General features: G+C 39.2%; 1 protein-coding gene and 2 non-coding genes across 8 annotated transcripts; 2 read left to right on the forward strand and 1 right to left on the reverse strand.

The window, feature by feature from the left end:
• Positions 1-5,417: 5,417 nt before the first annotated feature.
• NNT (nicotinamide nucleotide transhydrogenase) lies at positions 5,418-95,329 on the forward strand. Of its 6 annotated transcripts, none has more exons than XM_032415213.1 (22): positions 5,418-5,508; positions 10,602-10,805; positions 15,140-15,369; positions 18,154-18,371; positions 21,992-22,079; positions 27,634-27,722; positions 33,229-33,416; positions 49,641-49,774; positions 50,067-50,258; positions 51,143-51,296; positions 54,175-54,336; positions 55,360-55,470; positions 56,665-56,810; positions 58,036-58,231; positions 60,770-61,003; positions 62,127-62,287; positions 64,848-65,027; positions 71,913-72,072; positions 74,165-74,246; positions 90,391-90,509; positions 91,739-91,854; positions 93,931-94,253. In XM_032415213.1, exons 2-22 carry the CDS (start codon positions 10,655-10,657, stop codon positions 94,078-94,080), a joined length of 3,261 nt encoding a protein of 1,086 aa, XP_032271104.1. In that variant the 5' UTR covers positions 5,418-5,508; positions 10,602-10,654; the 3' UTR covers positions 94,081-94,253. The 6 variants fall into 6 exon arrangements, with proteins under 6 accessions (XP_032271104.1, XP_032271102.1, XP_032271105.1 ...); XM_032415211.1 differs by lacking the exon at positions 5,418-5,508 and adding an exon at positions 5,647-5,753; XM_032415214.1 differs by lacking the exon at positions 5,418-5,508 and adding an exon at positions 5,687-5,786.
• Positions 17,129-17,254, forward strand: LOC116639294. The gene has a single exon (XR_004300805.1). It is a non-coding gene; the product is annotated as a small nucleolar RNA SNORA33 (small nucleolar RNA).
• A 12,262-nt stretch (positions 95,330-107,591) lies between the features above and the next one.
• Positions 107,592-107,698, reverse strand: LOC116639287. The gene has a single exon (XR_004300798.1). It is a non-coding gene; the product is annotated as a U6 spliceosomal RNA (small nuclear RNA).
• Between the last annotated feature and the right edge of the window lie 36,481 nt (positions 107,699-144,179).

Here is a 144,179-nt window from a genome sequence, read left to right on the forward strand (position 1 = left end):
ATGCAATATCTAAAAAGTTGAATATAAACATGTTAACTGCTATTATGGAGTTTTATAATCAAGTAACTTGAGAGTGGTAACTATATAACATATAGTTATATATGTTTAAAAACTGAGGGAAAAAGGCAATTAGGTCAAGTCTTTATTAAGAAAGCAAAACAAGGGGTGCCTGGCTGGCTCCGTCTGAGGAGCGTAAGACTCTTGATCTTGGGGTTGTGGATTGGAACTCAACGTTGGGTGTAGAGATTACTACAAAAAAAAAAAAGAAAGAAAGAAACTTTGAAAAAAAGCAAAACAAGTATATTAGGAAATTCTTTTAATTATTAATACAAAATAACTTCCACCTGAATTTCCCCAAAATAATTTGGATTTCCACTTTAAACTCAAGAACTGGTAAATCCACGTATGTTTTTAAAAAAAACAACAAATAACTACTCCTCTTTATATTGTAGTACCCTTACTAACACAGAATGCCCCTGCAGTGGGTTGAAGAGTGTCCCCCGCCCAAATTCATCACCACCCTTATTTGGAAATACAGCCTTTGCAGTTGTAATTAGTTAAGGATCTTGAGATGAAATCATCTTGGATTTTAGGGTGGACCTTAATTCCTCTGACTGGTGTCTTTATATGAGAAAGGACACGGAGATTTGGGCACAGAGAGATACACATAGAGGGTGGCAATGTGGTGAGGAGGCAGAGGTTGGGAGTCTTGTGTCTGTAAGTCAAGGAACACCAAAGGATTGCTGACAACCAGAAGCTTTCTCCAGAAGGTAGGAGAGAGGTGTGGGGCAATTTCTGTCTCAGAACATCCAGAGGAATCAACTCTGCTGACACCTTGATATCAGACTTCTGGCCTCTAGAACTCTGAATGAATGCATTTCTGCTGTTTTAAGCCACCCAGTTTGTAGCAATTTGTTACCCCTATCTCTCACCATCTTCCTGGGCCCCCAAAGGTATCAGTAGATAAATACTTTTTTATGTTCTAAAAGAAAAAAAAACATAGATTTTTTTATCATTGGCACTTACTATATGGGGAGAACAATATCCACAAAGGTTTGCTGAGTTAGTTCTAAACAATTCTTTTTTTTTTTTAGGATTTTATTTATTTGACAGAGAGACACAGCGAGAGAGGGAACACAAGCAGGGGGAGATGGAGAGGGAGAAGCAGGCTTCCCGCGGAGCAGGGAGCCCGATTCGGGACTCGATCCCAGGACTCTGGGATCATGACCTGAGCCGAAGGCAGACGCTTAACGACTGAGCCACCCAGGCGCCCAGTTCTAAACAATTCTAAATGCAAAGTGGTGTTTTTTTTTTTTTTTTAAGATTTTATTTATTTATTTGAGGGAGAGAGAGGGAGAACGAATGGGGGGTGGGCAGAGGCAGAGGGAGAAGCAGAATCCCCACTGAGCAGAGAGCACTACATGGGGCTTGATCCCAGGACCCTGGGGATTACGACCTGAGCCAAAGGCAGACACTTAACCGACTGAGCCACCCAGGTGCCCTGCAAACTGGTTTTATTTAAACAAACTGCCAGTTATTTAGCTTTGTGCTGGCTATTTAATGTCAGTTTTCCTCGATCCTCTCCCAATTAATGTTGAACGGTGTAAGTTCATTTAGTCGGTTAATATTTGTTTCCTAAAATCAACACAATCTTGATTGGTCTGTTGGGAAAAAAGGGCTGAGATTGGGGTTAGTGATGATTGCCTTAAAACCAGTCAAGTGTCTGCATTATTCAAAATCCCTGAAGTCTAAGGAGTCTAAGAATACTTTCTCATTGGAGTTGTTTACTTTGCTAATATTTACTTGTAAAAGGGAAGCTTGAAACCATAAACTACTGATAACTGTTTAACATAATAATCATAATGAAAACACATTTAATTGACCCATCTCTGGCCTGGTTTTAACTGGATGCAGGGTTTTGGTAATGTGTCCTCTTTAGGATTCAAGTGGTTTTTATTTTATTTTAAGATTTTATTTATTTATTTGACAGAGAGAGAAGGAGCACAAGCAGGGGGAGCGGCAGGCAGAGGGGGAGGGAGAAGCAGGCTTCCCACTGAGCAGGGAGCCTAATGTGGGGCTCCATCCCAGGACTCTGGGATCATGACCTGAGCTGAAGGCAGATGCTTAACCAACTGAGCCACACAGGTGCCCCTAGGATTCAGTTTTTGATCGCATATCTTCTCAGGCTCAGTCTACATTTTGATTTTTGGCTATTGGTCACCTCTCTGGGTTGAGGCTCCAAGCAGACCCTAATGGTGTGTTACACTCCTCTAAAGATTTTATCTTTTTTGTTTCTAATAGATTAGGACTCAATAGTAAATACTATCTTTAAGCGTTTGTGGGTACAAAGTCTCCTAAATTTCAGAGGGTTTAAATTTGGATGTGTTTAAAATTGGATCTATTCAGGGGTGCCTGACTGGCTCAGTCAGTAGAGTGTGGGACTCTTGATCTCGGGGTTAGGTTTGAGCCCCATGTTGGGTGTAGGGATTACTTAAAAATAAAATCTTAAAAAAAATAAAATTGGATTATCCAAATTTAAATTATTTATTAAATATTTATTATTTAAGTTTTTATTTATTAACTTAAATTAAGTAATTATTAAAGTAACCAAATCATAGACCAATCTGTAATGAAAATTTACATATATGTGAAAGGTATCTTTTTTTTTTTTTAGAGATTTTATTTATTTATTTCACAGAGAGATAGCGAGAGCAGGAACACAAGCAGGGGGATTGGGAGAGGGAGAAGCAGGCTTCCCGCCGAGCAGGGAGCCCGATGTGGGGCTCGATCCCAGGCCCCTGGGATCATGACCTGAGCCGAAGGCAGACGCTTAACGACTGAGCCACCCAGGCGCCCCTCTTTCTCTCTTTTTTTAAAAGATTTATTGATTTGAGAGAGAGAGAGAGGAGAGAGAGAGAGAGAGAGAGAGAATGGGCAGGGGAGGGGCAGCTGGGGAGGGAGAGAAGCAGACTCCCCTCTGAGCAGGGAGCCCAACATGGGGCTCAATCCCAAGACTCTGAGATCATGATCTGAGCCAAAATCAAGTGTCGGCCACTTAACTGACTGAACCACCTGGGCATCCTGAGAGGACAGGTACTTTTCTAAATGGGGGTTGGGGGCAGAGAAAGCCAAGGACGAAGAAGCAGATATCAAAGTGGACAAAGCCCTCACAAAACCTAAGAGGGAAAATAAAATTTTTGCAAAAATTTTATACAAGGTATTTTCTAAGATTCAGAAGCAACTAACTTACAAACTTTTGGAACTTAATCCAGTTTTCTTTGGGGACTCCTATGAATATTTTGTAATTACTATGTAGGAGATTAGGGCCTAAAACAGAACCTTCCAAATGACAAATGTTTTCATCTAGAGCAATGGCACCAAGTTATGTTCGACAAATGAGAAGAATGAATTTTAAAAATTATCATATACTTACTGTTTAACGGTAAAAGTGAAAAATGGTATGTTATCTTTGGATTTGTTCTGATGTGAAATAAGGTGAAATTAAATAACCCATTGAGCATTCATTTAAGCCAGGGTTTCTCAGTCTTAGCACTGTTGATGTTTGGGACCCGATAATTCTTTGTTGTAGGGAGCTGTCCTGTGTAATGTTGAGTGGTTAGCAGCATCCCTGGTCTCTACCCATTAGATGATTTCCCTTTGCAGTGTGACGACAAAATGTCTCCAGACACGGTGGGACAAAATTGTCCCCAGCTGGGAACCACTGATTTTTAAGTCTTGAAAGAGAAAAGCAGCAAACCCTTGCCCCCAGTGTTTTAAAACAAGTATTTGTTTTCCCCAGTTTTATTGAGATATAATTAACATGTAGCACTGTATACATCTGAGGTGTACAGCATAATGATTTGACTTACATATATCATGAAAGGGGCTTAGTCTTAATCCTTATGAATTACTTCTGCCTCATTGAAACTGCCATATCTTGAACCTTTCTCTATGGTTACATTTATCACAGTTCATTATATTTTTTATTTTTTATTATTTTTAAAAATTTATTTATTTGAGAGAGAGAGCATAGAGGGGAGGGGCAGAAGGAGAGGTAGAGAGAAACCCAAGCCAACTCCGCACTGAGCATGGAGCACCACTCAGGGCTTGATATCATGACTCTGAGATCATGACCTGATTGGAAATCAAGAGTCAGAGACTTAACCGACTGAGCCACCCAGGCGCCCAAATATTTTATTTTTTTAAAATTTATTAAGAGAGAGAGAAAGAGAGAGCACATGAGTGGGGCAGGGGCAGAGGAAGAAAGAGAATCTCAGGCAGACTCCCTGCTGAGCCCGGAGCAGATGCCAGACTCATTTTCAAGACCCATGAGATCATGATTTGAGCCTATGCTCAAGAGTCCTATGCTTAACTGACTGAGCCACCCAGGTGCTGTCCCCCCACCCCCATTATATTTTCTAAAATACGAAGCTTGTGTCTTTTCCCGTCGGTGAACTCTTTCGGGAGAAGGGCAGTATTTTCCCTTGACATCCTCTGGATGTCAGTGGAAATTCATTAGTTGAATGACCTTTTATGCTGGTTAAACACAAGAGATGGATGTTCTTTTTTTTTTTTAATTTATTTGTCAGAGAGAGGGAGAGAGGGAGCAAGCACAAGCAGGGGGAGCTGCAGGCAGAGGGAGAAGCAGGCTCCCCGCTGAGCAGGGACTTGGATGATCTTGACCTAGAGCTGAAGGCAGAAGCTTAACCCACTGAGCCATCCAGGAATTCCAGCACAAGAGATGTTCTTAAAGGAAGGGTTTCTCTGAAGTTTCTTTTTCTTTCTTTCTTTTTTTTTTTTTTTAAGATTTTATTTATTTATTTGAGAGAGAGAGAGAGTGAGAGACAGCATGAGAGAAGAGAGGGTCAGAGGGAGAAGCAGACTCCCTGCTGAGCAGGGATCCAGGGACTCCCGGATCATGACTTGAGCCGAAGGCAGTCACTTAACCAACTGAGCCACCCAGGCGCCCACTGAAGTTTCTTTTTAAGGAATATCTGTTTTGCCTATCTCAAATATTTAACTTAAAGTAAAAAGCAGTGATCATGCTGACACTTCATGATGATTGAGCTTTGGGTAAGTGAACCATTTTATATTCCACATTTGATTCTTCCCACTTTTAATCAGAAGACACCTGCAGACTGACAGAGGTATGTGCAAAGGACAAGCAGGTCCTTATGTTTTGGGGTCCTTTAATAGTTTTGCGGCCATCAACCCAGGCCTTGTCAGGCCACTTCATGTCCACCAAGGGCGCTCTCTAGCGCTGGATATTAATACTACCAGCAGCACGCGGCTTTCTCTGGGCCCGCTGTGGGAAGACCAATACGTAGATGTGTGTTAATTTTCGGGCCTTGACATCGTTTCCGAGGAATTTAACTCCACCTCTTCGGGCAGAATGGAAAAACAGCGCCCTCATTCCCGCCCTTCACAACCCCTCGACCTCCTCCCACTTTCCTTTTGGTCCTCTTCTGTTACAGAAGTTCTGATTTTTCCTAGAGAGCTAGAGGAAAGGTACCAAAAATGGAGTTATATTATCCTTGTATTTGCTCTGGTGGAACACTGGAGAGGAAACCACACTTTGTAACTGGTTCTCCAGCTCCAAATGTAGCCCTGAAAACTTCAGCGCCGGCGCAGGGCTCCAGGTTTGATTGACAAGGACGCGCCGAGGGAAAGCGCGGAGGCGGGGCAGCGGGCCGCCGGTCGAGCCCGAGACAAAGAGGTTTTGGCTGCCACTGAGGAGTGAAGGGCCCCTTGGGGTAACTAGCCTTTGCGCTCTAAAGGGGCGTTTGGTGAGGTCGTGTTCTTGTCCGGAGAGAGGGCGGCAGGCGCCGGGCCGAGCGGGCTGAAGGGCCGGGTGGGGAGGGGGCGCGGGGTGGGGGAGGGGGCGGTGTGTGTGTGTGTGTGTGTGTGTGTGTGTGTGGTGTGCGTGTGTGTGTGTGTGTGTGTGTGTGTGTGTGTGTGTGTGTGTGTGTCGCCGTCACGTGGCCTCCGCCGCCGCGGGGTTGGGGCTGTTCTTCCGGGTTGGAGGCTCAGAGCCTTGGGGCCCGAACCCGGGTCTGTCAGCGCGGCGTCCCCCGCCGCGCGCGCCGCCCAGGGCCGCCTGGCCTCCCCGCCAAGGTGAGCGGCGCGGCGCGGGCAGCCGGCGCGCGCGATTGGGGCGCAGCTGGGGAGGGGCAGCGGGACTCGCGGGGATTGTCCGGGCCCCCGCCGAGGAGGAGACCTGTCAAGGAGCAGAAGGGGGCGGGGTTGGCAGTGGCCTGGGTGCGAGGTGCACCCGGGCGCCCGCAGGCCAGAGGCTTGGGTCCGGAAGGAGAACCTCGCCTCGAGGGCCCTCTTTCCTGTCTCTTGCTGGGGCGACGTGGAAAGGAGTGGGCGGGTGCTTGGGGAACTGGGTACTGGCAGGGGTCAGGGAACAGGCAGCTGTGCAGGTGCAGATCTTGGAGCTTTGGCGCGCAGCGGGAGTCGTACGGGGTCATTTCGGCCCGCAAGATGGGGGGAGGAGGAGAGGTCATAGAGGACTTTTGATAGAGGGTGCACCTAGAGAAGTGGCAGCTGGACGCCCCGAAATTGCGCTTGAACCTTGAGGGAATTCGGGGTCGGCGATCAGCTGGAGACCTAGGAGGTGGCGAGCGAACGTTGTGAGTGTGTCTGTCTGTGCCGGCTGGTGGTGGTCCGGGCAAACTTCAACCGGGCAGAGTGGGGCCCGGGGTTGGCGACCGGGAGGAGACAGCGGTGGGGGCCGAGCTGATTCGAACCCCGGAGGCGGAATGTCTATTATTCGGCCTTGGCCAATCGGCTTCAGGGGAAGGTTATAAATAGCGGTCCCGGCCAGTTGCCAGCCACGCTGCAGTTTAGTGGCCGAAGGAGGGGCGGTAGTTTGGTGGAGGTCACACTGCCTGCCAGTCTAAGCTTCTGTAGGGTATTGTGTCCTTGGTTGGTATGCTCTGCTTTAAAAGCGTGACTTGTTTACGGTTGCAGGCGTCCTTTATTCGCCCTGTGGTGCAGGGCAGTCCTAGAGAGATCGCCTTGTAAGGAGTCTTGTAGGACAGACTCCGTTTGGATGGGACTTGCATGCTTTTATTTAAAATGCTCCCCTCTTCTCCATCACACCCCTTTGATTTGCATACCTGGCTGTTTTTTTTAAAATTTTATTAAATGTACAGTTTAGGATTACTTTCTTATCAACAAGTGTGCTCAGGCTGTTTACCTTTGCTGATGGAATCAGTTTTCCGCAAGGATACACAGCATTTCATTTTCAAAGGAAATTTCCTGAAACTCTGGAGAATGTGTTCCTTAGATACCTAGGTTTCAAGTTACCTAGCCCTAGTTATTCATTCATTCAGTCAAAAAACACTTGCTGTTTTCCTATTTTGTGCAAAGCACTGAGCCAGATGTAATACCAAAGTGAATAATAATAGCAATTAAAATACTGTGTCCTTTTAATCCTCCCAACAGACAGGTGCTGTTATTATCCTCATTTTAAAGGTGAGGGAATCAGTTTCAGAGGAGTTAAGTGAATGACTTGCCAAGGACACAGCTAATAAATTACAGAATGGGGGCTTACAACCCACAGGTCACCTTGTTAGCCTCTAGGCTGCCCTCTCTCCCTGCCCTCAAGAATTTTAGTACCTACTGGGGAGAAAGTTGTCCAAATAACTTACATTACAGTGCTGTATCAATGATATACTAATTTTTTTTTTTTCAATTTTGAGTTGTAAAGCTTTCCCCCATTGCTTCAAAGTCATAGAAACACATGGATAATAAAGTAGCAGAGGGCTTTTTAAGTTAAGAGAGGGACAAATGTGACAATTAGGCTAGTATTCTGTGTTCGATATAAACAAGTACCTGTCTGTGATAACACGGTTTCAAATATTCTCCGAATATCTTTCAGGGTCATTTGTATTTGATTTAGGCTTAGTGGTAGGGACCATTCTTGCCAATAAACTACTTTCTGATCACTGTTCTGTATGTTCATAACTTGAAGTAAGTGGAATTTTTTGGCAAGATCGGCCTCTGAAGGCCTTGGCCTTAACTGATGCTTGATGCCAGGGATCTATTCAACATCAAATTCCCATTTTCTAAGTAGGCAGGACAGTTTTTCCAGATTTTATGAAATAGGACTTCAGCTTTAAAGCACTGTAAAATCTCATCATAAAAGTTTTAGACCCTAATGGGGTCTAACAAACGAGCTTTCCTATGCTTTTATAGATGAGCAGACTGAGATGCAGAGAGATTCAGGAGTGAGCGGCAGACTTAGACAACACACAGGCTCTCTTATAGCTAGCTTTGTTCTTTCCCTGATGGGGTCTGGGTAAACCTCATCAGCCCCACGAGAATGGTGGTTGTTGGGGAGGTGGATGATCCAAGAAGAGAAACTAGGGTAAGTGGGGAGGTTGGGATAAGACTAGGTCATTGGTCGGGGTGCCTAGGTGGCTCAGTCGGTTAAGTGTCTGCCTTCGGCTCAGGTCATGATCCCAGGGTCCTGGGATCGAGCCCCACATCGGGCTCCCTGCTCAGTGGGGAGCCTGCTTCTCCCTCTCCCTCTGCTTGCCACTTCCCCCCGTTTGTTCTCTCTCTTTCTGTGTGTGTCAAATAAATAATAAATAAAATCTTAAAAAAAAAAAAGACGAGGTCATTGGTAATGGTAGGACAAATCTCCCTCAAGGCAAGAATTTTTTATATCTTTGTATCTTTTATATATCTTTTATATATCTTTGTTTCTCCCTTGTTCTTGGCATAGATTCTGTGAATGTTTTGAATTCGGGGCTGGATTTCAAACTGTTGCTCTCCCTTCTCAGCCATGACTAACCCTAGAAGTGACCCATGAATAAATGAGGAGAATATTTATGGGATTCAGGAATGCCTGGGATTGAAATGAAATGACATGTGGAAACACTGAAAATATAAAACCTATTCAAGTGCAAAACATTGTTCAGATACATTTCTGATTGCATGCCTGAACCCATCTTGCATGCTTCCGCTTCCTTAGCTTTTTTCACATTACGCTCTCCATCTCAAATGAGTTTCTTTTCTTTTTTCTGAGCTCTGTAGGAATACATAATCTCCTTCTTTGATCCCTCAAAGAACTTTGGACTTCCCTTACTCTGCTTTGTAGTGTTATTACTTGTTGACTTTTCTTATCTCAAAGTGTGTGACCTATTCCAGTTTGATTCTACAGATGCTTCTAACGGCTGTGCCTCTGACTCAGCCCTCTATACGTGTTTGTTGAATTAAAGGGCATTTTAAGAATAAGCACCATCTGGATTAAGGATTTCCATTCCCAGTGTGGCTTTCTGGTATTTGTAAGAAGTTGCTTCAGGGAGTTGTAGCAATAGTTCTGAGTAAGCTAGACCCTTCTTCCTCTGGACGCTGGAAGAATGTTTATGGAGTCTGCTGGGATTGGGTGCTGGACCCCAACAGGGCCCACACGATGGGGCAGAGCTTAAAGTAGTTGGTGGAGTTAGCTGAGCTTGACTGATAGAATTCCAGATCTTCTGCTTCTTCCTGATTTTGAAGGAAAGAAAAGAAGGATGGGGGAACATTGGGAATCGAGGGAATGGTGGGGGTGCCTTCAGTGCAGCCCTGGGGATCTGCCATGGAGAGCAGTGGAGGTAACCACTGAAGCTTAGGTCAATAATAACAAAGGTCAATGACACTTCATCCGGCCCAGTTAGAGCTGGTAAAGAAGTAGCCACTTGTGAGAACCACTGATGGAAGAGTTCCTAGTTACACCCACACCTACAAGCGCAAACTTATGTGATAATGGCATTTTTCTTTCTTTTTTAAAATTGGAGTCAGGGCGCCTGGGTGGCTCAGTCGTTAAGCGTCTGCCTTCAGCTCAGGTCATGGTCCCAGGGTCCTGGGATCGAGTCCCGCATCGGGCTCCCTGCTCAGCCAGGAGCCTGCTTCTCCCTCTCTCACTCCCCCTGCTTGTGTTTCCTCTCTCGCTGTGTCTCTCTGTGTCAAATAAATAAATATAATCTTTAAAAAAAAATAATAAAATTGGAGTCATATCTCACACATGTTTAATTTTCTTGAGATGTATGTGCACTTAGCAAACATGCATCTCATGTTCACTCAGTCTCAATTCAGGGGTCTTACAGGATAAGCATCTTGCTGCACTGAATGGGTTGCCAGTGTTTTCTGTACATGGTGGCTAAATAGCTTGCTACTATACAGTATTATAGACAATTTAAGGGAAATTCAAGGATAACTATGCAATTTTTGCTGTATGTGCAGATTTAGAAGATAACTTTCATGTAAGATGTGGTTGGACTCTATAGCAATTTTCTTTTTCAGCTTTCTAGCTACATTAAGGATCAATTAGACTTAGGTGATCAAGGCTTAGAATTGAATAGTGGGTTTATAACCACAATTTAAGTGGGAAAATGGATTTCAAGTTTTACATATCTGAGTCGGAAACAAAGTTTTGAAGCATCTTCTGCTAAGTAAAGGACTTGGCAAATGAATTCATTGTAGATGCCCACATAAAACTTTATATTCCAAGCTCTTTGAATTAGTATTTTTAAAAAATGTTTTTGATGTTCAAATGACAAAGTATGTTTTTCTTAGCACATAAATACTTTATTTTTCTTTCGTTTTAGTGATTTACCCTCAAGGAAATTTGGGATTCAGAAAGTTGGGAGCTCATACGAACATGGCGAATCTACTGAAAACCGTGGTGACTGGCTGTTCGTGTCCTTTACTTAGCAATTTGGGGTCCTGTAAGGTGATACCTGGGAAGAAGGATTTTTTACGAACATTTCATACTCATCAGGCTCTTTGGTGTAAAGCTCCTGTAAAACCAGGTAAAGTCTCACGTCAGTGTATGTAAATCAAACCTTCAAGTCGTAGGAGCTAATAGATCTCCTGATGATTGATAAAAGGAAAAGTCATGCAGTGTTACAGCCTGGTGTTTGTGAGTCATCATTTTGCATTAAAAAAAGAACACTAAGGAGTGCTTTTTAAAAATATTTTCCATGTATAGAAGTTCCTGATTGTCAGTGCTAATAGAGAAGAAAAGAAAATAGAAAAAGAGAGAAAAAGAGAAATGATAAACCAGTTGAGTTGTACCGGGGGAAACTATTGCTCAGAGTAACCATTTCTCCCAGCAGCTCTTCCTCTTTCCTTGTCAGTATGGAGGAATTGTAACATACATTGCTCATCTCTGCTCAAGAATTAGCAACTAAGTATATGAATTAATCTGAAGTAGTGCTTCTTGATTTAGTAAATGGCAACTTCATCTCAGTTGCTTAGGTCAGAAACCTTGGAGTCATCCTAGATCTTCACAGTAGGTACGGTTCAGCTCTACCTTGTATCCGGAGTCTGTTCTTCTCACCATCACCGCTGTTATCTTCCTGTTCCACGCCACCAACATCTGTCACGGGACCACCATCATCTGTCACGGGACTGTTGTGCTCGTCTTCTAAATGTGCTCTACGCTTTCTGCCTCTGCTCCTGCTACAGTCTGTTCTATACGTGACAGCATCATCTTTTAAAAATGAAAGATCATGTACTTTTCTATTCAGAATTTGCCACAGTGTCCTAGCCCATGCAGAGTTAAGAGCTGAAGTCTTTCAGTAGCCTACAAGGCCTTCCCTGCTAGGATCCCCATGCTTCTGTTCTAGTGTGCAGGCCAAAAGGAGAAGCTAAATAAGGGCTTTCTAAGCTGAGTGAGATCCCTTTATGCACTTTGCACAAAGACCCTCCTAGGACTGTCTATATACCTCATCGGCCAAAACTCAGATAGGTGGCCATTATGTGGTTGTAAGGGAGACTTGGACATAAAAGAGGTCCTTTGTTCTAGATGGCAACATATTCCATTAAAATCGGCATTCTGTAACTAAGGTGGAAGAACAGGATGGACATTTGGTGGGGGGCAACCTAAAGTTTTTGCCACATAGAATAATGCCCTTCTTTTTACGTTTGTAGGACTCTGTGCATTCAGGATCCCGACACCGCTATGCTTTTTGAGTTCTTATGTCTGTCTTTCATAGAATTCACAGCCTCTTTTCTTGTTCTTACATGACAAGTGACTGTTGGCCAGGTACCTGCCCCTGAGAGTCCTCAACTTTATCTTCAGATTTTTATTTTAGGTGTTCTAGAAAGCCAGATGATCCAAGCGTGATAAAATTGTGTATAAGATAGAAGTAAGTAACTGCATTGAGGACGTGAGAATTGTCCTTGTGACTAAAGGCTGGACATCAAGATCTCTGTATTGACTATGCAGGAGACTTTTGTTTATTCAATTTCTGGCTCTTGACTATTTCCTAGATAATCATTTTTTATATCTAAAAGATAATGATTCTATTTAAAATGTATAACACCACAATTTCATTACCACATTGAGAAGCATGAAAAGTAATCCAGTTAGTATTCATATTTAAAAAAAGTTTTTTTTTACGGTTGCCTTATCCAAATAATGATCCAAACAGGATCCACATGTTGTATTTGCTTGCTACATCCCTTCTTTTGATCTCTATGTTTCCTTTTTTCTCTTTTTAATTTATTTGTTGAAGAATGTCGTTGTTGCCCTGCAGAATTTCACGTTCTAGGTTTGGCTGACTGAATTCCCTTGGTCTTATTAAAACCCAGTTTCTCTGTCCCTTGTATTTTCTGTACCATTTAGCTAGATCTAGAGGCTTGATTAGACTCAGATTTGTTTGTTTGTTTTTTCTTTTTGGCAAGAATACTTCATAGGCGATGCTGGGTGTATGATCTATTGCATTACATCAAGAAGATTAATCAGTGAGTTTAGATGTTGTTGGTATCCATCTATTAGGAAGCGCCCATCCCTGTTTCACTCAAAGGCTATACAGACGTTTAATGATCATTAACTAAATCCATGGTTTTATGGGGGTTTTTAAAATGGTGATACTCTATCATTTTATCTTCATTTATGAGCTAGAATTTTTCTGTAAAGAGAAACTTTCCCTCTATTATTTAGTTACCCTGAGGTTGTGGTGCCAAGGTGGGATAAATGCTTGATTCTGTCCCATTATTTACTAGTTTTGGTAATAATGTCTTGGTTCCCTTAAGTATTAGTTTTCTATTTCTGCTGTAACAAGTGATCACAAATATATGGGTTTCATACAACACAGATTTATTGTCTTGCACTCCTGGAGGCCAAAGTCTGGAATGGCTCTCACTAGGTTTATATGAAGGTATTGGTGGGGCTGTATTCCTTCTGGAGGCTTTAGGGGAGGTCTTTTTCCTTACCTTGTCCAGCTTTTGGCTTGCATTCTTTGGCTCGTGGCCCCCTCTTCCGTCTTCATAGCCAGCAGCATAGTATCTTCACATTACTATTTGACTCTGACTCTTCTGCCTTCTTTTTCTACAGTTAAGGACCCTTGTGAGTGCATTGGGACCACCCAGATAATCCAGGATAATCTCCTTATTTCAGGGTCATTTGATTAGCAACCTTAATTCCATCTGCTCCCCTAATTCTCCTTTGCTGTGTATCCTAACATATTCACAGGTTCTGAGGATTAGAATGTGGATATCTTTGGAAGACCAAAGACTAGTTGACTAGTGAAGCTTTTAAAAAAATACTTATTTTTTGAGTATCATAACTAACTCACTTGGATGTGTTTTATTACATTGCAATTAATTATTCTCTTTCATGCTCAGATTGTTTCCTATTTGGCCAAGTGGATGCCCTTTCAGGTTGGCTCCTAAATCTGTTTGATGGGACTTCATTTGTCTTTGGTAGCTTCCTTGGCTTATGGTATATAGGGCCTAGGTAATTTGAGATTGTCAGATAAGTAAACCCAAAATGTGTATGTGATTTAACTTTGCACATCAATCCAGAATATTTTCCCTCTTTCTATTATTTTCCTCCCTCTTCTTCAAGTAGAGGGTAAGATTCAGCGTATGTTTGCCTTTGGTTTACTATCAGTTATTACCGTTTATCGAGTATGGGGTCTAAGACTATGATCAAGTGGTGGTATTTTTAGGTTGACTTCATTTCTCTGAGGCCTCGCTCACTTAATGATTATTGTTATTCTGTGGAGATAATTTAATTTTTTTATTATGTATATCTAGAGTTTAGGTTGTTAGAGTAGATTTCCTAAGCTTTAGTAAAACATATAAAAGCAGATCTTTATTTAAAAAAATCTATTTATGCCCTCATGTTGAGTAAAACAGAAGAAACTAATGTACTGTAGTTAAAGCTGTTCAGAACCATCTATAAATACTTTATATATATCATGCAGGCTCTTTTGGGTTGCAAGGAATAGGATCCCATCAGGCTATATTTTGTGATGAGGGTTTATTGTATGTGATCTTGGGAAGTACAGAAGCCCAGGAAACTCTTCATTTACTTCTTGGAAAAGTGGAATGTTCTTCTGAATGTCATAGCTGTGGCTCATCTTCCCTCTTTGTATCTCCACTCCTGATCTTTCTACTACTATGGCTGTATACCTCCCTTTGATTACCTCGTGGTTGCTTACAAATAGCTTCTGTACCATTTACTCCCTTGTCCTTTTCTGTGGGTCACAGACTCCCTGAAAAAGAACCTGAATGGGTTGGGTCATCACTGGCCAACATAGAGTGTCCTTAGATAGTTCCTGTGTAAGTCACGTCAGAGGTTGTCTGGCCTGTAGACTATTATCTTTGACCCAGCTGTTGATCCTTGGTCTAATCAGTGGGGGCCAAGAATGTAGGGTCTCATGATACAATCTTGGAAATCTATGAGGAATTGCATTGGTCAAATTGCCAGGAAGGAAACTCTTGAGTGTGGCAGGCCACCAAATTGTCTAGTATAGGCTTGTTCTTCAAAACAGCAAATTACTTCTGTCTTCCTTAAAGGTAAGGACAAGGAGACCATAAATCCCAGAGGGTTAGTTTGAAGAGTGGAATTTGCTTGTTGATTGATCTCTCACAACCCATTTTTTCCCCCTAAGGATAAACTATTCTAGTCATGTGATTTGAAGAGACCATTTGGTTAAATGAAATATTTGGAATTTTCAGGAGAGTGGGCAAAAATATTTCCCATGATCGATCAAAAAACTCAATTATGATTATGAAGCGGGAATATTATTTTGAGCAGCAACTTGTATGTGTGGTATATTTTGAACAGACTGCCTATTTTTGTTTTTATGTTGTTGTATTTTACTAATTTTTTTTTTTTTTGCCTTTGTAGGAATTCCATATAAACAACTGACTGTTGGTGTCCCCAAGGAGATTTTCCAAAATGAGAAACGGGTGGCATTGTCTCCTGCTGGGGTTCAGGCCTTGGTCAAGCAGGGTTTCAGTGTTGTCGTGGAATCAGGTGCTGGTGAAGCTTCCAAGTTTTCTGATGATCACTACAAAGCAGCAGGTGCCCAGATCCAAGGGGTGAAGGAAGTGCTGGCTTCTGATTTGGTGGTCAAAGTAATTATTCCTTTCCCCCCTCATTTATGGCATGCCGACTTTTAAAAAACTTTTCATAGGAAAATTAAACTACTCTATTGTTATGTCTCTTCATATTTTCAAACAATGTCTTTCCTCAGAGAAATGCTTGTATGTTGTGAATATTCTTCATATTCCAATAGAACTTTTATCAGGCAATGTGATCCATGTTTATCCATGAGGGGAGAAAGTGATCTTCCTTTTTACATTCGTCATATGGAAATTCCCTTCTTATTGGCTAGGGGGAATTTGCACTTCCTGGTTCATATATATCCAAAATACCTACAGGTGAGTATTTAAGTGCTACTAGAATAGAACAAAAGGCATGGAATTCCTCCTGGGACTGAATGTACCGTGATCTTCTGATACATGGAAGGAACAGTGATGTAGCTGTGATCTTCTGATACATAGAAGGAAGAGTGATGTATCTGACATAACTGCTATTTCTAGAGAGGGCAGGGCTGCCCTGGAGAAAGCAAGAGGGGCCTGAGTGGAGAGTAGCCTTACCTACTTTCATAAAAGGTCTTAATATACAATAGCAATCTATGTGCTGAAGAACTTTAGATGTAAAATCTGAAGCAAAAAAAATCATATAGAGAAAGGAAGAGATTGCATCACAAGTCTAGCAGAGATAATTACTAGAGGGGAGCATTAACTTAAATCCTAAGCATTCTGCAACCAAGACAAGGAAGGAAATAGGGATTGTAGAAGCTTGATCATTAGCCTGAAAGAAGCTCCTTACTTTTTCAGGAAATACCAGCTTTGTGTGTGTGTGTGTGTGTTTGTATATTAATTTCTAAGGTGAATCAATCACATAATTGCCTTTTTTTTTGCATAAACTCTACTGAGTTGGGTAGGGTTTTAGTGATTTTTGCAGAAGACAAAATTTTTTGCTATAGATGTTAATAGTAAAATTTATGGTATGTAGGTAAGTTGTAATTCAACTCAAGCTTTTAGAGCGTTTAGGTTTACAGATACTTGGGGATATAACTTAGTATAGTAAAAGAGCTTAGGTACAAAAATAAGTATAATCCATTCCAATATATGCTCTAGGGATCAAAAACTTTTGCGATGTCCCACAGTGAAGGGTTGGTAGGGTACACATAAGTTTTGGAAATGCTTTGTGTTCCTATTAGAGATTCACAGTGTATATGAGCATGTTAAAAGCACTGAGAAATCCTACAATATAGAAACTTATATAACTTTACACTTGCATTAATAAACTGGTTGGCTCTGGGACCTAATTTCTGAGTCAAGCCTGTTAATATCTTGAGCAACTAGGGATCCAGAAAGCACATTCAGGGAAATATCCTATTGACTTAAATCACTCAGATGCCAACAGTTTCAGCTGAGATTTGATAGGGGCCAGTAGAATTAATTCAAAGTTGTCCTCTAATTTTTACTAAATCTATATTATAGATTCTCACTGAGGAAAAATAGACCTTGCCAGAGAGTCTTAATTAAAGTCCAGAACCTTAATTAAAATCACATGAATCACCAGAGCAGCAACTGACATGGGAGTAACAAATAAAGTGTCTTATAGGTAAATTGAGATGAAATGCTGTGGAATGAAAATATTGACTCAGTGTTTGTGTTTCTGTTTCCTTTTAAAACATAAGTCCCTGAGCTATTGCTTTCTGGGCTTACTTGCCTAAGAGCGCTATTGCGAAATAAGAGCTAATGAAAGGATACATGTTAATTGAAGATTGATTTTTAAACTTGGATATAAAACACATTTTAAAAGCCAGCCAATGAATCTGCTTACCTGAATGCCTGCAGGAACTTAGGAAAAGCTGGTGATAGTAAAGCCATGTTCTGAGCCTTAAAGACATTGAAGTCGTTAAGGTCCCTGAAAATGGCTGTAAGAAATTAAAATAACATCGCTTCTTGGCCTTTTGGCTAAGATCAAGTGAAATTAAAAAAACAAAACAAAAGCCACATTTTAAAATGTGGGATTAAAAAAAAATTGGCTTCGAAACGTGGACATTTGAAACTTTCAAACATATGGTATGTGCGTTCATTGACTTATTTGATACTTCTTCCTGGAACAAAATTATATTATAGCTTTTTACTTAAGCCCAATTCAGCAAGCCTACTAGTTTGAATTGTGCTCATCTAGAAATAGTCGGCTGGAATTTTAAGGTGACATAGATCTATACATACGACAATGGAGAGTTTAGGTTAAAATGTTCTTAACTTTTTTTTTTTTTTAAAGATTTTATTTATTTATTTGACAGAGAGAGACACAGCAAGAGAGGGAACACAAGCAGGGGGAGTCGGAGAGGGAGAAGCAGGCTTCCCGCTGAGCAGGGAGCCCGATGTGGGGCTTGATCCCAGGACCCTGGGATCATGACCTGAGCCGAAGGCAGATGCTTAACGACTGAGCCACCCTGGCGCCCCAATGTTCTTAACTTTTTGCCACTCCAAATGTTTGTGCTTGCCAAAATTTGCAAGAATTGAATCTTTGAACACACAACAAAAACTCCCAGCCCGTTTATTCTAATATCTCTTAATCTTACCAGAATAAAAGCTCAGATATATAAATAATGTACTCAGAACAGTTCGTAGGTCATCAATCAGGGGACAGATGGCAAAGATCTTTGTGTTCCTTGCCTTGTTTAGGAATTTAGTCAGAAATTTATTGCTGAAAGATTACTTCTGGAGTGTTATTTCAATCATTGCATATTATTTAAATTGTCCTGTTTACTTAAAAATATGATTAAGATATTTACATTTTTAATCAGTGACGTGACTTTTTTTCCTCAGGTGCGAGCCCCCATGGTTAATCCAACTTTAGGTGTTCATGAAGCCGACCTTTTAAAGACATCAGGAACACTGATTAGCTTTATTTACCCAGCCCAAAATCCAGACTTGCTAAATAAACTTTCTAAAAGAAAAACTACAGTTTTGGCAATGGACCAGGTTCCAAGAGTCACAATTGCTCAGGGATATGACGCGCTAAGCTCCATGGCCAACATTGCTGGGTATGTTGATTCTTTTCCATTTGAGTTGAACAAAAGCACAGCGGTACTCTAGAAACATGCTCATTATAGCTCTTCTCTCTTACAGGGATTTTACTTGTAATAATTGTTGGAGATTGCAGCTTTTTGAGAGTTTGCTTATTTTTTTATTTTATTTTATTTTTTAAAGATTTTATATATTTACTTGACAGAGAGAGAGAGAGCACAGGTAGGCAGAGCAGCAGGCAGAGGGAGAGGGAGAAGCAGGCCCCCTGCTGAGCAGGGACTCCCCCCCCCATGCGGGGCTCGATTCCAGGACCCCGGGATCATGACCTGAGCCGAAGGCAGATGCTTAACCAATTGAGCCACACAGGCGCCCCAAGAGTTTGCTTATTTTTTAAGGCTCATTTTATTATTTCACAGTTATAGGAAATGACTCTTCATATTGCAGTCTGCTTTATATCCTTTTTTAGTCTTCATAGGTAGAAGCCTTATTTCCTTTCACCAGAGCAAATGATTGTGAAATTATTTGTATGAGGAATAGACTCTCTTCTGTATATGTGTGGATATGTGTGTATATATGTATATATTAGGTTGAAATGGCTGTTTTTTTCAAGTTTTATTGAGATATGACTGACTTATAACATTGTATAAGTTTAAGGTATAAACATAATGATTTGATATATCAATATATTGTGAAATGATTATCACAGTGAGTTTAGTTAACATAAATTGCTGTTTTTATAGGTAAAAGATGGTTGGATATTGGCAGTTTCATATGGTTCAACCTAACGTATATATATATTAGCGTTTACCATTTTAATTAGGTTTTGCTTAGATAAATTCATAAAATATTTAATGAATAGGGAAAATGTCTGGACTTGAGGAAGTTTCATCTGGTGTCAAACCCCATATTGCTAACTGAGGGCTAGCTATGTCCTCTTATCTTTGCCCGCCACTCACGCATTCCCAGGGTACTGGTTGGAGTGCTTTGTTGAGATGAGACTAAGGTGCATTCTGCTCAGAAGAATGTGGCTCAGAATGAGTAATTGTGCCTGCCCTGGGGAGGGGTGGGAGTAGCTGTATGAGTTCAGCGTATTGCCGACTCTGCCTAGAGAGTGGGAGAAATCTGGAAATAGATGATGCTTATGAAATCAACTCCTCTAAGAGACTAGTTGAATTAGATTTTAAGCATGAAAACCATTGGTAGTGACAATTTGCTAGTATGAATGGGGCACCAACAGATGAAAATGGTTAAATAGTGCTTGAAAGAGAGCCTAACTTGAATAAAGCCTTTTACGGCCTGACACATGAACTGAAGGTTTTCTTAGGTTTTATATCTTAGGTGTAGCATATCAAATAGGCCAATAGAGCAAATGGATTCTACTTTGGGTTTCAACTGTTCGTTTTTGATAGAAAAGCAGAAAACAAAATGGACAAGTTAAAAACACATTTTGTTATCCTTACTATAATATGGCAAATGGTTGATTTGGAAGACATTTTTTTGTGATATAAAGTATACACCAAAGGACAAAATTTTTGCCATATTATTTAGTTCGTAGAAAAGTTACATTATGTATTATGGGACTAAAATTTTTCTATAGAAAATGTACAATATAATGTTTTAAGAGTGTTGTTGATTTTGTCTTGTGAAATGCATATATATGAAAGGTTATCAAAGTCAGTGGCTCTAGATCAGTGGTTTTTAACTGTAGAATCTTTTGAGCAAATTAAATATTATGAGGCAATATAAACAAATCCAGTAAGAGCAGAGTGGCCTTGCTTGAATCGAGGGATGGAGGGGTGTCCAGAAACATGTTTATTCTCTACCCTACCTGGAATGGCCCCAGAGCTGGCTGAAATTTGAGCCTTTGGGGATCCATCGGGCACAATTTAAAGAATTACTGTATTATGTCCTGAGCTGATATATGCAAAGGGCATAGTTTGAGGTCAATCTTCAAGTATGCTTATCCACACAATATGTGATAAATCATTATCTAACTCAGACACATAGCCATGGTACAGTGAAGACATGCTCCTTCCAGTTCATTGATGTTCATTCTGAGCTTTTTTGCTCTCATCAAAAAAAGGGCAAACTGTTACCACTTTTTCCCACCGTCAACGTTTTCTTATACATTTCCTGTGTGATCCATCTCATTTTTGTTATTTTCTCAGTATAGCAAATGAATCTTTTAAAATATTCCAATTTCTTACAGCGGCCTTTGAATCTTTATTATGTTTGCTTTTTGAAAATTTCTATCACTTTGATTCGGAAGTAAGACTAACAACATAATCTCTAAAATATTGTTTTCTTGCTGCAATATGATTTAACTTAAAGTAATAGTGGTTACCGTTTTATGCTTTTGCATCCATTATTGTATCAAATATTATTTTATAAAAAATAGGATCAGGGAAAGGTTTTATTGTCAGCTAGCAGGTAGATCTTATTACATAGTTGCATTATAATTTTAATTATATGTATGTTATCAAGTGAGAATGTGCAGAAGTGCCTTTTAGGTATAAAATGATCTGAAAATCAACTTAGTCTAATATGTTAAAAATATCCTAGTAAGGAAAGATGGTATATTTTACTAGTTTTTGTTGCACAGAGTGTTTCTTTGGCCAGAAACACTAATATTTACCAAGTATTTATTGTGGCAGGCTTTGTGCTAAGCGCTTTACCTGCATTATTTCATTTAGTCCTTGTAACAACACTAAGAGACAGATGCTCTTTTTGCGCCCACTCTATAGATGAGGAAACCAAGCATTAGAGAATTATAGAAAATTACCCAAGGTCACAAAGCTAGTTAGTGGTAGAATTGGGACCTGTGCTGAGGGCATTCTGCCTCAAAATCCCATGCTTTCAACCACTGGTGGTCAAAGGAATTGTTTTTCTGAGGTTGGAATTTTATTATGTACAAGTATATAGCTACATCTAATTTCTTTTTCATTTTGAAGTTTTTCCCTGTTATATAAATACTACATCATCATCTAAGAACATTTGGACAGTAGAGTGAAGTAAAACAGAAAGTTTGAAGTATCTGTAATTCCAGCACCCAAGGAAAACCATTGTTAGCATTTTTTCGCCCCAACTGATCTTGTGCAATATTCGTTGTGAAGAGGTCAGGGAGCGTCCTGGGTAAGAGTGTGCTTCTGGAGGCAGGATGCCAGGGTTAGGCTTCTGGTTCTGCCATTTGCGAGCCGAGTGACTAGCAAGTCTCTGCATTTCTCTGTCTCTGTTTACTCATCTACAAAATGAAGGTAATAACTGTACCTTTCCACAGGATTGTTATGGAGGTTAAAGGAGTAGGTTTACATGAGACACTAAGAACGGTTTTTGACACGTAGTGGGTACTACAAAATGTTAGCGATTATTCTTTGACTATTAAAGAAAGTTTAATTGGCGGGGGGATGGGTGGGAAGATGAGTTAGCCTGGTGATGGGTATTAAAGAGGGCACGTTCTGCGTGGAGCACTGGGTGTTATACGCAAACAATGAATCATGGAACACTACATCAAAAACTAATGATGTAATGTGTGGTGATTAACATAACATAATAATAAAAAAAAGTTTAATTGGCAACTTCGGATAATATATGAGTCTAAGATCTTTCATTTTATGGAAATATTTATTTATTTTTTCAGTTATAAAGCTGTTGTACTAGCATCAAATCATTTCGGACGGTTTTTCACTGGTCAGATCACAGCTGCTGGAAAAGTTCCTCCAGCTAAGGTAGGTAAAACTTTTAATGTTTCTTCATATTATGAATTGATTAAAAATGAGAGTATGTGTAGTACTAAAATATAGTTATTTTAAAAGTTTTGTTCTGTGTTGACTTCACATTGATAACCCTGTGCATGTACAGATACACGGTGGAGCCTCGAGGCTGTTTACAATTGCTTGACAAAAAAGAATTTTGACGTTTCTGGAAGTTCTAGTTTTTTTCTGTTTTTGACTTATTAACTTGAATTCTTAAAGGGGTTTTGAATAACTCATTCGGGGTAGTGTGTTTATTACTAATTTTTAAAAAAGCTTCAAGATACCATTCAGTAAGTTCTCGATTTCCCAGTGTTGTGACACTTGGTTCATAGGAAAGATGATCTTAGTTCAGCAAATTCTCGATTTTCCAGTTGTGACATTTCACTCATAGAAAAGATTGTCTTAGGTTTTTGACTTTTTTTCAAAAATGGGTTAGGAGGAGGGGTGAGGGAAGGGAGGTGGCATAATCTGGGTACTTCGCAGAAGGAAAGCGTGTGGCTTCTTTAATCTAGACTGAAGGCAGAGAGGAGCAGTTGAGCAGTGGGGATGGTTAGGTGAAAGAATAGATTACATTGTAACCCTTCAACACTGCATCCACTAAATGACAATATAAGCACATCGTCTGGGTAGAGGAAATAGGACTGAAGAGTATGTCTGTAGGTACAGGTTTCCTTGGTGCTTCCTGCTCTTAAGTACTTTGATATACAAACTGAGAACTCATATGAAATCAATCTCCTAGAAAAAATGAAAAAAAAAAAAAAAAAAGATACTGGCAGCTTTGAGGAATCTAGTGATATACTGCTTTAAGAACAGGCCAGCTGAAGAAAATGGCAAGTGGTTTAAGTGGAGGCCAGAATACATAACAAGGAAATTTAGCAAAAACAACAGCGATGTGATATGTGAAGTGATTGCCTTTTTTTTTTTTTTTTTGAGTTTATTTATTTATTTAAATCATCTCTACAGCCAACGTGGGGCTTGAACTCATGACCCGGAGACCAAGAGTCACATGCTCTTCCTAACTGAGCCAGCCAGGCGCCCCTGAAGTGATTCTGTTTGACTTCTTTGTCAGGATCATAAGAATAGGTCTGGCACTCATGGTGGCCAGAAGTTGAATGCTGTTTTTAAACTGGCTGAATGCTTTGATGCACTAACCGACTACTCAGTTTTGGTTAGACTCTTTTCCTGAAGTATGTGGAAACTGAGAGGAAAGCTGTGAATATATTAGAGATTAAAAAATGAAACAAGGGGTGCCTGGGTGGCTCAGTCAGTTAAGCATCTGTCCTCGGCTCAGGTCATGATCCCAGGGTCCTGGGATTGAGCTCCGTGTCGGGCTCCCTGCTCAGCGGGGAGCCTGCTTCTCCCTCTCTGCTCTCCCTCTCTCTCTCTCAAACAAATAAATAAATAAAATCTTTAAAAAAAATACAATAAAAAGTGAAACAAAAGACAAGAGGCTTAAAGAGAGGAGAATCAGTCAGCCTTTAGAAGGTAGAGAAGAGACTGTCTTTACTGAGAATTTATTTTATTATGTTATGTTAATCACCATACATTACATCGTTAGTTTTTTACTGAGAATTTAAATTGCAGTTTACAGGACTGTGGTCATGTGTTAGAAATAGTTTTCTGGTATTGAAGAATTAGACACTAGGGGGGCTTAATCAATGTAGATTGAATAATATTTTTGGGGGGTTTCCTGTAAATATGGAGGGTTCTTGTCTAGAATGAGCTAACAGCCCATCATTTGATGGCTTACCATATGTCAGGCACTGTTCTGGGAGCTGTGGAATCCAGGAAACAAGATCCCTGCCACGTGAAACTTACACTCTAGTAGGGACCACAGTGAGGCGATAAATACACAATGAATTATATAATTTTAAACATAAAAGAAATGATGTGATAGTGAGTCAGAGGGGCAAGCTGCTTTTGCTAGGGTGATGGGAAGGCTCCTTTGACATTTGAGCTTAGACCTAAAGGATGGCGAGAAAGGAACCAGGTATTTAGGATTTCAGGCACAGGGCACAGCATCTATGAAGCACTGAGATGGAAAAGAAAAGTATAAAGAAGGCTATTGGTCTGGAGTGTGGTGAACAAGGTCGAGAGGGATTTGAGTTGGTGGAAAGGTAGGTTGGGGCTGGATGATACTGGGCTTGCTCAGATTCTCTTACAGATGAGGGAAATGCCTGATTCAGGATTGTTTTGGAAAAACCCACTTTTGCTTCTGTGTCTCTACTTTCACATAGAACACTTCTGACACTTTTCCTCATCAAATGTGTGGGGGTTTCTCCACACCAAGCAACTCTGTGACACCAACAGGGTGCCCTATAACTTAATTCTAATACCGTCTCCCTAGAGATAGTGTGAGATCCACAGGTTAAGGGCTCAGTCCCCCAAGATGCCCTCATCTCCCTTCGCGCGCCAACTGCCAGTCTAGTTGTTACCCGTTTTTCTGACAGATAGACTATAAATCATTCAGAGATCCCCATGACCCCATCCCTGGGTTCAGTTAATTTGCTAGAACTGCTCACAGAACTCAGGAAAACAGTTTCCTTACCGTTTACCAGTTTGTTATAGAAAGATATGATAATGGATACAGATGAACTTACAGATGGAAGAGATGCCTGAGGCAAGGTATCTGGGAAGGGGCATGGAGCTCCCATGCCCTCCTTGGACACACCTCTCTCCTTGCACCTCCATGTGTTCACCAGCCTGGAAGCTCTTCAAACCCTGTACTTTTGGGGTTTTAAAAGGAAGTTTCATCACATGGACATCACTGATCACTAACTCCTTTTCCAGCCCTTCTCCTTTCTCTGGAGAATGGGAGGTGGGGCTGAAAATTCTCAGCGGCTATCCACAGACTTTCTGGTGATCAGCTGCCATCCAGGAGCCTACCAAGGGTCAGTTTGTTAGAACCAAAGATACTGCTATCACCCTCGAAATTCCAAGGGATTTAGAAACTCTGTGTCATGAACTGGGGTCATAGACCAGGTATTAGGACAAAAAATGTTCCTAGTGCTCTTCTCACTTAGGAAATTACAAGGGTTCTAGGAGTTCTGTGTCAGGAACTGGGGACAGAGACTAATATATATATATATATATTTACTGTTATCTCATGAGGATTTTAAAAAATCGTCTGGAAGTTCTGTGGGAGAATGGTTAGTAGGGGGAAGAGTGAAGGCAAGATCTGTTCGGAATTGATTGCAGAAGTAGTGCCCTGGGAAGGGAGTGGCAACAGAGATGTGGAGAAGGGGATGGATCTGGGAGATCTTTGAGGGTTGACACCAAGAGTACTTGCTAATGGATTGGAGGTGGAAACGTGTGCAAAGAGAAGCCTCAAGATGACCTTCCTGTTTTGGCTTGAACAGTTGTGTGCACAATGAGTGCCCTTAAAGGAGATGGGGAGGCTAAGCGAAGGAACAGGTTAAATGACAGGAAATCAAGAAAATCCCTTTTTTTTCTTAAGATTTTATTTATTTATTTATTCAGAGTGTGAGCGAGGAGAGGGGCAGAGGGAGAGAGAATCTCAAGCAGACTCCGTGCTGAGTGTGGAGCCCGACACAGGGCTCGATCTCATGACCGTGAGATCGTGACCTGGGCCAAAATCAAGAGTCAGAGACTTGACCGACTGAGCCAACCAGGAGCCCCGGAGATAAAGAACATTCCTAAAGGTCATTCCTTTCCCACGGCCTTTCCCTGTTTCTTGAGTTTATGTTTGTGGTGTGCCAATTAGCAGTCAGTGCTTTGGATTCCATCATTTAATATAACTGCCATCTGGGAAGGTGTTTTTTTTTTTAAAGATTTTATTTATTTATTTAATTGACAGAGAGAGAGAGAGAGTGTGAGAGGGAACACAAGCGGGGGAGAGGGAGAGGGAGAAGCAGGCTTCCGGCCGAGCAGGGAGCCCGATGCGGGGCTCGATCCCAGGACCCTGGGATCATGACCTGAGCCGAAGGCAGTCGCTTAACCAACTGAGCCACCCAGGCACCCCTGGGAAGGTTTTTTGACTGCTTTATTGCAGATACTAAGTAGCTTGCTCAAGGTCACCTAGAGCCAGGACTGGTAGTCGAGTCAGGACTTGACTGTGACCCTTAATTTCTGTGTCTTTTTCTTCACCCCATGCTGCCCAGAAAGAGTAAATTGCTGTTGTAAGATCCACATAGCTTTATTATTGTGTGATTATGTCTTTTAAATGATGGGTTTTTTGTTGTTGTTGTTATTTCTTGGGTCAGGATAACTTGGTTCTAGTCCTGTGATTTTTACTTATTTTTATTTCACATTTTCTCTTTTTGTTGCTTTTTAAAAAAGATTTTATTTATTTGAGAGAGAGCGAGCAAGCAAGAAAGAACACAAGCAGGGAAGAGAGGGAGAAGCAGACTCCCCACTGAGCGGGGCTCAGACTCAGCGCTTGATCCCAGGACTCCAGGATCATGGCCTGAGCCGAAGGCAGACGCTTAACCAACTGAGCCACCCAGGCGCCCCTTATTTCACATTTTCCTAGTGTGGAGTGGGGTGGGTGCCTTTGAGCCCAGAGCCTCCTTGGTCCTCCTTTGTCCCCTTTTCTGTGGAGTAACCCTCCAGCCCCAAACCATCACCATCAGGATGAATTCACATGATCTCGAAAACACTCTTTATGGGTCACTGGAGCATGGGTTGACTTGGCTTCTTAATTAAAGGCAGAAGGAGATGTGGACATGATGGGTAGGTGGGAATTTATAAGCTTCACTGTTCCTGTGGGTGGCTTTTTTTTTTTTCTTTTTCTTTTTACACAGCCACAAGGAGTTGCCTCAATTGACTGGGAAGTATAATAGGACTTTTTTTCTGGAAGGCCCATTCCAGACTAGAGACAACACTGCTCTTATTGTGTTTCTTGGAAGGCGGGGGAGACTCTTGTTTCTGAGGAATTCTTTGGTTTTCTTGGCTCTGACCCTTCCATGGTTAGGGAGATTCATTGTGTTGCTGTGGTGCAGTTCATTCATATTGGTTCAAAATTACATAGTTGGTCACCTGCTGTTCTTTCAGAAGCATTTGAGCTCAAAATACAGGGTAGAGTGGATATTTCACCAAAGTTGTACCCATCTTTGAAACTTATTTTGACATTTTATGAACATAGAGAAAGCTTCACATCTGAGCGGGGAGAGCTAGCTAGAATGCTACACTGGGAATTTATTTCAGTACGCGTAACTTTTATACACTGGAAAAGACCTGGTAATCTTTAACATATGTAGTGCTCATCGGGCTGTATGTGGCTTCCACACAGAGATGCTGGTTGTCTGACTGTTTTTAGTGAAGGTTGTGGGCCTTTGCCAGCAAGTGTTTGTTTGATAAATTTGTAAAAACGGTGGTTCCGTGAAAGCGTCGCCTCTCCACTCAGTGTATTTACCGAGGGCTTTCACCACCAGCACATCTGGTGTCTTATTGAATTAACTGTGTGGCACCCTGTGTACCAGCCGCTGACAGTTCTTAGCTGATGGTTTTTCATAATCAGTTGATAATGAACTTTATTTAAAACACACCGTTCCGCCTTTTCCCCTAGATTCTGATAGTTGGTGGTGGTGTTGCTGGGCTGGCTTCTGCAGGTGCAGCCAAGTCGATGGGTGCAATCGTTCGAGGATTTGACACCAGGTAAGTACTTCACTAGTGATTGCTGTTAAGGTAAAATCATTTTGTTTCAGGTGGATATTATGTTTTCTTTAGAATTTATAAATGGAAGTTGCACATCAAAAACTGCTTTGTAAGCTCTTTACACTTTTTATTTCTACTTTTTCAAAGGTAACTCAAAGTGGAAAAATATTATCTAGTGGGGAAAAAAATTTAAGGGCCTAGACTCAGTACAGCAGAAATAATTTAAAAGCAGAGGAATTGAAAATGAACAACTCGCATTCAGTTTTGTTTCTTCATGTGGACTAGCAGTGGGACCAGGGTTAATCCTAGCCTGAGTTTGTAGTGTGTTGCTCTACCATGTCCTATTTCTGTTCAGAATGCATTTACAAATCAGGTAGGACGTGAACCAATGTGTCTGTGAGTTTGAAGAAAGAAAGTAGTATAGGAGATATTTTGGGGGCACCTGGCTGGCTCAGTTGGTAGAGCATGGGACTCTTGATCTTGGGCTCGTGAGTTTGAGTTCCACATTGGGCGAAGAGTTTACTTTAAAAAAAGTCAGGATTGGGGATATTTTGGAGAACAGACAGGGGGCAGAGAGGTGAGGGGTATACTCTGCATTGTATGGTTGGAAGCAGATAAAGCTGATTGGGCAATAGTAGAGTCCCTAGGTGAAAGTAGTCAATTATGTTCATAGTATAATACTTTAAAGCAGACATATCAATGTTTTCTAGACTCCTTTAAAGAAAAGTTTGATTAAAATTGTTCTTCATTTCAGAAGATATTAGTTAGTGGATTTTATTAAATGCTTATTGAGAATGGCTATCATTTATGTGTATGAATACTATTTCGAGGTTGAAACATGTAGTTATTATCAGCTGAGACCAGTAGAGGAATGATACCCTGGCTAATCTTGAATATGGAATGATCCAAAAAAATTTGCATTATTCAAAGTTGGAAAGAGTGTTTGTTTCTGGAGTAAGGAATGTTCCATAGAACATGGTTTCCAGGGCTTACCTGGAGTTTAGAGAAGTGATGTACTGATAGAAAGCTGTCCTGCTGACATGAGAAAAGACATTTTTGAAGTAACCAGGATGTAAGACAAGGATAGCCAGAGTCAAGCTTGTCAGTAGTGCTGTCTTTTAATTTTTAATGTTTGCTGATGTGAAGTCTTCGAAGACAGCCAAACCCAGAGAGAGGAGGTTGTGCAAGTTTTCACTGTAGCGACAGTAAGTGGCATTAAAATGGAAATGTGTATACTTGACTTAGAGATGATTTGAAACTTGGTGTTGGGTCAGCTACTGAGAATTTATTAGGTATTTTGATGTCATTGGTTTAGATTGTGCACACAGCTGAAAGCTTGAGGATGGCTGTTGCTTAACTCCATTTACCATTTATTAGGATAGCTCAAGTATGCAATGAAGAAAGATGTGCCTGAACGGACATAATACTTTTCTAAGAATTATAGCTCATTATTCACTATTTTGAGACTAGGGATTGGTATCATATATAAATATGAAATCCAAATGTATTAGAAAACACACTTAATTATAAATTCTTGTTGGAAGACTGAATAATATATATTTTCAGATAAATATCCTAAAAACTTAAGGACAACTCATTGCCCAGTGATATTAAAGGGGTGTGATTTTTAAATTTTTTCAAACAATAGCTAAGAGAGTCCCCTTGTAACAATAGTGAGCATCCTACCGAATGCCTGTATTGAGAAGTTTAGAAATATAATAGCTTTACTTTTTTTAATCTTTCTTTGTGTGTGTGTGTGTGTGTATGTGCGTGTGTTCCAATAAAGCTTTATTTACAAAAACAATTGGCAGGTCAAGAGCTGTAGTTTTCTTCGGACACCTGTACTAATGCTTACTCTCTTCCAGGCATTATGCTATACGCTTTCTTTGTTCTTTACAAAACTCTATGATGTAGGGATAATTAGCCCTACTTTACATATAAAGAGATATAATCAATTTTATAACATTCAGTTTCTTTTCTTATCATAAATATAACACATGCTTATTCCCCCAATTCAGAAAAATATAAAAAAGTACAAAAAGTGAAAATAAAATAGCCTATTCCCTGGAGAAAACTATTAACATCTTAGTATATGTTCCCTTTTCTACACGTTAATTAAAAAGATAATTTTACTAATAGTATTATTTAACTGGCCTTTTTTTACTTAACAGTAGATCGTGAAGATCTTTACTTACCTACAAATACACTTAATGGCTGCACAGGATTCTGCTGTGTGGAAGTTCAGTGACCTATTTAATTAGTCCTCTATAAATGGACATTTTTACTGTATATAAACAATGCTGCATATATTGTCTATGTAAGAACATATGTATTTGGAGAGATTTCATTATTTTCTTAGGATAAATTCCTAGAAGTGGAATTTTGAGGTAAAAAATATTCAGGTCTTACATTTTGATACATTATAATAGTTTTAAATGATAATTATTTTGAAGGCAAAGATTCCAAAATAGCATTTATGGTTCCGATTATGCATGGTCATTATTGAAAAATACAGAGAAACATTAAGAAAGAAACTAAAAATACCTTTTATAATTCTCCCAGCTAGATATAATTGCTAATGATTTTTTGGCATCATTTCTCACGGATATTTATGTAGATACCTTTTGATCAAAATTGTGACCACTCACACACACGCACACACACACACATCATTTTATTTTATTTATTTTTTATGTCATTTTAAAGTTATCTCATTTTAAAGTTATCTTATTTCTTTAAAAATAGTACACATTTCTAAAACTTTGTAAATAGCAGTATCCCTTTGGCTGTAAGGAATAGAAAACAACTCAAACTGGCTTAAACTCTGAGAAAATGTTTTAGCTCTGCTAAATGGAAACTCATGGGAAGGGCTCCCTTTTTCACACTCACGTCAGCAGTGCACTGGTGCTCTCTAGGACCAGGTTCTTTCTGTCCTTTCTGTTGTCTTCAGCGTTGGCTCATTCCCCTGAGTCACAAGTTGGCCTCTGCAGGCAATCTGGGCCAGAAGTTTCCTTGCTCAAGCCAGCAGAAAGGGTGAGGACCTCTTGCTCAATCCTGTCCTAACTTTTGTGTCAACTCTCTGACCGTGACGGATGCTCGGGACTGGTAGGAGAAGACCACAGTTTCCCCAACTTCCCCGATGGCCAGAATTACCTGCCGCTCTTGCTAAAAATAAGCTTCTGGCCTCTCTGCTGGCCCCTGGGAAGGGGCCTGCGAATTTGAAGTTTTAACAAGCGCCTGAAGTAATCGTCATCAGGGAAGTTTGGGACTCACTGTAGTGGGATGGATGTTGGCAAGTTAAGCACACCATCCACCACAGAGCTGAGATCTTTGTTGGTTCTGGTTTTCCAACCAGTACACGGTGCACGGCTAGTGTTTATTTATTTATTTTTGTAAGATTTTTTATTTATTCATTGAGAGAGAGAGAGAGAAAGAGAGCACAAGCAGGGGGAGCAGCAGAGGGAGAAGCAGACTTCCTGCTGAGCAGGGAGCCTGATGTGAACTCAATCCCAGGACCTGGAGATCATGACCTGAGCCACCCAGGCACCCCTAGTGTTTAATTTTTTCAAAGTGAATGTATTTTTACATAATTTAAATTTGTTGGCTCTTTATACCTTTTGTAGGTTGCTTTTTTCAAACACAATTTAATGAGGACACAGGACAAAAATCACTTTGTTAAAATACTTCTAAGAGTCGTGAGAGAAGTCCCCAGAAGTCAGAACATTTACAAATGAAAACCTCAACCTGAGTGATTTGAATGAGGTCAAGTCTTTTTTTTTTTTTTTAAAGATTTTATTTATTAATTTGACAGAGATACCTCGAGAGAGGGAACACAAGCAGGGCGAGTGGGAAAGGGAGAAGCAGGCTTCCTGCGGAGCAGGGAGCCCGATGCGGGGCTCGATCCCAGCACCCTGAGATCAGGACCTGAGCCGAAGGCAGATGCTTAACAACTGAGCCACCCAGGCGCCCCTGAGGTCAAGTCTTAATGTAGGTCAGAATTCACATCATCATTGACAGTGGGGCCCCAAGAAACGAATTGATTGTTGGAGTTATCGGTAGTGAAATTCCTTTTTTAACTGAAGTAAGTAGAAGTTGGAATTCCCTATAATTATTATTCTTTCAGAAAAGAAATTTTCATAGAAGTGGCACATACTTTTGGAAATAACTGAAATGGTCCAGTCAGAGATATCAAAAGAAAATCTCCAGTTTTGCGTGTATACAGTTTGCTCTTCTTAAAACTCAACACCCAGGGGCACCTGGGTGGCTCAGTTGGTTAAGCGGCTGCCTTCGGCTCAGGTCATGATCCCAGGGTCCTGGGATTGAGCCCCGCATCGGACTCCCTGCTCGGTAGGGAGCCTGCTTCTCCTTCTCTCTCTGCCTGCCTCTCTGCCTACTTGTGCTTTCTCTCTATCTCTCTGTCAAATAAATAAATAAAAATCTTTAAAAAAAAAACAAAAAAACAAAAAAAAACTCAACACCCAAAAAACAAACAATCCAATTAAAAAATGGGCAGAAGACATTAATAGACATTTTTCCAAAGAAGACACACAGATGGCCAACAGACACATGAAGAGATGCTCAACAGCACTGATCATGAGGGAAATGCAAATCAAAACCACAATGAGATATCACCTCACACCTGTCAGAAGGGCTAAAATCAACAACACAAGAAACAATAGGTGTTGGTGAAGATGTGGAGAAAGAGAAACCCTCTTGCACTGTTGGTGGGAATGCAAACTGGTGCAGCCACTCTGGAGAGCAGTATGGCGGTTCCTCAAAAGGTTGAAAATAGAATTACCCTACGACCTAGCAATTGCACTACTAAGTATTTACCCAGAGAATACAAAAATACTAATTCTTTTTTTTTTTCAAAAATACTAAATCAAAGGGATACATGCACCCCAATGTTTATAGCAACATTATCTACAATAGCCAAATTATGGAAGCAACCCAAATGCCCATTGACTAACGAATGGATAAACGAATGGATGTGGTATATATATGTATACAATGGAATATTGTTCAGCCATAAAAAAGCATGAAATCTTGCCATTTGCAACGACATGGATAGAGCTAGAGAGTGTAATGCTAAGTGATATAAGTCAGAGAAAGACAAATACCATATGATTTCACTCATATGTGGAATTTAAGAAACAAAACAAACAAGCAAAGGGAAAAAAAAGAGAGGCAAACCAAGTAACAGACTTTTAACTATAGAGAGTGAACCGGTTACCAGAAGGGATGTGGGGGGGTTGGGAAGTGGGTGAAACAGATGTTGGGGATTAAGGCGTGCACCTGCTGTGATGAGCACCAGGTGTTGTATGGAAGTGTTGCTTCACTATATTGTACATGTGAAACTAATGTTACACGGTATGTTAACTAACTGGAATTTAAATAAAAACTTAAAAAAACCCCAAAAAACCCCCAAAAATGTATATGTAAAAGATGATCCTGATTTCTATTAAGGGCCTAAAATAACCACTGCTTTCCCTTCAATCATTACCAGAGCTGCAGCTTTGGAGCAGTTCAAGTCTCTTGGTGCTGAGCCCTTGGAGGTGGACTTGAAGGAATCTGGTGAAGGACAAGGAGGATATGCGAAAGAGATGTCCAAAGAGTTCATCGAAGCTGAAATGAAACTCTTTGCTCAACAGTGCAAGGAGGTGGATATCCTCATCAGCACAGCACTTATTCCAGGTATGTCCTCAAGCCATGCTTATCAGTAAAGCACTTTGACTAATGATATTTTAGAATGAGAGTGAAAGTTGTTTAACATTTGAATTTCTTTAAGTAAAGATTGATTTATTTTCTAGAAAGTAAGAAAGCACATGAAAGGCAGAAAGTACAAAAATCACGGTAGCCCCTAGATGAAAATGATCATTAATAGTAGGATCTATTTTCTTCCAGTCTTTTTTCCATATAGTTTTATGTAACTGTGTTCATAGATCATATTCTATATACCATATTATATTCGTAAGCAATTTCCTTTGTTTATATCATTGATAAATTGGTTTTTTTTTTTTTTTTATAATATATTTTTAAACTTTTTTCTTTTTTTATATTATTGATAAATTGGTTTTTTTTTTTTTGATAAATTGGTTTTTAATTTATTTCTGTTCTCTTTGTTAAGATACTACGTTCTTATTGTAGGTCATTCAAATAGTACTGAAAAATATGAAGAAAAAAAATACAGACTTGCAATTGCCACAGAGATGACCATTATTAATATTTTAATCATTTTTCCATACATGAGAGAGAAAGAGAAGGGGACTTGGTGTGTGTGTGTGTGTATTTGTGGAATTTCCGGTATATGTTTTTTACTAAAGGATATGACACTTTATCACTTTTTTAATGATTTCCTTTAGCATGTTTGGTCTTTGCAACCAAATTGCAAGCTCTTTGATGGCAGGAATTACTTTTCAGTCCTTTACCACATCCTCTTTTAAAAAGATTTTTCACTCAATAGATGATTGATGCCAAACCAGTAGGCACTTATTAATCAGTAAACAGTAGCTTGATCTAGCAAGATTTGGGAGTGAAGAGATCCTCCACCTTTTATATGCTTAACCCCTCCTCTTCTCCCTTCTCTTCTGTTATTGAATAGTGAATACCATGCTGACTCTACTATTTTCCTTTCTGAAAGGAAGTGGGTCAGATAATGAGAGCTTACAGGGTTAATCGTTGCTTGTGTTAGATCCTACTAAAGGAGCCTTGCTTTCTCTAGGGGACAGTGGAAAATAAAAGTTGCGTTGTCATGAGGTCATGGGAGAGGAGAAGTTCTCTTCTGGCATCTTCCCCCAACCCCCTGTCTGAATAATCTACATGCAAGGGCAGGAAGTTGATTGATATCACATCTATGAGCTTGGGGGAAAATATGTCCCTCAAGCTCTTCTTTCTGTCCTCTGTTTACCTGGGTGATACCAGATAGGTGAGCTGGTTTCTCCAGACACCCACATTCCACCAGAGCTGGCGAGATGAAGCAGATGGGATGGGCTGGTGATATAGGCCTAGCCCACAGAAGAATCTGTGAGTGTAGAAATGAGGCAGGGTCGGTTACTGGAGGTAGATGCGGATCAGGCAAGCCAGGGACTCATGGTGCTGTTGGTGAAATCTGCCAGCTCTGATAGGACTCATGAATAAGCAGTGGCAGGAGAGCACCTAAGGATTTTGTCCTTTCCTTTCGTGGCAGTGGTTTGTGGCCCAGCTGTTGCACAGGTGGCTTTGAAGGAGAGATGGGGTGGCCTTTGCTGTAGCCACCACCAACTTTGGAAGTTAGCTGCACCTTGGGGAGAGGTTATGAGCTGACTAGATATAACAAGTGGCCAGTAGAGGGTGCTAAAACATTTCCTCATGGAGTAAATGATCTGGAGGGGAAGCTAGTTTTAGTCAGGTCATGCTCTTATTGGACATAGGATAATTTGGACGTAGTATATAGAATTATTATTTGATGATAAAGCCTAAAGTAAGCGGTACAGCTCAAGACTTCTTATATAAAATACATACTGACTTTTAGGGCCTACTCCCCCCAATAATATCTTATTTTTTAAATCAGGGCTTTATGGTAAGTGTACTTTAGTAAAAGGTCAAATTGTGTAATAGTCTTAAAGAGGATTTGTTAAAGACATTTTGTTAATCTATTCCACCGAGCCTCTCCTGTTTTCTGTCTTTTCTGAAGCTGTGATCTGTTCAGAGCATGTACAAGTTAGAGGAAGTCCCTGACCAGTGGACTGGCCCAGAGGAGGCACTCAGAGGGCTGGTCTTTCCATTACTTTTTTTTGAAAACCAAAAAAAAAAAGGAAAAGTTAATGAGAATATTATAAGGAAGAAGGTGATCTTTCTGAAGATCTTACATATCCCTGGGGGACTGAGACCTGAAAGTGTGAGCATTTAAACAAAAAGATGAAAACATTCTATAAAGTCACAAATGCCCTTTGAAAAACTGTCCTCAACATTGTACCTTGACTGGTTTATGTCCTGAGCCTTTGCCTGCGTCACCTGGTGGTGTGTTGAGCTCCTTGGAACAGAAGCTCTTCTCAAGTTTTCCTTGAGTGGTTCCAAAGGGGATTAAGTCAAATGTCAGAAGTCGTCCAAGCTCACTTGCTGGGACACAGGTGCTGGGAAGGCTGCACGGAAGACCGGATGGGGATAAGGACACCGAGAGGGGGACATGGGCAGTTAGCTAGCTTTGGGTAGCAATCTTATGGAGTTGGCAAATTTTTGTTCCTCCAAGCTGCACTCAGTCCTTGGGCTTGAAAGAACAATAACATTGTATTTATGTAGATTGTACGTGGAATGAAATATTCCTGGAGCTTGCTAATTATTTTGCTGGTATTTTGTACCACATACTTGTGCTGTCATCTGGACTCCCTGGATTGGGGTGGGTGAAGGGCTAAGGGCTAGAGTGTCACTTAATGTAGGTAGCTTCAGGACAGGGCTGACAGTCCTGTTTTGTGGTGCTCTACACGCATGGAAGACTCCCCAACTTTCCTGTCTGGCTCTTTGCCCTTTGGGGCTATTATTAAAAAAGTAAGGCAGTCCTGCCCTCTGGTCATGTTCAGGCTGTGCTCATAATCTTTTCTCCTAAATTTTTTGAAACTCAAGATTTTTCAGCATCTCTATTGTTCTGGAACCTTTTTAGGGAGACTTTACATAAACTTGGAGTATTTAATCAGGAACAGACTGAATCAGGTTGAAAATTGGATCGGTAAGTTAGGGAGGGCTGGGGTGGGGTGAGGAGGAATCCTAGTGGTTTAGCACTGCCTCTGTGGTAGGCATATTTCACCTAAATTCCAGGAAGAATCAGGAGTACTGTGATGCACATGCTAAATCTACTCTGACAGAAACAACCTTCTCCATTTAAAACCTTCCTGATGACTGCCTCACTACAAACTTGTAAGCCTCATAGGCTCCTCCAGCTTTCCTGCCCCATCCCTCCCCCCACTCAGGTCTTGCCCTTATTTTGTAGTTGAACCATAGCTCCTGGGGAGCCTGGGGTTTTGTTTAGCAGTGATGGCAGTGACTTGGACTGCTTGGGTTCCCAGCATCATTGGATAGAGTCACCTAAAGTGATTAGGCTTGGGTCACAATCCCCACATGCCATGCTATAAAGTTTAGGCTCCTTGGTAGGGTATTGGTTGCCTTTTACTTTCTAGTTGTGATTTAGCCTTTGGGCTCGTGTTAAACTGATTTCTTACTCTCTGGGCCTGATTTCGGTCATGCTGGCTGCTATTACCTTTTCAGATAGGCCAAGGACTTTCAGGCCTTTGCACATACAGTTCCTTCTCTTTGGAATGCCATCCCTGCCCTTCCTTGCCTTTTGAAATCCTGCTTAACCCAGTTACCACTTCCTCCATAGTTTCTGCTTTCTCCTACTCAGCCATAAATACTCTTCTTCCTGCATTCACGGCACTGCCTGTGCCTGGGATTCCCATAGTTCCTGGTCTTACTGCCCGGTAGTGGTCCTGTCTCCTTGGGCATGCAGCACAAGTGTTGGGCTTTTTTCTATCATGGTGGGTCTGTACCATAGGGCATCATATAATTCTGGGTGCCTTCCTTAGGTCTTCGTTCCTACAGTCTCTTATTTTTCCAGTGCTGTCCAAGGAATGAGAGAGCGAACACTTTGTTGGATAGGAACACTGCAGAGGCTAACTTAAGACTGGGAACCTAGCTTTCTTAAATTTTCAGAACCAGCATACTTGCCAAGTTTGCAATTTGAGGTGGTTACCTAGGCCTCTCAGGAGATAGAATTAGGAAGTAGTAGCAGGTCTGTCCAGGAGTTAGAAAGTGTCTATCAGTCAGGAAGGAAGATATTCATTGCTTGATTATAAATTATAATATCTTAGGCCATATATACTTGGACCTCTTTTTAGGTACAATCCAGATTATGGTAACAGTACTTTTATCTACTAGATAAGGTCTGTAGAATATACCCTATAAAGGACCCTTGTGATAATTCTACATGACTCTGGAGAATTGGGAGGGGCTCTTTTCCCCAATATGCAAAAAGGCCATATGCATATGACACCAAACTGGAGAGATTTTGCCATCGCCTGGAAAATCAGCATTGGCTCTCCATCTGACATTACTTGTCTTTTTGAAATCTATCTATCCCAAAGAGTAGAAATATGGCACACAAGAATACTTCTTCACAGTAATGTTCAAACTTGTTCTTTCAGGCAAGAGAATAACTGATAAAGTGATATACTCTTCATTTGTGAAACCCCACAAAGATAATATTGTTTTGATGCCTCAAGAGAGTTTTTACCTAAAGTCAATGTTTATTGTTCAGAGAAGATTGGTTTTCCTTCGCTGTAAGCATGATGATCTTACAGTACAGAGCTATATAGATCAGTGATTTCTAACTTTTTTTTTGAATTATTTATTGTGTTTTATTGACTGATCTAATTCATCGGTCATCCTCCCCTCCCTTAAATGTATCATATGGCTGTATGGAATTTTGTAATATTACTTCTACAAAGTTTCATTTGTTAGGAGAGTTTTGAAGGACAGAGAGAAACACTTAAATGTTGCAACATCAAGGGTTGGTAACCACAGGCTGTCTACACACCTCTTGGTAGCTTTCAGCACAAACAGGGCAACTTGTCATCAGGAGGAAGATGCCAAGATGGGGGAGTGTTCCATTACCATTTATCAGACATGACTTCTGAGAGTGTGTTTGAGCACACTTAGTGAGTTATTGGGCCAGATTTAACAAATGTTCTGCTAGGAAAATTTATGGCACAGAATTATATTCTGGTTTGGTCTGTTATTTCTCCAAAAGTATGTTGCAAGATTGGAAGCATTGTGTTCCTGTCCCTGGCAGTCCCTGAGTTGAAAAGGATCGGGAAGCTGAGGCCATCTCTGGGGAAGAGCCCCGGACGGATGGAGTTACTGCTTGCAGCTAGTGCGGCCCACCACATGCATTTCTGTATTATCCTTCTTTCCGCTTTCCCCATACTTTCTTGTGCCTCAGTGTTGAGGTGGTCTAGCTGCTCTAAGAAAGCAACGCAAAAGCTCAGACATTATGGAAATGTACTTCTTGCTCAGTTAACAGTAATTGGTGGTTGACACATTGATGGACAACTCTTCTTCACGTGGTCCTCTGGGGATTCAGGTAGGACAATGTTCCCGTCGCCATTATGAGGCTCTGAAGGGCACCCTAGGCCTGGTCTCTCCTCCAGCCAGCCAGAAGGGATAGGGACATAGAAGAATGTGCATGGAATGTCTAGAAATGGCACATACCACTCCTGCTCACATTTCTTTAGCTAAGACTTAGTCACATGGCCAAACTTGTGAGGGAAGCTGGGAATTGTTGCCTGGCCTTGTGCCCAGGAATAACAGAACATTGGATTAGTTTGCTAAGGCTGCCATAACAAAATCCCAGCTTAAACAACAGAAGTTTATTTTCTCACAGTCTGGAGGGTGGTGGTCCCAGGTCAAGGTATAGGCAGGTTTGGTTTCTTCTGAGTCCTCTCCTTGGCTTGTAGATGGTTCTCTTCTTGCTGTGTCCTCACATGGTCTTGGTCTCTTTTTGTATCCACATTTTCTCTTATTTTAAGTCTATCAATCAGACTGGATTAGGGCCCAGCCTAATTGCCTCATTTTAACTTAATCACCTCCTTAAAAGCCATATCTCCAAATATGGTCATATTTTAAGGTACTAAGGGTTAAGGCTTCAACATATGAATTTTCTGGGGACACAATTCAGCCCAAAACAAACATGGATTTTGGTGAACAGCTAATAGCCTTTTCCTTTTTCTCACCTTGTAATTTTATCTGCTTATGTTTAATCTATTCACTGGGGATCAGATCTTGGATTTAGAGCCAGATAGAGTAGATTCAGATTCTAGTTCCATTGCCTAATAGCTAGCTGATAGGTCTCTCTGAACCTCTGGTTCCTCATCTCTGAAAACGGGGTAAAATTTTTATCTCATAGAGCTGTTTCATTGAATAGATGAAGAAAAAAATCCGGTGTAGGGCCTGACATATAAAGCATTAGCATCATTCTCTTTTCTGTCATTGGTGATGCCTAGTCTTATTATTTTTTTTTTAAGATTTTATTTATTTATTTGAGAGAGAGAGAACGAGCATGCGCTCGGGTGCATGAGCTGGGGGACGGGTAGAGGGAGAGGGAACGAGAATCTCAAGCAGATCCCTCACTGAGCGTGGAGCCCAACTTGGGGCTCAGTCTCATGACCAGAGCCGAAATCAAGATTCGGATACTGAACCAACTAAGCCCTTGACTTTTTTAATAGGAAGAATAAGGTCTGTAGAATATACCCTATAAAGGACCCTTGTGATAATTCTACATGACTCTGGAGAATTGGGAGGGGCTCTTTTCCCCGATATGCAAAAAGGCCATATGCATATGACACCGAACTGGAGAGATTTTGCCATCGCCTGGAAAATCAGCATTGGCTCTCCATCTGACATTACTTGTCAAGACCTTCTCAAGAACTGTATGGAATGTATAAGACGGTCCCTGAAAAACTGAATTTTCTGAAGATACGCATTTCATTAAACCTCTTTTGTCAATTAATCTCATTCTGACCTAAGTTGAGTAACCTGGGAAATAAACAGTATTATTTCTATTTTTAAAAATAATCTTTTAATTATTTTATAAAACTAGTAAAATCAGAATGTGTAATAAATATTCACTGCTTCAACATGAGAGATGATGGACTCTGAAAAACAAACTGAGGGTTCTAGAGGGGAGGGGGGTGGGGGTACGGGTTAGCCTGGTGATGGGTATTAAAGAGGGCATGTACTGCATGGAGCACTGGGTGTTATACGCAAACAATGAATCATGGAACACTACATCAAAAACTAATGATGTAATGTATGGTGATTAACATAATAAAAAATTTAAAAAGAGCAAAAAAAATTCACTGCTTCAATTTTTAAGGCATTTTGGTAGCAAAGGTACATCTAAATGTGTTGGAGGGAACTCAAAGAATGTTATAATTTATATAAGAATATTATATGTTTCTGGGACACCTGTGTAGCACAGTCGGTTAAGTTTCTGCCTTCGGCTCAGGTCATGATCCCAGGGTCCTGGGATCGAGTCCCACACTGGGCTCCTTGCTCAGCGGGGAGCCTGCTTCTCCCTCTGCCTGCCGCTCCCCCCTGCTTGTGCTCTCTATCTCTGACAAATAAATAAATAAAATCTTAAAAAAAAAGAATATTGTACCTTTGTGTTACTATTTAAATATGGTAGACTGTTTTGTTTTTTTAAGAATTCCCATTGCTTATGGAGCCATGGTAAAATCTTGACTAATTTTGATTTTTATTTATACAGAATTTTGCAGCTATGAGAGGTGAATTATTAAGATAATCCTTAAAAATTTTTATAAATGGGTCCTTTGATAATTAGGTAAAAGCTTGTTTTTAGTTTTCTTCTTTAAACAGATCTTTAGGGATTTCTCTAATTTGCTAAAATATGCTGTTGACTAATCATATTTCGTAAGTATTACATTTAGAAATATCTCACAGTATTCAATTTGTAAAAGCCAAGGTTTTGCTGGCCTTTCTCCCTGGTTCCTTATACAAATAATTGTGCAGAGAAAATTTTTCTCTAGTTTCATGGATAGAACTCACATATAAAGTACTCTGCTTGACTCTTTAAGCTTGGGTCAGAATCTCTGTTCGTGAATGTAGCTTTGTAAAGCTTAGCCAGTGATAACATAGATGGAGGGGTTGAATCAGTATGTTTCTCCATGCACCATAAGGCTGGCTAAATCACAGACCCAGTAGATGATAGGTCAGTGGAGCAAATATTCAGCAGTTTCTTGCCACTTCCTGTGTATTACATAATCAATTACCTGTTTTTCTCATAGGTATACATATATGTATAAAAAAAACCTTTTGTCCTTCTCTGTAGCATTTTTATAGCTTAAGACCCAATGCTTTATTCCCATCTGTGATTTTGAAATTCCGAAAGAGCCTTTGATGTATAAATCAATTAGGATGACTTTGGCTGCCAGCAGCAGAAATTCCAGCACATTCTGCCTTAAGAAAGGAGATAACTTGGGTTATGTATCTGAAGGAAGTCCAGTCCTAAGTGTGGGTAGGTGTGCTGACATCAGGGGGCTTTGGCTGTGCTCCTGTATTCTCTTACCTTGCCCTGCTCTGTGAGTTGGCCTCATCCTCAGTGCTAGAGGTCAGTGGCGCTTTGGGGCCTCTGATGTGCCCAACACAACATCCAGAGGATAAGACAGGTCAGTTCCAATGGTTCCCTCTTGAAGAGCAAGGAAACTTCTTTTTCAGAAGCCCTGAGCAAACTTTCCCTTGTTCTTATTGGCCTCCATTGGGTTAGTGCCCATCCCTGAGCCAATTTTCATGGAGGCAGGGCAATGAGATGCCCCTTGGCTTACATCTGGATTTCTGACCCCGTCACTAATAAGGTGACGAGATGACCTTTAGGCCAGCCATGCTTGCATCTGGAGTGTTTCTGAGGTCATTTTCTTGAAGTTCCTGGACTGTGTGGAGAAAATGGAAATCAGAGTAGTGACAAGAGGACGAACGAAGTGGGTGCTGTTCAGTGCAAAATTGTGTTCTCTTAATAATGACATTTCTTTATGTATAAATGCTATAGTTCATAATGTCTTTACATGCTGTATTTTCCATTGAGTAAATGTATAGTATTGCATTACGTTAAAAATTCTCCTTGTCTTGTTAGTGCTTGTCCATGAAAATCTATTTTGGTTTGGATAAATATATTCTGTAATTTGTATTTTTAATCTCTTTGCTACTATACTGTTAAATATACTATGATCTTGTTAAAGCAGAAGATTTTTCTTGAGCTTGTCTAATTTGATGCCTTACAGGCCAGGAAGTTAGGAATTTCTCCATCCAATTATATGCTATTGAATAATTCCAGTAAATAATGCTAAATGTTCTTTAGAATCATTATAAAATTTTGTGGTAAATCCATTTCATCTTGATGTCTTGTTTTTTTTTTTTTTTAAGATTTTATTTATTTTTTTGAGAGAGAGTGGGAGAGAGCACAGGTGGAGGTGGGTGCAGAGGGAGAGGGAGAAGCAGACTCCCTGCTGAGCAGCGATTATGATCAGAGCTGAAGGCAGACGCTCAACGGATTGAGCCACCCAGGCACCCCTTGGTGTCTTGTTCTTAGTATTTTTAGTGGTTTCCTCTTAATTTTTTGTTTATTTGTTTAGTGTGATTAAAGTTGTCTGTGAGGGCTTGATTCTTTTCCCAGTAAGGTAGAGTCTGAGAATTTATTTATTTCAGATGATCATATTAGGCCTGATTCATTCAATGAGGTATAATGTATTGTAAAACTTTCTGGTGCATCTCTTCCCATTGGTGTTTAGTTTAAGCTAACTAACTCTTTTTGAATTTAGTCTTGCAGAGAGGCCAATGATATATTCTTTTGCTATATATCCATAGTTGTTAAAGCTATTTTTTTTCTTTTTCTTTTTAAGTAATCTCTACACCCAACGTGGGGCTTGAACTCATGACTCTGAGATCAAGAGTTGGACTCACATGCTCTTCCAAATGAGGCAGCCAGGTGCCCCTAAAGCTGTTTTTAGAAATGAGTAATTTTTCTAGAAATTTCTTTTTTTTTTTTTAAAGATTTATTTGTTTTGGGGGGAGAGAGAGAACGAGCATGAAGGGGAGGGGCAGAGGAAGAGGGAGAGAGAAAATCTCAAGCAGATTCCTCCCTGAGCATGGAGCTGGATGCGGGTCTCAATCTCACAACCCTGAGATCATGACCCAAGCTGAAATCAAAGAGTCGGACGCTTAACTGATTCAGCCACCCAAGCGCCTCTACCAGTTTCTAACTTTAGTACTTTTAAAACTTCATCTTAGCATTCACTTAATGAGGAAGTACGTGAGTATGAATTCAATCATATTTAAGAATGAATTTGTATGGATCACAGCCATACATCTGTACATCTAGGAATGATGCACAGGTGAGGCATTTTTTCAGCCTACAGTCAATTCCTGATGCACACAGAGATTCAAGGATACCTACCGTAATCTATGCCATCCCTACTCATCCTAAATAATGACCAACCAATTAGGAAACTATGAAAATTTTTAGATGACTGCTTTAAATACCTCAGCTATTTTGGATAATAAAAATGTTCATTAACCTTTGAATGTAGCTTCTTTCAGTCCTAAAATATTAGTCTTCAGAGCTATAGGGAAAATTTTCCTTCCCTATCCAGCCTGCATATGGTAGGCACTAAATATTAGTTGAGTGAATGAATAAATATTTGAATGATGACTGTGACTACACGGTGTCCTACCATTGTCTTGGCTAAAATATGGAAATAAACATCCCCAACTGGGAGGGAGCAGAATAATCTTACCAGGGAATGTAATGTCCAAGAACAAGAAGGAACCAAGAAATATTTCATGAAGTTGGACATCATGCCAGATCTCTTACCCACAGTTTGCACTGTGCCAGGAAATACATAAAAAAAAATTTATCTCCTTGTTGATTTTATTCTATCGTATTTTCTGTTGTCATAGTTGTTTTGGGGGGGAGGTGGTTTGAGGAAATGTAACAATTTTGGTCTTTTTACGTACCTCATGTTTTACGGATAAAATTACAAAATTAACAGAAATGAGCAGTCAAAGGGGAAAGCCCAGTGGTGCCTGCTTAAAAAAACAAACAAACAAAAACTTACCTGCCTTTTAAAATTAACTCTTCTTCTTTTTTTTTTTTTAAGATTTTATTTATTTACTTGAGAGAAAGAGCAAGCGAGAGAGAGCACGAGTGGGGTGAGGGGAGTTCGTGGAGGACAGGGAGAGGGAGAAGCAGACTCCCCTCTGAGTGGGGAGCTGGATGTGGGGCTCGATCTCAGGACCCTGGTTAACCGATTGAGCCACCTAGGCACCCCTTTAATTAACTCTTCTGACTTCTACAGTTATGTCTTGAAACACCTGATATGATCATTTGATCTTTTATTCTTATATCTAGAATCTATACCAGACTGTCTCTGGGGTATATGGGACATCTCTTTATATTTGAAGGATTTGAATTAAACATTGGATATATTCTTCTCTTTGTTTTATGTTGTAAAAATCTTCCTGTTTGCTGTCCATCCCTTAGTTAGGTCTCTCTCTCATTCTGTAAGTGTTTTAGAAGCACTTTGAGAGGCTGTCCTAATGAGTAGCTTCATTTGCTGCAGCAATTTTTAATTGATAAGAAAATAGATTGGTCTAATGGCATTTTTAAGTTGTTTTAATTCTTCTAGTACTTTTTTTTTTTAAGATTTTATTTATTTATTTGAGAGAGAGAGAGAGCACACGAGTGCGTGAGTGGGGGAGGAGGAGCAGAGGGAGAGGGACAAGCAAACTCCATGCTGAGTGTGGAGCCCGACTCAGGGCTCGATCCCACAACCCTGAGATCATGACCTGAGCTGAAACCAAGAGTCAGATGCTTTAGGGCGCTTGGGTGGCTCAGTTGGTTAAGCGACTGCCTTTGGCTCAGGTCATGATCCCAGAGTCCTGGAATGGAGTCCCACGTCAGATTCCCTGCTCAGTGGGGAGGCTACTTCTCCCTCTGACCCTCTCCCCTCTCATTCTGTCTCTCTCTCCCTCTAACTAAATCAATAAAATCTTTTTTTTAAAAAAAGAGTCAGGTGCTTTAACTGGCTGAGCCACCCAGGTGCCCCTCTTCTAGTACAACTCTTAATTTATGTCTTCAACCTAGAGAAGAAACTGGTTGTGATTATGCAGGAGTACTTTATTATTATTATTATTTTTATAAAAATAGTATGTGACTTTTGGAAATGCAGTAAAGTACAAAGTAGAAAATAAAGATCATCTGTGATCTCTCTACTCAGTGAAAAATACTATTAACATTTTAGCCTTTTTCAATGCATTTTTATCATGTTGGATCAAGATATAATATCCTTCTCATTTTTCCCATTTAATACTATATCATAAGTTTTCTCCTTCATGTAACATGATGAGTCTTTAAGAAATCTTTGTATATATGTTTTAATGGTTTTGTAGAATTTTCTTGTTTTAATGTACCACATTTTATTTAATGGTTCCCCCAAAGTTGGGCTTTTCACTTAATTCCGCTTTTTGTCAATTAAAAATAATGCTCTAACCTTTTTTCTGTGTTATTCCAGTGTGTGTGTCTTCATTTATTTCCCCAGGATTAATCAATTCTTAGAAGTAGAATTACTAGACAAGTGGATATCAACATTTTTGGCCAGTTGCTACATGTTGGTAAATTATGCTTTCCTGAAACTTCTGCATAGTTCATAATCTCATTAATAGATCATCCAGCTAATTGTTTCATTTCAACATTATTATGATTTTTAAAATATTTTATTTTTAGGTCATTTCTACATCCAATGTGGGGCTTGAATTTATAACCCCAAGATCATGAGTCCCATGCTCTACTGAGTGAGCCAGCCAGATGCCCCCATTATTATGATTTTTTGACCTTTCATTTTGAGAGACAAAAAAAAGTATCTCACTTCTTGTAACTTTGATTCATATGAGGATGAACTTTTTTTTTTTAATTTGGTTGTTACCATTTCTTTTAGAATTAACCATTTGTATTTGTTTTTCATGTGTTAGGATCTTAGTGTTTTGTCTTTATTTAAATTTTTGTGGGCTTTTTATTAATTTTTTGTCATGTTGATTTTTGAGGACTAGAATATATACGTATTTCATATTTAAATTCATTGATGTTTTTCTCATTTTCCCCATTGCTTTAAATTTAAGAAATACTTTTTAATTCAAAGACTAGAGAGATATTCACCAAGGTTTTCCTTTTTTCTTTTTCTTTATGGGTTGATTCTCTCTCTCTTTTTAAAAATTTTATTTATTTTAAGTAATCTCTACGTGGAGCTTGAGCTCATGACCCCAAGATCAAGAGTTGCATGCTCTTCCGATCGAGCCAGCCAGGTGTCCTGAAGGCTGATTCTCTTTTATAATTCATTCTGATCTATAGAATTTAGAGTTTAGTTTGAAGTCTGATATTAGGTTTGGGTAGATTTTTTCCCCCTGATACCTAACTGATCATCTTATTCCTTTTGTTCCTTCCATTTTGTGATGCCACATTTATCATATATTACATTTTTACCCTAGTAGGCCATCAGGGTAAGATAGTATTTTGAAATTGCCTTCTTAGTCTTTCCTCCTCTTGAACTATTCTTTTGAGGATTTGCTCATTTGGAACTTTTATGTACTACCCTGCTCCTCTTTTGGCTCTATTTTTTCCCTTCTGTTTTCAATTTTCATTTCTGCACTTTTAGAAATTTCAAAAAATTAATCCACATGTGAATGCTTAAAGCCAGCTGCACTGTTATATTCATCATCATATTCCCTGTAGCTTTATTGATTTTTTTAAATTATAAAATTAAAACTAGCTCTTATAGAAAATTTAGGAGATAAAGAAAAGCACAAAGAAGAAAATATTCTTACCACTCAAAGATATCCTGCTATGGCTAAACGTTACACAATGTAGAATTTACTAGAAACTATATAGTATAGTATTTTATGTATGTATATAAATATATATGAAACATTCATATATGTGTATATAAAATTTTTATTTACCTTATGGCAGCAGTCTATACATACTATTTCATTGTGTGCATTTTACTTATAATAGTTTCATGTATTCTAAATATCCCTCCTTAAATAAATTTTAACTCACCCTCTAGTTATTTGACTAGATAAATTACTTTGTGTGAAAGAATAGCCTACCGTTTCAAAAGTGATTAAATTTCAGACAGACAGTATGGACAGAACACATATTATCTTTGTTAAGATGCAAGTGTGTTTATGTGTGTGTGTGGTCTGTGCATTTAAAGTTGTGTCAGCTATTGCATAATTGTTTTGTGAAGGTTGAGTGAGTAAAATCAAAGACAAATCGGCAGTATATCTGGTGTTTTCTAGGGAGCCTAAATGGTTTTGGCCACATGAGGTCTTGTAAAGTCAGTAGGGTTATAGTCCAGGAACTGATCCTTTAGCTCTCACTGGGTCAGAAGAAAGAAGGAATCCAGAACTTTTAGGGCAGGAGGAATTAGTTGGAAGCCAAATCAAATTTGTGAAGTTGATGGCGGTAAAGTTGGTGCAGTTAGAAGTCAAAGGGGGTGGACCTGGATCCAGAATGCAGTTTAAGGCATTTCAGCCTGGGACTGGAGAGAACAAGTAAGGTGTGAGGAAAGCTGTAGCAAGCAAGAGGCTGGTTAATGGAGAAGAGGCTGTGGACTAGAGAAGAGGAAGGGGGATGATCATAAACACCTAGAAAGTACACATTAGCACTTTAAATTTGCCAGTTTACGTGGATGCGACCATATGATCCATAGCTGTAAATTACTGCAGAGCTCAGCAGCGTGACCTTTTTTGGGGGGGGCGAGAGTCCTCAGATGTATGTTGTTTGCATCCCCAAATTCTCATGTTTGAGTAAAATTTAAACATTCAAGATGGTTTTGTTGGACTGTAGTGGGGAGAGTAGAGGAAAGGAATATTTCCAGAGAATTTTGAGAAGTGATGAAACCACCAGGACTTCAGAGTGTTGTCTTTGGGGGAAAATATCTCCTCATTCTTGCTCTTTCATGGAGACTCAAAAGATTATCCAACAAACCACGTGGCAGTTAGCCCTGCGTGGTGGGAGCAGAAGGTCCAGTGGGGGTAGTAATGAGAGAGAATGGGAGAAAGAGTGCTTATACCCAGTCAGGAAGGCCTTCAGTAATAGGAGGCCGTGGGATTTGGACTTTATCTCGGAAGTATAAAGTTGGCTTCGAGAAAGAGGGAGGTACTATATAAATACCCATTTGTATCTTTACAACTTTTTTTTCCCCCATATGTGCTACAAATCTTCATTTTTCTCTTTTGAATCACATGTATGCCAATCAAGTAGATTGAAAAACAGATTATTAGAATGCAAATTTTATTTTATATTAATTTCCCTTTATAAAGTCGATAGTGTTTTTACTAACATTCTGTAAAGACAGAGTTGAAAACTTTCTAAAAGAGGAGATAAAGATACTTAGGCTATTAACTCTCTGCTTTCCTACTACCAATCTCACAAGTTTATTTCCTTTGTCTTTTGGCTTAGGTATATATTGTTCTATGAAACTTGAACACGGTGATATTCTGACAATGTGGGCCCTGTTGAACTAACTAATATAGGTTAGCTTGAAAAATCCTTATGTTTGGTGCTTTATCTTATGTAAGAATTAGTGAATGAATTTAAAATGGGAACTATCTCAACTATCTCATGACTAGAGTGTTCCATAAGAACAGTGATCTTTTCTGTTTATCTACCAGTATATTCTGAGCACCAGGTATAGGGCTTGACTCATCAGAGGCAGAATAAACAGTGTTGAGGGGGGAATGAAAGTGTATGCATGATTCCCAATCCCAATCCCAAACTGGGATTTCCTATTGTTTTCATTTCGTGGCATTTCCCTTTCTCTCCTTGAAGTTATCCTGTGATAAATGAAGGTAGCTTAATATATGTGGGAAAATCTGGTGAAGTTTGTTAAGATGTTTGGAAATATTCCATTTTGTAATTCATAAATTACTATTGACTATTCCCTTGCATTTGTGATCTTTATGAATTGTCCAATTCAGGTGCACATAGTTTTCTTAATAGCTTACTATTATGCATTCAAAAAGAAACAGGCAAAATGTTTATGTCTTCATGAGTGGTCCTGGATGTAAACCAGTTTGGAAGAGCAGTACTAAGTAAGCAAATGGCAAGATCCCTCTGCATATTGGCTTTGCAGTTCATACTTACCATATTTCTTCCTGGGAGGATGACCAGTTTCAACTGCGTGATGGACTTTCGGGGTATCTTGAAAGAGTTAATATTTCAGATGTTACATTTTTGAGTGTCCAGAGACTACTGTAATAATTAGGAAATAAAGTTAAAAAGTATAATATAATTTGTACTGTTCTCTTTGATTTTATCAGGTAAAAAAGCTCCAGTTTTATTTAGTAAAGAGATGATTGAGTCAATGAAGGAAGGCTCAGTTGTTGTGGATTTAGCTGCTGAGGCTGGCGGAAACTTTGAAACCACTAAGCCGGGAGAACTTTATGTCCATAAGGTATACCAAACAGCTTCTTCTATCTACGAACCATCTCCCATGTCTTTAGTGATTTGAAGGGAGTGTTTATTCCTTTAAGGTATTCAGAGAAACTGAGGCCTGAAAATTTTTAAAATTAAAAAACAGGCACATCGAAAGCTCTTTTTGAAATCTGTATTTGTTTGTGAGATGTGTATATATTTATAAAGGTATGTAATTTCACAGCTTAGCCTTGACTATGACTGAGGAGTGTCCTAGAAGGAATGTGAACAGATAGAATTAGACCTTTCTGATTGTATTTTTGTTCATGTAGGGAGTTACTCACATAGGCTACACAGACCTTCCCAGCCGAATGGCCACGCAGGCCAGCACCTTATATTCCAACAACATCACCAAGCTCCTGAAGGCCATCAGCCCTGACAAAGATAATTTTTATTTTGAAGTGAAAGACGACTTTGACTTTGGTACAATGGGTCATGTCATTAGAGGAACTGTAGTGATGAAGGTAAGTAAAGAGACCTGTTCCTTTCTGAGTTTTCATTAGAAATGTGTTTTAGGATTTCTGTTTATGGAAGGATCCTATTTTGGAATTGAGATATAATCTAATAAAGGGTTGATGTGTTGGGTTTATACCAATAAAAAGTGTTTAGAAATGCAGAACGATTTAAAGAAAAAATCACAAAGGCTTATATACACATGAACTCATCCGAAATATGCATTGCTTTTGAAAAACAGAAGCAAACAAAACAAAAAACCAGAACTGAATAAAGTAAAAAACTTTCCCCTTGCCACCTATTTCCTTTTAGAGGATTGATCTATGTTTTTCCATATATGTTCTGTGCACATAGAAATTATGTATCCATGCATAACAAACATTCTATATTTGTATACACATATGTATTTATATAAAGTAAGTTATAAGTGACATGAATTTATTTAAGATTATATATAAGGGGCTCTTGGCTGGCTCAGTCAATAGAGCATGCCACGCTTGATCTTGGGGTTGTAAGTTCAAGCCCCACATTGGGTGTAGTGATTGCTTAAAAATAAATCTTTTAGGGACGCCTGGGTGGCTCAGTCGTTAAGTGTCTGCCTTCGGCTCAGGTCATGATCCCGGGGTCCTGGGATCGAGCCCCACGTCGGGCTCCCTGCTCCACGGGAAGCCTGCTTCTCCCTCTCCCACTCCCCCTGCTTCTGTTCCCTCTCTCGCTGTGTCTCTCTCTCTCTGTCAAATAAATAAATAAAATCCTTAAAAAAAATAAATCTTTTAAAAAATTATATTTAAAAGAACAATCCCCCCCCCCCCCCCCAGGAGAGTCACTACCTTCTGTGTTTTTGAAATGCTGGATTGACTGTTAAAAAAATTTCTATTTTTCTAATTTCTATTAGGATGGCGACGTGATTTTCCCTGCTCCCACCCCGAAAAATATTCCTCAAGGTGCCCCAGTAAAACCGAAGACAGTGGCTGAGCTGGAAGCTGAGAAAGCAGCTACCGTCACCCCCTTCAGGAAGACGATGACTACGGCTTCCGCATATACAGCAGGTGAGGACCCCATTCATGAGGGTTGAGTCCTGATTGTTTGGATTTTGTAAGAAATGCATTAATTGTCAAGATCAGTGAATGAGATCCTGTTGTCCTCCTTTGGATTCCATGAGGAAGTGGGCCTGTTAGAAGCAAGTTTTCGTAAATGTGTTACTAGCCTCACCTCCGTGGCCTTGGAGACCGCACCGATGGATGGCTGACCCCAGAGATGCAGGTGCTCGCTAGATACTGGAATGAATGTGTGTGAAAGCATAGACGGGCTGATAATGCTTTTCTTTCATAGAAAACATTTAAAATATAGCTGTTAGGAGTTTTATCTTACATCAAATATATCGAGTAGTGATCTGTGTCAGATTGTGTTGGTGTTAAGTGCCTGTAAATATGGTTATTTATTTATCTTTACGAGTTATAAAACATCAGTTGTGATCATCTGCACGTTGTGTAAGACTGGGGAACCACATGTTTGCGTTGAAGAATAAACAGTAGGAGACAGGTATGGCCCTTGACCGTTTGTCTAACATCCTAAGTTCTTCACCTAGTAAAAAAAATTCAATTTTTAAGTTTCATTTCTTTACAGTTTAACACAAATTCTTTGCTTTTTAGTTCGCCTTCATGAAAACATTAAGCAGTCACTGTAAAATAATGGTAAATATTCATTCTGGTTATGAATTGTTAAGAGTCTGAAATAGGGACATTTGGTTTTAAATTGGTTTCTCTCTCATCGAATGAATTAAAAATATTTAGATCTACTTGGAGCCAAAGCAAAAACCAAACAAAAGCAAACTATAAAGAATTAAGGACCAGCACCAGGCACACAATTCTTGTAGCCTCAGCATTCTCCAAATTCCCATGCGAGCCCAGATGTTTGAAAGAGAAATATGTAACTCTCCTTGAATAAAGAGCAAGTCTCAGCAAAAGCCTCTAGTTGTGAACATGGTGAATAAATGGGGCAGTGTCCCTACTTGCACTTACTTGTTTAAAAAAAAAAAAAAGAAACCAGATTATTATATTGTACCTGGAGAGGATTCTTGGAAGGATTGTAAATTTCCATTTCTCTTTGCGATTCGTGAGGAAATACAGTGCGGCATGTATGATGGTTTATTTTTCTAGGTTTCTGTCTCATTTGTTAAGTGAAGGTTTATTGCATTTTAATAGATACGACATTAGCATATTTTAGGGAATAAAAGAATGTCCTTATATTTGTTTTTCTTTACCTTAAACTTCCTCCTTTATAATAAAAACAAGCATTTTTCTTTTATGTGTGTTAGGAATCCATTTGAATAGCATTCTCCAAAGAATATGATTTGCTTTCTTTTCCTTTTCTTTTTTTCTCTGCCTTTCTCTTTCCTTTGTTACAAAGAGTATAGAAATAGCATAGTTGACATTATTAAATATACTATAGAAAAGACATTAGTTTACTAAAGAGTTGATAAAAAAAACCCTTTAGATAGGTGATTTCTATCTTAGATGCCCAACAAAAGAATGGACTCCAGATTATGATAATTTAGTGCTGCTTGATTAATGTGGTCATTTATTGAATGCTAGGCATTGCACTAAACACTTCATATGCCTTAACCTATTTACTCTTTACAAGACCTCAGTGAGGTGGGCATATTATTATTTTCTTTCTCCAGGTGAGGACAGAGAGGGTTAATAATTTTACAGATGATGAGAGTATAGCACAGAGAAGTTAAGTAACTTGCCTGAAATCTCACAGCTAGCAAGCAGTAGACCCACAGTTTGAACGAGGCAATCTGGCTTATGAAAACATATTTTTAACCACAACTCTATACAGCTTCTCTGATGTTTAACTAGAACACAAAACAATATTCTGTCTACTCTCCCTCCAGATGGTTAACAGGCCATGTATTGGAACCCTGGGCATTTTATATTTGGGTAGGGAAATATAAATTAAAACTGCAGTCTTATTACATGATCTAAAGTAAAATTAATGTCAATTCCTAGATGTTCTAGCTGTGCCACTTATAAAGAAATACTTCATAACACGGGGAAAAAAAGTACCTTACTCAAGAAAGTTGAATTCCAGCTCCCTGGTCCCCCATTCACATTCTGTTTTTACTGACCACTAGGTAACCCTTCCTTCTGTTGCAGAACAGCCATCCACATGTTTGCTATTAGGGAAGGCAATAATTAAAGATGTATGTTCAGAGCTGACTGTTTGTATTCTGCACATTCTTAATTTAATTTGTTTTTTTTTTTTCCTTTTCTTTGTAAAATCCTGTTTGCTGACTTGGTGTTGAGGCTGGAGCTGACTGCCCTGGCCAGCAGTCCGGTCCAGCTTCAGGAGCAATTGCAAAACCTCTGTCCCGGGGGGTGGGGGGGTGGGAGGTGGAGGCCATATGTTTTGGGGAGGTGCTGGAGTGAATGAAATCCTTCCTACTCTTTTAAAATCCTTCTTCCTCAGCCAAAGCTGAGTGACATGAAATTGGCTTCAAAAAAGTCCTGTCTTGTAAAGGTCGTGTCTTGCCCAAGTAGAAAATGCTTTGGTAGATCCTGTGTAGGTCTGTAATTCTGGAACAAAAGCACTTGTATAAACACATGTGGCATCGTCAGTGAAAGTCAAAACAGGGAAGAGGACAATGGGGAAATTGTTATTAAGGTGACTCATAAATTTTACTAGATCTTTACAGCTTATTTTATTTTGGGAGATGGTGGTCAGGAAGTTGAGTTTTGTTCATAATACCTTTAACCTCCCCTGGCCCCCATCATGAAATGTGTAAAAAATCTCATTATTGGCAAACTCCGTATCAGGTGCAGAATTTAAAAGCATTGACTGTTTCACATGTTTGTGTGTGGGTGTGCGTGCTTTTAATCTTGAGGTAATTGGAGGTCAGCTCATACTCTTCTCTTTCTGTAGGTCTCACTGGGATGCTGGGTTTGGGCACTGTGGCACCCAATTTAGCCTTTTCCCAGATGGTGACCACTTTTGGCTTGGCCGGCATCGTGGGCTACCACACCGTCTGGGGAGTGACCCCTGCTCTCCACTCACCACTGATGTCTGTGACTAATGCAATCTCAGGTTTGGTCCTCTCTTGTTTCCCCTCATTTTAGGTTTTCATGGGCTTATTCAACTCTGCAACTGCTTTCAATGACGTTTCCAAAGTCTTTGTTTACAAATTGTATGGCTTGGCCTCTTGAGGTGGTGGTTGTGGTGGCTTGGGCTCCCTGAGGGGGTGAGGGTGGGTCTAGAAGTGAGGGGCCCAGCAAGCTTGTCAGGCCTTGGGGCTGCTCCCATTTCAAGCAGGGCAGGGCCATTCTTCTTCCTTTTGATAGTAATTTCCTTTAAAGAAAGGATTCCTCTGATATCACAGAATTGTAATTGTAGCATCCTTTAGGGGCTCTTAGATTCATCTAAACATCTAGCCTAGCAAGTCTGTAGTAAGTAGGCCATGCCTGTCATCAGATTCACTCTGAAGCCTTTGGAACAGGAAACAGCTGCCCAGGCAGGGTAGCCGAGCATCAGCCGAGCATCAGGCTGGTGGTGCGAGTCTTCACAGTGGTCCGCGTGGCGTCCACACAGCTGCCCAGGAGCTCTTCTCTTTGGCCCCCAGTGATGCTCAGATCTGAGGAGTGAGACCCAGCTGGGACAGGTGTGGGCCGGTCCTGGCTTGGAAGCCTCATGCTGCCAGGGCTCTAGGCACAGCTGCAGGGGGCTCTGCCGGGAGCGTGGCTAATTCCAAGGGGCACCATACTCTGGAAAGCTCAACGTCATGGCTTTGCTATCATATTTTTCTAGTTCATGCATAGATCCTTCCAGTTCAGAAGCAGTTTATCCACCCGCGGTCCCTTGTTACCTCTTGTCCAATAACATTATCGATTTAGATCTTTATCAGGGGAACAGAGCTAGCAAGTTAAAGGGAGGCCAAATTTTTATGCAGAAGGAGAAAAAGTTTTGTTAACTCTTTGCCCACAAGAGTACTTCAGTTACAATGGTGTGTGAGGACTTTCTCCGTTGTGTCTGTCCACGTGAGATCCTACAGCTGTGACACTTCATTTGGCCTTGTCTCTGTAACCATTCACCATCTTGCTTCTTTCTTCCTAGGGTTGACTGCAGTTGGTGGGTTGGCACTGATGGGAGGACAATTGTATCCTTCCACAACTTCTCAGGGCCTTGCCGCTCTTGCTACATTTATTTCCTCAGTCAACATTGCAGGTATGATGGCAGTGGTGGTGAGAGAGCCCAGAGTGCTATTTAAAAAAAAATTATTTCAGCAAGCTCTACACCCAGCATGGGGCTTGAACTCACGACCCCAAGATCAAGAGTCGCCTACTCTTCCAACTGAGCCAGCCAGGCACCCCCTAGAGTGCTATTTTTTTTTTAATATTTTATTTTTTATTTATTTGACAGAGAGACACAGTGAGAGAGGGAACACAAGCAGGGGGAGTGGGAGAGGGGGAAGCAGGTTTCCCGCTGAGCAGGGAGCCTGACGTGGGGGCTCGATCCCAGAACCCTGGGATCATGACCTGAGCCGAAGGCAGATGCTTAACAACTGAGCCACCCAGGCACCCCTAGAGTGCTATTTTTAATGGAGAAGTGAGAAGCAAATATAAATCCATATAGAATAGACATTTGGACTTTTTTAGACATTTGGATTTTAAGAATTTAACTGTGCCTTTAAAAATTATTTCACTCAGACCATAAATGCTTTCTGTGAAGAAAAATTATTTTGCCCATTTGTAATTTTTAGAAACTATTTGATAGAAGAACACCCCCTTCCTCAGTGCCCCAAAATAAACAAGCAAATGATTGTCTTGCTGCAAGGTAACTGGAAAGTTATTGAATGCATAGTTTTGAGTTAAGTTGACTTATAGCTATCACCATAACATCTGTAAATGAGTATACTTTTAAGATAAAATTTTAGCCTTTGCCTTATCCTAGCCTGTGTTTCTGAAAACTGAAAGCCTAGCATATCACTTGTGTAAGCTCATTTGATGCTATTTTGTAGCTAAAAATTAGTTAATGTGTCCAAGAAATCCGGTGCCTGTTGATGTGGCATTTTTTTCTTTTATCACTTATTATAGGTTTAACAGAGTAACCTATTTGAAAAAAATACTAGCCTTTGATCTTTTGCATTCCCAAGCTGTTTGAATGCCTATTTACTTGTAGTCAGGCAGAAATAGTTAGTTCTGTACTCTGATTGCAAGTTTTCTTCCTGAATATAGGGTTCCCCGCCTTCAATGAAACTGGCTTGAGTGATAGAATAAGTTTTAATTTTGAGGTTCTAAAATGTTACTTAATATATTTATCCCTAGGTGATAAAGATGTGCTTAAAATAGAAAAATTGTACCAGTTTAAAAATCATGTTTCTCAAAATACCTCTTTCTGTTTCATATTTACTTTGATAAGGCGGCTTTCTGGTGACCCAGAGAATGCTGGACATGTTCAAGCGTCCCACGGATCCCCCAGAATACAATTACCTGTATCTGCTCCCTGCTGGAACCTTCGTTGGAGGATATTTAGCTGCCCTCTACAGTGGTTATAACATTGAACAAGTAAGAGGCTGTTTTGAGAATTTTTATTTTTGCCACCGTGCTTTCTTTCCAACTAGATTTAATATTATCATTACCAAAATTCAGGCTCTACCAAGCAAATACAATAATAACTCTAGAAACATCTTGGTCAAATAGAGCATTCCTATCCCCTAAGGTTCACGACCCTGAATTCTAGAAACAGATTTGCCTGCTACCTGAATGTGCTAACATGGGTTTACCTGTTTGTCCCTCAGGTTTTCTACTTGTAAAAAGTGTCAAAAGGTTGTTATGTACTTGGATGGATTGTTGTAGGGATACAGTGAAATAATCAGTAACAGAATCTGAAATTTTTCTGTTAAATACTATTAGTTCTTTTCCTACTTACTTTCTTCTACAAATTCAGTGCATCATCTCTTGTAACCAGGAGATGTTATCTCAATTCATCTAAAAAGACAGTGTAAAAATGAATGTTTATAAAAAAACAGAAATAATCAAGTTGAACTTCGGAAGTTTCATCTCTCAATATGATTATAATAGAGACTTAACTTTGTTCTGAACTCAGTATTTTTTATCACTTTTCAATGCCTACCACGAGATTGCAACTGACAGCAGAAAAATCATGTGTCCCTTAGTTTCTGCTGTTTACAACATTTCTTACTTGTTGAGTGAACAAAATCTTTTTTGAGAGGAGTTGGAGTGGTATGTCAGAGAAACCCATGTCTGAATCCCAGATTTGCTATTTTCTGATCATGTGACCTTGGAAGAATTATGTAACCTTTTCAAGCTTTGGTTTTCTCTTTTTGTAAAATGAGGGTGATGATTCCTTCAACTTCTGTGAATCTCATGGGACTGACTTGAGTAAAATGTATGTTATGGTCCCTGGCGTTTACAGCATCCGGGGTTGGCTCCTTTATAGTGTTTGGTCAGGTCTAGATCCCATCATAACTCTGTTTAAATTTAGGTACTTTTATATGCATTTGTGCATGCTATCAAATCCAAAAAGAAACCAATTTACATAAATGGTATAATTGCAAGTACAATTTAAGGTATTTAATTTATTAATATGCCTAATGGATAGGAAAATATATTGAAATATTCAAAGAAGAAGTCCGACTGGTCCCTCTATTGTCTGAATTTAAAATTGTTCTTAGGAAATCATGTTTCCTCAAGAGAAGTCCTCCCTATGCTAATAGACTGGAAGTTTTGATAGTCTCTCTCTCTCTTCTCTTCCCTTTCGTTTAAAAAGATCATGTATCTGGGCTCAGGTCTGTGCTGTGTTGGTGCCCTGGCCGGCCTTTCCACCCAGGGAACAGCTCGTCTTGGCAATGCATTGGGCATGATTGGGGTGGCTGGAGGCCTGGCAGCCACCCTCGGAGGCCTAAAACCATCCCCAGAATTGTTAGCTCAGATGTCTGGAGCAATGGCTTTGGGCGGTACCATTGGTAAGCACTTGGTGGAAATCTGCCTTTATGGGAACACATACCCATTTTTTTAGCATACTCTTTGGACATAGTTGATCTACTTACTCAATGTTAAATGTTTTAAAATGTTTGTATTTTAATGAGAATTATACCAACTATGATTCTTCACCAAAATAAATATATTAGACACAAAGTTAATTATATTATTCATAACTTTCTAATTAATTTGTTGGATTTTATTTTCTATGATCTTGAGATTACCCATATTATATCTGTTTTTAGAAATACTGTGTAAAGGTGGGCTTTTGTCCATCTCTTCCCAACTCCATCTTTAATGACATACATTGGTAGCTTGAAATTGACCATGGTGGTTGCATTTACACGATGGAAATCAACAAATACTACAAATCTGGATTTCATTTATTGTTTTGTTGATTGTCCAGACCTAAGAAAGTGATGGAGAAAATATTAATAATGCAGCTTAAACTTAAAAGTGTGCTGTTTCTGTAGCCATTACATTGTGAATATCACAAAAATTGAGCAAATATTCTTCCAGTATTTGAAAACTATTATCAGAGTCAAGCTGTTGCTCACATTGTTGACAATGAGTGAGGTTCTCACATATATCTCGTTTCACTTTTGTCTTACTTGTTAATGCAAACAAAAATGTCAGCCAACATTCCCGTGGGGACTACACTCATTTCATCAGTTGCAAACACTAGGTTGGTGACAGATACAAGAGTTTGGCAAAAGTCAACAATTATATTCTGTGAAAGTCAATTGGCAATATGGGGTTTACAATAAAGAGTACCGTGTATTTTATTATTTGAAAATTATGTGCAACTTTATATCATTAAAAAATCTTGTACATATTTATATATGCACATGTTTTTATCCTGAGACGCTGGTGGTTGTATATTTACCGGTATAACAGTAGCTTTAGGACTCCTTTTATACTTCCCCAGGAAAGCTTTGTGTCCTTTCTTGATAGTCCCTGGAAAGGAACGAAGGAAAATGTGCTGTAGGTTCATGGCAGGAAAACCTCTAGACAAGATCTTAGCAAATGTTCTGAGGCACACCCCTTCTCTATTACCTACCTAGAGCCATACAGCTCTTTCAGAGTCTCCTCATTTGGACATTGACTACCCAGGTATTTGCATTTCTTTACCTTTGGACACGGCTCCCACTCACCCACCTGAAAACCCAGGCCTTCATATTCCAGCTGTTTTCTCCTGTGCTCAGGAGCAAGTTTTGGCTTGTGGAGAAGAGAGCTTGGGTTATTCATGCAGTGGGGAGAAGGTAAGGGTTTGGGTGGAGCCTCAAGTAATCTGAAGAAGTATTAGGGGAGTGTTTGCGGGTTGTGATGGAAGAGGCATGTGTTAGTGTTGTGTGTTTGGGTTTTTGGAGCTGGATCTTGGTTAGGTGTGTTGAGAAAACCTGCTATTTTGAAAGGGTATACATAGCCAGTGTCCTTACCTTCTGTATGGTCCTTTTAAGAGAATATTTAGCCCATACTAGGAAACAGATAAATACTTATTAGAGATAAGGATGGAAACCCTTAGATGTGGTCTTTTTAAAAAAAATTGAAGTATAATTGGGGCGCCTGGGTGGCTCAGTCAGTTAAGCGTCTGACTCTGGATTTCAGTTTAGGTGATGATCTCAGGGTGGTGAGATCGAGTCCTGTGTCAGGCCCCATGCTCAGCACGGAGCCTCTTGGGATTCTCTCTCTCCCTCTGCCCCTTCCTGTATGCATGTGTTCTCTCTAAAAATAGAATAAAATAAATAAAATTGAGGTATAATTGACATAATATATTAGTTTCAGATGTACAAAATAATGATTCTGTATTTGTATATATAGCAAAATAATCACAATAAGTCTAGTAAACATCTGTCACCATACATAGTTACAGAATTTTCTTTCTTGTGATGAGAACTTTTAAGATCTACTCTCTTAGCAGCTTTCAAATATGTGATACAGTACTATTAATTATAGTCAATGTGCTGTACATTATATCCCTATGACTTGTTTTATAACTGGAAGCTTCACCTATTTTGCCCACCTCGCATCCCCTTTCTCTAGCAACCACCAGTCTGTTCACAGTATCTATGAGCTTGGTTTTTTTTTTTTTTTTAAGATTTTATTTATTTATCTGAGAGAAAGTGAGAGCAAATGAGCAGAGGGAGAGGGTCAAGAGACTCCCTGCTGAGTGCAGAGCCTGATGCAGGGCTCGATCCCATGACCCTGAGATCATGACCCGAGCTGAAACCAAGAGTTGGATGTCTAACTGACTGAGCCACCCAGGTGCCCAGGTTTTTTTTTGTTTTGTTTTTTGTTTTTTTTTTAGATTTCATATATAAGTGAGATCATATGGTATTTGTCTTTCTCTGTCTGACTTATTTCCCCTAGCATAATACCCTCAAGGTTCATCAGTATTTTCACAAATGGCAAGATTTCTGTCTTTTTTATGGCTGAATAATATTCAGGTGTTGGCTTTATTGTAGTTGCCTCTCAAAGGTCTGTTGAGTTTTAATTTCTCTTTGACTTTCGTTTCCCAACAGGATTGACAATTGCCAAACGCATCCAGATTTCTGATTTACCTCAATTAGTTGCTGCATTCCACAGCTTAGTGGGTTTGGCAGCTGTACTTACTTGCATAGCTGAGTACATCATAGAATATCCACATTTTGCCATGGACGCAGCTGCAAATCTCACCAAGGTTGTGGCCTACCTCGGTACTTACATTGGTGGGGTCACGTTTAGCGGCTCGCTCGTTGCCTACGGAAAGCTGCAGGGTAAGTGATGCCACATCACAGAGGGGTCAATAGCTACTGTTTACGGGGCTTGAGGGTCCGTGTCAGTTTCGGAAAATGGCTACACGGTAGAACCTGTTAGGTGAAGAATGTATATAGCGCTGAGAGATATATAAAAGACCCTTCCTCCACATCGACATTGCTTCCCTTCATTGATCCTTACAGAGCTCACAAAGCTTTGAAGCGATTCCTTCTGCAGACAGCTAGTGCACAGAAATTGGGGTAGTGGGACTAGTTGACAATTGATAATACATGTGAACAAAACTACATCTTCCTAATCCTTATTTAGGGATGCCTGTTCACAGAAATGAACTTTATACATTTTCCAGAGTAGAGAGAAGCTTGTTGAATAAGAAGCTTGTGTGATCACCATACATACTTATTTTGAACACATACACATTTTTCGGCTCTGGCTTACCATCTTTTGCTACTTCTCATGGCTGAGACTAGAAGTGGGGGAAAGAACCCCCAAACCTCACAGAGGCTATTTTCAGTGTTTTCATGAATAAGTGAGTCTATAGAGAAACTAACTTGTGATATAAAAATCTGGTCTTTTCCTCTGAGTAATCAAGCCATTAAAATTAAATAGAGAACTTCCATGAAACTTAAAAATCACAAAAGAACTTCAAGCCTCCAATGCTCTTGTCTCATGCTTTGTTTCAAAAACAACTAGCAAACCAGGGCTCTGCTCCCTTGGGCTCAGTTGATAGAATCAGAAATGCTAATGTGCTAGGACTCTGTTTTGAAGTTTTAAATAAATGAAACCACACTTAACAACTTCTGTGTTTGTCATACGGGAAAAATGTAACTTTTTAAGATGCTAGGACAAAGAGTAAAGAAATTGTTGTGTGATCAAAGTAAAGAACAGTTAAGTTGAGCCATACTTTTCCTACTTCTGTTAACATTTGTTACATGTAAGAGCCCTAATTTGCTTTTATGTTTCAGGACCATTTTTTAAAATTCTGATATTTAATTTTGGTAGTTTAGGATTAAATGACATGCACTTAAGAGTGTGTGTGTGTGTGTGTGTGTGTGTGTGTGAGAGTGTGTGAGGGGGTTTTTCATGACATATGCTAGCTTCTGACTGACTTGCGCTTGGTCCTAGGTATCCTGAAATCTGCCCCTCTCCTGCTTCCTGGGAGGCACTTACTTAATGCAGGCTTGCTGGCTGCTAGTGTGGGTGGAATAATCCCATTCATGATGGACCCTAGCTTTACCACGGGCATTACCTGTCTGGGCTCTGTGTCGGCTCTCTCTGCTGTCATGGTAAGAAGTTAGGGGTGGAAAGCACGTCCTCAGTGAGGAACTGGCATATTTTGTTAGATTGCAGTCTAACCTATTTCTAGCTCTTCAAGACCCTTGATGGAATAAACGTGTTTTAGAATGATGTTACATGTTCTTCTTTTTAGAATCTGGAAAATACAGAAAAGTGTAAGAAGAAAACCACTCTTTCTGTCCACTGAATGGTTCCTTTCAAAGTTGTCGGGTGCCATCTTTATTGCTCTGGGGTCTTTTCCCTGGATCAATGTGTTGGTGAATGGGAATTTTAAAAAGCCAAGTGTTTCAATTCTATTCATTAGGTGCCTACAAGGCCCACAAAATGGTGCTTTGGGTTTTATGCAATAAGGGTCAGATACTCCCTGCCCGTTAGTTGCGCTCTCATTTAATGGGAGTTATGATACCAAGTTAAAGAATTATGTAAAATGAGATGTAGTTAATAAACCCTGTGTGTTCAGTGCGGGAGTTCAGGGAAGCATTTCATGATAGGTATGGTCCTCTTCTCCCTCTCTGGTTTTTGCATTTAGTATATTGATACATACAGTATTATCTGGGTGTCTATATGCTACAATATAGCATTTTATTATATCAGTGTAGGATGCTTTTGCAAAACAGTTGTTATTCACCGATTCCTTCATGTTTGTCTAGTCTGGAGTCTACATTGTAGACACTGGTTTATGTTTTAGGTTTTTAAAATAATTTGTAGTGCTTAGTACAAAATTAGACATACAGTAATTGCTTATCAAATACATACTGGCTGCTTGATTCAAGATTTACAGTGTTAAAAATGATACTTATTTTTTTTTAATTTTATTTATTTGACAAAGAGAGACAGCGGGAGAGGGAATACAAGCAGGGGGAGTGGGAGAGGGAGAAGCAGGCTTCCTGCCGAGCAGGGACCCGATGCGGGGCTCGATCCCAGGACCCTGGAATCATGACCTGAGCCGAAGGCAGACGCTTAACGACTGAGCCATCCAGGGGCCCTAAAATGATACTTATTTTTATGTAATCTTAAGAGGACTGATTTTGCCAGAGAAACTTTAGAAGTCTGAAAAGTAGGGGCTCCTGGGTGGCTCAGTCAGTTAAGTGTCTGACTCTTGATCTCAGCTCAGGTCTTGATCTCAGGGCTGTGAGTTCAAGCCCAGTGTTGGGCTCCACGCTGGGCATGGAGCCTACTTAAAAAAAAAAAGTCTGAAAATTAACTTAAAATTCTTTTTATAACTACTGACAATCCATTTTTTTTCTGGCTTATATAGCACTGGCTTTTGTTTTACTTTAAAGAAAAGAAAAATGGTTTTGATATTTTTTTTTATCCAATAAAGCAGAATGTCTCAAAATAAAACCAACAGCACAGAAATGCAAAACTTTAAGAATTACTATTTTTGAGAAGAGGTGAATTTGATATTAAAGAGGTACTTTATGCTTATGAGAATGAGTAAGATAAAATATTTTGTGGACTATTTTAATTGCTTTTGACTTCATTAAGTAGTACATGAATACATTCACATCTTAAACTCAAAATACATAGGTGTTTGTGGAATAAAAAGCAAAAATCTTTCTCCCCATCGTTCTTTTCCCTTTCCTGTGTTTAGTGATTTGGGGTTGCACTAGAGAGACTTTGGATTCTGTTGTATTCCTCCAAGGAGTATTGATCATTATTTTTTATTTATTTGTTTTTGTAGGCAGCTAACTTGGCTGCATCAGATTTCAAATCTGGCTCCCTTATGGTGGGAGCAGCTGAAATCTGTTATTATTTTATCCTTAACAGGTTTGCTTGGAGTCTGCCCACATATGCATAAAGAACCAGAGTTTTGGGCAGAGTTCATACATAGAATTTGGGGCTCCCTCTCTTTAGCCTGCTCCTCTGTAGTTTCCCTTTTCACTTTGCAGCTCCTGTAGTCACCCTAAATCCTATCCTAGGACCTTCAAACTAGCAAGACTATGGGCTTATATTTCGGATTTAGCTGTTTCTCTTGGCACTACCAGGGGCCTGCCCTTACATTAACACCATAAAAACTGGGAAATTCACTCAGTGCTGTTACTTTTTTTCAAGTGCAGACCCCTCTCTAGTTTCTGCCTGCTTTTCATCACTGCCTGTTAGGGATTTAGGGATATTTCGGGGGTGGGGGGTTGGTGGTTCAGTGTTTACACGTGTTATATCTGTGGGAGAATTGATCAATATGGGAGGCACTTGGTCATTACCCCAGTGGAACTTCAAGATAAATATATATATATATATTTTTTTTAAGAATTTATTTATTTATTTGACAGAGAGAGACACAGCGAGAGAGGGAACACAAGCAGGGGGAGTGGGAGAGGGAGAAGCAGGCTTCCCGCTGAGCAGGGAGCCCGATGTGGGGCTCGATCCCAGGACGCTGGGATCATGACCCGAGCAGAAGGCAGACGCTTAACGACTGAGCCACCCAGGCGCCCCTCAAGATAAATATATTAATTGGAAAACCAGAATGATTAAGAATCAAGATGTCCAGTGTCAGAGGTTTTATTTTTATTTTATTAATTTTGATTTCCGCTTTGGATTTCATCCTAGGGTGTGACTTTGACAGCTGCTATCGGGGGTGCGGACATGCCCGTCGTCATCACTGTGCTGAACAGCTACTCAGGCTGGGCCCTGTGTGCGGAGGGCTTCCTGCTGAACAACAACCTGCTGACCATCGTGGGGGCGCTCATAGGCTCTTCTGGCGCTATCCTGTCCTACATCATGTGTGTGGTAAGAAACAGGTGTTTCAACAAAAAGGAAATGGTGTTCTGAAAATAAGGATCTGTTTGTTACTTTATTTGCAGTAAAAAACGACTATGTCAGTTCTTATTTTTCTTCGGTAGAAATATCAGAGTGTTTCATTCTAATAAATTTCCGAGACCGCTTTTAAAGTCCCCAAGTGTAGATAATTAGGAAAATTAAATATCAAGATAAAAAATCTGACTCCATCTGGAGATAAGCACTTAAGATTTTGGTTTATTTCTTTCTATTCTGTTTCTTTCTTTACTGCATATCTGTGTATTTACTTATCTGATCATACTGTATACTATTTTACATTTTATTCTTTTTTCTTTTTTTTTATTATGTTCAATTAGCCAGCATATTGCACGTCATTAGTTTTTGATGCAGTGTTCAACAATCCGTTAGTTGCATGTAACACCCAGTGCTCATCACAACACCAGCCCTCCTAATGCCCATCACCTGGTTACCCCATCCCCCCACCCACCGCCCTTCCATTTTATTCTTTTCTTCTTACTGTATTCTTACTATATTCTAAGTAACTTTCTTGTTTAAGCTGCTTTTTAGAGGCGCCTGAGTGGCTCAGTCGTTAAGCATCTGCCTTCGGCTCAGGGTCCTGGGATCGAGCCCCGCATCGGGCTCCCTGCTCCGCGGGAAGCCTGCTTCTCCCTCTCCCACTCCCCCTGCTTGTGTTCTCTCTCTCGCTGTGTCTCCCTCTGTCAAATAAATAAATAAAATCTTAAAAATAAAGAAAGAAAGAAAAAAATCAAGAAAACAAATACTTCCTAGCTTCCTTTTTGTTTCTACAAGAAGGCAAGAAGATATACTGCAAATAATTAAAGGTTTGACTAGGAAAGTTTTTCAAATGATAGATACTGTTTTCTCAGTGGTAGTTCTGAATGGCTGTGGAAGGGCGAGTGTGCAATGGAGTGACCTCAGAACATGACTCTACGGTGATTAATCCTTCAGGCAGAGAAAGGGTACTTCTGCCACCTCCCTTCTTTTATTACAATATTTAAAAAGCCCCTTATTTATAACTCAGAATTCCTCATATGTTTTAATTGAAAATCTCTTTGTAAATTGAGTGCTGAAGTTATCTTTTTATAATAAATCAGTTTTCTTTGGCCATTTTGTAGAACAAAGGATTTGATAGCCCTGAGGAAGAGGTTTTAAAATTAAATCTCCCCAGTCATTCAGGGAATTTGGAAAGGAGGTGGTTTGGGTCTCCTGTTTGAAAAGTTTCAGGCTTTGGGGTTCTAAAAAACAAATGTTTATAAAGAAGGAAAAATTTATTCAGTTGTATTAGAAATAGTTTTCTCTAAAAATGAACTTTGTAAAAAAGTTTTTTGTTTTAATTCTAGTGTAGTTAACATACAGTGTTATATTAGTTTGGGTGTATAATATAGCGATTCAACGATTATATACATTACTGAGTGCTCATCATGGTAAGTCATAAGTGTATTCTTAATCCCCATCACCTATTTCACCCATCCCCCCACCCACCTCCCCTCTGGTAACTATCAGTTTGTTCTCTATACCTGTTTCTTGGTTTGTGTCTCTTTTTTCCTTCGTTTGTTTTGTTACTTAAATTCCACATATGAATGGAATTGTATGGTATTTGTCTTTTTTCTGACTGACTTATTTCACTTAGCTTCTAAAAATGAACTTTTAACTCTTAGTTTGACTTTGCTTCATTTGGTGAATTTAAATGATCAGCAGGGGGCAGCAGATTTTCATTATTACTTAAACTTGTGGTTGGTCAAAATTCTGATTTTAAAATTAAATGGGAGGATTTGAATTTTAACAAAGCCAGTGGCCTGCTGATATGGGGAAAGGTGAGGACCTGTGTCTAGTTCTTGGAGTATCATTACAGGTGCCTTCTTGCCTTTACTGTTTTTTTCTTAAATGGTTTTACTTAGGTTTTTAAATGTATCAATAGTATATCCCAAATTTGTCTGTGTCTTTTTTATTTCCTCCCCCCTTCCTCTTCATCGAGTTTCTTTTATTATTATTGGTTCTAGTAACTACAGACACTTACAGTAGCAGTTCTTTGACAGTAACTAGAATAAGGTAGTAAGAGGCACTTGTTGAAAATACTTTTTTCTGTATGTACTTCTGTACCTATATCATCTTTCTCTTATTCTTTCCTTTCATATTTCTTGATCTGCTTTCTATATTTTTGTTTTTTTTCCTTCTATTTCCACTGCCTTAGGCATGTCATTTATTGGCAACATAGCATAGCTATTTTTTATTCCTGCGCTCTATAATAAAGTGTTCTTGTAGCTGTCCCTGACTCTACGTGTCACACTGGATCAGATGGATGCTCTGTTTAAAATAGCAACTTGTATTAATTTGGATTCAAAGACAGCTGAAGCTTTAATTTTTTAAAAAATACTATGCAATTACAAAAATAAAAGATGTTTAATGTGGGAAATTTGGAAGAAAGTAGAAGAAGATAAATCATTTGTAATGCCATTACCACTTAACTCCTAAAATTTAATATTCTAATTCCAGTCTTTTTTCATAAGCATATGTTCGAATATATTCTGAATTGTTTAATTATCTCACTAATAATTAGTTTTTTTTTTTCTTCAGTGTACCTCCTTGCGCATTTTGATTATTTCCTTGGGAATGGAGCAAGGGCTTTGTGTTGGCTGTCGATATCGATGAATTGATTTCCACAAAGGACTCTCCAGGCTGAGCTCTCACCAGCGATGTGTGGGGCACTTGTTTTCCTGCATGCTCTCCCTCCCTTCGTCTTATTACAAAACAAACAAGGCAACAGCAAAAACCAGCCTGCTGTATTTTTTAATTTTGAAGATAGAAATTTTCTTTCCTTCTAAATTGCCCTGATTTTGACTTTTCCCAGTAATCTTCACTGATTCTTGGCTTGTGCTTCTTTATTACAAGAAATTGTTTCTTCATGGCTGGTGTTTTAGCAGCTCAGAGTGGTTCATATTAATAATAAAAATGAAATAGCCATATGTAATTGGGCATAGTAGTAGGCATTAACATACTGTAGGCATTAACACTGGGTGCTTTACAAATATAGCTTATTTAATCTCCAGGCTAATTCTGGAGGTAGAAAATATTCTCATTTTACAAGGAAGGTATTTGAAGACGCCATTGATTATTGGCCTTTATGTTTAGGGAGGCTAACCGAGCCCCTGGCACACTCATATGAGTATAATAATTATTAAATGAACATTAGATGAATATTTGCTTGCTCATTTCATATCTTGGAATCTTCTCTGGATAGGTCATGGTAACAGATGTCCTGCCATATATCAGTATCTGTTAATAATACTAGTATGTTTAGCTTCAATATTTTATTATTTATTGAGGAAACATGCAAGTCCAAACCAGAACAGAGTGGTTTTATTATGTGAGAGGGAATGGAATGCTCCCCGAGTGGCTAATCAGTAATCCCTAAAATTGCACTTTTGTTCTGACAAAGAATTCTTTTGGGTGTCTTCTGAGCCGCATGCTTGTGGTTATATAACATCCAAGATTAAACTGAAAAATGTCGGTAGTGTCCAGACAGCCCCCTCAAATGAATAATTTGCTTTATGTCAGGTGTCATATAGACATTAACCTCTTCATGATTTTACAGTCCATTTACTTGAGATAGTGTCCAAATTGCCTGGGAAATAGAGGGCTTGCAAAAATGGGACAGCATTTTCAAACCGAATTTTCTGATTTTTGCACTTTGTTACTTGTTTCCAAATGAAAATAGAACAGAATGAAGTGGATCAAAGCCAAACCAATAATAATTTTTTTTTTTTTTGCTTTGCAGTCAATTACTCAGCACCCACAAAGCATTGAAATGAGAGATGATAGTAAATAGAGTATATGTTATTATTGCTTTGGTTTTGTCTATTTTATGGCCTTTCCTTTGTTTTCAGATTTTTTTCTTAGAGTTTGCTTGGAATTATGTGAATTAAGGGTCTCTTTAATGTAGCATGCAATTTTCATTATAGGGCTTAATAACTTAAAAGGAACAGTCTTGGACAGTGTTGTGAATACTTTGTCTTGGAAGCTGGGAACTCCTCAATCTGTGGATCAGTGGTCACAGGATAGTCTCATTAATCACTTAAACAAGCAAAAAAAAAAAAAAAAAAAAAAGAACAGAACAAAGTCCTAAACCCTAAACATTTGTTGAAAATATGATGTTGCAATGGTAAATTCAGAGATGAAAAATAATTTAGTTTTTAAGAGACCACATGGAATCGGCTTAATGGTGATATAATTGTGGCTATGTGTTCAACAAGTTGACTTTGATTGTTAAACTACTGTGTGGTTCCCTTTTTTTCTCCTGAAGATGCCATTAGAATAGTGGGTAAACATTAATTAAATGTCCTCAGAAATTCTTTTCTTCTCCTCCATTCAGTTTTATAGGGAGAGAAGAATGGTTCCTTATTTATTTATTTATTTAAAAGCTTTTACTTAAATCCTAGTTAACATACAGTGCAATATTGGTTTCAGGAGTAGAATTCAGTGAGTCATCACTTCTTTACAATACCCAGTGCTCATCACAGGTGCCCTCTTTAATACCCATCACCCACCTAGCCCATCCCCTGCCCACCTCCCTCCATCAACCCTCAGTTTGTTCTCTATTTTTAAGAGTCTTTTATGGCTTATTTCCCTCTCTCCTTTTTTTCTTTTCCTCCTCCTTCTATGTTCATCTGTTTGTTTCTTAAATTCCACATATGAGTGAAATCATATGGTATTTGTCTTTCTCTGACTTATTTTACTTAGCATTATGCCCTCTAGATCCATCCATGTTGTTGCAAACAGCAAGATTTCATTCTTTTTGATGGCTGAGTAATATTCCATTGTATACACATACCACATCTTCTTTATCCATTCATCAGTCGATGGACATTTCGGCTATCTCCATAGTTTGGCTACTGTAGATGTTGTTGCCATAAACACCGGAGGTGGTATGTGTCCCTTCGAATCTGTATTTTTTGTATAGAATGGTTCCTTTTAAGCCAAGTTAGAATAAAGTGGTCATATTCTTGTATATCTGTCCCTCTACATCATGTCCCTCTGTCATCTGTCCCTCTGCAGGACTGTGTGATGCAGGTGATGGAGCTGCTTTGTGGGTTTGACTTTTTTAAAAGAAGTTATTATCTATGACAGAAATACATCAATGTCTGAAATAGTCCTTTGAACCAGTTTTTAAGGCAAACATTTGGTAGAACATATTTCTGGTAATTTAATTTCAGAATCTTCTAATTCAAAACTAGAAAGAATTTGTCAAAATCCACAAATATTGAATGTTTGGAAGTCTCAGGTATGGCTATTTGGATTTTCAGTAGAACTTGGATTTAAGTATAGGAGGTTGGGTTAAGAATTTACATCTTCATGTCAGGTTGGGATTATATACCTAATTAAAAGCATTATTGATTTTTCTGACCCTCTTATCTCTTCATAAATATGTAAAGGTATTCTGAGGGTATTTATTTTGTATGTAATAATGTTAGACCAGTTTACTGGGGTTTGGGCTCTGTAAAGTATGAATGCTGTGTCTGAGAGATGAGCTTCGGTCAAAAGGACAACTTAAAAAATTCTGACAACATTTTGATTCATCATGTTTATGTTATTGATATGCTGCCTTTAATGGCTCTTTGTTTATCTTCTCTGCTGCTTTTTCCTCCCTGCCTCTACCTCTGTCCCACTTGAGCAGTGTAGGTACCTGCCTCCACTAAGATGGTAGCAGGCTGGGCTGTCTTTGGATGGATGGTCATGATTTTTTTTTTCTCCCAGTGTGTTACTTGTCACTGAAAATCTTCAGGTGCTTTTTGTTCTTTAATAATAAAGTATTGTCTTTTTTTAAAAAAGTGATAGATTAACACTTATATAGCTTTTACATGGAATAAACAATGGATCAATGATTATTATAGCCCTTAAAATAGGGTTTAATAATTTTTTGGATTTTTTTCTGAAGTGAGAAATCCAGTTTATGATCATGTAAAATGACTGCTTTCTTCATTTACAGTGATTTGAATTCTTAAAAGGCATTTGGTTACCCAAGCCATCTAGCTTCTTGTCTTGTCTTTTACCACCCCAGTTCCCGAGGTCTACAGATGAACTGTTTTAGAAACACACGTGCCATTGTCATGTTTCAGTTGTCGCATTTGTGTGGCACATTGTTGGATGATTGTAAATGAGCATGCCTTCCTCTGATTTCTTTTCTGAGATTATTTTTCCAGTTAAAAGGGCAGGTGTAAGTTTTAATGAAACAGTGTATGAACTTACTCATCTGCCTTTTTGGAAGTAAATATTTTAGGAGCCTAATGATGAATCTAGTCACTTCTGTTACAGCTTCCTGGAGCTGTATGTAGTTGATTTGGAAAATAAGACCTTATCAACTCCCACATTTCTTTTTTTCTTGACGACAGAGGGCAGCAGACTTCTAAATGCCGTGGATCGCGCTTTCCTTTCCTTCTTTTAGCCTCTTGACAGCTTACAGCTGGTAGCAGGATTCACCTGAGACATCTGTAGTCACCTTGGAAAATTTCTCATAGATACCATTCTCATAGATACCATTCTCTTTTACTCTGGTGAAATACATGTGAATATGGAGGTAGAAGTTGCTTAATCAGTACACGGACAGTAATAACTGGATCTGAATTTTTCATTAATTTCTTAATATTAGTGGTAATTTTCCATTAAATTCTTTTTTAAAATTAACTTTTACTGAAAATATATCTGTGTACAGTTGACTTTATAGATGTGATCTATGTGATTTTTTTAGATGATCAAATAAACCTCTTAAAATGATTATGAATATCATATTACACAGGGTTCATACCACTTTCAAAAAGTTATGTGGATTAAACTCTCACAGCTAATAATTTTGCTCTCCAGGCAATGAATCGCTCCCTGGCTAATGTGATTCTCGGAGGCTATGGTACTACTTCAACAGCTGGTGGAAAACCCATGGAAATTTCTGGCACACATACAGAAATCAACCTTGACAATGCAATTGACATGATTCGAGAAGCTAATAGCATTATTATTACTCCAGGTAAAAAAAAAAAAAAAAGAAGCAAACAACCTGTAATTGCTATTGGAATTGATTATGTTGATACAGTTTCTTATAATAGGAAAAAAATTGAATTGGAACTTATCCATTTTTGAAAATGCAATGGAAACATAGAAGCAACCCTATGATTACCAACTAAAAAATGTTGAGAATCCTCAGCTTAGGGTTAATATTTTGGGGATCACATAGAGATTTTACAAATCGATGTGGTAGGTTCTAGCCATGTCTTTCTGTGATTCTGTACATAATGTTTTAGTCATCTTTGAGTTTTGGTTATTTGTTCCTCATTGATAGTTTTTGGAATTATTGTCAATATTAAATTAGATATAGTATATGAAAGTATCTAGACTCAGTGAATGCTAGTAAATGTTAATCTCTTTCTTTTCAAAAGTAAATATTTAAAAAATCATTGATAATCATGTGGTTTCGAATAAGATGAGGTAACATGGCCTAATAGAAAGAACTTGGTCTGGGAGTGATAACACTTCACTTTTGTTCTTAATTTTGCCTCTAACAATTGACCTGACATTGACCAAGTCATTTAATCTCCCAGCCTCAATTCCCTAATTTTTTGAGGGTTAGCTCCATTTTTCTTTAATTGTACCACAGAATGCTGTGGTATTACAGGTAACACTTTGGGTTCAGATTAAGATTTTAACTCTATTACACTATTATAAGAGTTTTCTATAAAGGAAATCTATTGATTTGACATGTGGGTGGTTTGCTGGTTGGTTATATGCTAAGATGTAAATACCAAACACTAGCAGAATTGAATGTTCAGGTGCAAGCCTTCTCAATTGGGGCAGTATCATTTTCTAGAGGCATTTGAAACTTGTGGATTTGGGTTTTTGTCTCACAGATGGGGCTGCTACTGTCCACTAGTGTGTGAGAGCAGACACACTAAATATGTTGTATTACCTGGGACATTCCTGCATCATGAATGGTCCCAGCCAAGGTGGCGTTAGTGTTACCTGGTGAGAAACACAATTGGAGTGTAGAGGTGGAAAGACGTAAAGGGCACACTCTTTTTTTTTTAGACATTTTCCATCCAGGGAAGAAGTCAGATCAATAAATAGTGCATGGTGGGTTATGATAAGGGCTAGATTAGACTGTGTAGACACACTTTCTTTTTAATCATGAGGAACCTAAGAAGCATTGTTAGGATGTGAGGGTTTGTTTTGGGCCTTGAGGATAGATGGTGTTGGGCGTGGGGAAGGCAGAGGGAACAGCCTGAGCAGACACTTGGTATTTGGAAAACTGGGGGTAGAAGAGCGGGGACAGGTGAGACTGATTGCACAGGGGGAGCGGACAGAATGTAGGGGTTAAAGAAGAAGGAAGAGGACTGCAGTTTGTGGTCACACCTGTAATAACATCAGAAATAGGGAGCACTTTTGGGTTTTTTTGGCAGAGGGGGAAATTTTTAAGTTCTTTTTAGGAGACATTAAGTTTGAGGTGGAGATAGGACAATGGACATGCCATCCTGGAGCTAAAGGACAGGCTGAGGCTGGACACGGATTGGGAGTCATCAGATGGTTCTTGAAGCCATGGGACAGGCCAAGACTCCAACTGATGAAGCCATGGGACAGGCCAAGACTTTCCAAGGAGAGCGTGAGGGGCAAAGCCAAGGCCCTGGGGAGTTTCATTGTTTAAGGGAAACAGAAGGAGATCTATTCAAGGATGTCAAGGAAGAATAGTAACAAAGTGAGGAGGGGAACCAGGGAACTGCAGTCTTCTCAAAACCAAGTATGAAGATGGTTTGAAGCCATTTACATGAGCCACAGGCGCACCCACACATGAAGTGTGTGCATACACAAGTGTGTGTGCGGTGTGGTGTGTGGGGACGGAGTGCCCAGCAGTATCAGACAAGGCACAAGATTGAGGAGGGACCATTAGATTTTGAATCTGAGATTTAGGCTAATACTTTAAAAAGGCCAGAAGTTTGCTTTCATGTCTCATCCTGTTAGCGGATTGCCTTCCTTGGCATAAAAATATGTCTTGATCAAGGGAGAAATTATTATTCATAAGATTTCCAAATAAAAATCACCCTCTTCTGTGTGCTTCATGTTCTTTGCAGGCTATGGTCTCTGTGCAGCCAAAGCGCAGTACCCCATCGCCGACTTGGTGAAGATGCTCTCGGAACAGGGCAAGAAAGTCAGGTCAGTGCGTGTAGCACGAATCTTGTGAGGTGTGTGTGTGTGTGTGTGTGTGTGTGTGAGGGAGAGAGAAAAGGAAAAGCGATGACTTGCATCTGGATGATTTTCTTACTTACAGTGGAGTTGTACATATGTAATCACAGGTAAAGAAACTGAGTTTTAAAAACCCTATTCTGGCCTTAGTCTGGCTACCTCGTTTTGCTGTCTCTAATACCACAGAACCTAAATACAGGCTCATTTTAGAAAGGGAAACTATTATACTGAATTCCAGGATTTTTACTAATGCGGAAAAACAGAAGTTCTGTTTCTGGTTGGATTTGGGGAAGGAGGTCAAATAAATCATTAGAACCACATTGAGTTGTCCCTTTTTGGTTTTTGGTGTTCACACTGACTGAAGAAAAGTATCTCAAATGAGAGGTCTTTGAAGACTGAGTGAGACCCGGTGGTGATCCTGTGGGCTGGTTAATGTCCGACTGGGTTCGCTCTCATATTCTCTCATATTCACCAAGACTGGTGCAAATGTTCTTTTCCTAACACTATACACTTTCTGGAATAAGAATCAGGGCAGTAGCTGTGCCTGCCACTTGGCATTTGGGCACTAGACTCTGTTCTTGGAGGATCTTGAGCAAATGGAGAATTTGAGAACTCCGCATTTCCAGATTATTCCCCATGACCTTGGATAAAGGGTTTGAGGGATGTAAAGATGGGGTCAGTGGGTGACAGACCCTTGCAGTACTTTGCATCGGTCCTGTGCACCTTTGGATCCCTGTCCTGGAGTCCGTGAAGGGACTGTCTGGAGTTGTCCCTGGGAGTAGATACCTGCTGCCTCTTTGCTAGAGAAGCTGGTTCTCTCGCAGCTTCTTTGACATGGTACCATAAGTCAGAGAGACAAGCTAACTCTATTAGTAAATATAATTCGTTTGTTCACCAGAATGTTAATGTGTGTTGAAAAAACTGTTAATGTCTATTAATGAAAATTCCTTTTACATGTCTATCTTACACTTTTTCTGGGACAAATGATAAGATAATAAGCTCAACCATTTGCCCAGAACTAGTCATAGTGTCTATGCAAGATGGGGTGCAGAATCCTGAATGTCCCAGCTATTAATAGTGGTGAAGAGACTTACATGATGAAATAAGTGGATCTGACATTTTATTTTTTTATTTTAAAGATTTACTTATTTGAGAGAGAGAGAGAGAGAGAGAGCACGAGTGGGAGGGGCAGAAGGAGAGGGAGAGAGAATCTCAAGCAGACTCCCGCCGAGTGCAGAGCCTGACGCGGGACTCAATCTCACGACCCTGAGATCAGGGCCCTGAGATCACAACCTGAGCGAAAACCAAGCGTCGGGCGCTTAACTGACTGCACCATCCAGGTGCCCCAAGTGGATCTAACATTTTAGTATCAGCTGCATTTTCTCTCTTCCTTCCTTCCCTCTCTCACTCCTTCCCCACTCTGCCTTCTTGTGGTCCGTAGTTAGTGTTTTTCATATACAGAGAGTCAAAATACTATTTTGTGGTAGGACCAGCTTTTCTGTGATGTAGATGTTTCCATGTTTAGTATAGTCTTAGAAAATTGAAGATAGAAGATGAGAAAAATCACTGACTTTTTAAAAAAGATTTTATTTACTTATTTAAGAGAGAGCAAGCGCATGAGAAAGAGAGAGCGCACAAGCAGGGGGAGGGGGAGAGGGAGAAGCAGGCTCCCCACTGAGCAGGGAGCTGGATATGGGACTCAATCCCAGGACCCTGAGATCATGACCTGAGCTGAAGGCAGATGCTTAACCAACAGCCACCCAGGTGCTGCCCTGACTTTGTTTTTTGATTTTCACATATGAGTCTCATTTTTGGTCACCATTGCCCGTTTTCTTATCTGGTATTGTACAGGGCTGCCCTTTTAATCAGGCGCTTGCCACTTAAAGCATTTGCAGACCTACATAAGGAAAGGATGTGTCAAAGAATCTTTTATGATTTTCCTAAAAAGAAGTTGTTTTCTTTATTCAGTCCACATGTAAGAAGTCAATGTATTAGTAATGCCTTCTATCACCACAAATGTTTAGGATATGAGTGGCAATCTTAATGAAGTAGAGAAAGATGGCTTTCCTGTCTTAGTTATCTTTTGGGAAGGGAGTGATTAATCTGACATCCCTCTCTAATACCCATTGACCAGCCTATGTTAACCAGACATCTTGGAAAATCGGTCCAGAGTGAGGTGGATGCAAAGTTGGGGAGCATCATGACTGTAAGGTAGCTTGATGGAAGCAGGATGTGAGGGGAAAAGAATAAGAGGGATGGAAAAAATGATCTGGAAAGAAAAGGGATGAAACAAATTAAATCTCAGTTTCTGACCTGATTAAAATTTGATTTTGATCCGTGAGGACATAAGATAAATTGCTGTTTTAGGATGACTTCTGTCACCCTGTGGGGGAAAAATAATTACTTAAGATTTATGGGAGATATTTAATTAAACATATATAAATAGTATCTCAGTTATAATTTGTGCTTTATTGAAGTAATTTTGTGAACAGGATGTCAGACTTGATGTGAGAGAGCGTTCTGTCATTTCACATAATTGTCATAGTTTGTTCAAATAGTTCTTTTTTTTTTTTTTTTAAAGATTTTATTTATTTATTTGAGAGAGAGAGCATGAGGGGGGAGGGTCAGAGGGAGAAGCAGACTTCCCGCCGAGCAGGGAGCCTGATGTGGGACTCGATCCCGGGACTCCAGGATCATGACCTGAGCTGAAGGCAGTCGCTTAACCAACTGAGCCACCCAGGCGCCCTCAAATAGTTCTTTAATAATAAACTTATTAATAATTTATTATGTAGGATCAGAGTAAAATTGTTCAGTCTAATTTCTCTATTTGTGAGTTAGGAAACGTTAACCACTTATATTGATCAATTTCATATTAAGATGAAATTATATATTAATAGTTTTTTTTTTTTACTGTGATCTGTTGAATTTTCAACATGGCTATGTAACAAGTTATGCAGATTTCATGTTTGAATTAAATGGAGGATTCTAGAACTATTGCTAACACAGTGACAGTAGATTATCCTATTTGTCCTTGCTAGTTATTGAATAGGGATTTTGTTATTTAAAGGGAGTCATAGAAACTGTTGATTTTGTCTCATGTGCATCGTCGTCTTTTCCTCGGAGAAATGCATATTTTCTCAACAGAGTTAGGAATACGGGTATCCATAGATGCTACCTTTTTTTTTTTTTTTAGGAGACAAATGTCTGTTTGCACAAGAGATGGCTGCAGGGTTACCTCGTATTTTAATGAAATAAATCTGTATTTACAGTTTGCAGTAATTTAGTCCTTTCATCACTCTGTGGAGCTCCCACGGTGTTCATTGAGCACAGCTGCTGGGCCTCTCGTTTTAGTAGATCTTTGTGCCTTAGGACCCAGCATGCCTAGCATCCAGATGTGGTGACATATTCACACACATCCCCCGTGGAAATGTGCCAGTGTGGACATACGATTGTCATCAATTAGTTATGCCCAAGTGGTGCCAAGAAAAATTGCATCTGTCATTGAGTCTGGCTTCACGGCCCATGATTGATTTAGAGACACTCCTGTTTTCCTTTACTTTGGCTATAGTCATAACATGCTCACCGGGAGCTGAGATTACATAATGAAGCACATGACATTTCATGACAAGAGCTCATGAGTGTTCATTGACCTAGACTTTCTTTAGTGGCCAGTATATTGTTACTTCCCAGTTGTCCAGAACACCTCTGTAACTTACCTAACTTATGGCTGATCTCTAAAAGCATTTTATTATAAAAATCTTATACTACGAGAGTGTAGACATTTTTTCTCTTTATTTCCCAATCTTTGGATCCATACAATGGGCTTTTCATTATAAAGCAGAAATAATGTTCCCACTGAGTAATTCTGAGAAAGAGGTGTAGTTTTTTTCTTTTTGCAATTAATCACAGTTCGATTTTCTTTTCAGAAAGCATTATTGCTTGGATTATCACGGAAGTCTTTTGAATTTATGAAACCACATTTCAATTTCTTTGGTTAACTGACGTTATACATTGTTTTATGTTAATGTTCAACTATATCTTCCTATTAATAATTGGTTGATAGAAATTTATTTTTATCAGGTATTGAGATAAAAGTATGGAGATAAAAGGATGCATAAGTCCAGTTGCCTCTCTCAAAAGTGTATAGTTATGAAGAAAACAAACCTATAAACAAATGAATCAGTGAATGAATTCCATTTAATGTGATAGTGTGCTAGGAGAAATAGAGTAGAAGGAGGGTCGGAATGCAAACGAGAGTAGTTATTTGTCCAGCGGATATTTTAAACCTTTTATGCTACTTGTAACATGAGTTTCTTTGCAGGTTTTTAAAAACATTTAATCTTTTTTTCATTTTCTGTCTAAACACATCTAGCCGCCAGTGGTATTTATGGTTTAATAGTGTTTTACAGTCTCGTGTGGCATGGCTATAGGTTTAAATATATGTTAGTTTTGCTTAGGAATCCACTCTTTGAAGATATTTCAGGATGAGATATTTTGTCAGTCTAACTGGATTTTCTTTTTTTTGTGGGTTACATGTAATTCAAGGAAATAGAGCTCAGTCTTCTTAGATTTATGTTTTTTTTTTTTTAAGATTTTATTTATTTATTTGACAGAGACACAATGAGAGCAGGAACACAAACAGGGGGAGTGGGAGAGGGAGAAGCAGGCTTCCCACTGAGCAGGGAGCCCGATGTGGGGCTCGATCCCAGGACCCTGGGATCATGACCCGAGCTGAAGGCAGACACCCAACCGACAGCCACCCAGGCGCCCTTAGCATTTTTATGACAGCTTTGCAATACATTCTTTTTAGACGTGACTATTCATGGTAATGACCATTCACTGAACAACTGATTACATAGTGTTTTGTGCCAGGCACTTCTAGGTCCTGAGAATACATCCGTGAATACACAGATGAAAATTCCTGAGCCTGTGAAGTGTACATTCACTGGGAGGTGATTTAATAGGCTTGAAAATATTCTGGCTTGGAGATACTTACACCCCATTGTGTCTTCAGCTCAGGTGCTGGTGCAAAGGATGACACATAGCTGTAGCATAGACCATTGCATCAGAGTTTCAGAGCTATGACCGGTACTGTTAGGTAATGAGTTAGCCAGTGCTTCAGGTTGTCTGAAAGAATATGGTGTGTTTCTTTGCATTTTGCTCTGAGCCTACCTTTTTGAACAACATAGTGGTAGGAAGGTGGGTGTGGTGGGAGTTATTTGTGTCATTAGTCATATGGGTGAAACTTTCGGTGGAAGAGAGGAAAACCAAAGAAAGTATGTGCATTCACTCACATCTGTGTTCGGCCTATTGTATAGAATTGCCACTAATTTCTCAGCTCAGAGGTGTCTCTTGTGCTCTTAGAAAGCAACCCTGTTCCTCCCAGATCCTGACTGTTGGCCAGAATTTGGCTTTGGCTTTCTGTTTATACTGTTCACAGCATATTGGTGTGGCAGAAAGAAAGCCTGTGATTTAGATGCTTTGTACAGCCTCTGCCTTACCATTCATTCTAGGACTCATTGCTCGGTCTGTCTTGTGACGGGAGTTCTGGTGGTCTGAGGGAGAAGCTCACTACTGATCATGGCCTCTGACCATCAGGGTGTTTTTCGGCTTCTTGCTCTAGTATTAGTCATAATAAACTCTGAGCTGAGGTTCTTCAGTGAGGGTCACGTAAACATGGTGGAGTATAAATAAATAAAAGCCCATTTCTCATTTCATGTTCCAATTCTTCCATATTTTGCTTACAGTTTCCATCTTATGGTGCTTCACTGGCCATTACTTTCCAACAGCATCATGAAAGTTATTCAGACAGGAAGAAGAAATTATGCGTATTTTTTTACCAAGTCTCTGCAATATGCCAGAATATAATATTTTAGAACATGAGTGGCCAATAGAATTTCAGTTTTTTCTGTGATACCATTCTTCATAGTCTTGTTGGTTATTTTGAAATAAAAAGCGTGTCAGTTGTCATACAGTTTCTATTCTGGGCTTGGTTGCTGGATTTGGCTCAGTGATGGAAAAGCCAGATTTGGGCACAATCTATAAAAACATCCTCGGAGGGGAACGGGCGGTGTTGTGATGTGGTTCTGCAGAGGGCTCCATTGATGTTTGCACTATCATCTGGCCTGATCCTCTTTAGATGACTTCTCACTCTTCTGGTGACCTCAGTGTCACAGGCCACATGCACAAATGGAAAATGGGACTGTAGCCTTTTGTTAAACATTTTCTCATTCACAGTCATAGAACAGGTTCTATTATTCTGTATTAGAAAAACTGTGCCCCTGAGATATTTTTGTAAGCTCTTTAGCATTCATAATTTTTTTTTTCTGAAGAAGGGGAGGCCATAGATAAACACCAGATTTCAGATCAGAGTAGCAGGTCAGCCGTGATTTGCCTTCAAAAAGAAGAATGAAAGGTACATAATGTTCTCTAATTCTGGCTATTGGAATGTTCTGGAAAATTAAATGAACTTTTTTTTTTCCCATTGAGAATCTATGAGTTCGTCTGAACCACTGCTTCTAAGGACTTTCACAATTTTAGAAAGGTGGGTGTCTGTCCTTAAGAAGCCTCGCCAGAAAGTTGATTCCACAGCCTTTCTCATTAGTCAGCTTTTGTGGACAGCAGTAGCCTTGTCAGGAGGGTTTTCCCTACTTCCATTACCATGTTTCTCTTCAGGTGGATAAGCTGACCCTACCCAGCTGGTCCCAGCCTTTCCAGCAGTAAGGATGATTTGTGTAACATATGCCCTGCTTCATGTTTTATGTTTTTATTCTAAACTGCATTTACTACAGTTATTTATTTTTTTAAAAAACTTCCTTATGCTTTTAATCAGTGACGTGTAGCTGTCAATCAGAAGTTCTGATCAGAATTTGATAAACCAAAGAAACCTGCCTTTTCCGGTCCCACCATATTTTTCACAGGTGAAATGCACAATTAGATTACAAAAATAATTGAATATAGTAACAGACCTTTTTTTAAAAAAGATTTTATTTATTTATTTATCAGAGAGAGAGCACAAGCAGGGGGGAGCAGCAGAGGGAGAGGGAGAAGCAGGCTCCCCGCTGAGCAAGGAGTCGGATGCGGGACTCGATCCCAGGACCCTGGGATCATGACCTGAGCCGAAGGCAGACGCTTAACCGACTGAGCCACCCAGGTGCCAAGATCCTTTTATTACCTTCACAGGCCCTCCTCAGAACGGAGCATTGCCATGTGCAAACATAGAATACAAGAGTCCTTAAGGTGTATGTAGCCCAGACCAGGGGCTCTTCCCTGCATCTGCAGTGGGGCTCCCAACCTGTTTTGTGACAGAATACAGTGCACACATATTTGGTGTAATTCTAAATAAAGGAGTCCTGCCTTAGGAAGTAGTTAATTGGAGAATCTTTAAGGTCTATTTTAACTTATTTTTATTTTTATTTTTTAGGCTTTTATTTTAGTTCCAGTTAACATACAGTGTTATATTAGTTTTAGGGGACAATATAATGATTCAACATTTCCATACAACACCTGGTGCTCATCACAAGTGCCCTCCTTAATCACCATCACCTATTTCCCCCCCCCCCCCCCCCTCCCCTCTGGTAATCACCAATTCTCCATAGGTAAGAGTCTGTTTCAGTTAGTATCCAAAATATATGAAGAACTAATAAAATTCAATACCAAAAAACCAAATAATCCAATTAAGAAATGGGTAGAAGACATTAATAGACATTTTTCCGAAGAAGACAACCAGATGGCTAACAGACATAAGAAAGGATCCTCAACATCACTCATCATCAGGGAAATACAAATCAGTATTTATAATAGTAAGAGGCAGCAAAATGGAGAAAACACTCTAAGTACTGTAGAACGAGGCCCCGTTGTCACTGTAGTTTCTTTGTCTTATGGTTGAATTGGGTTACTTGGCTCTTCTTCATGTTTTACTGCTGAACTAAATCTGGATATTTCCATAATGCAAGAAGGAAAATGTAGTTTATTTGAACAGTTGTGGTAGGATCCATGTGGTGAATGTTTTATACTCTTTACTAGTCCCACATGTCCTAGAATAACTGCTGTAATGCACCCTGGTCAGGACATATTGTCTCCATGGCCTGCAATTATGGGAATTCACATTGTTGTGTCCCCTTTAGAACATGTGGTGTCTGAAATCTAATGTGAAGTTGTGAAAAAGTATAAGAATGGGGTTTATATCATCATGTGTTCTAAAAGAGGCTTAGAAAATGTGGTGTTTTTTGAATTGCCTCTTTACCAAGTTTTATCCAGTTCACGCGATATTTACAAATCGCTCTTGTATTCACTCTTAATTGTTTTTGTTCTTTCTTGGGTGATTTAAAAGTCTCTGAAGATCAGGTTGTTTTATTTGAGTAGATTATTCCACTTTTTTTGAGCCGTGCCTGAGTCTATTTTTAATCAGGGACTGAGGCCTTAGTTTTTATTATATAATGTGTCATAAAAGACTATCATTTTCATATTTGAGAGAGGAAAATAACAAAAAGTGTTGAAATTTTTCTTGCTTCAAGATAAGTGAAAAGATTATCCTGACTTAATAATGATATTTGTTGTATCTGTCAGTTGAGGAAACAATACTTTTTTGCCTAATAGTATCTGTGGAAGGGTTAAATGTGGCCTTTTGGAATTTGACTTTATCAAATAAGTGCGTATCTGAATATAAGTTATGAACGTGTTCCCACTGAGTCCAGTATTCACAGTTACTGGCCTCAGACTATATTGACTATACAGTTTTCTTAGTCTTTTGATGTAGTTGTGAATACAAAGAACTTCTGGCTTTTATTGGACTATATTGATATTTATTGGAATTTTAAGGTAAAAATTAGAAAACCAACTCAGAAAATGTTGACATCAAACCACCATTTGTTTTAATGTAAAAATGTGCATTTATTTTTATATAAATGATCATTAAAAGGTGCATTTATTGGGGCGCCTGGGTGGCTCAGTCGTTAAGCGTCTGCCTTCGGCTCGGGTCATGATCCCAGGGTCCTGGGATCGAGCCCCGCATCGGGCTCCCTGCTCCGCGGGAAGCCTGCTTCTCCCTCTCCCCCTCCCCCTGCTTGTGTTCTCTCTCTCGCTATCTCTCTCTCTCTGTCAAATAAATAAATAAAATCTTTAAAAAAAAAAAAAAAAGGTGCATTTATTTGAAAAATACACATGAGCATTTGTATCACACAGATGTACTTGAATAGAATATTATCATTGAAGGTTAATTTATTAAAGGCTCATTACACTTGGCATTGGTCTACAGTACTTTGTATGAAAAACTCTTTATATGAACTGTCTCACTTAAATCTCGTGATAATCCTCTGAAGAGGTTTATTCTCAATCCCACTGTGCACAGAGGAAAGGGAGGCATACAGAAGTAAACTGTCCAAAGGTTGTGAATCCAGGCAATGGTACTCCAGACCTTTCACAGCAGTTCTTTACTACTTCCCTAAATTTCTTTCTCTAAAAACAGATGTAGAACGTTCATGAGTCAATGCATCTCACTGGGCACACTGTGTTACTTAAAACCCTTTCCTTCCTTCCCTCCCATTGAGTCCCTAGAAGGAATGCCAGGTGCTGTGGGTGCTGATAAATAAGACACGTTACTATGTTACTATGATGTTACTATGTTGCAGCGCATCATGAGGAGGTGCATCAAGAAAGAGTTCTGGGAATGTTGAAGATCTTTCTGTGATCTCATTTTAGTATTTATTTTCCTTTTGCAGAATCTTGTTGTGGACAGGGACAGCTGATTCTGCTTTGTTAAGCATGTGTACAATAAAGATAATTTTCATGGCTCAAAGGCAAGAACTAAAAGGCTAGTAGGCTTTGCATTTTCAAATTCTGGATATTCTTCATACGATGATGGAACATTGATGAGCTTTGGCCATCAGTTCCTGGAAATTGCTGGTCATGGCCAAACCAATGTCTGGTATAATTAACTTTAATACATACTTTGGAGATTGGCCAGTTACATGGGCCAGAGTTGTTATTAACTCACATTGACTTATCAGTGTACACATATATATTTCTACAAATTCAGTGTGTTCTGTTATTTCTCTCAAAACACTGGCATTTTCTTGTAAGAGCCTTGCGTGTGTTTTTCCCCAACATTAGAGCCTTAAGGTTTATATAATAAATTATTATGCCAACAGATATAAAATGATTTGTCCTTTGGGATATTCAACATAACATATTGGTTAGCTTTGTGATTATTTACCCTTCACAACTAGCTCAACAGAAATAATGTCTTTATGCACTCTGTAGCTAATCAAATATTACAATAACAACAAATACATTTAGAGGTCTTTGATTTCTAACTTGGCCCAAGACATGTCAGTTAAAGCATAGAGATGATGGCCAGATGGATTAATTTAAAGATAAGCAAGGGCAGTATTAAAAACAAATTAATTAAGATGAAAAACTTACTGGAGTAAAGGAGGGATACAGAATTGCAATCCAAAAGTAATTTACATAGTATATATTGGATTATTCCGCTAAAATAGAAACCCTAGTTCATGGAATTTTAGGACTGGAAAGGAAGTTTGTGGTAGGCTGAATAATGGCCCCAAAGAGTCCACCTACAATCCTCCAAACCTGTGGACATGTTACTTCACATGGCAAAAGGGGCTTTGTAGATTTAAGGGGAGGATTTTGAGGTGGGGAGATTATCTTGGATTATTTGGGCAGGTCCATGTCATCACTAGGGTCCTCAGAGAGGAAGGAGTCAGAGAGAGTCCTAGAAGAAATCATAAGAGAGAGTCAGAGACAGAGGTATGACAGTGGAAGCAGTAGTCAGAGGGATGCAGCCACAAGCCAAGGAATGGGGGCACCTCCGGAAGCAGAAGGCAAGGAATGGATTTTCCCCTAGAGCCTCTAGAAGACATGCAGCCGTGCCAACACCTTGATTTTAGTGTAGGAAAACTGATTTTCTGCTTCTGACCTCCAGAACTGTAAGATAATTAATTTGTGTTGTTTTAAGTTACTAAGTATGTGGTAATTTGTTATAGCAGCAATCAGAAACTAATACAGACCTTAAATATCACATAGTACAGTGACTGCAAGTCTTCCTTAAGTCTTACAAATCAGGTTTTGGGAAGAGGTTCAGACCTGCGGGAAGGAGGAAACACTTATTGGTGATCAGTAAGATTGGAAGATTATGAGAAATTTTTGGTGTTCAAGATTTGTTATTCACATTTCAAAAGAGCACAAATGAGTAATTCGTGGCAAATATAGTACCACTGGCTTGAGGTAGAGTGGTTCTTGGTTCTTGTAGTTCTGGAAATCCTGAATTTCATTGCTGTCTCTTACTAGTGGTTAAGACCATTGCTTTAAATCCTCCCCAGTCCTCCCTTAAATGAAGGGCTGTCTCAGCGGCCGCAACCGTCTTGATTATGTCCATTGCCAGCCAACCATCCTTTGTGTATGTGTGGGAGATGCTCTTTTTTTTTTTTTTTAAGATTTTATTTATTTATTTGACAGAGAGAGAGAGATAGTGAGAGCAGGAACACAAGCAGGGGGAGTGGGAAAGGGAGAAGCAGGCTTTCCGCTGAGCAGGGAGCCCGATGTGGGGCTCGATCCCAGGACCCTGGGATCATGACCTGAGCTGAAGGCAGACGCTTAACGACTGAGCCACCCAGGTGCCCCTGGGAGATGCTCTTGAATCCTTTTTGTACTGAACTGGTGGATGGTACATCAGCTCACACTGAGCCTCTCTCTTCCTGACCCCAGAAAGGAGATGGAAACTTTCCCTAACTGGGGCATTTGTTTTTAAACAGTTAACAGAAAGTTTTTTTTTTTTTAAATAAAAAATTTTTTGGGGGAGCGCCTGGGTGGCTCAGTTGTTAAGCGTCTGCCTTCAGCTCAGGTCATAATTCCAGGGTCCTGGAATCGAGCCCCACATTGGGCTCCTTGCTCCGCGGGAAGCCTGCTTCTCCCTCTCCTGCTCTTCCTGCTTGTGTTCCGTCTCTCACTGTGTCTCTCTCTGTCAAATAAATAAATAAAATCTTTAAAAAAATAAAAAAAATAAAAAAAAATTATTTTATCCCCATGCTTTCCTGTGCATTTGAATACATTTTCTTTTCTTCTGTTTTATGAAAATGAGGACGATTTGGTTCACTTCTGTTTTATTTGGTCTGCTTGAAAATCATGTTTTGCCTTTTTTTGAGCCAGTTGATCTTTTTTCACTTAGAGTGTGTTATTTTCTAAGTCATTAGATGTTTTGTGTTTCTCTTGCACCTTAGCCAAGTACTCTCTAATCCTTTTAAACCGTAGCTTCCAGAACTAAATTTGGTTGTTTAGTTTTTTCATTGGGTCCAGTCAGTGATAAAAGTAAGAGTACCTTTTCATGAATGTGAGAGAACCACCCTGCCGTTGTTCACAAAAATCAAGCACCTTTGAAACTTCCATTGATCATGTCTTGTCTTTTTTTAAATTCATGCAATCAGCAGGCTTAGCAGTATATTTTAGTTATTTCAATATAATGCACTTTCTCGCTAGGTCTGTTTTTTTATATTCATGCTTAAAGTGCTATATTATTATTATTTTTTATTTCTTTCTTTTTTTAAATAGGCTCCATATCCAACATGGGGCTTGAACTCACTTCTCCGAGATCAAGAGTTGCATGCTCTTCCAACTGAGCCAGCCAGGAGCCCCTAAAATACTATATTATTATTAAAGTATTATGTTCATATTTGAGGTTTAGTAATAATAAGCCCCATTTATTGAGCATAAGCTTTGGTTCCTGGAGAATTTTTTAAAAAATATTTTATGTTATTGCCACTGTACAAAATACTAAATTTTAAAGTAGGTACCCCAACCAAAGAGTCCAGTTGACATTGCAGAAATGCTTGCTCCGAGACAGTGTGAAAAGAGCCACAGTACTGAATACGGTTTACATTACCACATGAAGAGTGGGAACATAAATTGTCAGTATTTTGCCTTACTTCTTTTGTTTTCAGGAATGATTGAAAACTCTGACTTGGTATAGATTATGACATTAGGATAACAATGTGCTGTTTAAAAAGAAAGCAATCTTGTCTTTAGAGAACATTTTAAAATTGTACTCAAGTGTCGAACTGCTAAAATCCCCAAAATGACAGGAGAATTTGTGGTTGAAGAACTTAAAATCTTATGAGGTGGTGAGTTTGGGTGACCATGGTCTGGAGTGAACTAATGACTGCCCTTAATTTTATTTTCACTAGAATAAAACTACAGCTAGCCCACTGAGGGGGAAAGATGATGAAGTAGTTGAAAGAGATGAAATAGTTCATTCTGTCCAGGTAATTTCTAACTCCCACCCTGAGTAATTTTTCAGAATAGACTTCCCCAGCATTCAGCAGGTGCTCGTAAAAGTTATACATTGTGGTAGATACTGAGACACATTTTTCTCCTGTGTCTATTTGTTCATGCAGATATTTATTTTGTTTTATAGCTCTTAACATTGTTGAAACTTTCTGGGCTCTCAATTATTCTCAAAGAACACTGTGAATTGGATTTTTGGAACTCCTTCAAGCAGAGATAAATAGGTATTTCTCAAGCCTGTTCTATGCAGAGTTTTCTGTAGCCCTTGGCAGGATGTGGGCTTATGGTAACAGCTGGTTACTACTCTGTGGGAAAACTGAGACACAGAGAGTCCTTAAGTAACCTGCTCAACATCAACATAACTAGTAAACCGGAGCTGTTAACTAAGCAAAATACCTCTCAAGTTGCCTGACTATACTACTGTATTATATAGTAGTTAAAAGTTCAGACTCTTGAGGCAGAAAGACCTGAGTTTGAATCCCAGCTTAACTGTGTACTGAGAAAGTTGTACAAATGGAATAGCACCTCATGAAGAGCCAGCATTAGCCATTGTGCCAAAATAGATCTACATTCTTGCTTCTTTTTGTTAGGTAGAGGAATGCAGCTCTACAGCCTTATTTATTTCACTGAGGTCTGGGCTTGAATCACTTGCTCTACATTCTAATTCTTGATGGAGGTTTTTAAAAGATGATTAGGGATAGAATGAAACAATAGATGAGAAATCATTTGTAAATTGCATTACAATAGGAGAGCATGAAGTTAAGTATTTCAAATGAAGTTAATTTTTTTCCACCATAAAAAGTTGTACGTTTTCCTCCTTTTGGCAACTGTGAAACTGGGAAGATCCCAGCTGGGCCAAGGACATCGATCTCATTGGCTTCCTAGCCCTTCGAAGTTTTCCCGAAACCCTTCAATGACATGGTTTGATCCCCCCACAAAAGTATACATTCTCATAGAAAATTGGGAAAATGTATTTAAAAAAGAGGAGAAGTAAAACGATGATCTCTTGTATAACTGCTTAGAGGTAACTGTTTAGTTTCCTTTTAGCCCCGGTTTCTGTTTTTGTTTTTGTTTTAACATAAATTGTTATTTAGGAACATTTAGTGATTCCCAGAAGGAAGATGATATAAAAGTGAATTTGATAAAAGAATACCTGTCACTTGATGTCTTTTTTCCCTCCCAATTACAAGACCCCTAATAATTTAGGCTCTTCATTATCACTTTTAAAGATGTAGAAAATCAATTATCAGCTATTTGGGCAATATAGAGGCCATTTTAAAGCTCTTTTCAGGTCTACTTTTGGGGAGGTGTCAATTCCTCTGTTGCTTTAATCTTTTCCTAGCAGAACCTGTGTTAAAAATGGGGAGGCCTGATTTGGCAGTAGTTACCGTGAAAAGTAACAGGGCATCTTAAATGACCATAACTTTTGTATGAGCCAGCAACGTGTTGTGATGGCTGTAAATGCCAATGCAGACTTGGGCATTGTCAGTAAAAGATCTCAGGATGGGATTTTCTTGCTGTGCCCTATGCATCTAGATCACATCCAGCATATTGTATTCACTCTGGGGGCCTGAGGTTTGAGCTGGATATTGACAATGTAGAAACAGGTGACTAGGACAGCAGTGGGTCCTGTCAGCACTGAATAGTTGAAAGAATTGAGGATGTTTTGCTTAGTAGGCATCCTAGGAGCGCTCAGAGGAGTCCACATATGAAAGAGGGGGTAGACTCATTAAGGCTCCAGATGGCCAAACTACAGACTTTGGAAAGCAATGAGATGGGGGTTCTCTTTGGCTGAATATGAGTGTGTACGTTACGTGTGTGTGTGTGTGTGTGTGTGTGTGTGTGTGTGTGTGTGATGTAATTATTGGGATTGTCTAGTAATGGAATAGACCTCTGGAAGGAGTAAGTTTCTGGTTACTGAAAGTATTTAAGCTGAGGTTGGATGGATCCCTGCCAAGAACTACCATAAAATGCATTTCTTCTCTGGATTCACTCACTCACTCACTCACTCACTCACTCACTCACTCACTCACTTCTTATTGAGCCGTGCCTATGTGTCAAGCATGGTGCTCAGTGCTGAGGAGACAGAGATCAATACTGTGGGCAAGAAGCTGGATTAAATAACCCCAAAGATCCCATTTTGGTTGCGGTTGAAAGAAATTGCTTGATGCTTCGATTTCTTTTGCCTTGATAAAAGTGTGGAGCTCTGATGTGTGTCTTACTCTCTCTTTGAAACACTCCAGCATGTTGCTATCACATTTCTCATGGGATGCGGAGTTATGCTTCATATCACTCTCAGAAAGATTGGAGGCCTTTAACTCCTGTACATGACAATATTTTATTTCTCCAGCTTTGAACGTGGAGGTTAAAGTTGAATGTGGAGTCAGCTTTTGATGGAATAATGTTGATTTTTCATGGCAAGTGTTTAATTCCAGGCTGACTTACATAAGTTTTTAAAGATGCAAGATTTATCAGAAAGTATCATGAGAGAACATAATGCTTATTAAATGTAAGGTGATATTATTTACTAATGTTGGAAATTCATTGTACTTAAAACATAAGAGTCAGGTTCTAAGGTTACACTTACTTCTTGAGAGGAGTTATCATTTGTGTATACGGAGAGATTAAACCTCCAACTTCAATATTTGTAGATTGATCATATATCTGGATTAGTTCTAGCCCCTCTTGTAGAGATCAGATAGTACCAGGAAGAGCTGAGGTGCCAAGAACAAAGTGTGCAGATTTGGAGGTGATGTTGGGGTCTCTGTACATTTTGGCCCATCATGTAAGGCCAACTGTTCATTTGTTTTATGTCTAGGTTTGGAATTCACCCAGTTGCGGGCCGGATGCCTGGTCAGCTTAATGTGCTGCTGGCTGAGGCTGGGGTGCCATATGATATTGTGTTGGAAATGGACGAGATCAACCATGATTTCCCAGGTAAGTAGTGGGGGCGATGGTGAAGCTTGTTCTTCGTCCGAATAAAGTGATACCAGTCTTAGGACATAAATTGTGGGATTACTGAAGACCTACTAGTCTGATGAAGAGTAACCTGCTCCTAGGAGGTGTGCAGTTGAAATGAAATAAACGAAAGACAGTACTGAATAAGGTACAACAGGCTTGTGAGCGGCATGGGTAGTTTTGGGGCCTAGGAGGAGATCGGAAGGGTGGTGAAAATCTCAGGAGGCAGTGGAAGAGGGACTCTGAAGAGACCTGGCTTTGGGATCCAGGTTCTGACTCCACTTTTGGAACTAGATACTCAGCCTCAGGTTCCTCATTTATAAAATTGCTTCTATTGATAATTTAATGTCTAATTCTTGTCAGCATCTGAGATTTTACTGGCTTCCAGTTGTACCAACTCATGATCAAGAAAGTAGTTTTCTGTTTTCCTTTAAAGTACTGGGACTTCACTAGATAAGGTGCCGTACTTTATGGCTGTCGTTGGGTAGATGTTGAATGTTAATGACATTTGGCTCAAGATCATGTTTGTTAAAATTAAACCGGTTCCCTCTGGCAAGTATCCACTGTAAACTTAAAAAATACTGTTTATTAGAGAAAAATAATGAAGTTGTGTGTATATCTACATTCACATGGCATTTTTGGCAAAGTTCTAAGGTAATTTATATTATAGTCCTTAAAGAGGGAATTTGGGCCATTTTATGCCCCTTTTCAGATTTCACTGTTGCTAAATTATGTGTGAAACCTGCCAGTTCCAGGAATTATGGACCCAGCTTTTAATACAGTACAGACCCCTTAGACCATTTTCTTTTAGACATCAAAATAGCATCTTATGGGGGTCATTTTAAAAGATGAAAATGGGATGCAAATCTTATAAAATAATATAACTGGCAAGATCATTGTGAGATAATAAAAAAACTGTAAAGTCAGATTAGGCAGATCCCCTGGGGGGAGGGGAAGCATAATAATGCAAGCTCGTCAGGGTGCTCAGGCTGAGATGCAGGACCTACTGCTTTTTAGCTGTGTGACATTGGCTAGGTTACCGAGCCTCTCTGATAAAGCTCTTTGTCCGGTGTCTGGCACAAGTGTGCGTCCTATAAATATTACCTTCTGTTATTGTTTTAAAGTCCAGATCACTATAATTTGCCTGGAAAAAGTGAAAATGACCCATTTGAGGTTTTTATTTACTCTTTTTTTCCTTTATTATGTAGACACTGATTTGGTTCTTGTGATTGGAGCTAATGACACTGTGAATTCAGCAGCTCAAGAAGACCCCAACTCTATTATTGCAGGCATGCCAGTCCTCGAGGTCTGGAAATCAAAGCAGGTAAGGTTTCAGACTTGTGTTTCATTCTAATAATCAAATGTCTCCTACAACATGCACCCAGAGCTGTCCTGGTTCACTTGGTGAGGAGCACCGATGCCTTTTGGGAGCCCCAGGGCTAGAGTGGGTGTAGGGCCCAGCTCTCCATATCCAGCTTCTGTCTATTCGGTGGTCACCAGAGAACCCAAGTAGATGCCCTGGTCACCATTTGAACTAGATGATATTATGTGGGTGGATTAACAAAATCTGTAACCACAGCTGAAAAAAGAGCTGTGAGCTTTTGGAATGAGCCTGGCTGACTTCCAGATAGAGTCCAGTGAAGCAGATGGCTTCCCTCTGGGACAGTGAGTCAGTATCATCGCCTTCATATACGAAGACGAGCACATTTTTTCATTTAATTTTTTTGAAAGGGAATTTGTTGTTGTTATGGAGTGTCCAGAAGAAAGGTGATTTAGAAATCCAAACTGTAACATGGCATAAGGAAGCAAGGCGTGCTCACGCACATCACCTCTGTGGAAGCTAACTGCTGGGTTATAGAGAGCTCAGAGGCTTGTACGTTTCCCCTGCCCTGGCGGAGGACAGGTCTCTTTACCACTCTCAGGTCAGATCTGCATTTTAACAGTCATAATTATGTAATGTACCTTTCCCTTTAATTTTGTTTCTTTTTATTGTAAATATGTGAGCTTGAAATTTGTGGTGGGTGAGATATGCACTTGTTCATGTGTAGATGAAAAACTATTGCATTGGTCATCAATATTTGAGAGTTTGCAGAATGCATTATGGTACTAAGGCTGTGAGAAGTGTAAGTAAGTTTATATTGCTTTCATTTTTGGATAGATTACATGTCCTAGACTACTATAGAAGGGCTTTCCATTTCCTTAAGAACTAACTTGATATTTAACTGAATAGCACCATCCATAATTCATGTAATTGTAAATGACTGTGACACATCAATATTAGAGATAGCCTTACTTCTTCCATTTTGCTTTGTAGGAGCATAATATTAGTTATTAGCTCTGTCAGGCTAGATTGTTCTTCGGGCTTTTGTCTTGGAACCTTCTGATCTACTTTAAAGTGATGGAATAAGAATCACACCATTTTCCCACTCAGCTACATTTATCTTAGGATTTGTAGCAGAAGTTTATACGCTAAATTTGTTCTCTTAAGCCCATTCAGAGAAAGATACTTATTTTTCTGACTAGAAAATGTTACATAGTCTTTATGGAAGAAAAGCACTGAGAAGAAAATCTCTTGTAATCTTATTATTCATAGATAAACTATTGTTAACATGATTTTTGTCTCACGGATAGGAGTAAGGGCAAATGAAAGTTAATACAATGTAAACATGCCTTTAGAAAGCACTCCCTGGGGCACCTGGGTGGCTCAGTTGGTTAAGTGACTGCCTTCAGCTCAGGTCATGATCTTGGAGTCCCTGGATCGAGTCCCACATCGGGCTCCCTGCTCGGCAGGGAGTCTGCTTCGCCCTCTGACCCTCCCCCCTCTCATGTGCTCTCTCTCATTCTCTCTCTCTCAAATAAATAAATAAAATCTTAAAAAAAAAAAAAAAAAAAGAAAGCACTCCCTGGAATTGTGTAAGACTGTCGAATCACAGACCTGTACCTCTGAAACAATACGTTATATGTTAAAAAAAAGAAGATAGTAGGAAGGGAAAAATGAAGGGGGGGGAATCAGAGGGGGAGACGAACCATGAGAGACTATGGACTCTGAGAAACAAACAGGGTTTTAAAGGGGAAGGGGGCGTGGGGGGATGGGTTAGCCTGGTGATGGGTATTAAGGAGGGCACGTACTGAATGGAGCACTGGGTGTTATACGCAAACAATGAATCATGGAACACTACATCAAAAACTAATGATGTATTGTATGGTGACTAACATAACGTAATAAAAAATTTACCACCAGAAAAAAAAAAAGCAAGCAAGCACTCCTTGTGTATTGTAGAAGTCTGTATACTCAGGAGTGAGTAGTGGTATGTGCTTCATTCAAAGCTAGGGCAGGGCAGGGTCGGCCTGTCAGGTCTGTTAAATACGCTCACTCTCTCAGTTCATCTTTCCTCCTTAGGTCATCGTTATGAAGAGGTCCTTGGGTGTTGGCTATGCTGCAGTGGACAATCCGATCTTCTACAAACCTAACACGGCCATGCTTCTAGGCGATGCTAAGAAGACCTGTGATGCACTGCAGGCGAAAGTGAGAGAATCCTACCAGAAGTAAATTTTAAAGACCAAGCTGTTGTCTGACGAAGCCACTTCTTCCGTTGTGGGAACAGGCAAATAAAGTAATCACTCTATACAGCTGATAGACGTCTGTAGCAAAGCTCTTGGAAGAAAAAGAAGACTGAAGAAAGCAAAGCAAGCAGGGAGATTTTTCAGGAACAGTGATCCCTGGATGTAAAAAAAAAAGATTGAGAATTCTACATGTCTTCCTGTGCATATTTTTTGTGTTATGAATTCCAAAAGTATTTTATAAAAGGAGAAAGAACAGCCTTATTTTAGTTCTAATCCATTTGGATTTTTTTTAATTCTTCTGCAGTAGTCAGAGTGTTTAAGAAATTAAATCTTTAGGATCTTAGTACTTACATTATATACATGGATCTGAAAAATCTGACCCTGTAAACATTACAGCTACCTTCATTTATGTTTTTTGCAACAAATGTTACTAATTTGAAACTTTTGTCAACTTCTGAGCTATCCTCTTACCATTTGACCATAATCTGAATTAACCATATCAAATTGGCTTCAACTTTTCGAACTGTACTTCCAATTCTAGGTTTCAGGGATGTATTTTCTGACTTCTATTTTAATACATTAAAGGACTAGATAATCTTTCAGAGATGCTAGGAACAAATCATTTGCTTTGTATGTTTCATCAGGACACCAATGAAACATATAATTTGAAATCAGTATTGTATTTTTAAAAATCCCATTTCCAATCAGAGATCTTTTTTAAATTTCAATCAATTTATACTGTGTATTACTACATTAAGTGCACTTGAATGGAATTCAAGTATTTGATTAATCAAATGAGTTCATCATGTTTGCATAGAGATGTAGCAATTGTCTCTGGTAACAAAGGGCTAAAGTGAATAGTTCTGCCTGTTACTAACATCTGGGGAAGACTTGCTACTATGAAATAGATGAAATTAATCAGTCTCTTAACTGTTGGCAAGAATTTTTTATCCAAATCAGAGTGTGTTTTGAGGTCTTATGTAATTGATGACATTTGAGAAAAATGGTGGCACTTTTTTTTTAGCTACCTATTTGTTTATCTAAGCACCAGTAAAAATCATGTCTTTTTGCAGTAAAAGTGTAGATTTGCTTTGTGACTTTGCTACTGTTCCAAAAGCTCCTTATAGGTGAATGTGTGAGGAATACTTGGAATATCTGCCTCTCTATTTAACGAATTTGGTACTAAGTTTCTCGAAACAATTATAAACACATAAAAACTATTTCTAAACCAGAAAGAGAAATAACTGGTGTGAAATTTTTTACTGCTATGCTCGTGTTTACTCAGTTTACAACTCACAGTATCTGTTGGTTTGGTAGTCAGCTTCTGTTTTGCTGTGCCTGAGATTAAAATCTGTGTGTGTGTGTGTGTGTTTGTGTACATATGTTTTAAAAGCAGGAAAGACTCCTTTTTTAATTTTTAAGTGGTAAATGCAATTTGCTACTGGATCTCAGATCATTAATAAGCTAAAGTCTGAATTACATCATGAAAGTTCTACTAGAAAAAACTAAATAGTATCTTTATTTATGTCCTTTTCCCTTTCTCAAAGTAGTAGGTACATCTGGAAAGCAGCAACTTGGATTTTTTGTTGTTGTTGTTTTTGAGATAATTCCTGCATTGAGCTTGAACTAAAAATAATTATACTTGGATTTATTCACTTTTGTTGTTTATAGTAAGTATTTTTAAAAGTATGAACCTCATTCTTTGCTGCTCACTAGTCCTTGGTCATTCAGTTGTGTTAACTGAATTGAACCAACATCCAGTTGTTGTTTTTTTTTTTTTTTACTTTATTGGTTAGGCTACTTAAATGAATTTGGATACATAATTTCTTAAAGTAATACTCCTAGAAGTTGGTGGCCTTGGATTATTTATGGTAAAGTCTAATATCAACAAAAATAATCTTCATCCATCCTGTTTTATTACTCTTTTTTTCTGCTAAGTCATACAACTGGAAGGTCTGACTCCTTTTTTATTCTTGTATTGCTCACAGTATATATTGATATTCAACTAGAAATAATTTTTAAAAAAATCCATTGTACCTCAGAGGCTGTTAACAAAAAAAAAAAAAAAAAAAAAGAATTACACATAGGCAGTGAAAGGCTAATGTTGATGTGTCTTTTAGGCCTTTTTAACAATCCTTTTTTTCCTCTTGTTTGTCATAAATTGGGAGTTTGTGTTTAAAGTTATGCATCTAAGTAAAGAATGTATATAAGTAAATGTATAAATTTTAATACATTATATGTATGTTTCTGTCTAACTGTGGACAGTTTTCTGGCATATAAATCTTTTTATCATTCTCTATTTTTTCTAGGGATTGGAATAGAGAGGAGTGAGAGAGAGAGGACTAATCTTTTTCTGCATTGGGCGTTTCAGGCATTTATGGACTCAGGGAATATCAGTTAGGTATTTGGTAATGAATCTGGATAGTGGGCCTTGGCCTTTCTGAATCGATCCAAGTCATGGCCCTAACTTTTAGATTTTGCTGTTTTGTCATCCAACACAAATATGGGATATATTATGTATCAGTCAGCTTTAGGGTTTAGTTCAATTTATCCTATCCCAAAGCCTTATTATGTATAATTAATAACTCATAACCCATGTGTTCATCTGACTGAGAGGCAAATTTTCAAGTCCCTTAAGGCATAAGTCTTATGAGTTAAAGCATTTTAGAACTGGAAAGTTGGATAGCTCTTTTGGATAGCTAGGGGAGATAGTTCAAATGTCTAATTTATAGCTCCTGCCAGTTTTTGAGAGTCTTTGCCAACAAATATTATTGGGTCAGAATGGTAAAAGAAAAAAAAAAAAAAACAAAAAACCAAAACCCTATACTCCAGAGGCAGCAACTTGACATTCCTGCTGCTCTTTAGATTCTCAAAGGAAATAAGGATGAGTTTAATTAACAAGGAGGGGAAAAAAAACTTTAAGTGAAACTTTTAAAGTGTTAGTGTAGTAAAGGAGCAGAAATTTTGAAGCTCTTAAGATTGTTGTTCTTAAACTTTTAGAAGTTACATATTGGGCTAAGGAATTAAACTGTTCACTATTTAAGTGGTTATATAGACATTTACCATGGTGTATACTGTAATTCTGGGTGGAAACCTTTTGGATAAAATAGTGATGGAGATGATGAGACAGTAATTAGAATGTTGAATATTTGAAACTCTGACATACAATGATTAAGATAATGGTAGAAAAAGATAGTTGGATTTGGGTAGATAATTTATTTGGGGAAGAATGGAAAACCATATTGGATAGGTAGAGAAAGGCCAGTTTAGGATTATGGAGAACTTTAAAAGCTGGAACTCAAGTAGTGGGGAGATACTACATCTCTGTTATGTTGATTGTGAAAGCATATGACTACCTCATTCTATATAAAATATTTGTACTTCATATTCTTGCCAAAGATCACAACTTTGAACTCTGTTTTCCAGTTCTTTCCAAAATCCCATTTCTGAAGAAGAATAACGAATGAAAAGATAGCCTAAAGGATATGGAGTCCAGTTTGCCCCTGGATATTTCAAATTTTGCTCAGAGACCAAGCCAGCCCTTCAGACGTCTGGGTGCTTGGGCTCTGTTGTGTGGGTCATTGTGGATAACAACGACATGAAGGGGCTGGAATGGAAGGTGGGGGGAGAGTGATCTAGCTCACCTCAGGGGATTATGAGTGTGGGAGAGGTACATGTGTCAGCAATAGAATGGTGGGGAGTAAAAGTGGTTGTCACAGACTTTGAGAAGAATTGAGGTGATGTGGATTTGGGGTACACAGGTGACACATGGGAAGATGGTGGCTAGTTCCTTCTCCCAGTGATGGAGAGATGTGAAAAAGGAATTGAGAACTTAGGGCAAGGGGTTGGAGGTGTTCCTATTTATTATAAAGACAGAAGAGTAAGATCTAAGAACTTTCTCATCCTCCTTCCTGTTGTATTTGGGAAGATGAAAAGCACAACAGAAAGTGATTTGATGTATAGGGAATAGTAAAAACCCGTGGAAATGGACCATTCAGAAATTCAGATAAGGCCATTTTTTCCCCCATCCACCTACTTTGTTTTTGGCTTACCACAGGAAAAACAAAACTTGGAAACTTCTCCAGTAAGGCGTAGAACTAGATTTAGCCAGTGAACTTTTATCTAAATTAGCCCTTCTCTGGACCCGATTTTCCAAAAGCCAGTGAACCGCTGTCAGCCAGCCTTGCCTTCCCCCCCTTCTTTCTTCCAGTTTGGGAGTGCACTTTCTACAAGAGTACAGTGCTTACACTGATGGAGCAGGGTCTGTGCCTGGTGAATGCCATCCAGACCTTGGGATTCTAGTCCTCTACTACACACACACACACACACACACACACACACACACACACACATGCTGGGTTCAAACTGAAAGGTCACCTCTAAACCTCTAGAGAAATGGGAGAAAGTCTGACTGGGTAACTGCCTTGTTTTATGTCAGTAGGGAGATAACTCCTTCCCCAGAGGGATGAAACAGAATGTCATGGCTTTATCTTAGAATGTTTTGTCACTACTCTGAGTTTACTGGAACACTATGCTTCAGAAATCAGTCCTAGAAAAGGCCTTTAAAAGCTTTCAGGGCTTTACTGATTCGTGGAAAATTTTGTTCTTGCAAATTATAGCCAGCTCTGTGGTTTTGTCCCATTGGGGTATCTATGAGCATGGAAGCTTAGACATACTTTAGGTCCACACCCTTGTGTCTGATTGCGGATAACTGCTTCATTAGTGTTGGGTGTAATTATAGTAATTTGGAAACATGCTCATATAAAGATTAGAATCATCATTGTAAATGAGACCAATAGAACATTCAAAGACTATGACAAAATCTTATGAAAATCTTATCCTACACGGAAGAATTTTAGAGTACTGTACTGCTTTGGTCCTTGCTGTCATGCATCTCACCCAGAATACTGTCTGTGTAAGCATCACGAATGGGTGGATTTTAATGGTGAATACGGGAAAAATAGTTGGATGATGGCATCACTATGAAAAGTGTTACTGTTTTCTACATAATGAATCACTTTTGGTAATGCCTACATTTCTGGAGGGTCTCACCTTTTGCTAAATTAAACATAAAGGCATTTTAATAAGTATGTTACCATGGGTGTGGGGGGGGAGGGAAGGAAGTGCATTTTTATGTGTGTTCCACATGGAATTCTGTTTAGGACTCATTATCTGGAAGTTTATCTTAACCTTTTTTTTTTTTTATTCCAGATAGAAAGACTCTGCCCTCTTACTCATTTTATTTATTTATTTATTTATTTATTTATTTATTTTAAGATTTTATTTATTTATTTGACAGAGAGAGAGACAGCGAGAGCAGGAACACAAGCAGGGGGAGTGGGAGAGGGAGAAGCAGGCTTCCTGCCGAGCAGGGAGCCCGATGTGGGACTCGATCCCAGGACCCTGGGATCATGACCTGAGCCGAAGGCAGACGCTTAACGACTGAGCCACCCAGGTGCCCCCTCTTGCTCATTTTAGTAGCTCAGTGGGTAATAGTAACAGCAGCTACTAGTTGATGAGTGCTTATTTTGTGCTAGGCACCATCTTGTTCGCATCCTGTGAGTTTTCAGGGCCTCCTACAATAGAAGATGGCGCCCTTGACCTGACGGCAGCAGGGTCCACTCAACCACTCTTGGTGTTTGTCAAGCAGAAATAGCTAAAGAAAAGATGGCACTCACAAAAGGGAGGAACCATGTCATACTAAACTATTTAAATATATTTTTTAAAAAAACCCAGTTGAAATTTCAGCCAGAAGATGCCAACCACTTACAAAATGACATGAAGAAATGTGACTTTTGGGGAGGAAAGCAGTGCCGGCTGTTTTCACACACGGCATGACAAAAGTTGCTGCCTATCACGTCATGATTTGTCTCTCCACCCATTCTGTCTCCAAGCTGCCATCTGCCTCGTCCACAAAAGCTTAAATCCTGGGGTTGCTTCTTCCTTAGGAGCAGAACCAAGGAAGCTTGGAGCAGATTTTCCAAAACCCTTTTAGGGTTTTGCTTTCCAGAATCATAGCTACCACACCACCATGTCTGCTTTGACCTCTCACAGCTTCCTACCCAACAGCCAGTCAGTCAGGCCACAGCTTTTTGCTGTGAATTGTCACCTCCCAGGCCACAAACTCAGATGTACCGAAATATGACTTTATTTTCTATAACTGAACTGAATTCCTTTCGTTTAAAGCAATATAGAATTGGAAGGAAGAGATACGCAAGGTGGAGGACATGATAATCTCAATGTATTTTGGCGAATTTCTCCTACGATTTATATTTGGGGTGAAACTTTGAAAAGCTTTTGTATGAGAACAGAATATTAATGTTATTTCTACAAAGAAAGTAGTAAGTGCTCTATTTAAATAATTTAAAGTGAATTGATTAGAAAGCTTCAAGCAAAGAAATTCTGAGGACCAGTTTTCTCCTGAGATTAACAGAATTATGAGCTTCAGAGACCTTTATTTTAAAAAATTTAGACATTGAGTTGTTTTGGGGAAGGTTTTTCATTTGGTCCTCTGCCCTGTGAGGAATGTAAAGTGCTCTGTCATCTAATCTATTAGTTTATCAGTAGTACTTTGGTATTAAATCTATAGCCAAAGTTGAACCATTCATTCAGATCTGGAGCACATCTGAAACAAAGACAGAAAAGTAAAAAAACAGCTCATTTGATAATTATTGTCTTTTTAAGAACACAAGTCAGCATTTATAGCCCATCTAATTTTTTTTTGTACTGATGAAATTTTTTTTTTAAATAATGATTTCTGTGTATGTTATTAATTGTAATTTTCACTGGGGAAATTGGAGCACAAAGCATCACAATGTTCCCCTAATTACGCTGTGGCAGATGGAACAACAAGAACTATATCTTCTGCCAATTAACTATATTTGTCTTCTTAAATTACAAGTGCTTGGTCATTTCAGTAAATATCATGATTCCTATTTTACGCATAAACTTTTTGTTCCTCTGGAATAATATATTCTCCTCCCCCTGCCCACCGGAAATAAAGAAATTGGAGCAAAATGGAACAAAGAAGATAATATGTTCAAAAGTGCCATGATTTAATATTTTCATGCCACCACTTGAATATGAATTTAGAATAGATAGCAAGGGACAGCAAGGGGCAATCAGGTAGAGAGCTTAGCATAATAGGTGTTTCCAATGTACCAGAGTCTGGAGGATGAGAGGGCTTGTCCAGGTGGAACAGAGGGTGAGAGGGGGAAGTAGCCCCTGCTCAGCCTGTGGGAGATGGGGAAGAAAAGCTCCTGAGAAAAGAGACATTCATGAGGGAGCATTCATGAGGTGGGTGAAATCCAAACTATGGTAGTTCTTCTAGATTCCAAGTGGAGGGAGGGGATGGCAAAGGAAAGAAGAATCCGAGATCATTGGCATGAGAATTTTGGAAGGGATGTGGAGTAGGGAGTTGCAATTTAAACTGGAAGAAGCCATAAAAAGAGTTAATGGTAGCACTAATGACATTTTCTAGACTACAAGGTGTTGTAGGAAATTGCTTATGCTTGAAATGTTTTGATCTATTCCCTCCACCATTGACTCGGTTGGGTTTCCTGTCTATAAAATATATGATCAAGTGGCAATGATGAGCCTAGCTGTTATTTATTTTTTGCCGTGTGCTGTGCCAGGGAGCAGATATATGTGGCACGTTCCCTTGCAGTGAAGTATGGGGTGCAAAATTATAATTTGGTGGAAGTGCAAAAACTAAATGATTTGCAAGTTATGGAGGTAGCTCACAGAAGAGAATGATTGTTGCCTGGATAAGAGGAGGGAATTCTGGGGAGCTTTTGCAGAGAAGCATTCTGGAAGCTAAATAAGAGACAGGCACATAAGGAAGGAACAAGCATTTTTAAATTTAATTTAGTTTTATTTTATTTTTTAAAAGATTTTATTTATTTGAGAGAGAGTAAGTGAGAGAGAGAGAGAGAGCACAAGCCAGTGGGGAGAGTCAGAGGGAGAAGCAGACTTCCCACTGAGCAGGGAGCCCGAAGCGGGACTCAATCCCAGGACCGTGGGGCCATGACCTGAGCTGAAGGCAGATGCTTAACCGACTGAGCCACCCAAGTGTCCCGGAACAAGCATTTTAAATGGAAGAGATAGCATGTGAAAATTCACTGAATCAAGATTTTTCAAAGGAAATAATTCTCTTCAAATATGTAACACAACACAGATTTTTAATTCATAGTTATTGTTTTAAATAAAACTCTGGTGCTAGAGGACTGTCATTTTCCAGGTTATTGTGGGGAGGATGCTTGGGGTCATGGCTCTTGGAATAGTCATTGTTTTTAAAATTTTTTCTACTGCCTTTCAATAGTCATTTGTCAATTTTGGTACTGACGAATCTCTCTTTCCTCACGCTGCTCTCACAAGTAAAATAAAAAATAACATTGCCAGTATTTTTCACAATCTGTTCCTTACCCCATCTTTGTCAGAGCACCCGTGAAGGAGGGACTCTGACTCTATTCTTTGTGTTACAGAAGGCTCAGGTTACCAAGAAAGAGTGGATTCAGTTGAAACTGGACAGTGGTATCTCGGTAGTGCTAGTTTTCTCTACCTTTTCTCAAGGTCTGGGACTTTCTTTGACTTTTGGGTTGATCTCAGAAGATCAGTCTATCAGGCAAGAAGTAAGCCTGTTTCTGTGGTGACCATAGTCAGTGTGGTTTTGTGTCAGTTTACCTAATCTGCAAGTACGGTTCCTAGAATTTCTTTCCTTGTCTGATTCTAGCTTAGCCCCAAGAGAAATTGCATGAAATTTGGGAGAACAGGCAAAGCGGTAGCCATACCACTCTGAAGGCTTGTTCAGGGCCCCCGGGTACCGCTGCAGCTCCGTGGGACTCATCTCCAGGCCCATTTGTTGACCTTGTGCACCAATTGGGACCCCAGCTCCTCTCACTCCTGTTGGATCCCTTTCTTCAGCTTCTCAACTTTCCAGGCAAAGCTTATGTACATGGACTCAGGAAGCTCACCAGCTTCTGCAGGTCACCCGTGTTGTTAAGTGTGAGAAGACGAGGTTTCCAGTTTGTCTTCACTCTCTCCCACTTCATGTTAGGCTGTCAACCCTGCTCACTGATAGTCACTTCAGGCCCCTGACCAGAAACAGAGCCAATGGCCTTTCATAGGCTTTCACTCTTCCCCAGCATCTACAATCATGTCAAGTTGCATTCCTAGTAAATCTCTTCTTTCCTATCCCTCGTTGTGGTTCTTCTTCCCTGATTGAAACTTAACTGGTATAGGTCCTTCACAACACGTCATGATGCTAATGTAACTGATTTGTGATCATTAATGGTGATAAGGAATTAGGATGGCATAAGTAATTGAAATTACAGGTAGTCAAGTGTCTTATTTAATAATTTCAACCATTTCTCCTAACAAATATCAAAATTAGATGACTCACATTTCACCACCTTTGCAAATGGATTGAATGATGAATTCAGTGAATGATTCTTTCATATGGATTAATACTTTTTTCCAAAGAGCACAATCTAGTGCCGTGGGGGATTAAAACCCTTGTAAAAGCTATCTTGTTTTTGGCATAGAGTGGGGGTGTGTGGAGAGAATGTTTCCAGGGACGATAAAAGGAGCAGGCTAAAAATTTCCATGATGTTTTTGTTCTAGAATATGTACACATACAGAGAAAAATGGACACCATTTTTAGAAATTCCAAGAGCTCTTGTTTTTGCTTATGTGAATCAATCCTTCTTTGACTCTGGGCTTCACCACATGCCTCGCTTTGGCCAATGGGCATTAACAGGTGACACACAGAGAGAGGCTGGACAAGTGCTTGTGCATTGGGATTTGACCTTTTGGAAAGTTCCTTTTTGGGAGCTTGTGGTCATACCATAAGGAACCTTGGGCTGAATCATGAGAGGCAATCTGGAGAGAGTTTGGAGGATTAGGGGCTGTCTTGGACTTAGCAGCTGAAGGCAGCTGCATGAGCAGAATTCCTAATAAACAGAATTCTGTGCAATAATAGCTTGTAGTTTGGGGGTGGTTCATTATACAGCCATGGAAGATTGAAACAGCTATGACAAAGTATTAATAATAGACTTTGTTCCTCCTTTTTTTTTTTTTTTTTAGAAAAAAACCTATGCATCGACTTAGTTCTCACTATGGCTCCTTTCCCCCTTTCCTTAAATTCCTTCTTATTATGTTTCATTGTCTCCACTTCCCCTTTCCTTGTGCGAGCATGGGTGGTCATTTTTCCAGGTGGCATGAGTTGGGAGACAGTTAGAAACCCTGTTTACTCCAGAATATCTTCCTTCTCAGTCTGTCCTGGTACTTGAAACTTCAACATTATTTAAATAATGATTTTTTTTCCTTCTAAGCTAAGAATTTCCATCTCCAAGGATGAATGCGCAACTATCCGTGGACACAGAACATCACTCCCCATCACTCAGCATGGAGCCAGGGTTCATTTGTTAGTTTGCTCTCCCAGGAAGCGGCTGAGAGGAGCTGGCCCTGCCTTGCCTGAGGGCCTTGTCCACACATTTACATCAGTCTGCAAGGCTTTCTTCTTATTTTGTCATCCAGTTAACTACTTCTCTTCCTTCAGTGCTTGACTCCGTTAATACTTTCTTATGGAAGTGTCCCAGAACCCCCTGATTAAGTCTATTCTATTCCAGGTGCTCATAGAGCCAAATGCCTTCTTCAGAGCAATTTCAATTTAACCTTTTTTTATATGTAATTATATTATATTTATACCACCTGGGGCGATAAGCTCCAAGGAGATAGAGATCCTGTTGATTTTTGCGCACTGGAGTATTCTCAATACTTAGAATATACTCTGACCCATGGAATGTGTTCTGTACGTATGTGTTAAGAGAATGGATGGATGGGTGAACTGAGATTCTAAACAATTGACTTCTCTTTTACCTTCTTACTTTAGACATTTTTGTGCCTGGACTGGGTGTTTTAGCCCTATTGCAGGCAAGAAAGCAGGCCCATGGCATTCTAAAAGCTCTGCGAGGTGTTTCAAGAGGGGAAATCAAAGTTAAGAGTGCTATCCTGAAGCTAAGTCTTACTAGAGCATTGTGGACTTCCTTACAATGCCTTATCTGTTTAAATTCTTACCCCTGAATAAAGACCTTCTCAGAAGCAAGAAAACTAATAAGAGTTCACATGAGTACTAGCACGCCTTGTAAAAACATCACTGGGCTGCCATAAATATTCCTGTTTTTCCATGCAATAAGAGTTAAAAGCTTCCCTTTCTTCTATAATTGAACAATTTTGGATTATTAAGGAAGAACTGTAATGCTTTATTTTAATTGAGGTAGAACTGACACATAACATTATATTATTTTCAGGTGTACAACATAGGGATTTAATATTTGTATACACTGCAAAGTGATCACCATAGCAAGTCAGAACTATAATGCTTTAATACACTTTGTAGTTCTCACATTTATCTTCATTAAAATATGTAATAATTAAACAAAATCATTTATAGTGGGTTTACTAATGTGAGCAGAAAAAAGGAAGTGTTGGAGCTTTATGTTTTATTTTAACATTGCTATTCTGACTTTGAATGGGTTGAGCAAGAATGGCAATCATGATTTAGCCAATATTCAATTTATGAATAGCGTTTTTATAATCCTCTGAGGGTTGTGAAATCAAAAGCTTCTACTTTTATTTCCTTAGGGATAACTGCTGTTTATTTTTCAATTTAGAATATCTGGGAAGTAATTGACCTGGAGAAACATTTCTCAAAATGTGGCCCTAATGACAGGTAAGAGGAAAACGGTTTCTTTTCTTTTTTTTAATTTTATTTTATTATGTTATGTTAGTCACCATACATTACATCATTAGTTTTTGATGTAGTGTTCCATGATTTATTGTTTGCATATAACACCCAGTGCTCCATGCAATACATGCCCTCCTTAATACCCATCACCAGGCTAACCCATCACCCACCCCCCTCCCCTCTAAAACCCTCAGTTTGTTTCTCAGAGTCCATAGTTTTTCATGGTTCGTCTCTCCCTCCTATTCCTCCCTGCTTCATTTTTTTTTTCTTTTATTTTCTTGGACATCTCTGTAGCATTTGACAGCATTGACCAGCCACTATGGAAAATGTCTCTTCTCTAGGATACTACCACTGTAATTAACATAGTCTATGAGCACATTACCTCTGTCAGAACACCTGTAATATTTTATTTCCCTAAAGTCTACGTCTGCTGGAGAGTGAGCTTCTTGAGGGCAGAGATTGTCCTTGATAAATGGCTAGGTGAATATATTAAAAAAGTCATTTTAGTGTGATAAGTGAAAGGGGGGAGGAAGAAAGTAGTGCATGGACTGATATAGAAAATGAAATGTCAAAACTACCCTGGGATATTGGTACAGTGAAATGTGCCACTTTATGCTGTCTTAGGACCCATAGTCTTTGGTAGTAGAAAGGCCGATGGGAATTGGAAATAGAAAGCAAGCTGATTCTCAATTTCTAAAAATTCAAAACAACAACAAAACTTGGACTGCATATTTTTGACCTTAGCCATAATGTTTGCATTTCACAAATCTCATTCTCTTTTAGAACAGCGGTAAAATGGTGCTCGTTCGGGCTTAATTAGTACAGATTAAATCGTGATCCTCAGCAGGAACTGTTCTGTAATTATTCTGCTTCTTCACCAGATGGTGCTTGTGAGCCAATTAGAAAAAGATTGGGTTTATGGTTTATTCACTGAAGGGGAAGCAAGGGGAAATTTGTGAATTAAATAGAATAAGGCTATGAAAAATTAGAAAAATTCAAGACAGCCTTTTAGAGTTGTTAGAGTACTTGGAGAAAATCTCATCTTCCTTTTCGGTAAAAATATTAAGCTCTTGAAAGAAAAAAAATACTCATTAGGAATTTTGAATGTTTTGTGGGCTAACTGTCCAAGCCTAGTGAATTAAAAAATTCTCTTTCCTCTCCTTAAAATGCAGCATTAATCTTTGGCTGGAAACAAAACCATTTAAATTGTTACATGTGGAGAGTAATCGTTCCATTTCATAGTGTTACTTTGTGAAATGGGTTATTGTCCAGATTTCAAATGGCGTGATAGGCAGTATTCCTTTCTTTTCATTTAGAGGCTTTAAAGTGTAGGAGTTGAAAGAGAAGTCTCTGGATTCATACTACTTGACTTTACCCTAGATCTGCCCCTTCTTAGCTGTGTAATCTTGCGACTTCACCTCTCTAAACTTCCTTTCCCTCATCTTGGAAAATGAGGGTGCCATAGTTTCCACCTTATTGGATTGTTGTGACAATATATATAAAAGACTTAATATGGTGCCTGGCACATAGTAAGCCCTCAAAAAAAGTTAACATTCTTGACATTTCTCATCATGTTTCACTTACCAATCAAGACTGATATATTCCGAGTCACAAAACAATCATGGAAAATGTCAATTCAATTAAGTTTACATTTCTTTCCTTTTTTCCTCATTCCAGTATTCTAACCTATTACCACTCTGCCTTTATCTATGAAACTCACTTATATTTACCAAGTATTTGTTTCGGGGACAAACTGTCCCTTCAAGCTCAGTTGAGACATTTATGTTCTTGCTCAGGGGCCATGCCAATCTTCTCTGTATCATCCTGATTTTAGTATATATGCTGTCGAAGTGAGCACAAGGCATTTATGTTCTAATGTGTGGTGGTTGGGATAGCTTAGCTTCATTTCTTCCCCAAATGGTAGCAATATGGATGTGAAAAAGAAAAGGACATACATTTGAATGGATACATCCAAAACTGGAGAAAGGCTATGTCCAGGTCTAGGAAGAATCAGGAACAAATTCACCAGTCACAGTTTTTGTTTACACTTCTATGTGTAGTGTACGTGGACCCCCGTGCCCCAACTGACAGTTATCATCATGTGATAGGATTGATAGGACCTGTGTCCTTTGTGCTGAAAACTAGGAGATGATCTGTGAGGAAAATGTAAGTGATTTCTTGGACAGACCATGATGGCCAGAAGACAGCCGGTATTTACCAAGGAGTTACTCTGCTAGGGGCGATGGTAGGAATTCTTCTGGAAGTATCACGTGTTAACACTCACCACGACTCCACAGAGTTGCCAGTGTTATCAACCCCATTTGTCATTATTGCCATTCTTCCCATTAAGGAAATGGGTATTTGGAGACGTTCAATAAATAGCTTTTCCTAGATTGCATAGTCAGCGAACGGCAGAGCTAGTAATCAAACCCCATGCCATCTGACTCCAGAGCCTCAGGATTTTATCCATTATCCTGAGATGTCAGTTCAAACGAAGACATTGTTTGAATCGATTCTGGAAGTATAGGCAGCACCCTAAAGGACACATTTCCTAATTGGTCTTCCCCGCTGAGACATTAACTTGTCAACATAGGGCATTATCCTTCATTAGTTCCCCGCTTGCCTGGGTTGTCAAAGAATCAAACTGTCCTTCCTAATTTGAAGATGATACCACCCCATGTGTGATGTGGCTGAGAAAAACCAGCAGCTGACAAGCAGTTCTTTCCACATCATGTATACATGCACATTGCTCTCTGGTTTGTGGCTCAGGCCTCTGCTGGCAGAGCCCTGCTTCTGTATTTTGTTCTGCCAAAGTGTGGTCAGCTGAAGCTTAGTTTGAAAAAGGCTTCACTATCACAGAGACTATATGCTCCTCAGGGCATCGTCTGTTCCGGTCCCTCAGCCCCTCCTAGCTTTGCCTCACCATCGTCTGGATAGAAGGATCATCAGAAGTCTCCTGGCTTCCCGGGTTTTATGTGCAAGACCTGTTTGAATAGTGTACCGAGACCCCTTTTAAATACATGTGTGGTCCATTAGACCTGAGTTGTGATGATTCACTATTTCAAGGCTCGTGGACAGAATGACCTGCCAAATTTGGTTACTGAGTCTTGCCATTTGTTTTCTCAGGCCCGAGATACTTGCTCATTGGATGGGAGATGGTGGTCATGTGTCAGAGTTACAGGGAGGTTTGGTCTCCCTGTTTTAGAAAACTTCACTGTGGTCAGGTGCTTGACTCCTCTTCCAGGGCCCACCAGTCTATAATTCTTATCCAGTCACCCTACAACCAATTGTCCATGTAGAAAGACAGCTGGTGGCCGGGACTGGGGGTGAACTTGGTGACAACGGGTCATGATGGCTTGGCATTCACCTGCCGAGAAGGCAGCTGCAGTGAACTCATCTCCTTTGTACAGTATCATCCCTTCCCCTCCTCCTCCTTCTCTTTTGGGATCACATTTACTGGCTGCATACTGCAAGCTAGGTATTGGGTTAGCCAGGGTTTCTCAACCTCAGCATCTTTAATATATTAGTCCAAATAAGCCTTTGCTGTGGGGGGCTGTCCTGTGTATTGTAGGATATGAAGCTGCATCTCTGATCTTCATCTCCTATGTGCCAGGAGCAGCCTCTCATCCTCTCCCAGGCGTGATAATCAAAAGTATCTCCAGACACTACAAAATGCCTCGGGGTGGGGGGGTGGGGGGGTTGCAAAATTGCCCCTAGTTGAGAACCACTGGTCTAAGGATATTGTTGAATTTAATCCTCATAATAATTCTATGGAACAGGTAGAATTATTATTTCCCATTTTACAGGTGAGGAAATGGAGGCTTATAATAATGTTAAGAATTTGCTGAGGGTCAAAAAAAGAGTAATTTCTGAAACTGAGATAATAGCACAAATCTGACTTTAAGTCCTGATGTCTTTTACCTCTGTGCCATACTAATTACTATTATATGAATTTGGGGTTCTTTTATTTATGCAGGAACTATGCCCTCTGAGAGTCTGCTCCCAGATCATATTTAACTACTTTTAGTCCCTGCATATATTTTATTTTTTCAGTAGTCTGTGCCTTTGCACATGCTGTTCCTTCTCCCTAGATTAACTTTGCTGCCTCTCTCCATCTAAAGAAAGCAAATTCATCTTGTAGCTCTAATGTCACCTCTTATATGACCCTGGACCTGGTCGCTGTACATATACCTACCCACTCCCACTCCCACAAGTTGCCAGAGTATTTTGTAGTTACAGGTAGAACACGGATGTAATTTTAAGTGATCTTCTAAAAACATAAAATGGAAAGAAATAAGATCGTATTCTAAGAGTTGAAATGTGTAATAAACACATACTCTATCAGATTAGAGATTTACGAAGTTACTTGAAAGAGACCAAACTGTCCCTGGTTTAAAAACTTGGGCTATTTCCTTATAAAAGGATTGCTGTATCCAACAAAAAAAGTTTGTCCATTAGAATAGGGCTTGGGCTCATAGAAATAAAGACAGAAGCACCTGGTGATGATGTCTATCCCAGCACTGTCCAGGGGTAAAGTGTGTTCTGTCGGGCCCACGTAAGCACCCGGTCAGTCTGCTGGTTACACTGACTGTGGATATTGGGACAGCAGAGTGGTAGAGCCTGGTTTTGTTAGGTGTTTGACCCTCCACTACACCGTTGTTTCCCCAAGGATGGAGCCCATACCACAGGGCATAGACAAGATGATGTAGGTAATACATGCATGTCCTTAAATAACATAGACTCATTTGGTGAAAATGTGATCATATTCTGATACATGAAGCAGAAAGTTTCTTGGGGCCAGTGTGTCTTGAATGTCTTTAATACGAATCTCCCTTTTAAGCATAGAGAGAGCAGGACTCGCGCTCAGGTCCCTTTGCATATAATAATTTCTACTTAAATTTAATATTATTACTTAGTGTCCATTTATTCTTGTTTCTATAATATGTTTTGTTCAATCAGTCAAAGGCAAGTTATATTAGTTTTCCATTTAAAGTAGTGACTTAATGTTTCTTTTAAAAGTAACAAATTAATGAAATGAATCAATTTCTTTTTAAAATTTAAATTCAATTTATATTGGCATGGATGGAACTGGAGGGGATTATGCTAAGTGAAATAAGTCAATCAGAGAATGACAATTATCATATGGTTTCACTCATATGAGGAATATAAGAAATAGTGCAGAGGATCATAGGGGAAGAGAGGGAAAACAGAATGGGAAATGAATCAATTTCAAGAAAAAAATGAAATAAATAGCCAGGTAGTTGTGGCAAGAAGATATGTCAAAGTCAGGTGGGATTAGGGTGACCAACTCATCTTTTTTTTTTTTTTTATTATGTTATGTTAATCACCATACATTACGTCATTAGTTTTTGATGTAGTGTTCCATGATTCATTGTTTGCGTATAATACCCAGTGCTCCATGCAGAACGTGCCCTCCTTAATACCCATCACTAGGCTAACCCATCCCCCACCCCCCTCCCCTAGTGACCAACTCATCTTGATAGGAAAACAGAACGTCCTGAATCCCACTTCAGTCCTGTGCAAATTGAGATGGTAGGTCACTCTCAAGTAGAATACAAAAATGTTTGGTGTTTCACAAACACTGTATTACTCATTCAAATTGCAGGAAATGCAAGTCAGCCCAGATAATTCTAATGAAGATACGTACAGAGGTGTGGGCAGGTTAAGGGAGCAAACTAGATCCCGAGGTGGTCCGCAGAGACTAGCAACAACTGGAAACCATTACCTATCTGGAGGCTGAAGATGCAAGGGGGAGGAGGTGGTGTTTCCAGGCTCAGGGCCCAGGCAGTGGAGCTGGAGCCTAAATGGTGAGATTCCCCGTGGTCTTGAGGGATGAGCTTTCTGCCAAGAGAAGTGGAACCAAGCAAGGAGAGACCAAGGAAGAAACATCCCAACTTTTCTCTTTTCCCACCCTCTAATTTCCTCCTGGTGCCTCTCAAAAGCTGAACCCAAACTGAAGCCTCTGGCAAGGAGGGTAGGGGCGTGCATGCAGGCCACTGGGGTTAGCCTCTCTGGACATGGTGCAAGGCAAAGAAGGACCAAAAAGGAAGATGGAGCAGAGGAAAGGAAAGGAACAGAGGAAAGGAGCAGAGGAAGACCACATAAAATTCCAAATTCATTAGATCATCTTCTGGTATGGTTTGCCATGTAGATACAGGGAGACAATAGGCTGGTCGGCCAGACCCATAAGTATTTTTGGGTTTTTTCTCATTAAATGTTAGTGAATCAGCATGTTGGTTTTATAAACCAGGCTTCTGTGAGCTTTGTCAGAGTAATTTTTCCTGAGTTTGATAAACTCTGGGATACTGTTGGAATAGTGTTTCTGAGAAACAAATAGATTCCGGGTGTGGTAAATCTACCAAGCAAATGTCACCTTGCGCTAGATTGCATGAATAGTCCACTGGCCTCCCTCAGACAAAAAATACACCCTAACGTCACAGTTGGATGAGCTCTACTCCTTTCAAAAGTATTACAGTTACCTCAGTTTTAGCACTCTTTGGGTGACCCAGTTGCTACTGGTACTGAATTTCTCACCCACAAACCTGTCTTTCTTGTGAACCAGATTGTATCTCTCACTACCCAACACATAGTGGTGGTTAGATCTGGAGTCCTTAGTGTGTCATATAAAGTTTTTCGAAATTTGGCTCTTGATTTCCTCTTTAGTTTAGCTTTGCACAGTATACCTTTTTTGATAACTTTACTTTCAACTTTTCTATGCCCTTATGTTTTTGACCTGTTCTTTGTAAATAGTTTATTGTTTAATTTAATTTTTAAAAATCCAGCTACATACACACACCCACACACACACACACACAGGCACACCACCACACATGTATCTATTTATAATTACATTTATTTCTCTATCTGTATATATTGAAAATTATGAGTTCACACCAAAATTTATTAATTCCAATCTGATTCTATTTTTTCTCTTTCTGTATTTATGACTCAAAAGTGAGAACATTTACCCTAAATATATTTACTTATTTGACCAACCCCCCTGTTGGTACCCAGATTCCTAATGCTGCTTGTGCACCCTCCCTGGTGGATGCTCTTGGTACTACCCTGGAGCTCCAATATGTCATGCCCACCTGCCCCTTTTACATAGATCCTCGTTCTGCTTGGGCTTTGACACCCACATCCAGCTGTCTCTCTGCATGGGAACCTCTTCTGCTCAGATTCTTATTTCCCCTTGCTGGGCTGCCCCCATACGTGGACATCCTCTTCATCTTTCTTAGGTCTTGACTTCTGCAACCTGGTCCCTTACCTGTATAGACACACTCCAGTGTCCAGACAGTAATAATAGTATGGATATCCTTCTTACCTCACTTGGATTCTGATACTCCTTGGCCATACTCCCTTGTGAAGGTTCTCTTCTCCTTGTTTGGGCTCTTGAGCCTAATGCCTCATACCTGTTGGTTCTCCACACCCATGTGGGCTCCTTTATCTTTCACAGGATACCCCTCTGTTGGACACCCCACATCAGACCACCCTATTGCACGGATGTCCTTATTATCCCGTTTGGGCTCTGATATCCCTTGCTGGACTCTTCTTTCATCCTGGTCCTCTTTGTACTATGCTTGAGCTGTGACCTCCTATCCTGGGCCACTATTCTCTATGGATGCCCTCCTCACCCTACTTTTCCCTCCCTCAAGGCTCTGACTCCCTATGACAGGGAACCATCCTTTGGGGACGCTCTACTTACTCCACTCAGGGCTATGATGCCCCCACTCTGGGCCACCACCACTCCCCCAATCAGGGGGATGCTTACCTTGCTCTGCTTCTTCTAATGATCTTAGAACCCAGTTTTTAGGCAAGGAGAGGTAAGGAATGAAAAGAACAGGAAAGGAAAGAGGAAGGGATGACTTACATTTTAAAAAAGATCACTCTGCTATTCTGTTGAGAACAGACTAAAGTTGAGCAAGGGTTGAAGCAGGGATGCCAAGTTGGGAAGATAATAATCTCTAGGTAATATGTCAGTTGTTCTATTTAGTATGTGAGCAGTGGAGGTGAGCAGTCATCATATTCTATATTTATTGTTGAGATAGTGCCAACAGGATTTGTTGATGGAATGAGTGGTTATGGGGTGTAAAGAATCTAGGATCACTCCAAGGTTTCTGTCCTGAACCAGAAGAGAGATGGAGTTGCAATTCATCAGAATGGGGATTACTTGGAGAGGAGTAGGTTTAAGGATTAGAAATCAAGATTTCAGGTTTTGGCATACTAAATTTGAGATGCTTTTAATCATCCAAGTGGACATATTATGTATAAGAGACAAGAGTTCAGGGGAGAGAATGGGGTTGGGGATCATGAAGGTATATATGGAATTTATAGACTTGAGCTCACCTAGGAATGAGTACAGATAGAGAACAGAAGAGGGCCTAGTACTCCAACATTTAAAGTTTTGAAAGATAAGAAAAAAATCACCAAATAAGAATAGCCCCTAAAGTAGGAAAAGAACCAAGAGGGAGTGATGTCTCATAAGCCAAGGGAAGAAAACGTCTCAGGAAGAAAACAATGCTGCTGACCCAGTAGACAGTAAAACTGGTGATTCAGAAGAGAGTAGGAGAACTGTAGAAGCCATGACCTTGATTTAAATGAGAGCAGATGGGAACCATGTTCAAGTGGAGGAGTTGGTCCCCGATGGGACCATGGGCAGTTCACCGTTTCCAACAGGCAGGAAGGCAGGGGAGATAGAGTAGTAGAAGTGGGGGAGGGAGGAGAACATGTGGAAGGTACTGATGGCTTCTATTTTCTGATGGCTTCTATTTTCTCTGTGAAGTTGGAACTAAGGCCCAGAACTGAGAGAGAGGAGGCCGAAGAAGTGTTCGTAGTTCAGAGACGTGTGAAATAGATTTCTAGGACAGTAGAACTGTGAAAGGACTACGGAAATGAGAATTTCCAGGCAGTATCAGGGGATCTTTGTAGGTAACTGGAAATAAGTGCTAAGTGAGACCTATTGTATGGTGGTTTGCTTGTCTCTAGCCACATTGGGTTACTCAGGCTAGACACAGAGTAGGCGGAGAGTTGGATTTTGGTAGAATAGAGATCTGTGAGAGGGGCAAGGGAGTTGACTTTGAAGAACCTAAAAAATACTAGGCTACTAAATGTTGCTCATGTAAAGCTATCAGGTTTTTAAAAAAATTTTTTTAAGTTTTATTTACTTAAGTAATCTCTATACCCAATGTGGGGCTCAAACTGAGGACCCCGAGATCAAGAGTTGCATGCTCTTCTGACTGAGCCAGCTAGGAGTTTTGTATTAAATTAGTAGATCAGAATGCTCTTTAAAGTTAACATGTTAGTCTTTTGGCAAATATTAACATTTTCAGATTTGGCTAAAAAAACAAAATAAAACATAACGCTCCCTAGCTCTATCTATATTGTTGCAAATGACGAGATTTCGTTCTTTTTTTATGGCTGAGTAATATTACATTATATATATAAACCAGTCAGAGAAAGACAAATACCATATGATTAAAATTTTAGTCTTGTGTGAAATCAGTTGATTTATTCATTCATCAAAGGTTGTCTATATATGTGCCAGAGTCTACGTTAAAGCACTGGGGACACACAGATGAATGAGACATGATCTTTACTGGTTTGGGGCTTGTATTTTTTTATTCGAAAAATAAAATTAAGAGTCTCTAGAGTAACTACGAGACAGAATCCTAAATGCTAATAGGTGATGGGAATCATAGGGAGGATTCTAGATCTGACTTACTGAGCGCTTATTTCAGTTCTTCTATGTAGTAGCTATGTGAACTCCAGAAAGTAACTGAACTTTTCTCAGTTTCCATGTTATACAATGGGCATAATAGTATCTTCTTTACAGAGGTGTTACTAGGATTATGCTATTTAATGCTATTTTAGAAACTTAGTGGTGTTATTAGCACATGATGATAGCTAATATTAGCTATTATTGTTATTATTACTACAAACGTATACAAAGTGTTTGGCGAGTGCCTAAGAAGAAGCAACTAACTGAAGGCATAATTACCCAAGGAGCTTGTTCCTTAAATGGTAGGTTTGCAAAGCAATATGCCTACTCAAATGATCGTGCATTAGAGATGACCTCACTAATAAATTTATGAAGTTTTATTATAAAAAATGGGCAATCAAATATTTACATGACACAAAAATTTTAGGGGCGAGATAATGGATGAGCACACAAGGTGGGCATAGCCATGGGAACTGCGCAGAGGCTGGGCAGGAACTGAGAAGCAATCAAAGTGATGTGGCAAATGGACCAATGGAAATTTCATGAGTGATAGTAGGAAACAGAGAACTGAAATTTCCACTGACCAACTGTTCTTTTCACCCAAGGCATTTTCAGTAATGCAATTTTGGCTTTTGTAAGTTGAGTTCGAGATCTGTTTCTACCACATCAGAGGAGGCATGTATTCAGCATTGATAAATGATCCATCAAGTGTTCATGTCTTGTTATGCATCTGAAATAGTCTCTAAAATAGATTGTTGAATTCCCTTTTCCTAGTGTGGTAGCAAAGTCATTTTAGAGCCTCCCTTCTAAAATGGTTAGAACAAGGGCGCCTGGGTGACTCAGTCGTTAAGTGTCTGCCTTCGGCTCAGGTCTTGATCCCAGGGTCCTGGATTGAGCCCCGCATCGAGCTCCCTGCTCCGCGGGAAGCCTGCTTCTCCCTCTCCCACTCCCTCTGCTTGTGTTCCCTCTCTCACTGTCTCTCTCTCTCTGTCAAGTAAATAAATAAAAATCTTAAAAAAAAAAATGGTTAGAACATTTCATCAATCTAGCTCATATAACTGTAATAGCTATTACTTATTTAGTCCTCATTATGTGTTTTACTAAACACTTGTGTGTGTGTGTGTGTGTGTGTGTGTGTGTGTAAAGTTTTCTTTAATCCTTACAATAGCTTTGTTAAAAAGGCATTTTCATATCCACTTGACAAATGAAGGAAATGAGGCCTAAACGGTTAAACAGCCTGTCCATGGGATGGACACCTGGGGCAGGGATGAAAGCAGGATTTGAATGCATGTTGGCCTGACTCCAAGATCTATGTGTGTTCTATGACTCAGAAGCATTTTTCAGGAGGTTAGTTTTTATCAATTAAAATGGCATAACAGCACCTTTCCAGCTGATCTTTGTGTCATAATTTTCTTTTCTCAATAGTACCAAGTATTTCATAAAGGGATTTAAGATGTTGTTTGGGGATCATCTGATAGTGTTGTTGTTTGCACATCCAGCCTGCTAGCCCCGAAGCATCAGAGGATTACAAAATCGTCACATACTCTGTGTATTCTATTTCTAATCAGATCCTTCTGTGATGTGGTCCATAGAGAAAGCAGTGGTGCCAGAGAAGGTTTGTAAATCCAGTTTATGAATCTTGGGAATGTCTCATTTTTCATTCAGCTTTGATATCTAAATATTGTCATTGTTCTGGAACATCCGCATTAAGGGTCCTGACGAACACACTTCTCAATCTGATACAAGTTAACTCAATATTACCTTAACCCAGGCTGGCCCTCAGTCAAATGCTTTTATGATGTCACTCGCTTGTGGAACCAGCTGACACACATTGCCTATTAATTTTTAGGGCTGTATTCAATCCTTTATTTCCTCGGCCTAGAGGCAATGTAGAATTGGGATACTTAGTGAGTAAGAAGGATGGAAGATGAAACAGAGCATCATCTGAGTGTGTCAAGTACAGGAGATATATACTTCTTAGACATATCAGGGAAGGTCAGGTAGACAGGTTCTGGGTAGAGCTGTTGATGATTGACAATGTCACACCTGAACTTGACCATGAGTTGTTTTTTTTTTAAGATTTTATTTATTAGAGAGAGAGAGAAAAAAAAAAAGACAGAAACAATGCACGTGAATGGGGGAAGGAGCAGAAGGAGAGGGAGAAGCAGACTTTGTGCTGAGCCTGGAGCCCCATTTAGGGCTCCATCCCACAATCCCGAGATCATGACCTGAACCAAAACCAAGAGTCAGCCTTTAACTGATTGAGCCACCCGGGAGCCTCTTGACCAAGAGTTTTAAAAAATCTTTGTATTCAGGAAATTTTCAAACATCCATAAAAGCAAAGATAATTAGTACTGAACTCCAATATATCCATCACTCAGCTTCAACAATTGTCAACAATTTGCCAATTTTATTTTATCTCTGCCCCCATGCCTTGACTTGTTTCCCTTTCCCACCAAGGCCTGGGAGCAAATTCCAAACTTTACATCATTTGATCTATAAATGCTTCAGTATGTATTGCTAACAGATAAGGGCTTAAAAATATCATCACAATACTATTGTCATACCTAATAAAAATAACATCAATTCCTTAATATAATCTAACATCTAAAATCATTGAAAAATTTCCCAGTTTTCTCAAAAATATCTTTTCTAGCTGGCTTATTGGAAGCAAAATTTAAATAAGGCCTAATTTACATTTACTTGAAATGTCTGTTAAATTTTCTTCAATCTGTAACAGGTTCTCTTCCCCGCCACCCCCTTTTCCATTGATGCCATTAATTTGTTGAAGACACCAAGTCCTGATGCTATCGAATGTCCCTCACTCTGGATTTGGTTGACTGTGTCTTCATGGCATCCTTTAGTTTGTTCCATTGTCTCACATACTTTCTGTAAATTGCATGTTAAATTGGGAGACAATAATATTCAAATTAAAAAAACTGAGACTACTTCATAGGAGGTGCTGTGTACCTATTGCATCACACGAGGAGGCACATGATGTCAAGTTGTCTTACTCTTAATGATGCTAACACTGGTGAGTGTGTTCAGGTATTTTCAGCCTGATTCCCAGCTTAAAGGTTCCCAGCAACATTTACCTAATGGTCTTAGCAGCCATCAATGATAATTGCGTAGTTCTGTCACTCTTTTTACAAGAGAGTTGGTATTCTTGCCCTCATCAAGTTGGTTGCCCTCAGAGTTTGGATAAGTAGTTAATTATTTCCCTATATTATTGATTTATTATTTCAGAATAATGAGTTGGTGCCCTAGAAGTTCAATGGTGACTGAAGAGGTGATTGTTGTAGTTTTCTTTCAGTATTGATAAACTCATGGATTTTTATATATTTGATGTGTTGTTTTTTTTTTTTAATTCCAGTATAATTAATGTACAGTGTTATGTTCGTTTCAGATGTACAATTAGTTTCAGGTGATTCAACAATTCTATACATTACTCAGTGCTCATCATGATAAGTGTACTCTTCATCTGCATCACCTATTTAACCCACCTCCCCTCTGGAACCATCAGTTCGTTCTCTATATTTGAGTCTGTTTTTTTGTTTATCTCCTTTTTCCTTTTTTTTGTTTCTTAAATTCCACATATTAGTGAAATCTATGTATTTGTCTTTCTCTGACAGACTTATTTCACTTACCATTATACTCTTTAGCCCCATCCATGTTGTGGCAAATGACAAGATTTCATTCTTTTTTATGGCTGAGTAATATTCCATTGTATATAGTTACCACATCTTTTTTTTTTTTTTTTTAAAGATTTTATTTATTTGACAGAGAGAGACACAGCGAGAGAGGGGACACAAGCAGGGGGAGTGGGAGAGGGAGAAGCAGGCTCCCCACTGAGCAGGGAGCCCGACGTGGGGCTCGATCCTAGGACTCTGGGATCATGACCTGAGCTGAAGGCAGATGCTTAACGACTGAGCCACCCAGGCACCCCTTTTTTACCACATCTTCTTATACAGTCATCTATCGATGGATACTTGGGTTGCTTCTATAATTTGGCTATTGTAAATAATGCTGCAATAATTAACACAGGGGTGCATATATCTTTTTGAATTACTGTTTTTGTATTTTTTTGGTAAATAGCCAGTGATAGAATTACTGAATTATATGGTAATTCTATTTTTAATTTTTTGAGGAATCACCATATTGATTTTCACAGTGGCTATACCAGTTTGCATTCCCATCAACAGTGCACGAGGGTTTCTTTTTCTCCACATCTTGGCCAACTTGTTTTTTCTTTTTTTTTTTTTTTGATGCTAAAAATTTCTGTGCTTTGTGAGAGGCCTCTTCAGCCAGTGGGCTCATTTGAGTTCATTTCTATGTCCTTATGGCATGTCCCCAGTGTTATCTGACAGCTTTCTTGACCTCTGGCATGACAAGTTCCCAGGCTCATCTTGTATATTACTTGCCCAACCTAGAAAGTGATGTTTAGAGATCTGGGTGTTAGGTGTGCTCATTACTATTGACTTGTCATTTTTCCCAGGCCCTTTCAGAGGTACTTAATAAATATTTATTTTTTAGAAAGAGAAAGTAAATTATGAATTCATTGTATTTCATATTCAAATGTAAGATTATAGGGTTTTTATTTAATCACTTTTATATTATATTATTATTATTATTATTATTGTTATTTTTAAAGTAGGCTCCATGCCTAGCATGGAGCCCAGTGTGGGGCTTGAACTCATGACCCTGAAATCAAGACCTGAGCTGAAATCGAGAGTCAGACACTTAATCAACTAAGCCACCCAGGTACCCCAAGCACTTTGATTTTACAGGTACACCTCTTTTTTCTTCTACTGAAGCTTGATTTCTAATCACATTAATATGTTACTTATTTACTTTATCCAAATAAATGTAATATTGGAGTTATATATAACAGTTCCAAATAATAATGATATTATCACTACTAACAATAAGACATTTAAATGTAGTTTAAGATTTTTTTCTTTGTCCCTTAGGATCTATTGATGTATAATACAAATACTACATTTTAAGATAATTGAAACAATCCTTCTATCTGTGGTTATGCCATTAATTTCATATTTGGTTAGGCTTTTATTGACTGATTGATTTCTTATTTTTAGGTTTCTTTTTAATTTGGAGATTGCTTTTCAAAAAATATTTCTGTTCTTGGTTATGAGAAACATTTACATGTCCAAAATCAAATCCCCAAAACAAGGTATATTCAGGTAAATCTGGCTTCCATCCCTGCTCCCTTCCCCGTTTGTTCCTCTCACCAACAGGTGACCTTTTTTTTTTTTTAGTTTTTAGTTTGTTTTATTTCTTTTCAAAAATATAAATAAATACAAATATACATTTGTGTATTCTGGATAAAGGGTACCATACTATAAAAACTTTTCTGGATCTTGTTTTTCCCTTTTAATATATTTTGGACTTTTCCCATAGCCTTGAGAAGGGATTACATTGACCAACTTTTAAATTTTATCCCATGATGTGAGTGGTAAATGGTACGTTGCAGTTTTGATTTACATTTCTCTTATCATAGGTGAGACTGAGCAGACATCCATTTGAACAGGATCATTTGCATTTCATTTTGTATAAAGCATTGGTTCTCAACTGCAGGTGATTTTGCTCCCCGGGGACATTTGGCAATATCCAGACACATTTTTTGTTGTCACAACTGGAGGGCAGTGCTCTTGGTATCTCACAGACAGGTCTTATAGTTTACAAGGCAGCCCTCTCACGACAAAGGATTATCTGCCTGAAAATGTCAGTAGTGCCAAGGTTGAAAAACTCTACTGTAAGTATATCTATTGATTATTTCTCATATGAAATTTTATTTCTTGTTTCTTCCTCATTGTTAGAAATGCTCTGTGGGGTTTGTTGTCATGTTCACAACGATTGATACTCCCACCTATTGAACTTATTCCCATGAGACTTGTTTTGGTCTGTAGAGCAGGGACTGAAGTCCATTCTCAGTAGATGCTTTAAAGAACCAGCCTATGGTTGGACATGCCCTTCTCTTCTTGCCTCTGCAATTGGGAAAGCGTAGGTGGAGATGGCGCCTCCATCAGTTTGGGTCTCCGAGGCAATATGATTATAGAGCTTCCCGCTGACCAATAATGGACATGCAGTGTGAGTGAGAAATAATGTTTGACGCCGCTGAGATTTTTCAGGTTGTTTGTTACTACAGCAAAATCTAATCTATTTTGGTAGATATAATCTTTTCATATTGAGGATATTATTAACGCTTTGTGATACAAAGTGCAAATACTCTTCTCAGTTTGTCATGTGTGTTTTTACTTTGCTTATGGAGTCTTTGCCTTCTAAAAAATTGTTATTTTTAAATTTGTAAAGAATGTAGTCAAATATATCAAAGTGTGAATCCAACTCTCACACCAAGTGAATTAGGGATCTAAATATGATAGTGATATCATTTATATATAAATACTATTATTTATAATAGTATTTTAATATTATATTAATAATAATATTTAATAATTATTATAATGTAATAATAATATAAATAATAATATTATTATATTTTGGGTATTGTGGACATTGCTACTATAAATATTGGGGTGCAGGTGCCCCTTTGAAGCATTAGGTTTGTATCCTTTGGATAAACAGTGCAATTGCTGGGTCGTAGGGTAGCTCTCACACCTGCCCTGGGCTGAGGCCAGGCTGCTCCATGGGTCTCTTGAGCCCTCACCTGCCACAGAGCATCCCAGGTGAAATACAGCCCATGTACAAAGCCATAGGCTAAAGCCTGTGGAGTTGTTTTTAAGAATCAAATTTAACCATTTTCATAATTGGTCCCCAGAGGGAGGCAGAGTGCCCGCTTGCCTCTTCTAGACTTATCTTCTCCATTTGTGGTTTCCATGTCACTGTTCATAGAAACGGTACAGCCCAGCATCCTCAATCTTTGCCCTCGCCGGCAGCCTCATCACAGCACTGTGCCTCCCCCTGCTGCCCAGGCACGCCATTTCCAAGGGCAGGAGGCAGCCGTCTCCTGCGGCCCATCTTTGCTGTGACTGTCTTAGGTGATGAGTAACCCCCTCCACCTTTCCGCCCAACAGCTTCCTATCCCTGTCCTGCTACCTGGTCCAGAGTCTGGGACCTACTTTGTTTCTTTGTTATGTATGAACTTGTTTAAAGAAAATAAATATCTTCCAACCTTCAAAAAAGAGAAGAAAGTAAAATAAGATAAAATAAAAGTATGCCTTGGATTATTACCATTTTGATAAGGCAAGAAATGTTCTTATTGATTTTTTTTTAATTAGTGGAAAATCTGCATCCTTACTCTATTGCAAACTCGCCACAACACCCTAGACTCTCCTCCAATTAATCTGTAACCAAATTTTCCCTTTTGGAATAAAGAGAACAGATTTTGTTTGAGATTTTGGATTGAGGGATGAGAGGAACTGTAAAATGCAAGCTAGTGGGATGCTATTCTTCAACTCCTCTTGGTTAGTTTACATATTTTATAAACAGTTTCTCCTTAACATTTTCCTCTCTCAAAGCACATAATCTCTTTTTCAATTCTTGTCTCATATTACATTGCATGAGACAAATTCTCCACAGTACAGAACATTCTGAAAAATTGCTAGAAAATAATATGAGATATAATAGGAAGGCAGCTATGCTAACCACTATACCACCAATGCAATATGAGATATAATAGGAAAACTGAGACCATATATTCTTAATTACATACAATCAAACGTATATAAAGAGCACAAACCTAGCCTAACTTTGTTTGTGAAATTGGGGTAAATGAAATCCTGTAGGAATTAACCATTTAGATTACAAGGTTTATAAATGGGTGTTCCTGTGAACCATTTCTGGTTTTAAAATTATCAACACAAGTGAAATTATCACTGGCAAATAGTTGTGGTGTAACCTGAATCCAGGACATTAAGCATTAATATTTTACCCATTTTTTTTTTCTGCAAACACAAAGCTTCCTCCCTAAGTTGGTTTTGCAAAAGCAGTAGATATGCTTTAAAATAGAAAATAATGGTTGCTTTTTGTTGCTATTTTATTTTTTAATTGACAGTTTCTACAAATAGCTTTTTTAATTAAAAAGAAAAAATTGCAAATACGAGTTTGCTCTCCCCACATTGTTTGAGGAAGTGGTGTGTAGGGCAGCATAGTTATGATTTTAAGCATGGACCTTCGAGTGATGCTGCTAGGATCAAATCCTGAGTCTGCTCAGGAGCCAGGTCTCTGGCTATGTGACTTGGACAAATCAATAAGCCAATTAATCAGAGTTTTGACTTAATAGGGTTGACACAAAGATTAAATAACTTTTTAAATGCTTAGAGCAATGTCTAACAAATAGTAAACTCTATAACTCTTTGATAAATTTTTGAAAAAAGTTTATGTACTCCACTTTACCATCTTTCTCGGCATCTTGGTTCAGATGAAATTAAGTCAAAACCATCATAATAAAAGATGTCTTCAGGTAGGGGTCGGAATGAAGGGAGAGAGCCGACGCTAGGAAAGGCACAGTCTAGTATGCTTGCCGTAGTAATGGTGGAGGGATTTACAGGTTGATTTTTCTCAGATGAATCTCAAGTCTTTCCACCATCTGGTGAACCTACCTCTTTCCATCCACTGAATGTTTTCTGAGTCTGCCCACTAATAAGAAATTGGATTCTGCAAAGCTTGCAGTGGAGACAGCTCAATTTGCTGCCTCTGAAGGAAAGCCTGGGGAGCAGAAACCACCGTAAAATCAAGACAAGTCAGCAGATAGGCTGTTCCTTTAAAAATAGAGTTAACCGTGTCTACTGATACCCTGCTTAATGGAATCCTCAACCACTTCCCATTTCGTAGAATACTTGTTCCATACTAGTTAACTAGCACTTTTTACTGAAGCTCAAATCCATATGCAAACTATGAATACTTGGAAATAGGAGGTAATGGGAGTGTCTGTCTTTTGAATTATATTGGACTCAAAGGAAAATGAGAAACAATACAACTCAGCATCCATTTTCCATGCTTCCTTTTCATGCAACTCCCAAAAGAGAAAACACCCTTCACGCAGAGGGATATTTTTCTCTCTAGTCCTTGGTCTCCACTAATAGCTCTGCAGTTCATGCTCGGGAGACCACAAAGAGTGAAATTAAATGGAAACTCAGGCAACTGTGTGCAATAGTACAAATGGCATAATGAATCCTTAGGGCCATTACACAACTGTTTACTTTCATAGAAAATTCTGTCTATGCTTGTGGAGAGGATTTAGTAACATAAAGTACTAATATAAGATGAAGTGCATGCTAGAGCCAATTGAGGCAAAATGTCTCCTGCTACGACTCCTAAAAGACACGAAGTCTACATGTATTGTATCTATCTCATAGCGTTCCCTACTTAACCCTTTTCCTTTATTTGTTCATTCATTTATTCAACAAATGTTTATTTAGCACTTACTATGTGCTATGCACTCTTCCAGGGTCTGGGGATATTGTGGAGGATGAGGCATGAAGCTTACATTCTAACAGAGGAAAATATATAATTATGTAATGTCAGGTAGTGATCAGGGATTTGAAGATAAGTATAGCAAGGTAGGTGGCTATTTTAAGTATGATAATTAGGGAAGGTTTCTCTACGGAGAGGATGTTTAAGCAGAGGCTTGAATAGAGTATAGGAGGAAACCAAGGACTTCTGGAGAAGGGTTCAGGAATTAAGAATGCTAGGGGCAAAGGTCAGTAGTTGGAGGCTTCTTGGTGCAGTTGAGGAACAACAAGAAAGAGAATTTGGTTAGTAGGGTGAGTGTATGGAGAGTGTCAGATAATGAGATTGGAAAGGTGGCCAAGGACCAGATTATGTAGAACTTGGCTGGCCATGGACTTTGTTCTTTGTATGAATAGAAGTTGATGGAAGGTTCTGAACAAGGGAATGAAATAAAATGACTTACTATTTTCACAATTCATTGGCTGCTGTGTGAAAAGTGGACTGTAAAGGGCAGGAGTGAAAGCAGAGAGACCAGCTGGGGACCACTGCGTGGTTATAGGTGGTGATAAGGGATCAGGAGAGGGACAAAGGAATAGAAAGCATGTATGCATAATCCCTCACTGGTGTTCTATTTGGAGTAAGCTTTGTGTACTCTTAGCTCTATAGATTAAGCTTTTATATATATCTCCATGTACTTTCCTTCCAATTGCATAGTACTGTTTTAACTGGGCAAAGACAGAACATGAAACAAATCCCCATCAACAGAGAAATGGTTGATTAAACTCTGGCAAACACTTACTACAAACTGTTAAGCAACCTTTAAAAGGAATGAGCTAAATTAATATTTGGAGGGATTAAGTTTTTATATATCTCCATTGTACTTTCCTTTTAATTGGATAGTACTGTTTTAAGTGGGAAAAAAACCCCAGAAAATAAAATGAATCCTCATCAACAGAGAAATGGTTGATTAAATTCTGGCAAACATTTACTATGACCTATTAAGCAACCATTAAAAGGAATGAATTAAATTGATATTTGGAGGGATTTCCATGATATACTCTTTTTTTTTTTTTAAAGATTTTCTTTATTTATTTGAGAGAGAGCGAGAGTGCAAGAGTGAGAGAGAGAGAAAGCGCACAGAGGGAGAGGGAGAAGCAGACTCCTCGCCCAGCAGAGAGCCCAACATGGGGCTCGATCCCAGGACCCTGAGATCATGACCTGAACCGAAGGCAGATGCTTAACCGACTGAGCCTCCCAGGTGTCCCTTCCATGATATACTCTTAAGTGAGAAAAAAACAAAACAAAGCAATATGTATGTATGTAGCCTCATTCTTGAAAAACAAAGAGAATTCCCAACACCTATATTAGTATATATATATCAAATTATGTATATATACATACATATATTTTATACATGTGTTTATATATGAATATATGAGCATGCAGAGGATTATAAAAATATACACGCAGGTTGTTAACAGATTGTTAACAGTAGTTACTTGGCCAAGAGCAGATAGGCTTTAAGTACTTAAGCAACATCTATAAACTTTAATGGCAGAAACCCTGAAGTAAGGATACAACTGAGTACAAACCAGATGGAATAAGCCTGCTGTGGAATACAGAGTAGAGGATCTCGAATTGTACCTGCATGAGTCCCTCTGTCACAGTAATTAAGGGTTATTACCAGTTCCTCAGGGAGGAGGAATTGGAATTGGATAGCAAAACCAAATGTACATTTTTTATGTGGAATTTTATAAAATTATGCATGGTAAAATGTATAAAATTCTCATTTAAAAAGTTTTTTGGACATAAATTGATCTAAGAAAAGATTGAATTCACAGTCCTTTGCATCTTTAGTATATGCGTGATGTAAGTGTACTTCTGAGCACGTTAAAGAATGAAATAAGTCAATGACTTCACAATGGTGTGTGCGCAGGCGTGCGTGTGTGTTCAACCATCTTGAATGGCCAAGTAGAAAAAAAGATGTACAGGTTGCTAAAGACAGACTTCATCCACTTGTCTGGAATCTGCTCGAGAGAGAGGTGTGACCATACTAGGTACAGTTTTCTAAGCCAACATCATATACCTTATCTTTGGGGAACTTTTCTCCTCTATATTTTTGACCATCAACCAATAATTTTGTAGTGAAACCTGTGTTTAAGCAAGAACATTTGGTCTCTGTAGTAACATTTGGTAATTAAAACAATTCCTTTATTTGAACCTCCGTCACTGTGACGATGACTACACTTCAGAGGCATTCTGGGAAGAGGAGTGATTTCTTCACCTCCTGAACTCTAGTGTGTGACCATCATGGAGAGACTTCTCATTCTGGCTAGTATGGCTTGACCTACATAGCTCCCCAAGTTGAACATTTGACAGGTTAGTTCACTAGTAACCAAATGGTCCTTTTAACAAGCTTTGCTGATCACTGAGCTGTATTTCTTCATCTGCTTTGACTTTTAAAATGATTATATGTGAGTAGTATCTCATGGGAGATTGAGGAAAAGGAAGAGGTTTTTTTTACCTTTTAGAAAAGCTGTTCATTCAGTTTTTAAAAAATTGCCAGAAAACCCCATTGTTTACAAATTTTTCCATTGTGTTCTGTTTATTTGCCAAGAAAAATCTTGCACCATACCAACTTGTTTTAGTAAAACAAATGGCTCCTTTCACAATACAGCTCAGCATATTTGTATATTTACATGAGTTTTCCAGCATGCTTTGGGAGGAAAGATTCAGCTACATTTGTACATGTTTTGTTTTCCCTTGTGTGTAAGCTTTGACCTCCCAAACTAGCTCCCAGTGAACCCACAGGCCATGGATTAGTTGTAGGCATTTTGCTAAGCCCTCAGTTGGATAGAGTTTTGCTGGATTCCTTGAAACAAATAGGATGTTTTCACGGATCTTGAACTAGTTTTAATATCTGGGTGAATTAGGAGTGAAAGAATGACTGGGACTGTGCCCCTTGAGCCCCACCTTCCTGGGAAGACATGAAGCTTATTGACACTTTGTTGGCCATTATTTAATTTGTGTAGCCTATCAAATAGCAACTTGCAGCAGACTCATAAACATGGTACCAGCCTATTCAGCTTGTCTGGACTGGAGATCTGGTGCTCTCCATTTGGCCTTCTATGCTTCGCTGATTTTATTTCTTAATAATTTCATGGTTGGTCTATAAGTAGGCTAAGAAAAAATTTTTCAGAGGTTTCAAATAATTTATAATTCATATGGTGTATTTCTTCAAGGGGGTGAAAGATTTTCAACAACTCACACTTCTGAAACCTAGGCACTTGCTCATTGCGTGATCTTGGACAAATTACTTCACTTCTCTCACCTTTGGTTTCCCCCTTTTGTAAAATGTGGGTTTATAAAACCAATTTCATAAACCTATTGTGAGGACCAAATGAAATAACATAATAAACCATCTAGTCTGGTGTCAGGCGCATCAGCAGGTCTTTTGGAAATAAGAACTGTGGCTGTGGTTATTGGTGTTAGGATTCACGGTGGTTAGGATGATGTAGGTTATTTCTGCTGCCACAGATACGTGGACAGGTGACTGAATCTCAGTAACAGTGAAGGGCACATAGGTAGGTTGTTAATCTGGTTCTTGATGCACCAAGCAGGCCTCTGGAAATGAAGTGAGAGGTTCTGCAGGCGTGCTTCAACGGTTCTGACCCTCCCAATAAAAAGAGTGTTTTATTCATAGCAAGGAGAATTTGGCCATCTTCTGTGACATCTTGGTTTGGGCTGGAACCAATCTTGAGGAAGTTTTGGAAATCTCAGGTCCACACTGTGAAATGAAGCATGATGTTTCCAACGACACCACTCAGCACATTGATGTTCCGTGGAGCATGACCACACTGCACCGCACTGGTGCCAAGACAAAGGCCAATAAAATCCACCTATGCCTTAGGACGAAAACTGTAGCCCAAAAGGTTGCCAGTGTTTTGGCCAGTATAGGAAGGTCCAAGATAAAGTAGCATAAAAGATGTCAAGTGGAATTTTAAAGCAGTTGAACTTCTCTCTAGGTCCAGTTTTCTAAATGTCCTGTTTGGTCATTGAGAAAGCAGCCATCAGGGAAGGGCCTGTGCAATTCTCAAGTCTTTGCCACTCAGGGGAAAAGTGAATGCCACTCATGATTTTGGAAATCACCCTGCCATGTCAGAACATGTCATGCATAGGATTCTTTTTCTTTTTTTTTAAGATTTTATTTATTCGAAAAAGAGAGAGAGCGTGAGCGAGCACGAGCAGGGGGGAGGGGCAGAGGGAGAAACAGGCTCCCCGCTGAGTAGGGAGCCTGATCCCAGGACCCCGGGATCATGACCTGAGCTGGAGGCAAACGCTTAACCGCATAACCGACTGAGCCACCCAGGTGCCCCCATGCATAGGATTCTTGAAGAGAGTACTTCCACGAATAGTGAATCCTAGGTGCTAACCTCACAGTGCAGAGTAATAAATCATCCAAACTGTGGAGGAATATTGACTGTTCTTTTGGCAAAGGATGTAATTCCCCCCTTTCTCCCCCCACCCCCCGCTTATTCCAGTGATTTTTCTTCCATAGATGTGCAAGAAACTGCTCTCCAGCCAACAGAGAGCTGGGTCCAGATTACAAGTGTCATTTGATGGTGTCACTGCTCATCTGTCAATGTCATGAAATACTAGGATATCAGCTTTCAGGAGACAAATCCTGAATACTTCAACGTGGGGGAAATTTCCATGTCATGGTCCCTAACAGATAAATGTAAACTCCCCATCAAGCCACTCTTTCAGGTTAGCTTGAATATTTAGGAACTTGGGGACGAAAACGGCAACAGAGCTTCTTGGTCATAGCATGTGAAAGTGTTTGCTCCAGTGTGAACAAAGTCCACCTGTTTTTGGCACTGAAGGCTGCCCGACAGAGACTTCTATAGTCTTCATTTGAAGACTCACTGTCAGAGCCCTCCAAACCTATGGCCTCATTCTATGAGCAGTGCTTTTGTTACCTGTGGATTTCGTAATTTACAGTAAATAATAATAGGAATCATCTGTGATACGGCCCTAGCAAGACAAAGGACATAACATGAATCTTATTTACTGACTTCCTTTCTCCCTCTCATTTTCCATCCCCTTAGTTTTTCTTTGATTTTTTTCCCCATATGTGTTTTAAAGTTATTTTATCTGGCTCTATTATAAGTTTCTTTTGAAGCTGCTTTAAATCCTTTCTGGAATAAGTCACACTACCAACAAACAAATAAAAAACAAATATTCATTTGTAATAATTGGACCACCCAGTTGAAATATGCTGGTAGTTTTTCTCCTTGAAAGGGTAATAGCATTGTTGTTTATTTCATCATTCCCCCTTCCTTTCTTTGAAACCATTATCCTGTGGCTTTGAAAATTCCCATGGAGGAACAAATAGTCCATTTGCTTCTAGAATTGCCAGCAAGTTCATAAGGAAATTGTATCAGAGGTAACTTGTGTATAAGGAACAAAAATGTATTTTTTTTTCCTTTTCTGCCTTTCCTGAAGCCCTACAGGTTGAGGCCTTGGTCAAACCTTAGTAGGTATTACATTGCTCAGGCAACTTCATCCTTCCATGAATGATGCCACAGCTCATCATGTCAAACTGTGAGCTGTCACTTGCCCGAATGTGGAATGGGTTGCAAAATGATGAAAACAGTACACCAACTTGGCAGATTTCAGGAAATGGCAGAAATTACAACGTGGTCTCACTTTATTAACTATTTTAACATTCACTTAAATTCAAGAAGAGGAAAGGGAGAAAAATGATTTATGCGCCAGAGATTAGGGTTGTAGAAGGAAAATGGAAATTGCAGAGGGTTCTCTCTTAGTTCATCTGCCAGACACCTGTAGAATTGCATTTCAATTATGTGTCTGGGTCAGGTAAAAACTGGCTGGTTTCTGACAATGGTCTTTCGGACGGGACATCACTGAGGAGGCAAGATGCTCAAGAGGTTAATGTTCATTTCCTATGAAAGGAACTGAGGATGTCAAAGTAAATTGGAAAGGATAGAATCTGGGCAAGCATCTGGGGCTTGGCTCACACTTCAGGAAAACGTTGTGTCTAGTGATTGCCCACAATTACAAAAAGCAGAGGAAGGGGGCCCCACTTGACAACAATCGAATTTCAGGAAGTTTTGCTATTGAACCAACATCAGGAGATGGATTTTCTTTTGAAAAAGTTCTCAATAAAAGTCAAGTCTTCCCTGAATTCATTATTCTAAAGACATCTGCATTTGAAAAATACTTAAAATTCTTCTCATATCAATGGATTTAAATGTTATTCACTAGTAATTCTTTGGGTCTTTGAAGCTTTTAGCTAAAGTTTTGGTTTATGAGTCAGTGTTACCTTATGTTATTGACTATCTGTTGCTATCTTTCATGTCAGGAAGCTCTTCATCGACTGAAACTATTTGTTACGATATGCCATGCATTCCTCTCAAAAGAAAAATTATTTTCATGTGACTTGCTTCATCCATCCAAGCTTGTTTATTTATATTCATTTTAGAATACATCATAAGAGAGGGGGCAGTATAGATAGTATATATGAAATACCAGGATAGACAATTTGATTTTTCTTATATTCTGTCCAAATGAATTCTACTCTTTTCTTATGCATACTCATAAATGTTATAACAATTTTTGAAACAGAAGTACAGATATTGGCTTTAGGAACTCTCATGGTGTAAGAATATATTTTATTCTTTCTGGATTTGGGGGGTGATTTTTGATACATTAAAAAGAAGAGTCTTACATTACTCTCTAATTTCAGAGCTAAGTCACACGTTTTTTTAGCAATTATTTTCGGGAAAAAAATGAAGATTTTTTCCCCCTTTTCAGAGCACTCTCTAGACCCAATGTAAACTTAATACTGGTTAAATACCAGCGAAGTCAGACTGTAGGGAAATCAGTCTGACTTCCCTGAGGGAGGGAATCCTCATCATCAGTAAGACGGGTGATGAACGATATAGGTGGCTTTCTGGTCATGTGTTATACTGACTCATTTGTGTGTAAAGTGACTATAGCAAATGAACAATCTCACTAGTTTCATTCTACATAGAGAGATTTAATTCTTAGTCTTGTCGCCTTAATGATGAATATAGTCTGGTGTTGCTGACACCAGTATCTGTTCTTTTTATCACCCCGAGTCCCTCAGTGGGGATGGAGAAAGGCTTTTATAAAAGTATTTTACAGGACAGATCTTTACCCCTTAGAATGATCCATATGTTCACTAGCGCTCTTCTCAAAAGTTGCAAAGCAATGACGCTTGAAGAGGAGATTCAGAAAAAAAACACCCAACAACCCTATATTGCTTGCTGTGTTTTGCTTTTATATCATCCACCTCAGAGCATTTCTTTGGGCCTGTTTAAGTCTCAAGTTGTGGAAACATTGAATTCTCCATGAGTTCTGTAGAAGATGGAAGTATTTAAATAAAACTGTTGTAATTTGGGGGTCTGATATTTATACCACTCAATGAATATTGCTTTTACTGTATATTTAAACAATGTATTAAGGATGAGTGAACTGACCTACAGAGTGTCAGCCTGACACAAACCAGAGGCAGATGGAATGAGGGGCCCAGGCATTGTGTCTTCTCCTGGAATATTGTGCCATTTGCAAAAACACTGCATGTTTCACTGTTCACACAGTAAATGACCAGTGGTGAACCCTGAGGCAGAAATGAGTTAGAGATGTTGTGTAGGGGTGTACTAAAACTTGGTGTGAAGACCTAAGTATGACACATTTAGGAATTTCACTTTTGATGTTAGGATTGGAATGAAGAAAAGTGTGGAAGGATGTAGCAAGATTGAAAAACCGCCTTAAAGTATCTGTGAGGGAGAAATCTGTGATGGTTATGTAATGCCATTCTCTAAAAGAAGGAACATTTTTTTCATGTGAAAATGTCACTTTATTATGCAGCAATAATTAAAACCTGACTCTTAACACGTGCATACAAATGAGGCTGGGGAACCTTCTTTGAATCATTAAAAAAAGAAGACACCTAACTTTACAAACTGATAGATCTGTTTGCCAAAAAACATAGGTTCTCTCCTCAAATAATTTTAACCGTAATTCTTATTTGAAATGATCAGCTGAGATCTCATTTTTTTTCTGCTTGATGTGGGAATGGATGAAAGCTATTTCCAGCCCTCTCCTCATTTTTTTCTTAAGTTGAAGGGTTGGCTGAAGACCTCCATGATGTTTCCTAAGCTAGCACATGGACTTGGTGGGAAGCCGTCTACAATGTTAGGTCAGGAGACAGGGCCAGAAGAAGGCAGGACTGAAGGTTGAGTGACTGAGGAGAGCTTTTGGAATAAATCAGAGGTTAGAACCTCAGAGGTGAGGTCAAACTGGGCATCTCAGAGTTTGAGAAGATGGTTGGAGTGGACATTTACAGGTGCAAAATGAGTAGAGGTTACAGGCAAATCCATGGTTAGAGGATGCAGAACTCAATGTCTGCGGCAGCCTGGTGGAGTGGAGAAAGTAGATTTGCATTCAGGAATCCCAGGTAAGGTTTAGTGCAGAGGTTTAGGTGAAGCAGCTGAGCATAGGCAAGAATAATGACTTTAACTGCGGGCATTAGCCAGGCATCAAGGAAGAGACAGGGCCCAGGAGATGAGGGAAATTTCTCAAACCCTAAACAGTTAGGCAGGTTTATACAATATCAGTTTAATCTCAGGACAGGGATAATCTTTCTTTTATTGTTTTAAAAAGTGTTTTCTTGGGGTGAGCTTAACTAATCCTCTGTTGGGACTTTTCTGTTTTAGTAATTCCTTTTTTTCTAGACAAAGGAAAAGAGGAATAAAGGGTATGGGTTGCTGTAATTTATCCATGAAAAACTTAAAGCCTGATCAAGTTCAGGGGTGTAGGGAGAAGAATGAATTTATTACATAGGACCCAAGACTCATTTTCTGGTATTGGTCCCTAATCTTGCCTAGGAAAAGCGATGCTCTTGGATTACCCTGGAATTGAACTCCTGCTTTGTCTTGCATGATCCTCTATTGGTGGGGCATGACCCTGCTTGAAAAGATAGAACTCAAACAAGGAAGCATGGAAGATGGGTTGAATCTTGAAGGACCTTGGTAAGCCTTGCTACCATGTATGTTGAATAATCATGAAAGATCTGTAATAATCATGAAAGATCTGTAATATAGAGTTTGATAGGTCTAGAGTTTTCTAGTGACAGTTATACCTTTTAACCCACAGAAAACCATGTTCTACTCAACAGTAATGCTTGGCTTCGTCTGCAGAAACTTGTTTATTTTTTTCAAATTATGGGCCTACATAGAATGGATATTTGCACTGTTTTTTATATATAATTAATGATGGAGTTATCAAATAACCGCTTGGGTATGATAAGCATAGGTTTGGTGGAGAAAACTGGCTCAAGAATAAGGGATCGTGGGGATAGATTTGTGTGGAATGACATTGTGGGATGAAGGGTAGGGGTTGTTTTGGTGGTGAGCATCCTAGGAAGTATCTTAGGAACTAATGTAGTCTATGCTTTTCATTTTTCTCATGTTTATTTTGTTCACTCTAGGCTTTGCAATGATAAATACTAAGTCCTAGAAAGATAAAGAGAAGCTGTCAACTAATAGGGTAAGGTGAAGGTCTTGACTGGAAAGGATCTCTTTTAGAAAGCAGTATGTTTAACCAAGGATACATTCAGAAACATTTTATTTTTGGAAAAATATGCTTGAAAAGAAGGGGTAGTGATGATCTTCTCAAAGAACTATGAGAAAGATAGGCAGTTTAGAATAAAAGTTTTCACAGGGAACTGATACTAACCTGCTCTTAGGTGGAAGCAAACACATGGCCTAGAGGCCTGAGGTTTTCTATTCCAGAATCTTCGACTTTCTAACACAAGATATTTAGCTGAACTGTTGAAGGGTTAAAATTCCACAGCTGTCTTATTTATCTTACTGATCTTGGCTAAACATTTGGAGCCTTAGAAGCTCCTTTTATTTTCTTCTATGTGCTTCTTCTGTATGTGATATTTTTCATGGGCCAGCAGCAATATTAAGCATCTTAAAAGGCGTCTTCTTTATATCTTTCTTCAGATGGTTTGTTTCTCACTAATGTGAATTTCTTTTTTCTTGGCTGTGAATTTTATGGCTATTACATTTGTTTTTGGTATGTATAGCATTATTTGAATGATGATCTCTTGGTCCAGAAAGGCAAGAAAAAATGAGTTTATTTAGGGTTTCTTGCTATACAGTTGCCTTGGTTGGAAGCAAAGACAGTCATGGGTTACTTAAAGCCTAATTCAAGTATGGGAAGCAGTAGACATCTCATTCAGGGTCTCACTCAGCAATGCTTTGTCAGTGTGTCCTATTTCAACCTTTTTGAATCTTTCCTAGAAGCTTGTCTCTGATTTTAAACTTCTTTGGTTTTTCTAACTGGCTCAATATGGACAGTGTCTGGCGTACCCCGGGCTCAGTGTTAGTAGAACAAAGACATGGGAGAGTCCCATGTGACGGGGGGTAAAATCAAATGTAAAAGCCAGTCTCATAATATGTTAGATAAAAGTGTACAAGAATAAGAATATAATTTAAGAAAAGAGATCTTTGCCAAGAATCTAAAACAAAAATCCAAGACAGTGATAAATAGCTTAATACCAATTGAAATCTCAAGATATAATGGAAGGATTATCTAGCTCTTATGAAGTTTCGACCAGAGAAGGAGAGTATGTGGACCAAAAAAAATTGGCTTTCAGGTTACTAACTGTTCCCACCAAGGAAGGCCTATGTATGTGCATAACTAAATGGGACCCTAAGCCACTCCTATGTTAAAAATGATAATATAAAGAAGTAATTGGAAGAACTGGCCTAGTTATGTTCAAGGTGGGTGACCCTGCATGACTTTCCTAAAGGAAGTACAAGGAAGGAATCTGGATCCAGTCAAAAGAGGGTAAAGGAGGAAGTGATGAGGTGGTTTTATAGAAATATATACACCCAAATCTACGTGATTGGGAAATTCTGAGATACTGGAGATCTGTTGTTTCTCCTGCTTCTCCAGTTTTAGTAGGAAACTAGTCATTTACTGAATATACATACTGCCTTATCTGTTCTTCTAATTGGCATCACTGCCTGAAAGAAACTATAGTAGGAAAAGGCAAAAGCCCATTCTCCTGGAGTTTCTTCTGGATTGGCTGAGTTTGGAGTAGTTTGTGAAGTCTAGTGGGTTGGGCCTAACCTAAGTATGGATTAGAAGAGGGACTCAACAATATCCTGGATGTTTACACTGACATTTGGAAAGCAAATGTACTTTCAAGATTCTAATGTTGCATTCCATATTGCACCTGATTTGCTTCATTATGGTGCCACCATCTGCAACAATATGAGTGACATTTCCAGATGTGATCTTTCAAGATTCTGGGATCTAGTTTCAATTATTTGATAGCTTTGGTTTTTTTGAACTTATAATTTCATGGTTGGTTCTTCATGGGATTTCAATGTTCCATGGACTTCGGTGTGGGACTTCTAATTTGTAACCTTTCTTAGTCACTTTTATCCTTGGGCCAAGGAGTGATAATAGATTAAGGGATGGGGAGTCACGTATTATTGGCTGAGTTCCCACAAGCACATCTGGGAAAAATCCACCCAAGAGGAAAGCTCAGTGCTTAAGCCCTACCAACAGAGCTTTAGAAACTAGCAGAAAGTCATTCCCTCCCATTTATCACTCTTAAAGTGAATCTATGGAGTACATATGGAAACTGAGATTCCTTCTTGGAATAGTGTCTGGGGTTACTCAGATCACTGAAGGGGGGCAAGAAATTTTCTGGTCTCCCAAACTCTGAAGCTTATAATGATACCTGACTCTTCTCCAGAGGTCCCAATTTCAACTTTTTAGGAGGATACTCTCCCAAACCATTTGAGTGGCACTTCATTTTTCATGACTTTTTTCCGTAGCTATTTTCCCATTGTTAGGCCCTTTACTATCTACTTCCTCCCAAATCAGGAAAGAAGTTAAAAGTCCTTTTGTTCTTACTCCTTCCTCTCTCTTTAGTTCTTAATTACATCACTAGCCATTTTTATGTCCTAAATACACAATGTAGTTTCTGGAATTGTGTATTGTTGGGCTCTCTCCCAACAATTGATAAAGCAGGACCCAGTTTCCACTTGGTTGTTATTTCCTTGGATAGCGATGACTGCCTTTGATTGGCAGTCTTAAAGAGGGATTGTGAAGGATTGAACATCCAAATCCTAACAAGCTCCATAATCTACTGATTTCTTCTCAGAAATATATTCATTTATACTTAAAAAAAAAAACCCTCTTGTCAGAGATTGTCAAACTGAATCAATAGACATTCATGAATATCCATATTAGTAATATTTACCATTTCTTGAAGTTCCCTTTTATGCCAGGAAACTGTTTTCTATATATTCTTTCTAGTCTTTATAACAATCATGCAAGGTGAGAAAATTGGGGTTTGGAGAGTCAACAGCTAATAAGTGTTGCAGCTAGTGTTCAAGGCAGGACACCCCAACTTCATCACAGAATGCCATACTGCCCTGTGAAACTCTTCTACACAGAACAGATACAGAACTTTGGATTCACACACCATGTGTTAACTGCTTGGGGCTGCTTCGGTTCATTTGATGACAACTATACTCATACAGATTTCATTGTATCCTAGCAGCCTAAAAGAGTTAATGAGTTTCCCAAATGCTCTAGCATTTAGTTAGAAGGGAGAAGTGGCAGAAAGTAGAAGCTAGTAATTTATTCAGTATTTTCTTTCTTTTTTTTTTTTTAAAGATCTTATTTATTTGTCAGAGGGAGAGAGAGAGAGCACAAGCAGGGGGAGCGGCAGGCAGTGGCAGAAGCAGGCTCCCTGCTGAGCAAGGAGCCCGATGTGGGACTCGATCCCAGGACCCTGGGATCAGGAGCTGAGCCGAAGGCAGATGCTTAACCGACTGAGCCACCCAGGCACCCCTATTCAGTATTTTCTATACTGCCAGGCCCTTTGTTAAGAAATAGATTATCCTAGGCTCACAACTTACTCTAAGGCAGGTACTTTTATTCCATTTTAATAAGTGAGGTAACTAAGACTCTGAAAGTTTAGAACTTGTTAAAAGTCAAAAGCCAAAGTCAGTGGTGAGGACAGACAGGATTTGTACCCAAATCTGTCTTTAAACGTCATACTCCACCCTTTCCAGTATGTGATAGATCGTGTCTTTAAAAAATCATATTAGAATTTATTTTTATTTATTTTTATTTTTAAAGATTTTATTTATTTATTTGAGAGAGAGAATGAGAGACAGAGAGCACAAGAGGGAAGAGGGTCAGAGGGAGAAGCAGACCCCCCGCTGAGCAGGGAGCCCGATGCGGGACTCGATCCCGGGACTCCAGGATCACGACCTGAGCCGAAGGCAGTCGCTTAACCAACTGAGCCACCCAGGCGCCCTAGAATTTACTTTTAATTAGAATGATTTGAGATTAGGTTACACACACCATATCCCTTTATCTCCTCAAACCTTCATGTGTATATCTGAAAGAAAGGGATATTTTCTTATATAACCATGGTACAGATATCAAATTCAGGAAATTTAACACTGAGATGATATTTTAATTTACAGTTCATATTTCAACTTTTCCACTGTCCAATAATGTCCTTTTAAACATTTTTTCCCTTTCAAAAGAAGATCTTGTCTAAGAGCACCTATTCCATTTAGCTGCTATGATCCTTGAGTCTCCTTTAATCTGTAACGATTCTTCAGCATTTCCCTGTCTTTCTTGGAACATTGACATTCTTGAACAAAATGGGCCACGTATTTTATACGATGCCTGTTAATTTGGGTTTGTCTGTGTATTTCTTCATGATCAGATTCAGGATTAGCACTGTCAGCCAGAGGACTATATAAGGATGTCATATTTTCCTCAAGCTATCAAATCAGGAAGAACATGTTTGTTTGCTTTTTGTTGGTGATGTTAATTTTTGATACCCTGGTCAAGGTGTTCTGTTTTCTCCACTGTATAGATAGTATTTTCTCTCTTGCAGAGAAACTAACAAGCAATCAGTGAGGAGACCTTTTGAGACCACACAAATTATCCTCCTTTTCATTCAAATTTAGCAACCATTGATGATTCTTACCTATACCAATTATTACTATGATCATTGGCACTGATTTTCAAATTCCTCCCCTCCCTTGACAGTTACCTGTTGGAATTTTACTATAAGGAAAAGCCCTTTCTTCTCCCCTATTTATTTACCTTTTTATTGTCAATATTGGCTTATGAATTCCTATTTTATTCAATATCTCATAATCTATTATTTAGCCTCACTTCTTTTCATGTTCGAATTATTATAGATTTGGCTATTTAGAGCCCTTTCAAAGTGGTATCTGTGTCCTTTTGATATGCTGTCATCATTATTTTGAGTACTTTCTTATTTTTTGGCCCCCAAAGCTATTTCAGCCTCATCTTGGTCATCTTGTGCTTTGGTATTTAGGAAACAAGATGGGTACCAGCTATGCCGCTCACTGCTGCGAGGGTTTGTTTATTGTCTCTAAGCCCTGTTGCCTCACAGCCTCGCCAACAAAATGTATTGTTCAGCTTTTGAATATTATCAGTCTGATGACAAAAAAACAGTATCTCAGTGTGGTTTTAAATTTGCATTTCTCTTTTTATGAGTGAACTTGAACACCTTTTCATATATTTAAGGAACTTTATAAATTATCTTTTTTGCTGAATGTTCTATTTGTCTTTTGCCCATTTTCCTAGTAGATGTTTTTCTCAATTAAAAAAAAAATTAGGAACAATTAGCTTTCTTTTTTTTAAGGAAAAATTAGCTTTTTATCTGTAATCTATATTGCATTTGCCATTTATTTTTAGTCTTTGATTATGATATGCAAAAGTTTCAAATTTACTAATCATTCTTTTATTGCATATTTTAGTTCTGACGGCCAATTCCAAAGTGCATCCGTGCATCTGTTCTCTGATACCAGCTGGGTGGCCTATAATTCAACTAAATTCTGCCACTATCTACCCAGAAACAGCATCAGATCCCACAGGTTAAAGGTTCAGATTACCCCCACCTCCTTCAGATGTCAGTCTCAAGTCCAGGTTGCCATCTGGGCTTCTGACCCACCAACTATAGATTGGAGGTTCCAACGACTCCCTCTTCGGGTTTGATTAATTTGCTAGAGCAGCTCACAGAACTCAGAGAAATATTTACTTACTAGATTACTGGTTTATTATAAAAGGATGTAACTCAGGAGCAGTCAGATGGAAGAGATGCATAGGGCAAGGCATGAAGAAAGGAGCTGTGGAGCAACGATGCCCTCTTCAGGAGAGCTACTTGGCCCAAAGCTGCACATGTTCACCAGCCCGGAAGCTCTCTGAACCTTGTCCTTTGCATTTTTACGAAGGCTTCATTACCTGGGCATGATTGATTAAATCTTGGCCACTGGTGACTAAATTCAACCTCTAGCTTCTCTCTCTTCCCCAGAGGTTAAAGGGGTGGATTGTAAATGCTAACCTTGAATCACGTGACTGGTTCCCCTTGACAACCAGCCCCCAATCTTAAATGCAGTCCCAAAGAAACCTCATTAACAAAACAAAAGACACCTTTGTGGCTGATTCCAGACACCTTTGTGATCTGATTCCAGATCAGTTTGGAGTTTATTCTTACATACGTTGTTAGGATTGGATCTAAGTTCATTTTTATTCCAAATGGCTATGCAGTTGGCCCAATATCACTTATTTTTTTTATTTTATTATGTTATGTTAATCACCATACATTATTTATTAAAAAGACCACTTTGTCCTAGTCATATGAGATGCTCCCTTTACCATATTACTAGATTTCCATAGGTGTTTGCATCTGTTTTTGGACTTTCTTCTGTATTCCATTGGTCTGTGTCTATTTGTGTGCCAGTACTGCACAATTTTACTTACAGGTAGATCATATTCTAACTTCATCTTCTACAGATGAGTAAACAGAGACTTAGAAGGTCAAGTGTCTTTTCCCAAATCAGGCAGCAGCACAGTCAGGGCTGGAAACTGGTTTTCCTGACTTATGATAAGATTCTTTTCCTTCTCTGTGCTGTGCTGCTCTCATCTTTCTCTTCCTCTGCCTTTGGTGAGAACAGGAAATCTAGCTACAAGGAAGAGCCCGCTTTGTCTAGAGAGGAACAGCCGTGGGATTATGGTCTTCTCAGGACAGATTTATAGAAAGGGGCAAATGTCTTTTGGGAGAATGTAAAGCAATGCTCTCTATGCCACTAGACTGTTCTATGGAAAGTTAGACCTGAAAAGACATAGGGTGAGTAGTAGAGAAATCACAGAGGAAGCTGAGATGCAGAGGGGGTAAGTGACATGTCCAAGGTCACACAGTATACTAGTGACAGAGCTGTGGTTTAACACAAATGCCCTTGAATCCCTTCTAGCTCCTTGGCAATGATTCATCAGACACTTTTTTTGAACAACTACTTCTTTTAAGCTGCTGTGCATTTGTGTGTACATTCAATTTGACCTTGTTATATAACGTCTGGCACAAAAGGTTATTGGTAGCCTGCCTATATCCCACTTAAGTTGCTGCTGAAGTTTTTACCTAAAGAATGAAAAAATTGTTGGATGGGTTTGGAGAGACAATTCTTCTTATAAATCGTGCTAAAACTCCTTTTTTATATTGGACCTGTTCAGCTAAAATCTAAACAACAAAGACATTTGATTTACTGCAGGCATTAGGTTGGAGTGTTAAGTGGTTGTTTTAATTTTAGAGTTTTTATAGAAGAGCTACTCTCACCATATAGTTGATTACAATTTAAAAACAGAGACATATGATTTATTATACACAGTGTTTTTGAAAACTAAACTTTTTTTTTTGAAGAACTAAAAATATGTATTTCAAAAATTTTCAACCCCAGGAGATGTGGGACCGTTTTCTTTTCCTCCTTTGGAAATGGTATGTGGCTGTTGAGTTTTAAATGGTCGGAGAGTCTTCCTTGGTGGTATCAGAGTAAGTGAGAGGAAATGGGAATATCGTGGGTTCTGTGTTTGGGCTGAAGACAGGGCTCCAGGCAAACTGGGTAGGAGACCTGCAGTGTGGATTTGGTTTGGCTGGTCCGCTCCCAGCTGCATTGCCTAGTCTAAATTCTCATCCCCTCCTACCTGCCCCCACCCTCCTTTCTCAATCCAGCCGATAGCAGGAGCATGACTGAGCAGACTGGCAGAGAGGTGAACTCACTATTAAATAGTTACTCTAAGTCTCACTCAAAATTCTATAACACCTGGGAGTGCTAATGCCCAGTTTAAGAAAGTGTACCCTTCCCCTTTCCATAGGAAAACCTATGAAAATTTGGTTTTGAAACACTTAGATTGTTTAGCTGTCATAGATGCAAAGCGTTCCACAATTTTTTTGTGCGTAAAATTGTTCCTGAAAGATGGAAGAGTTTGAGATATTTTTCTTGGGAAAGCTGTTTTTGAATATTCAAAATACACTAAACATTTTTGCATTTGTGTGTGAGGGTCTCTATTGTTTAGCGGCTTTACTAAATGAAAAATAAAAGTAATTCTGATAAAGGTCTCTAATGGACAGAACCCAACACAATGCCTTTTGTATACTAAGTGTCCAATTATTATATTCCATTTTCCAGATAGGCTCCTGTTGTTCCTCATTGCAACTTGAGAAAGAGATTGCATCATCTCTAAAGTAGATATACACACACAAACAGCTAAAAGCAAATGGTGGTGTTCCAGCACTAGATGAAGACCTGAAGAGACTCCAAGTACCGGAGAGATTATTCTCTTCATCTCTCCAACCCCAAGTATATTATTCAAAGTAAACCAATGCTAAACCCCCTGAATTTAGAGGTATGCTGAAATTAAGATGGTTTCTTTCTAGATTTTCTGATAAATCCATGAAAGCTGAACTACTCGTTCTTTCTCTCTTAACCATTCCCCCTCTCATATTTGCTCTATCCTTACCTGAGGGTGCTCTAAGCAAGTGTCTGGTTGTACTGGTTATATTGACAAACCTTCTACACATTTCCTTGGAATAAGTAGGGAAATACTTCAGCCAGAAGGGGATGGTTTTCTAGGTCCTGTTACATGAGAGCTAACCAAGATCTTGGTTAAGTCAATAGTTCTTGAGTAAACAGAGTAATACAATTTTTTTACATGTATTATTCACTTAATTATCATATAACTCTGTGAGGGTTTTATTTTTATCTCCGTATTGCAGAAGAAGAAACAGGGACAGGGAAATTAAGAAACTTGCTCCAGGTCACAGTCCTAGTAAGAGGCAAAATTGGGAGTTGTATCTAGGGCATTGTGGCTTCAGGTTATTATGTTACACTTCTGCTCCTCTCAAAAAGAATTAATGATAGCTAGCCTTGTCATGGTGCTAGACGCTACTGTATGTTCTTTATGTATATTAGCACTTTTAGTCTTCACAAAAACTCTATGAGGTACGCTCATTTTCTGTTTACTCCTTCAGACACTCTCCATCCTTCCATACCTGCTCTGTGCCTTGAGAGACCTTTGGTACTGCACATTTTGCTTTATGGTTTCTGCTTGTGTTTGGCCAATGAGAATTTCCAGGATGAGATCAGAAGGTAGAAGCAAAGTGAGGTCATGGTATTTATTTCCTTAGTTCCCTTCCTTTTGGGTCACTGTGAGTGGGCTGTGTCCCTTTCTGAAAAACCATAGCTCCTCTTTATTTGATCTTCTTTAATAGTCTCTCTCTGGGTCCTGGTAATAGCTTCCTCTTCTTGTCTATTAGGCTTAGGGGTAGTAAAGTCTCTCTGCTGTTGCTAGCTCAGGGGTGCTCTGACCCCCTGCCCACAGCTTTGTAAATAGTCCCTTCATGAAACTCTCCTCAAACACTGAGTGTGCAATTGTTTTTTTGCTAATACCCATACTAAACAAGGTATATTCTGTTATTATCAGCACCCTTATTTAACTTATAAGACATAAGGAAGTTAAGTAAAAGGCCCAAGGTAATTGGTAGAATGGCGATTAAAACCTAGGCTGTTAGTCACTACACTATTTTGCCTCTTGGTTGTATATGTTGGGCTTTCTGCGATACAAGTTGTTACATATCAAAGGACAACCAAGGGATAGTGTACTGTAGCTAATAGATTTACAGCACAAAAGCACTATGGGATCAATATAAGAAGTTCATTCATGCATTTATTAAATATTTATCCACGTTTTAGATTTGGGGGAT

This window comes from Phoca vitulina, unplaced genomic scaffold (genome assembly GCF_004348235.1).
Source record: "Phoca vitulina isolate PV1807 unplaced genomic scaffold, GSC_HSeal_1.0 scaffold17, whole genome shotgun sequence".
Classification (NCBI taxonomy): Eukaryota; Metazoa; Chordata; class Mammalia; order Carnivora; family Phocidae; genus Phoca; species Phoca vitulina.

Coding starts and splice junctions, on each gene's coding strand:
- NNT (XM_032415213.1), top strand. CDS start 10,655: ATGGCGAATCTACTGAAAACCGTGGTGACTGGCTGTTCGTGTCCTTTA. Junction 18,372..21,991: donor TCCATGGCCAACATTGCTGG/GTATGTTGATTC, acceptor TTATTTTTTCAG/TTATAAAGCTGTTGTACTAG. Junction 55,471..56,664: donor TTCCTCAGTCAACATTGCAG/GTATGATGGCAG, acceptor TACTTTGATAAG/GCGGCTTTCTGGTGACCCAG.